Genomic DNA, 144179 nt, shown 5'->3' on the forward strand with positions numbered 1-144179 from the left:
TGTGTGTGTGTGTGTGTGTATGCACGCGTGTTACCTCTGGGTATGCGTCCAGTGCCCTGGCAGGTTGGACAGTCCAGTGTATCACCTGAACTGTGAACTGGGCTTGAGCTTCGCCTCTTTCTGTCATCCTTCTCAATGATTGCTTGCCTGTCCTCCTTGCCGTCGTTCCCCTGATGTTCAATTCCGGCATCCCTGCATCCAGCAAGGCACTTGGTAGACTCGGCTCCCATGTCTGGTAAACAGAATGGCATGGTATGGAACAGAGTGAAATAGGAGAAGAGAGGAAGACAGAATGGACTATTAACTGTATCTATGGCCTAGCTAATTTCAAACAGATATTCATGGAGTCAATACACCTCTACATGAACGTTAGATAACCACGTCTTGCTCAGCAATATTGGGCACTATTACCACAACAAGTAGTTCAAACCAGCCATTTTCTTTTAACTACAGGTCTGCCACCCAATTTTACCCATTGTTAAAACACTGAGACCTACCAAAAGCCGACTTTTGTTAAATACCACACAGCTCACATTGTTCCTGAACATAATAGGATTTTGTGCACCGCCCCCCCCTCCTTTTATGACCACAAGTTTCTAAAACTTTGTATGTTTCCAGGAAGTGCTGTGCGATGTGTGAAATAGATTTGACCACTTTTGGCTATGCCAGCACTTTGAATGCAGAATAGGCACATATTTACCAGTACACTGGATATGCCTGAACAGTCCCTTGTGGTTATCATCACATTAAAAAAAGAGAACACAACAGAATAGAATCGAACATAACAGAGCTGAGTTGAATTGACATGAGTAGAATAGAATAGAATAGAATAGAATAGACAGTCAGTGAGTCTGTAAATTGCTGAGTTCAAGGTTAAGAGTAGGAGAGAATATACAGAATGGGTGATGCAAAACTTAATATAGCAAACACAAAACTCACAAATAGTAGACACCAAACTCAACAGTTACTGGGCTGTACCACAGGTCAGTATACCCCACAGATGCGTCATGATCCGTTTCATAAAGCAGTCATAAAACGAGACCAGAGAGAGACGCAAATGAAAGCCGCTATCCGTGCACACGACACGCAAAAAAAAGTGCTCAAAAAAAGATGAGGTAACATATATTCTTACAATCCGTCCGTGAAAACAAGCGGAAGTACTCTTTTAAAACCAATGGCCTGTACATACCAGTCCTTCGTCACGCCAATTCATTTTAGTTCGTACCAGAAAAAGCCCACCTAGTCCGCGACTCCGCGTCATGTGATGTTGACAATGTCGACGTGATCAGCACGTGGGGAAGGGACTTATCGTTGAGCCCCACCGGCACTCGGTTGTACTTGTTATTTCACCTTGGCTGGAGAAGTCAATGTCCGGCTGTAAACCGCAGGGTCGTTCCGTGTCAGTGGGGTTTGTTTGTTTTCCCCGCTGGTGTTTGTCATCTTGCGTTGACAGACTACTGAGATGACGCTGCAGCCAAGGCGGATTTTGTGCCGCCTCCCTCTCCGGAAGATGTGCCATTTTGTTTACCTGCGCAACCCATATAATGATCCTCCCCCTTATTTTCTTAAACACATTTCTCTATATACTTAATACAAGCAATTGAAAGTTAATTCTAACTGTTACGCTGAGAAAGTGACGAAACTGAAGTTTAGTTACTTACTCGTAGGTACGTGCTCGCAACCAGTCATGGGGTGTTTTCAGACGAGCGGACCTTTTCGACCACAAGCGCATATACCTTTTTTAAAGCCTTACATGTTGATATTCTTGGAAAAGAATACGGTTCTCTACTAAATTGGATAGTGACTCTTTAATAGTGTCAAGTGCCAGACATGAGTCGGAGACAGGTGTTGAACTGTCGAATTCTTGTGGTTTATTAAACCATTCAACACTGCGTTGAGGACTGTGAGGCGTAACAACGTCTACCCAAAAACGAGAACCACACAACCAATAAGTAACCAGCGCCCCCCCCTCCCTCCCTCCCCTTCTCTACCAACCACAGGCACGCACACTGACCGACATAGCATGCTTTCCCATGATTGGTGCAGGGGGACGATAGACTGACTCCGCTAATCAGAACTCCCAGCAGTACAAGGTCGCCAGCGACACTAGTTTGACTGACACCTGAATTTTCCTCTTTTTTTTTGCCTGACACCTGAAAATTCCTGCTCCTTGGTCACTGACGACTTGCGAGAAAGCTATTGATTGGAGAAGCTTGGTAAAGGGAGCGGCTAGGTGTAGGATATTAGTCAGCGAGTCTAGAACTGGATATGGAGCGGGTCGTCTAGTAATCGGAAGGTCGCTGGTTCGATCCCCGGCTCCTCCAGAGAGCGCGTCAGTGTCCTTGAGCATGACACTGAACCCCTAACTGCTCCTGATGAGCAGTACCTGCTAGGGGAGGTATGCGTGGGTGAGTGGGTGAATGTGAGGCATACATTGTAAAGCTCTGAGTGGTTGGTAGACTAGAAAAGCACTATATAGACAGGTTTTCTGTTTACAAACATTACTGGGTGCGTGCGCAGCCAGGGGGCAAAACCGCTTTGGTAGCTCTCAAAAGCGGTTCAACAATGAAAATGTTCAACATTCCAAAGGGGTCCATGCCTTTGGAATGTTGAACATTTTCCACCCATCCTTTTGGCGGTTTGTGCAGTTTATTGCACAACTGCATGTCATCTCTGCTGTATCTGAACTCTTGGTTAAAATCTCTGTGCTGTAGCTGCTTTCTGCCCCCTAGTTGCGCATGCATCTCTGTGATGACGTTGCACGGAAACCCTCCTATAAATTTAGTCCATTTAAACATTTACTATGGACCGCCTGTACTAAGGCGGTCCATAGTAAATGCCTTAGTACGTGCGGTCCATAGGTTTTAGTTTGGCCTAAAGAGCATTTCACTGAATGTACACCAACAGAGTTAAACCTGGCCCATATTAATTTTTGCATTCAAAATGAAGGTTGAAAATGGCTTTATCAGCTTTTTAAGGCGAGCATGTGAAGGGTTGAAGCCATTTGGGCCAGGTAAAGTACACCTGTTCTGTACTAAAGTGGACATCTACTCTTTGATAAAAGTGATTTTTGTTACGGTCAAACTGTTCGTCATGCCTAAATTCACAGCTAAAACCTGGCTCCTTATTGACTGTAAAAGACTTGGAAAATGGATGACATGTATAGATTAACAGATTTAGCACTGGAGTTGAAGCCTTTAATCCATGGGTGGGCAATCTTAGCCATAAAGGGCCAGTATGGGTGAAGGTTTTTGTTCCAACCAAGCAATTACACACCTGTGTCTCCTAATCAAGTTTCTCAGCAAAGACTCGGCTGGTTGATTGGTGGGATCAGCTGTGTAACTGCTTAGTTGGAACAAAAACCTTCACCCACACCGGCCCTTTCTGGATGAGATTGCCCACCCTCTTACACCTGTTTTCCCCCAAAGAGTTACTCTACTCCATGTAGAGTTTTGCCAGGTCCAAATTAGTTTGTCAAAACCAAAACATTTTATCAGTCAATGTGCAATTGATAAAACATTTCTATTTTACCTGGAATTGTAACATGCAAAGCAATGAACGCCCAAGATGCAAATCAATACTTCTATTCAAAAAGATCCACTCGTTCAGACAACCCATGACTGGCTGCAAGTAGCTGTGAATAAGTAACCAACTTTGGCTTCATGAGAAACAGAAAGAAAGAGCATTGCCAAAGCTGACAGACTGAATCATCCAGTCAAATGACCAAAGATCACAACGTCTTACTTTCTTATGGAGGAAAGTGTCCATTGTGTACCACATATTAATTTCGCACAAAGAAAATTTACCATTTAGTCATTTAATAAGCGTAGTATCTTTAATTACAGACAGATTTGTACATTACATACGATGTCCATAGAGTGCAACACAGAAGAAAAGCTCATTCTATTCTGCCTTTCTTTCCTCTCTCCTCTAAATATTAAATTAGCATTCCCGCCAATTGGAAAATACTATCATGGAACGCATACATGTTTGGAGTTACACTGATTTGCAATATGGTTACATTGAAACTATGCATTTTTTAGCTTCATCAAGAGCACATTTAAACCAGTGACCAGTCTGACGTAGGCTACATGTTCTCCTGGCCCTATGTAACCCCAACACCGACACATAGGGAACATAAGGCTGAGTGAACTGAGGAATGACCCCAGCTACGCCATATTGTATTTGATATGTACAGCAGTGTTTCCCATTGAAAAAAGGTGGGCTTATAAGCTTATCCCTAATAACTTGTCAGTGATAGGTCCCACATGTTTTCTAACTTTTTAACAGACCCTGGCTTTGCCGTGGTACCTAACGGCATAAGAACGTGGAGTGAGAATGAGGTGATGTAGAGACCGAGTAAGCCCCAGGGTGCACGTTTCTACCAATAATTCCATTATTCTGAGTGGAGAAATAGTTTAGACCATGTGACGCGAAGGTTTCCACTGAATACAATGTAGATGGAGGGAAGACAACAATATTCTCCAGGAATAGATTCTCCAAGATCCCAAACAGTTTTTCCATGTGAAAAGTTCAATTTCTGTTGGTAGCTTATAAGGACACGAGAGCAATGAGCGTGTTTGTTCCATTCTTTTACATCACATTTTAACATGAAGGTCAACAAGGATTTAAGATTAAAACATGAGAAACATTTGCTTAATCTATTCATTCTTTTTTTTTAAATCAGTGAATAATCAGTAATCAGTAAAAGGACCATCTTTACCTTACCATCTTAATATGCTGGCCTGCCTTTATTGGAAAACAACAGTAATTTGCTTTAGGGAATTCTGTCTTTGTAAAACTGCTACTATAATTTTTAAGCTGAATTTCTTTTTGGAGGCAGTATTCAGCTTCAATTATATGCTTTTGTAACGACAAAATGAACAATGATTTCGGGGAAGAAAAGGTCCCCAAAAACTGCCAAAAAGTCTCATGTAATGGTCTCAGATGGTTTTGCCAACACAACACAGTTTCTAGTTTTTGGCTAAGCCAACTCATTTTGTATGTATTTTATAGCAATTTTTTTTAGTTTGATGATAAACCCAAACTTCACTGGCCACCTCATGTTTAATGCTCCACCTTAACAGAGAGGGGGGGGGGATTATACATGGATAAAGAAAGTCAATTTTGACTTTGTGACACCTGCCAAAAATTTAAAGCCAAAACACTTTGACCAAAAATGATCTAATCTCTAAGATGGTTTTGGCAAAATCGAAGAGATTCCACTTCATTAAACCTTCCCAGATGTGTTGGTTCTGATTATGAACGCACCTATACACAATTCATTATAATCCCGCGACAATAAATTCAGTGCCATTGATTTAAACTATCCCCTTACCTCCATTCCCAACTCTCTCGGGTCTACTTGTATTCAAAAGAAACACAATCTTTTCCAATAAATAGAGACACACAAACATACACAAACATCCAACCACAAGAAAAGAGCAAGCGTCAAAAGTTAAACACATCCACAGCCAACTTTTCTTTTTCTTTTTTCTTTTTTTGACATATCCAAACAGGCTTCAAGCATTCAAAGCAACACGTCATATCACATTCATCGTATCCAAATGGACCAGTTCGTGTTTGATAAAATCCATGCAATAAAGCACTTGTTCACTTCATTCAAATGTTTAAAGGTCCCTTAAAATGAAAAATGTATTTTCCTTCTTGTTCTCTCTTGTAATATGCACTTGATTTACAGCTTACACTGCTCTAGAAATTCACAAGGACATATTTTGTTTTATTTTCATCTTTTATAAGAGCATTTTTCGCTTCCTGACAAAGACAATAGGTTTTCAGTTACGTTATTCTGCACTTGTGGGCGTACACAAATAAAAATGTCGAATGAATGAATGGGAGCGAGATTGAGAGAAGACGAGTGATCTTCTACCACCAAACTGAAACTAGCCAGTAGCATATCAGTCTGCAGTCTTCAAAAAAATGCATGGACATGATTGGCCGTTAGTCAGATCAAACTCCCGCCCCTCATAAAATCCCACCCGACTGATCCATTACATTTGGATATACGTCAAATTGTGAATGCCTGCAGTGCTCGAAAAGGCCATTTCATGGGACCTTTAAAGTCTGGAATGACTTAAGTCTTATAGTGTTTTAGATACCCTCAAAGAAGATGTCTTGAAAAGAAAACACCCTTTTTATCAGAGTCTCCCAACCCCCAACAACGCTGTGGATCCCACCAAGAGAGGGAAAAAAAACAGCAGGGGAGTGACAGAACATGTTGAACTGATAGGAATTTTCCAGAGGAACTCAGTGCCCCATCAATGCAACTGCATCCTCCTCTGGTTAGGCATCACACCCAATTCTACTAACTACCTTACTAGTGTAAAAAACATTACAAACGCATGAGGGAATATGGGTGAAAGCTACAATCCCTTATTGATTTCACCTGTTATACCCACTGAAGTCATAAAGGGAGAGGAGCTGATTAGAGAAATACAACACTGCCATTGGGTTTGAGAGTTCTCAACTGTAGGAACATGTGTCTGATATCTTGTGCACCACCAATTTTGTGGGGAAAGATGAGAGATGATTTAAATAACTTAGTCCTAGAGCACACCATTGAATGGCCCTCGTATTTAGAATAGAAATATATCTTAACATAACAGATTGAAGAAAACTTCCATTTTAGAATTAAGGGACTTTTTTTTCCATATACATAATCACAATAACTCACAATAATCATACACAGCATATTATGCCTGCAGTACACTGATACGTTGTGCGTGTGTGATTTAATACCCATATAAGAGTCAATGCTCCAGTGTTATGGGCCTATGCAAGATAAACTCTCAAGATTAGGACAGGAAAACGGAAAAAAAACAACTTATCAAACTGCTGAAATGCAGCAATACTGTAAGACACACCCAACTAAAAGTGCAACGAGAATCACTTCATATTAACTTTTAAAGGTAGAACAAGTAGGACTTTCCTTAAAATCAATGTATAGACTCATACAAAAATAATTCCTCTCAATCATCACCTATGACCCACTAGACGTGTGTGGCGGTGTCTGCGTCTGCAGAGATCCTGTCCTCTGCCTGTATTTTCTTATTTTGCTGTGTGTGGAATGTTTATGGGTGTTAACCTTTGGGCAGCAGGACTATAAAAATGTAGCGACCAGGTGCCAGATCAAGATCATAAGCACGCATCCAACAGGAAGCTACGACAATGACGGATACAGCACTGAAAAGACGCAAATATAGCAAGGGGAAATGCCAAGCGGACAAAGCTCGTTCCAAAACAAGAGTGAATCTGGGGTTGGCTTTCACCCATTGGCGAGCACTGAAGGAGAGGATGGGATGAAGAGCGACGCGGAGTTGGCCTGTACACTGCGATGTGTTCTGGCCACTGCAGTCAGGGGGCGTGTCCTTCTGGTGTCGATGAGCCCGGGGGGGGGGGCAACTTTGAATGTTGCATTTACAAACCACAACCGACAAATCCTACTCGTTCTACCTTTACGCTACTTGGTCCATGGCTCAAGTATTTAGTAAAGTGGATTTTCAGTTTGTGACAGACTGGCATGTCAAAGAATGTTTAGATGATGACTCAAATGGTAAGGTGGCAATAAAAAAGTGACTTATGATGTACAGTTAGTTCACACATTTTCTCTCTGTAGGTATGGGTGTTTTATCATTTTAGCTCTTTCCTTCCCTGTCTTATCTGTCTGCTAGGCAAAGTAACCAGTCTGCCACGATGAAGAACCACGTTGAATGTAGACTGTAGAAATATGTCTCTCTGTGTCTCCCAGTGTTCCTATGCCAAGTGACTGGTCTACCTCTACAAAGGCTGGTGCTGAACATCATACTACAGATTGTGGACTTTAGATAGTGTTATACGTATCCTCAAGAGTTAGGTGAAATGTCTCTTTAAATGGGTGTAGAGTTGGGAAGATCTCCATCTGTTTCATATACCAAACCAGAAAAAAGGTAGGGAGGAATGAGGGAAAAGTGTCCTTTGGATTGGAAACATTCTCCTTCCGCCGTTGGTTTTCCCATCCTGTCCTCCTCTCCACATCCTCCTGTTCCTCTCCTTTTTCCTCTCTTCATCAAGGTGTGTCTAGCTGTGTTTTACCCCATTAATCTCTCTACCTTCAAACCTCCTATGACTCTTTCACTTGTTCACCTTGTAGTTTACAGCTTTATCTGCTTTCCTTCCTTCCTTATCCCTCCTTTACCATCTCCCCCCTCCGCCTCTCCTCAGTAGCGTGTGGAGTACCAGTCATTGTCGGTCATTTGAACAAGCTCATTGACCACATCCAGTAGATTGAAGTTGTGTTTCTTTAGCAGTCTCTGGTTGAGAGGCCGATCCCCAAACCCCATCTCCACCAGCACTGCCATCATGGTGTCTTGGGTGGATGAGTCGATTGGAGGCTGCACAGGAACATTTTACATTCAATTCAGACAATTATAAAGGCACCAAGTGTCCACAGCAAAGTGTAAAAAGTACGATCACTACAAAAATGGCAATACAAATGAAATGATAGCTGGAAAAAGTGCACGGTCCTGTGATTAAGGTCCACTTATATAAATAAGGAGTCTTCTACTTTTAAACACAATGACAAGGGGACATTTTCATGTTTCCGCAACTAAGCTGATTAGCAGATAACAGATGGAACTGAAAACAGAGGGCTCATTGACCTGTGTGGGGCCTTGGCCAGTAAACAGGGCCTTGTAAGCAGAGGCTGCTACTGATAACGCTCCCTTGACCAGGCCACCTGTGATACCTGGGTGCCTGGAAAAAAATATAAACACAGTCATCTTCATTTACACACAATTGGTGCAAATATACACGCAAGTTTCTCACAGCTTTTATTAGTGTTGTAGACGGTATTCCATTGTGAGGCTGGACTCTGTGTGTGTGTGTGTGTGTGTGTGTGTGTGTGTGTGTGTGTGTGTGTGTGTGTGTGTGTGTGTGTGTGTGTGAGTGACCTGGGGTCATTAGGGTTGTCCTCCTCGGTGTCTCCATTGGCTTGGGCATTGTCTGTCTGGGGCTGTTCAGACCCATTATCTGGCACATAGCAAAAATAAATTTATCCTTTACTCCATAGCAGTTTAAATTGCAACAAGGAGTAGTGGAAGTTAGTTGAATGTGGGTGCCCCTGTGGGTAAAAGCAGCAGTGTTTTGTAGAAGAATGACTTTATTTCACATATGCATTGCCCCTTGGTCAAAAGTATACACGTATGTTCAATCCTCTGGTAATGGCTTGGGCATTGTTTTAAAGAGAGTGAGCGATGTAGTGGTATGCTAAGATTTTCATTGGGAGTGATGAAGAAGGACAGGGTTAGACATGAGTATATTAGAGGGACCGCTCAGGTTGGACGGTTTGGAGACAAACCAAGAGAGGCAAGATTGAGATGGCTTGGACCCGTGTGGAGGAGAGATGCTGGGTATATTGGGAGAAGGACGCTGAATATGGAGCTGCCAGGGAAGAGGAAGAGAGGAAGGCCAAAGAGGAGGTTTATGGATGTGGTGAGGGAGGACATGCAGGTGGCTGGTGTGAAGGGGAAGATGCAGAGGACAGGAAGAGATGGAAATGGATGATCCGCTGTGACGACCCCTGACGGGAGCAGATAAAGTAGTAGTAGTAGTAGTAGTAGCACTAGTAGTAGTAGTGAGAGATGTAGTAGTGAGAGATGTAGGGGTGTTTTGGAAGGTAAATGTGTTTGCAAGATATACAGTGATGAGGTAATGTAATTGTGGCTATGTACCTCGTCTGTGTGCAGTAAATTGTTTAGTCAGCCAACTCTAAGACAAGCTTTTGGAATCAATGAGATGTCTAATCTTTTCACTGGTTATGCTCATTTCATCAATGCGGTTGTATAGAGGTATCAGAATTAAATTGAGACGGGCAAATGATCAGTGACAAACCCCTTGTAGGAGCTTTAGACTTAGTTTTGCATTTCTAATAAAATAGTCATAGCATTTTCTACCATGATGAATACTGGTCAGTTGTTTATAGTGAACTATCAGAAAACTGACAGAGAGGGGTAGAGACACTTAGCAAGACACATGTACTGTACCAAATGTACTGAGCATTAAGAGTTCATGTGAGAACATTGCTAATATAATAATAATAATCTTGTACAGAAAATATAGCAACATGTGAGTCCAATCACTGAATTCAATTACGCAGCCCAACAATCTGGAGCTGAATTTACCTGTGTGTGTGTGTGTGTGTGTGTGTGTGTGTGTGTGTGTGTGTGTGTGTGTGTGTGTGTGTGTGTGTGTGTGTGTGTGTGTGTGTGTGTGTGTCTGTGTCTGTGCGTGCTCACCATCCTCAGTCCGGTAGAGCTCAGTCTCATCTATTCCTCCCTCTGCACCAGCCGTAGCTGCATCACAGTCTGTCTGTCCGCTGCTCTCTGGACTACATACCAAAACAGCAACAATCCTCAGTCAAAATCTACCGCAAGAGAGTTAAGGCACTGTGCACAACAGATGAAGTTTAACAGGGAATCATAAGAAAGGCACCTTTTTCAGACAACATGAAAATAATTTCAATAAATGGATTTAAAGCAAACAGTAGGAGTAAATTTTGCTGAACACAAACACGGCCGTCCTTGTGATTAGTAATCCAGTTGAAGCAGTGCATGTCATTGAGTGCTATAGTATCTTGTTTGGTGATTGTTACACACTTTGTCTACTAGACCTTACATGTTTAGTAACTGAACTGAGCGTACATGTACTGTGCTGGCACCAGATGTGCCACAATTAGAGTCGGTTCAAACAAACTTAGTCTGTTTAATAATAATAATAATGATGATCCATCCATCCATTAGCAGAACCGCTTATCCTGTTCTCAGGATGGCGGGGATGCTGGAGCCTATTCCAGCAGTCATTGGGCAGCAGGCGGGGAGACACCCTGGACAGGCTGCCAGGCCATCACAGGGCCGACACACACACACACACACACACACACACACACACACACACACACACACACACACACACACACACACACACATTCATAGCTAGGGACAATTTAGTATGGCCAATTCACCTGACCTGCATCTCTTTGGACTGTGGGAGGAAACCGGAGCCCCCAGAGGAAACCCACGCAGACACAGAGAGAACATGCAAACTCCACACAGAGGACGACCCAGGATGACCCACCAAGGTTGGACTACCCGGAGCTCGAACCCAGGACCTTCTTGCTGTGAGGCAACTGCGCTAACCACTGCGCCACCGTGCCGCCCAACAATAATAATAATAATAATTCATAAATAAATAATAATTAAGTGTCTTTATAAAGCACTTTTCATACAAGAGCTGTAGCTCAAAGTACCTAAAATATATATTCAACAACATTAAAATGGGCAAATAGAAAGACTATAAAATTAGACAATAAAAAAACACGATAAAATATATACATAAAAGTAAAAACAGAAACCATTAAGAACAATAAAATATGAGCTATTTAGTAAAAAATAATAATAAGAAGAATGACAATAATTAAAAGCCAAATTAAATAAATAGGTTTTCAGCTGTCATTTAAAAATATTCACAGAGCCCATATCTCTTACAGCTCTTGGTAGGGTATTCCATAATTTTGGAGGATAGTTCAAAAAAGCTGTGCTGCCTATTTTCTCATATGTATAATTGTGTGTATTTAAAGACCCAGCAGTAGAAGATCTAGGAGCTCAGGAGGGATTATAAAGCAACAAAGGGTCTGCAATGTAGGCCAGTCCCAAACCATTTAGAGCTTTAAAAACAAGTAAAAGAACAAGGTTCTTTTACTTGTTTTTAAGTAAAAGAACAAGGAGGAGTAAATATTCTAAACGATACTGGGAGTGTAGCTAAAACTTGGATAATAAGCTCTCTCTTCCTTGTTTTGGTTAAAAGTCCAGCTACACAATTCTGAATAAGATGACATTTTTCAACTTACTTCTTCGGAAGACCAGTAAAAAGAGCATTGCTACAATGTAATCTGTTTGACATGAAAACATGAAAAAGTTTTTCAGCATCTCTATATGATAGAAATGGTCATACATTGGCAGTGTTTCGTATGTGGTAAAAAGCTGCTTTGGTCACTTTCTTTATATTTGACATAAACTTTAACTCTGAATCTAGAACAATGCCCAGGCATGTTACTTCTGATTTAATATCGGGAGCCGGATGCCCAAGTTTGCAAGAGAGTAGATCTCTTTTAGCTTGGGGGATCACTAAGAGTATTTCAGTTTCATCTTCACTTAGTTTCAAGAAGTTATTGGTTCCAGTAGTAAGGGAACACAGGGCATCATCATCATCAGGCTTGAGCAAAATATACATCTACTACATGTCATCAGCATAACTGAAAATTAAGTTTATATTCCCTGATGATATTACCTAAGGGGAGCATGCAAAAAAAGGAGTGGACCAAGGCAGCTTCCCTGAGCAACACCGAAGGGCAAATCATATTTTCCTGACACATTATCTCCAATGGTAACAAAAAATTTCCTCCCTGAGATGTAAGACCGGAACCAGTTTAAAACGGTTCTGAAGAGCCCAACCCAGTTCTCAAGGCAATCGAGCCATAAGAATATCCTGGTCAATTATGTTGAACACAGCACTTATATAAAAAGGAATCGGAGCAGAGACTTTATTGGCATCAGTGTTGATTCTGAGGTCACTGACAACTTCAACAAGGGCAGTCTATGTGCTGTGGTTAGCCCTGAAACCTAATTAAAACATTTCAGAAACATTGTTTCACAAACATTCTCAGAATTCAAGTTGCATTTCAGTTGTAGGTTAACACTACCGCTGTGCACATACAGTAATACATATGGCACAACTACATACAGACAGGCTTCAGATTTTATAGTTTAACCCAGTTCATGACTTGGGCTGTCACTTTTCCCAAAAAATCCAGTTGAGTGAATTTGAAATGACTTGAAATTTGTTTGAATAAATCCGAATGCACTCCCCCCATTCATTACCATAATACATGCAGTCTGGACTTTTCTTTTTTTTTACACACGGCCCTCCAACAGGTAACTAACATAGAACTGTGAAGAAACGAGTACAATCTGTTTAAAGTATTTTACCTGTTTAAGTATTTTTTCCTTCTGAAATAGTAGTAGATAGTTTTAGAGAGCCATAATTTACTGTAATTATGCACAAACTGAACATAATGTGACGTTTCTGCGCAAACACTCAACTTGCTGTATGAGATTATCTATGATTGTGCTTGTTTCAGTCATAATGACCTTGGTTTGAGGAGGGGTTTGGGGGGTGCTACCACCTCAGGAGTCAGTGGCTCATCGTCCAGCGTCTGAGAGGTACACAGCATGTCGATGGCACTGTTAGTTACCGACAACCCCATTCCCGCTGTCATGGTACTCTCTTCTGCCTCACCCCTCTCCCCTTCTGGGGTAGTACGGCCCAAGCAGTCAGAAAAGGGTGTATCTGGGTCAGTGGGGGTCTCTGCAGGGACATCACCTGGCTGGGACAGAGCTGAGCTGGAATGGAGATCACAGAGAGACAGAATAGGTGTGATTGTGTGTGTGATTGTGTGTGTGTGTGTGTGTGTGTGTGTGTGTGTGTGTGTGTGTGTATGTGAGGGCCATCTCAGCTGTTGATGATGTCACTTCTGTCGTTTTGGTGCATACTACTGATTACTGATTCATTTTCATAATGCTACTGTAATGCCATATTATCACAATTATGGTCAATCCCTTGTTGCCTGCACTTGCACTGTAGATACAAATTGGAATCAGTCTGTGCAGTAGAGACAGGAGGTGGCACAGTAAGCCCACCCATAATATGCGTATGCCAACTTGGGACCAAATGATGTAAACATAGCAGGATAATCACAGCTGCAGTTAATAAAATTGTTAAGGAGTCTTCGATTTAGGTATAGCAATGAGCCAGTACTGACAAACTATTGAATGCTGTTAATCCTTCTCATTGCAACACCTTAGTGAAACGGACCAATCATTCATTATTAGCTGCAAATGTGTTTATCCCGCTATGTTTACATCATTTGCAGCCCAGCGTTTATAGATAGTTTTTCACTAAATGATAGCAAACTCACAAAAATTGGTATAGGGTTTAGTTGCTCTTTAGTTAGATTCCATACCCTAAATGAAGACGCATCAGAGACAGGGAGACAGCAAGATGTGGGGACGTGCAATTTCCTTAGCAATCTCTCAAACAACAGAAACTGCAAGATGTCTATTATTTAGTCTGTTTCTAGTCTTGCCGGAGAGCTCTGGCTTTGGTGCAACATTTTCACAGTCTAGGATAAAAATGGCTTCACTTTCCAAGCCCACTCTTACTCCAATTGGTGCATACGGGTACATATTTTGAACTTGAGCATATTTCTCCTGTTGGTACATACTAATCTGCTTTTAAACAAGCCCTCCTTAACTGTACCCAAAAATGTTGTTGCACCATATGCTATTCAAATCCTGGGCAGAGTGAATGAGTTCATAAATTTAGCGTTTACCTGTACATGGACTCCCCGAGTGGTCGACTGGTATCAAAGCAGTCAGGGAGGATGATGATGTAGTCTTCTGAGGATGCTGATGACGAACGACTCCTCATCTGTTCTCTCTGCTCGTCTCCATTGGTCTCCTTTTTCTCTTCCCCCTCTTCTCTCCCCTTCCCCCTGGGCTCCACACAGATGCTCTCAATGTCCGACTCCACTCCCTCGTCTGCTTTGGAAATGATAAAACTCATTAGTTTGACTCAAGATCAAGCAGATTAATTTTCTGTCTGAATCAATAGTTGCCTCGTAGTTTTCAGAACAATAAACCTGCAGTGGGGAAGTTTTGTTTCTCCCTTCTGGCAGTGAGAGTAATTACTTCTCTTCTTTCACCATTCCCCACGAGGAAAAGCTACAACAATGGTTATCTGTGTTTGTCCTCACATCAATCGCTTTCTTTTTTTCTTTTTTTTTTAACTTTAATCCTTGTTTCTTTTTTCTCTGCCGCATCAGAAACCTTTCTTTGATGCTTCTTAGGTTTTTCTGCGATGGCGTCCAAGCCCGGAAGCTTTCTGGCAGAAAGCCCTGAAGTTAAGCTAATCAGAGGAATGCGAATGCTTTCATTACATAGAAGTTCAGCTCTGGAAAAGCAATCATTGCTGGTTGACTCAAAACACATCTCTACTGGTGCTTTAGCATGGGAATGGGGCACCAGAAACCAGATTTAAAACTCTGGTATACTGCAAATTACAGAGAGATTTACCTAATGGTGATAGGCTTAATCATCACTGAGTGAACTCGTTTGGCAAAGGCTTGAATGTCACGGACTTTCATTTATATGTAAAAGTCTGGCACTGTAGCTTTAACTTTTCTGCGACTGCTCCAGTAGAGACACAAAGCTGCCGTCAATAGACAACTAAGGTTGCACTAAGCAGCTTCTACAGTGTGAAGAGCATCCATACAAATGTTAAGGTGAATTTGAGGCAAATTTTTGAAAAGTAAAAACCTAGACGATTCCAAACGGACATTTCTTTTTAGCTAGTTTCAGGCAAATAAATTATCTCCTTGGATGTAGGACTATGTCATGAAAAAATTTCATAAGAAAATTTGATGACGGCTGACAATAATTATTTGTTATTGGAGAAATTCAAAACAATCTATTACTATTTTTCACAAAATCTCTTTAATAATATACCTATTTTTGTGTCCTTTTTCCTCAGAGGCATGAAAGATTTTAGATATTCTCTTAAACTCCCCAAATTTTACTTTTGAATTTAAAACCTTTCATTCTCATAGCTTCAAAATTCATATGGAATTGCTTGTAGAAAACTGAGCTAATGTCTATTAACAGGAAGGTTTTGCTGTGAAAGAACATGTGTGCTCAGCCAAATTTCCCAAGAAGTTAATGGGTTAAAAAAAAAAAAAACAGTCTTGCTTAAGTAAAAGATATTCTAAAAATATCCTAAAACCTTTTCAGCTTTCCCTCGAGGTCACTGTGGTTTATCATTCTCATTCTGAATAAACAATGTTGATCCAGACCCAGCTGATTTAGAAAACACAGTTCATTCTGTTTAATAAATGATACCACTACATGATGATACAACTGGGTACTGGTTAAAAGAGGAGGACCATTAAGGAGTAGTTGCCCTTAGTGCTGGCAGAAGATTGGTGTCTTGCTCAAAGGACATTACCCAGGGTGGACACATTGAAAGACTAACAAATGACCTTTTGTTTTTGGGACAGTCTTTCAACCACCACACCTGCCATGAGAATGACTCTAACCTGTGATCCTGTGCTCTTGCAGTGTGGGGGCTCTTGGTGGAGCAGAGAGTGGGGCAGCGGCTGTGCAGGGGCCAGGGGCTGGGGCCGGGGTCACTGAAAGAGGGGCTGGAAGGCAGGCTTTCAGTGGGGCTGGGAGGGAGGCCTTCAGAGTAGCTGGTGCTTTCAAGGGGGCATTGGGGCTGGTGGGGCTTCTGTCTGGACTCTTCTCTGTCTTGACCAGTTTATTCTTCACACAGGAAGAGGCGGAGCCACCCTGGGCCGCTGGACGCAACACTGGAAGGCAGCAGGGACAGGGCTGTAAGATTTCTGAATACTTGTCAAAGACCATTTCAACCAAATCGGTCACATTACATCATATTCAGTCTTTTGAAGAGGATTATATACACAGTGGCACTACCATGTTAACTACAGTGGTTAACTACAGTCACAAACAACTTTTTTATATATTCACATATAGTGATTTGGCTGATGTTTTTATCCAAAGCGACATACAAGAGAAATCAGCAAATGGTGGACAAATTCAGATGTTACCAATTGGCATCAATAGGTGTTGCATGTGTCAAGTCAAGTGCATTTAGCATAGATGCACCTTGGAGTGTCACAAGGCAGGGAATAGAGGAATCACAGTAGAAAGTAGAGGCACATTTCCATAAGTTAGAAAACTGGCAAATCATGCCATCAATTGCAAGTAAAGAAGAGCTTAATAGAAGAAACCAACACTAATGGTGTTCAGCTAAGCACGGGTGTAATAGTAACAGTCAGTGCCAATTCATATTCATACTAAAGTTGCACCAGAGACCACTTTATGGATTGAGGTAAATCTTGAGGACAGATGCTGGGGATATTGGGAGAAGGATGCTGAATATGGAGCTGCCAGGGAAGAGGAAAAGAGGAAGGCCAAAGATGAGGTTTATGGATGTGGTGAGGGAGGACATGCAGATGGCTGGTGTGACAGAGGAAGATGCAGAGGACAGGAAGAAATGGAAATGGATGATCCGCTGTGGCGACCCCTAACGGGAGTAGCCAAAAGTGGTGGTAGTAGTAGTTGAGGAGGAAATGTTTTCTATACTATATTCTCACAATAACATAAATGTTAATATGTACTAACGTGTTTTTATGAAAAACATAAGTAAAATTTGCTAGAAACTGTGACCTTTGATCATAATCCTTGAAAGTACTTGTATGTTGAACTTGTATGGCCTTTACCTGTGCCCGGGCGTGTCCCTCTTAGGGGGGTATGGTCAGGGGCCTCCTCCAAAGTTAGGGAGCGAATCACAGTCTCACACACAAACTGAGTGCCACTGATGTCATCTTCTCCTTCCTCCTGGGCTGGGACTCCGCCCACTTCCGATCCGGGACCTGCCCCTTGCGGCACATCTGAGAAACGAGATTGGAGGAATGGAATTAAAAAAGAAAAAAAGGTTTCTAAGTCAATTGTTGTGAAGTACAGAACAGATATTTTTTGACTTAGATAATAGCAATACAATTTTCTACGTGACATTTTTTTCTCTTTCTTCCACGATAGAAAGTTTATTCTTTTAGGAATTAACCAAGCAATGACAAAATGACACTAGGAGAATTTCAGAATTTTCAATAGAGAAAGACCTGATCACCTATAATACTATTGACAACTTCGACCTCTTCCTGGATCAGACCTAATGAGGGACTGCTCTTGTCCTGCTGGAGGCCCTCATGGGTCAGAGGAGACATGCAGGGTGTCATGTCTTGATGAGTATATTGATAGGCGGTTGAAAAGTTGTGGTGGTGAGGGTGGGATAAAAAGAGAGAGAACATCAAAGCAGAGATGGATGAAAGGACAAAGAAAGAAAGGATTGACAGTAAATCTAAAAGTTCAAAGCCAATGAAATGAACACGATTCAGCACAGTCGTTGACAATGCTCACCAGCTTCTGATTAGCTAATATCTCCTGGCACAAAATACAATCTAAACCACAAAGCAGGGGTTTGGCCAACAGAGCTTAGCAACAACATTCTGAATCAACTGAGGAAGAACCACTGAACTGAACAAATAAGCAATGTCCTACTCCTCACTCTATATTGCAGCTTTTTTGAAATACAGGGACAATATCGAACACAGCACCAAGCCACTGAATGCATGAATGGATAATTTGTGCTTTTGTAGGCAGTCATTTTTTTTTCAATTTTCCCCCTTTTTCTCCCCAATTGTATCTGGCCAATTACCTCGCTCTTTTTTTTTTTTGAGCCATCCCGGTCGCTGCTCCACCCCCTCTCTGCCCATCTGGGGAGCGCCCCGACCAACCAGAGGAGGGGCGCTCCCTCCCTACTCCAAACCACATGCCAAGAATCTGGTTGTGATTTTTTTTCCCCCAATTGTACCTGGCCAATTACCCCACTCTTCCAAGCCGTGCCGGTTGTTGCTCCACCGCCTCTGCCGAGCCAGGGAGGGCTGCAGACCACCACATTCTTCCTCTGATACATGTGGAGTCGTCAGCTGCTTCTTTTCACCTGGCAGTGTGGAGTTTCGCCAGGGGGACGTAGCGTGTAGGAGGATCACGCTATTCCCATCAATTCCTCCTCCTCCCTGGACAGGTGCCCCAACTGACCAGAAAGGCACCAGTGCAGCGACCAGGACACATACCCACATCCGACTTCCCACCTGCAGACACGGCCAATTGTGTCTGTAGAGACGCCCAACCAAGCCGGAGGTAACACAGGGATTCAAACCGCCGACCCCCGTGTTGGTAGGCAACAGAATAGACCGCTACGCTACCCGGGTGCGGCAGTCACTCATTTGTCTTCAATTTTTGGCTGTAAGAAATCAGTTCATAAGGCTAGGACATGCTTCTGTGTAGGTACATGTAAACATCTGTGCACAGCAGCACAGAGAAGGGGCTTCTGGGTGACTGTGGCTCACCAAGTGCACAGACATGCACAGCTCCATAATCTCAACAGTAATCTGACAGTGTCCAATGCTGACTGGTCGAGCAGACAGGGCTATCTAATAGCATCACATCATGAGACCAAACAGTAGTTTATGTTTTGTTTTGTTTTATTTTCCTTTTCATTTCCTTTGGCTATACCTGTGCAATTTTATTTTGTAAATGCTAGTGTTCACCAGTGTCTCATTCAAGTATGTAAGAAAACACCGTTTAAGCCTAAATCTATAATTTAGTGCTTGCCAAGACCAAATCATAGATCTAGTGTGATAGTGTGCTGAGGCATTACAATCCAAGTTGCTTAGGGGCCATCTGTTTCTTGCTTATTATCAAAGCCATGGCTGAAAGATTTCCCTTACAATCTATCTAAGCATGTAGAAACTGACATATGTTAACATGTGTGTGTGTGTGTGTGAACATATGTGTAAGCATTTGTGTATGTGTGAGTGAGGTGGGGCAATTCATGTGATTTAACCATATGAAAGAACTTAACACATCATCCAGCCATCCATCCATTATCCAAACCGCTTACCCTGTGCTCAGGGTTGCGGGGAGGCTGAAATTTAAAAACTGTATTTTACCATGTCTTACTAAAAGCTCTGTCAATATTTTACCTTCTAATGCATGATTTGTATCTTTAATGGAAAACTGAAGAAAATCCTGTATGAATATTTCCCACATTCATGTTTCTTGTTCTAAGCCTTGCTGTTGTATGAAAAACAAAAATCTGTCCGACTAGATCTTTAAAAAGGGATTATTAAAATTATTGTTGATTGACCAGTCGGACAATTGCCAGCTAGCGTGCCAAAACCACGTCAGACCCAGTGAGAATGCACAAATCTATTCATGAAATGTGGGCAAGTTGTTAGGGTAAATCGAAGGGACCCCAGGAACAATCCAAATGCCAAGAACAGCCCACGTGTTCGCCAGCATCCACATGTTCCCTTGTCTGAATGCCTGCCTGCCTGACCAACAGCCGTAAATTGGATGAAATACTTGTTTGGAGACAGAATGCACTGGGATGGTGCCATCTTACCAGCAGGGGTGTTATTTGGGACATTTTCCAGTTCCTGGACTATGTTGATGTCCAACAACTCAAAAGACAGCAGGTCCTGAGTAAGAAACAATGACCAGTCACAGAGAGAGAAATAGAGAAGGGGGGGCAGGGTAAACACATCAGATTTTGTCATGTACTACCTTTATAAGTATGGTCATAAACAGGTAGTGGTCTGAAATAATAACTAAAAGAAAGTCTAATATGTCTCACTTTATATAGCCTACTAGGTACTACAGATAGTCAAGTCAAGTCAAGTCAAGCAGGTTTTATTTGTCCCCAGGGGAGCAATTGCTGGGTAGCAGCTGCAACATTTAAACACATAAACACTCCACAGAACACATAAGGCAAATAAATACAACATGTAGTGAGGAGAACAAAGCCAATGAAATGTATCAACGAAATAGTGGCAGACCCCCCCCCCCCTTTTTCTCCCCAATTGCATCCGGCCAATTACCCTACTCTTCCGAGCTGTTCCGGTCGCTGCTCCACCCCCTCTGCCGATCCGGGGAGGGCTGCAGTCACGTGGAGCTATAACATAGGCCGTATAACACGGCCTAAGTTATCGGTTTATAACCCCCTTGAAAGATGGCTATGATTGGTTTAGCATGAATACTGTCATCACACAGAAGAGACGGAGAGACCCTCCGTCTCTAACCCAAACCCTAACCCTAACCTATGCTGCCTTCCCTTCTGATGCCGATGGCTAACGTTAGCTATCAATACACGTGAGATTTTTAAACCAGCCACAGCTGCTACAACGAGCACTCACCCTCCATCTCGTCCGTATGATGACAGTATTCGTACTCAACCAATCATAGCACAGACAGACGAATATTAATGAGATCTTTCAAGGGGGTTATAAACCTATAACACAGCCTATGTTATACCTGGTCACATGCCTCCTCCAATACATGTGGAGTTAGTTGCCAGCTTCTTTTCACCTGACAGTGAGGAGCTTCGCCAGGGGGAAGTAGTGTGTGGGATGATCATGCAATTCCTACCAGTTCCCCCTCCCCCCTGAACAGGCACACCAACTGACCAGAGGAGGTGCCAGTGCAGCAACCAGGACACATACATCTGGCTTCCTACCCGCAGACATGGCCAATTGTGTCTGTAGAGACGCTCAACCAAGCCGGAGGTAACACGGGGATTCGATCTAGCAATCCCCATGTTGGTAGGCAATGGATAGACCGCCACGCTACCCAGATGCCCCGATAGTGACAGATCTTAATAGTATAGAATGTACATAACAGATCTTAGTAATATACACTCTATTCTACATTCCAGTGGTATGTCACCTGAGCTGTGAGCAAGTCTACAGATGGGATGTAGTACTCCTCTTGGTCCAGTGACATCAGGGGTTGGTCCCTGGAAGTGACACAAGCCTTCCCATCCTTAGCCCCAGTCAATGGGTTCTTACCCTGCAGACAGAAGAGAATAGCACAGAGCAGAGGCTCTGTATACAAATATTATACAAATTCTGAGCAGCCTTGGTTGATATGGAGGCTAAGCTAACTGAATATGAATTGTGAATCTTCTACTCAGCTTTTCAATGTACTTATTTGTCTGTGAAAGTGTGTTACCATCAGCGGATTGAATTAAGGTGAGTTACATTCTCTCTTATTGCATGCCTTTGACCTTCCCTCATTGATTAATAAATCCAGTCATGTATTATTTTATGTACTTGCAACATACTGAAGTGTGACTGATACCAGACATACTATCAGAATCATTCATCATGTATTAAAACATCCATTCATCCCTCGTTGTTTTTTTTTTTTATGCCACATCCATTCCACCTGTGGTGCGACATGTGTCAACACCAGCATTAACTGTTCCATCACAGGACTATCGTTTTCTTTCATTCATCCATCCATTTATCCAACCTGTGGTGTGACACAGGGTGACACCAATATCCCATCAGCCATCATTGCGGCTGGGGCCAGAGGATCCACTACGATGCTACACCAGACTCTGGGCCCAAACTGCTCTCCGCCGTGGGCCAGACGCCAGTGGGAAGTGTAGGACCCCTCCACGCTGGGCGCACAAAGTGCTACGCTTACCACACCAACCTAGACACAGAGAAGGATATGCATTATTGATGTTATTAGGCCCACCCCAGCAGAGTTTGACCGGGTCAACGAGAATGCAGGGGAATGGAGCTTTAAACTTACATAGCCGGGTGAACCTTCAAGAGTGACTGGTTTATTCATCTCATGCTGTACTTATTTCATGTCTTTTAATCTCTCTTCCTTTTTTGGGGGGGGGGGATTTCCCCCTTTTTTTTCTCCCCAATTGCATCCAGCCATTTATCCCACTCTTCCGAGCCGTGCTGATCTCTGCCCCGCCCCCTCTGCCAATCTGGGGAGGGCTGCACCAGGGGGACGTAGCGTGTGGGAGGATCACACAATTCCCCCCAGTTCCCCCTCCCCTCTGAACAGGCACCCCGATCGACCAGAGGAGGCACTAGTGCAGTGACCAGGACACATACCCACATCCGGCTTCCCACCCGACCCGCAGACACAGCCAATTGTGTCTGTAGGAACGCCCGACCAAGCCGGAGGTAACATGGGGACTCGAACCACCGATCGCCATGTTGGAAGGCAATGGAATAGACCACCATGCCACCCGGATGCCCCCTAATCTCTCTTCTTAGTGTACCCTCATCATATCTTTATCCTAATTTCACTCCCCTTTTATTGTCTGTTATGTCATTTGGATATACCCTTTAGAAGTTGGGCATTTTGGCATAGACTTTTACACAATGTGACCTACAATGAATACAAAAGTAGAACAAGGCCCAGATTTGGCTCATATGATTACAGAGAATGACTTGTGTAAGAGAGAAGAGCAAGGAAATTGAATTTAAGAAATCAAAAGCAAAGGGTAGAGGGAGAAAGGATTTTCTTTTTTCTGAAAGAAGAGCTAAATACAGAATGACATGTCTTTTCCTTCTCCCTTTCCCCTTGTCATCTCACCTGTCCTGGCTGTAAGAAGGGAACAGACACCTCTCTCCAACGGTCCCCAGAGCCCACGGCCAGGTTACCCCACATGAACTTCAACTGTAGGGAGACAAATGAAGCAAAGGCTGACAGATACTTATCAACGGCAAATATAATGATCACAAGAAGATTTTTTTTTTCTTTTGGATTTTTTCCCCCCTCTTTCTCCCCAATTGTATCCGGCCAATAAACCCCACTCTTCTGAGCCATCCCGGTAGCTGCTCCACCCCCTCTCCTGATCCGGGAGGGCTGCAGACTACCACATGCCTCCCCGATACATGTGGAGTGTGGAGTTGCCAGCCGCTTCTTTTCACCTGACAGTGAGGAGCTTCACCAGGCAGACGTAGCGTGTGGGAGGATCACGCTATTCCCCTCAAGTTTCCCCTCCCCCCTGAACAGGCGCCTCAGCAGACCAGAGGAGGTGCTAGTGCAGCGACCAGGACACACACCCACAGACACGGCCAATTGTGTCTGTAGGGATGTCCGACCAAGCCGGAGGTAACACAGGGATTCGAACTGGCAAGCCCCATGTTGGTAGGCAACGGAATAGACTGCCACACAACCTGGACGCCCCCACAAGAAGAATTTCTAATTACTAAAAATTTATGGTAAGCAGTGAACTTTGCAAAACCTCTGACAGTGTCAGGCCAAACAAAATAATTTCAGTGATGCTTGTTTGCTTCAATACTCCGACAACCAGAGCTCGAGAGAAAAATAAGTGTGGAAAGTCATTGAGTATCTACGCTTTGGCCAAGTGTTCTGTTATCTCCACAGTAACATCATGTTGTCCAGTGTGGCAAAATGAGACGAAACAATCACTGAAATGATTTTTGCATCCCAAGGTGGCAATCAAATTGAACTCTGTGACAATATATGACAGTGACCATGACAGAAAAAAATGTTGAACATAAAAAATGTTACGGATGACACCAAGTGTCAAGTAGCATGATTTTCAATCAAAAATGTGTCAGTACTGTCATGCAACTGCTGTCACAAGACTCAACTGACAAAACATTATGTTAACCATAAACTGACGTCAATTCCCCGAGTGTACTAATGTTCCTTGTCTCGTAACACTGATAAAACATGTAATCATCTGATGTGAAACATTATGAATGACCTTGGAATGTGTGAGCCAGCTGACAATACCAGTGTTCCTGGATACTGGAATACTAACTGTTATTACTACTATAGTAAAGTAGATTAGAGTAGAGTGGAGTAAACTAAAGTAATGTACCTTAGTATCAGCGCTCCAGCTGACAGTTCCAGTGTTCCTCATCTTCCAGTATTTGATGAACTTGGTTCCGGGTCGCAGCCGGGTTCCGTCCGGAAGGTTCTCATCCAAGAACACAGCCGTCATGGCTGGAACCACCAGCGGACAGGGACGCTTCGGACGCCTGGGCAAAGAGCCTCAGTTACAGCGATGACCATCATAGTCTCCCATTATACATTATCCAAGAAGCCTGCTGTCTCTTGATTATGTGTCTCATTTTTTTGAAAGCTCTTCTGACAAACACCTGTACATTTATTGTATTTTTGACAATAGAAGTGATTCTGATTCTGACTGCCATTGTAACACAATTAAACATAAAGGTTGTATCTTTCACTCAACTGGGTACCAGATCACTTTTTGGTGAGATTTGTGGAGACAGATCTCACAAATTTGAGTCTTGGTGCCAACAGCTTCAGTCACAGAAATAACTAATTATAACCGCTTGATGTCATCAGTTACCAGGTCACAATTAAAAAAAAAGACATGAAGCACAAAGGCAGCATACAGGAGAAACTTCCTATGCCATAATCTATTTACTGAATCCCTATACTTAACTTGTATGTGTGCCTGGCGTCTACTTATTGTGTGGATGCTAAAGCAGACCACCTACTCAGGGCTATTGTGCTGGGTGGCACGGGGCTGCAGCAGGACAGGGGAGGAGCTCCCGTCTCTGTGGGAGGAGCTCCACTGTAAGCCCCGCCTCTCCATCCTCAGCTGCTTCCTGATCTCCTTGACCTCAGCCTTCAGTTGACGCTTCTCTGCTTTGAGGCGCTGTTTCTCAGCTTTCCGGAAAGTGCGGTCCCCTCGTCGGTAGAACCTGAATGGAAGGGGGAAATAATGCACAACAACTGAAAGAGATGTAGACAAATACATACCTAGTTACAAGCAAGAACGTAATATCAAGTACATCTGTAGTTTACCGTTTACACCTCAAATTACTCATTTAACTTTGTCTTTGTTTAAATTCTCTGCTCTCTGGCCACTATTCGCTGATTTGTTGAAGACAAATGCAGACTACCACATGCCTCCTCTGATACGCATGGAAGTCGCCAGCCACTTCTTTTCACCTGGCAGTGAGGAGTTTCGCCAGGGGGACGTAGCACATGGGAGGATCACACTATTCCCCCCAGTCCCGCCACCCCTCCCGAACAGGCGCCCCGACCGACCAGAGGAGGTGCTAGTGCAGCGACCAGGACATATACCCACATCCGGATTCCCACCCGCAGACACGGCCAATTGTGTCTGTAGGGTTGCTTGACCAAGCTGGAGGTAACATGGGGATTTGAACCGGCGATTCCCGTGTTGGTAGGCAACAAAATAGACCGCTACGCTACCTGGATGCCCCACAAAAGTAATATTTTTTAAAAAAGAGTAGTAATAGCTTACCTGCTATGGTCTGGGGCAGGTGAGCCATGCTCAGGGATAGACAGTGGAGTTCTCGCCCTCACCAGGTTGTGACTGGGGTCATGAGAAAAACTGCAGTGCTCACACAATGTACAGGATGTACACACACTGATGAAGAAAATACAAGAGAGATAAAAGAGGGGGGGGGAGGAAGTGGAAAAGAGATGAAGATAAAAGAGAAAACAATGATTGAGGAGAGACAGAGTAAGGAGAGATGTAAGAGCAAAGGGTGGGGTGAAGGAAGTCAGCTGGTTAACATTGTTAAGTAAACCATCAATTTACAGAGCAAGGTCACTCGTGAGACCATACATATAGGTCATCAGAAGACAGAAAAAGACATTCTATGTTGTCAAAATTAGACAATTATGGAGAAGTGATTGCCCAATCAACAAATCTTCACAGAAAGGGTGGCCCACAAAAACATACAGAAACACAAAGACACCATATCTAACTAAGTGTACAGAGCTCACCTCCCCCGAACACAGTTTAACCTGAGAGACCTGCACACTTGAAGTTACTGCACAGTTAAGGATTCACACTAATCTCTTGTCTCGCCACAAGACTGTGAGACAGAGAGGGCAAAGCAAAGCAGAGGGGCTGGACTCTGACTCAGATTCAGGTTTGGGAAACAGAAACTAACCCATCAACCTTAGGTTTCATGTACCAAGAACAGACAACAACAAAGAAGAAGAGAAATACTTTCCCCTCACTTCTTAAAAAACAAACCAAAAGAATCCTCCTCCCTTTCCCCCCCGATATATCCCAATCGTTGTATCTCTTCCTTGTTTTCAAGTATATATTGGCTCCCCAAAGTATAAATGCCAAAATATACCTTCTGAATAGGTTGACTTAAAAAGGCCTTTCAGTGTGATCCGTTTTAATATTTTTGATATCTGTTGAAACATTTTTATGTATAAAATGGAACCTCCAATTAATATGTCATTAAGATTAAAGGTACTAACAATAAAATGTTGACTTTACCAAGCAAAAAATTATACTATAATAAATGATAAATGAAATCATGTATGGGGGCTGGAAGGAACTGTCGATCTACACTAATGGATAAACGATAGCTTTGCCAGCTGTTGAGACTTCTGGCTTTCAAAACCTGTGTTCTGGCCCAGAATGGCTATTTTGATAAACAAAGAAATACAGGGTACCCTACCCTTTAGAAATCCAATATCCTTCCAGAAGAGTACGGGTCCTCACACATTCATCTCACTGCACATTTCAAGTTTCTAATACGGAGGAGCCACCTCTGTAACACAACCCTGAAGAATCCAAAAAGCCTCATCACAAGGTAAAAAGATATGTGGTAAATGCCACCCCAAAAGTGGAATAAATACAGATATCGCTTTTAAGAGGAGGTGAAAATTTTGTGACTATAAACACATGAACAGCATAAAAACTGATGCCAAGCTGGCCATGATACTGTAGGGCGGGCAAGCCACATTGTCATTGAATATACAACCGTATGTGATAAGTTATAAATATCGTGCAGAATTTTACATGATTATCTCTTGACATGACATTTCTGTGGGATTTCTCCTTTAGGTAGCTTGCAAAATTGTGAGATATCTCTCATCATCAGTCGCTTTTCCGGGGTCGGGTTGCAGTGGCAGCAAGCTAAGTAGGGCACTCCAGACATCCTTCTCCCCAGCAACGCCCTCCAGCTCCTCCTGGGGGATCCCAAGGCATTCCCAGGCCAGACTGGACATGTAGTCCCTCCAGCAAGTTCTGGGTCTACCCCAGGGTCTCAACTGGCTCCTTTCGAAGGAGAAGCGGCTCTACTCCGCGCTCCCTCCAGATGGCCGAGCTCCTCACCCTATCTTTAAGGCCCAGACACCGAAGGGAGGAAACTCATTTCAGCCGCTTGTATCTGAGATGTTATTAGCATTAATTGTGTCACCTGCAGACCACCATTGCTCAAAGTGACGGATGCCAATGTTGTTGTGACTCCTACTGGTTGCTGATAGTAGGCACTAAAGAACACATTTTTATTGTACCTTTCTGTAGTATCTATTTACACTGGAACAACCAAGCCGGTCATTTTGACCGTTTTGGATTTTCAAAGTTTAATAACCTAGTGGAAAAAAAAAAGATACAGACCTGACACTCCCTGAATGCTCCTAAAATTGCATATATTTACAATAAAATGAGTTTTAGATCAATTGCACAAAAAAAAGTTATGATAAGATCTACCTAAAATGACCATGAGCCATCAAAAAGAGGGCTCTTAATTTGGGCATCATTGTGTGCGTCACGTCACTATTTATGACGTGTGTTGGTCGCATCATTTCCTTCGCAAAGTTCATTGCTCTGTCCTAGAAATACAATAGCATTCTCCAGTGCAGAGTAATAGTCTAAACTTGATTTTTGATTATTGCCAACTGGGTACAGCCACTGTTTAAGACGCACCATGACTACCACTGACGTGTTGCAATATTTACAGGCGTTGGACAGCGGCCATTTTAAATTGTTTGAAAAATAGTATTAAAGTTGTTAAAATGTTAATTTTGGTTTCAGTCATTTCCTAACAGATATACTAACATTATGTAATGCATTGATATCTCAAATTGGTATTTATCTTGCCAAAATATAGAGTTTAAAAACCGACGGTCATTTTGACCTCCCATGGTTGTTTTAGGTAGGAGTGAAATCCCGGTCGTTCTGGTGTTAAGCCAGCATATCAATGTCTCCTCTGTGTGTTTCTTCCTTGCATTTGTACATACATTGGTATACTCTTACCAGTAGACCTCCTACTACTAGGTATACTCTTACTACTAGAACGACCGTGGGGTCGTTCTAGTAGTTTTCAAGTTCTGGTCGTTGTTTGGGACTGTTTCAATGGTTATTTTCAGTTCTTTTTTTTACATTTCATGTTTTATAAGCCTTGTTCTGTTTGTTAGGTTAGAAATATGTGTTTTCCGTTTTGTTTTTCAGGTAATATTTTCACTTTTTTAATTTTGCTATTCAAGTTCAACCATGTCCCTCTGAAGTTTAAATTGTTTAAAAATAGTATTATAGTTGTTAAAATGTTAATTTTGATGCCAGCCATTTTCTAACAGACATAATAATATATGCAACGCAATAATATCTCAATTGGGTATTTATCTTGACAGAATATAGAATTTAAAAACCAGTAGTCATTTTGACTGCTCATGGTTGTTTTAGGTAGGGGAGGAATCCCGGTTGTTTTAGTGTTAAGCCAGCAAATCAATGCCTCCTCTGTGTGTTTCTTCCCTGCATTTGTATGTACATTGGTATACTCTAACCTATTAGTAGGTAAAGGGAAAGATATAGCTGGAAAAGGAGGAGCAGTTTCAGTGGAGAAAAATGTAGACATGTTGGAAAAGATGGCGTAGGCGTAAGTGCAGATCAACAAACAATTAAAAAGAACCCTGTGTGTCAAATTATTTCATTGTTTACATTTGCTGTTCACATTTCAAAAGCTCAGCTGACCTTTTTTCCTCCAGAAGGACTGAAATTAATCCAAGAGTAAGAATAATTCAAATGTCTCTGTCTGCCAGTATTACGTACCTGCACTGGTACCCTCCTCCAGTGGTCTGCCCCCTACAGGAGGAGCAAGGAGGGGTGGAGGATGAGGAGGGGGCACCGGGCAGTGTGGAGGAGGACACCTCAGGGATCTGCTGGGCCTCCGCTCCTCTGCCTGCTTCCCCTCTTCCTCCCGCCCCTCCCTCAACCCCTCCCAGGGGCTTGTGGATGCAGCACTGGCCGGAGAATTCACGGCATATCTTCTCCACCGCCTCACGAACCACTTGGTCCTTAAACTGTCAGCAAACAAAGAAAAGGAACAGGGGTAGGTGAGAAGATAAGAGCAGGGGTGAAAGAGAGAGATAGTGAGGGAGGGAGGAAAGAGAGGTCGAGGGGTGAGCGATAAAGAGGGTGGAGACGAGGTTAGAAAAAAAATAATGAATAATATTAACAGGAGTGGATATCCAGATAGGATGAGTGAGAGACAGGTTACAGAGAGAATGAAGAAGACAAGAAGAACGTGGTGAGAAAGAGATTGAGAAGGTAGGATAGAAGAGAAAAAAGAGAAAGGGAGGAAAAGAAGGGTGGGGAGGGAAGGAGTAATGGATGAGGTGGACAGAATGAGAAAAGAGAGGAGGAAAGAAGTGTGTGTCGGAGAGAGAGAGAGAGAGAGTGTGTGTGTGAGAGAGAGAGAGAGAGAGAGAGAGAGAGAGAGAGAGAGAGAGAGAGAGAGAGAGAGAGAGAGAGAGAGAGAGAGAGAGAGAGAGAGAGAGAGAGAGAGAGAGAGAGTGTGAGAGAGAGACAGAGAGAGAGAAAGAGAGAGAGAGATTTTAAATGTCTTCAGAGGAGCTCCATTACATGTTAAGGCTCATACTAACCAATCAAGCAAGTACATCTGACTCTTAACATCAATTTACAGGTATGTAGAGAAGAACCATCTGTTAAGAAACATTGCCTCTCTCTCCATTTGTACACACTTACCTTCTCCATATAGGAGGTGAACCAGGCTGGAGGAGTCTTGTCTTCTTCTTTGGTCCCTTTCAGTTCCTTCATGATCACCTTGGAGGAATATGAGAAATATGAAGAAGAAGAAGAAGAAGAAGAAGAAGAAGAAGAAGAAGGAGGAGGAGGAGGAGGAGGAGGAGGAGGAGGAGGAAAAGAAGAACAGAAAGAAATGGAAGGAATAAGAGGAAACCGAAGGAAAAAAAGATATTCATAAGTAAAAGAAAACAGTCCTCATAACTAAGGGTCAATGCTTTAGGCTAATCTGGAATTGAACAAGAGCAACGTAAAAAATATTACATCATCTATATTATCCGCATCACTATCATTACTATTATAATAAAGGGTATCACCGTCATCACCATCAACAAAAACAACATCCTCATCAACATAGCCAATCCATTGTAATGAGAAATACCTCCAGGATCCCAACCAACTAATTCATCCCAGGAGGCATACATATCATTAATTCATGAAATATGCAAATATAAATACAATATACATCGTACAGCTGATGGTAATTGGAGAAGTCAGAGATAATGTCTATATCCAGTGTGTATGTGTGGTCATGCACATGTGTGTGTCTGCAGGTAACACATGGAGCTTCTCCTGCCCATGCAACCACTTTCCAAATTGTTGTTGTAATTCATATTGTTGTAGAATAGGATGCGCTTTAATAAAACAATACGTGTTAACTTCTATATGGCGATGTCTCACCATGCCCTGTTCAGGGACAGCAGCCTGGACCTTGCGGCTGACCACCTGGGCCAGAGCCGGGCAGTGCTGTGGGGGCCGGAATCCCCTCTTGGGCTCCGCTCCACCGGCTTTGGTGGTGGGGACCCGTGTAGGCTGGCCCCGGGTCTCATACACGTTCATATGCAGACGGTTCCCCTGCCTTGCCGCACTCTGAGAGACAACAGAAGTCTGTGGATTAGTCTCACCTGTGTCCTTGGTCCTCTCTAAGTGAATTAGCTTGAATAGCCACTAAGAGAGGCTGCAGAGGGGACTTAAGGAATCAAGAGAGGGAAAACGAGTATTACAGGACTCGATTTCAAGGACACCGTGTGGAAATTGAGTTACTGCAGCATTTGAGAATGAAGATACAGATGAGTAGAAAGACAAAGCAATGAAAATTATGATTAAACAATGAATTTGGCTCGATGTATTTTAAGTTAATTCAATGTACCATTTGTACAGTTTGTACTTCAAATGTTGTTTCTGGCTTTAGCCAGGTTTCTCTCAAAGATCTTGATCTCAGTGAAATTGTCTATTGAGTAAGAGTTCACTAACTGAATAAAATTCAATCCAGTTCAGTTCATACCAATTCTGTGCTGCCCCAATATTAATTTACGGTCAACGTTAAAAGTTAAAAATATATCGGACTGAGGAATATTCTACCACTTAATCAAATGTAAAATATTTCAATCTTAAAGACTGTATTTCAGTTTTTTTTTTTTATCTTGAGATACTTTATTGATCCCCGTAGGGAAATTCCTCTCTGCATTTAACCCACCCTAGCTGTGTAGCTAGAAGCAGTGGGCAGCACCTGGGGACCAACTCCAGTTCTTCTTTCCATTGCCTTGGTCAAGGGCACAGACAGGAGTATTAACCCTAACACGCATGTCTTTTTGATAGTGGGGGAAACCAGAGCACCCACAGAAAACCCACCGCAGACACGGGCAGAAAATGAAAATGCCACACAGAGGATGAGCTGGGATGACCCCAAAGGTTGGACAACCCTGGTATTCGAGCCCAGGACCTTCTTGCTGTGAGGCGACAGCGCTAACCACTGGGTCACTGTCCCGTAGATAACTGCAAAAATCACCACTGTGCACACTTGAAGTAAGCCAGTGTAATATTATAAACATGCAATGTGGCATCAAGCTAGAATTTATTAATAACATTTCAGTAACGATCTGAATGTTAATGGTTAGTGGAATTAAAAGCAGCCTACCTTCAATGCCTCCTCATACTCCGCTGGAATTAAAGCAGAGAAGGCAATATTTTTAAAGATAGAATTAATAAATAATTCATTGAAAATTCAAGCAATAAACCATGTATTCTTTTATAAGCCTAAATGGGCTTTTTTGAGTATCGTGATTATTAATGGCAATGCTTACTTACCTTGGCTATTAATGGATACCTGTAACAATTCAGGAAATATGGTTAATAGATCTGAAGGTAAGTTTGTGTGTGTGTGTGTGTGTGTGTGTTGTTGTTGTTGTTGTTGTTGTGGTTGTGGTGAAGGTACTTCTGCTAATTGTAACAGAATAGCCAGTTTTAGCACAAAACAGAGGGCTAGCATTGAAGAAAGTAGAACATAGATGAGTTTTTTTGGCACCGCTGGTGAAATGCTCATTATTATTATTATTATTATTATTATTATTTTATCATCTTCATCATCATCATCAGAAAATGCTCTCCATATATTACAATTTGAAATTGTAGTTTGGAGATTTGGCAGTAATTGCTTAGTCTCTCACCTCCTCATTGTCTTCATCAAAATAAGTCACCTGAAGGTTACACAGGCCAAATGAACGCTTCACCTACAAAGGAAACGGACACACACACACACACACACACACACACACACACACACACACACACACACACACACACACACATATGTTAGTGACAGGGGATAATGGGTCAGATCTCAGAGTGAAAGGTATTGGAGGGAAAGGAAAAAAGAGATGGCAAAAGAGATAAAAAGAGAGATAAAAGAGATAAAAAGAGTGGAGAGTAGAGAGGGAAAGCAAAACAAGAGGCAAGAAGAGACTGAAAGTGTAAAAGAAATGAAGAGAGTAAGGAAAAACAGATGTAGAGTAAAGGGGAGAACAATGAGGGTAGGAAGACAAAAGGGGGAAAGAAACAGACAAATGAATAAAAGAAATGGGCAAAAGAAAAATGAAAGTGAGAGAGAGGGACATAGGGAAAGAGGAGAGAAAGAGAAGAATATCAATTGTAGGGCATTAGACACAACAAAAAATAAAACAATCACTATTTCATTTCAAAGGGTTAGAATCATGTTTATTGGCCATGCAGATTTGCACAAACATGGAATTTGACTACAGTTTCGTGGCTCTCTCAGTGTACTTAACATAGAATAACAACACTACAACACAGCAGTCTTCACATATATTATACACAAGGACGGACTTATACAGGCAAAATAAGAGGTGATAAAGTGCAATGGTGCAGAGAATATACCAGAGATGCTGAAATAGATGTTAGCAGGTTACTTGTACACATGCCTCAGGTAGATGGACATGACGGAGCGTACCAGTATACGTACAATGTACAGTACAGTATATACAAAATGGTTGCAATTATTTGACAGTTAAGCGTTAATTTGAATGACAGCCCATGGAAAGAAACTGTTTTTATATCTGGTTGTTTTAGGGTAGAGTGTTCTGTAGCGCCTACTTGGGGGGGGGGGGGTGGAACAGGTTGGGACCAGGGTGTGATGGGTCTGCAGGGATGTTGCCTGCCTGTTTCCTGAGTTTGGAATTGTATAAGTCCTCAACGGAGGGCAGGCTGGCGCCAATGATTTTCTCTACAGAATTAAGTGTCCATTGTATTCTGTTCTAGTCCTATTCGGTGGCTGAACCGAACAAGACAGTGATGGATGTGCAGAAGACAGACTGGATTATTGCAGTGTAGAACTGAATCAGCAGTTCTTGAGGTAGGTGGAATTTCTTTTTTGTACATTTATTTCTGATTTTCCCCTTTTTTTCTCCCTATTTAGTGGCCAATCAATCCCTATTTTAGTTCAAACACCCACCCTCGTATTGCATGCGTTCGCCAACTGCATCTCTCCGGCCGGCAGTCTCAAAGGAGACGCTTCCACACTTTCGTAACAAAGCAAATCCAGGCTGAACCACTGCTTTTTCCGACACACACAGAGACGCATTCATGTGACAAACACAAGCCGACTCCGCCCCCCTCCTGAAGACAGCATTGCCAATTATTGCTGCTTCATCGAGTCCAGCCATAGTCGGATCTGACGAGACCGGGGTGCGAACCCCGGTCCCCAGAGGGCAACTGCATTGACACAAAGCCGATGCTTAGACCGCTACACCACTGCGGACCCTGGTTGAATTTCTTGAGTTGATGGAGAAAGCACATCTTCTGCTGGGCTTTTTTAATGATTGTGTCAATGTTAGATGCCCATCTTAGGTCCCGGGAGATTGTGGAATCCAGAAATTTGTAGGTTTTCACCGCAGACACTGTGCTGTTGAGTATGGTGAGGGAGGGCAGAGTTGGGGGGCTCCTCCTGAAATCCACTGTCGTCTCCACTGTTTTGAGCATGTTCAGCTCCAGGTTGTTATGGATACACCAGAGGGACAGCTGATCTATATGTAGATCAGCTGTCCCTCCCATCTATATGCAGACTCGTCACCATCCTGGATAAGGCCAATGATGGTTGTGTCGTCTGCAAACTTCAGGAGTTTTACAGATGAGTTATCTAAAGTGCAGTCATTTGTGTAGAGGAAGATGAGAAGAGGGGAGAGCACACATCCCTGGGGGGTGCCACTGCTGATTGTCCAGGTGCTGGATGTGATGTTCCCCAGCCTCACCAGCTGCCTCCTGACTGTCAAAAATGTTTTAATCAAGTCAGGTCAAGTTTATTTATATAGCACATTTAAAAACAACCACAGTTGAACCAAAGTGCTGCACAAGCTTAAAATACAATATAAAATAAGTGACACATATGGTTATAAAAAAATATGTAAAGAAGACGTAATAAAATAAAGAATATAAAATGTAAACAATAAAACATAAGAGTAAAAGTATATTTGCACAATAAAACCACAGTGTCAAGCTCAACTTGAATAAAATGCCAGCGAGAAGAGGTAGGTCTTTAACCAAGATTTAAAAGTCTCTAGGGTCTAGCAGATCTTATGTGTACTGGTAAGTTGTTCCAGAGATCAGGGGCAGCCACTGCAAAGGCTCTGTCACCCCCATTCTTAAGCCTGGATCTGGGAACATGTAAGAACATCTGGTTTGTTGACTTGAATGCTCTGACTGGTGTATGATGATGTATCAGCTCAGACAAATAAGATGGTGCCAGCCCATTTAAAGACATAAAAACAAGTAATAAACCTTAAACTGGATCCTAAAACAGACAGGAAGCCAATTGAAGGGAGGCCAGTACAGGCACTATGTGATCACGTCGTTTCTTTTCTGTCAGGGCGAGCCGCTACATTTTGTACAAACTGCAGGCGACGAAGCGACGACTGAGCTACACCAACATACAATGAGTTACAATAATCCAAATCAGAGGTAATAAATGCATAGATTACCCTTTCAAGATAATTTGGAGGGAGATAGGCCTTTACTTTTCCCAGAAGTTGTAATTGAAAAAAACGTGTTTTGACTTCTTAGCTTATTTGTTTATCAAAGTTAAAAGAGCTGTCAAAAATCACACCAAGATTCCTAACAGAAGAGTGACTGTAGGAAGCTAAAGGGCCAAGAGCGCTATCATAACCATCCAGAAGATCAGGCTGCCCATATACAATTATTTCAGTCTTAATTTGATTTAGTTTCAGGAAATTTAACTCCATCCATGTTTTGACATCCTTTAAACCAGTGTTTCTCAACTCAGTCCTCAAGGACCCCCTATCCTGCAGATTTTCATTGTAACCCTGCATAGGTAGCCCTGCTTGTACTTACTCGACCAATCATATCGCAGCACTTAATTATGCAAGGTGTGCAACATCTGACAAAATTCATTGCTGATTGGTTGAATAACTACAAACAGGTACCTATTTAGGGTTGCAAAGAAAATATGCAGGATAGGGGGTCCTTGAGGACTGGGTTGAGAAACACTGATTTAAACAACTAACCAATGCCTGTATAGAATCTCTGCTGTTGATGAATTTGCAAATCATCAGCAAAAAAATGAAAAGACATATTATGGGTTTTTTTTTAAATGGACCCCAAGGGCATCATATACAATAAGAAGAGAATGGGGCCCAAAATTAAGCCTTGGGGGACCCCACAGTTAAGTGGGGCTGCAGCTGATCCACTGGCAAATAGGGGCTGGTACAGTGAACTGGGTGAGTTTGGAGTGGAGGATATCTGGGACGATGGTGTTGAACATTGAGCTGAAGTCCACAAACAGGACCCTTGCATGTGTCCCTGGGGAGCTGAGGTGTTGGAAGATGTAGTGCAATCCCATGTTGACTGCATCATCCACTGACCTGTTTGCTCGGTAGGAAAACTGCAGGGGTCGAGCAGGGGGCCTGTGATTTCCTTCAGATGGGTCAACACCGGTCTTTCTTCATGACCACAGATGTTAGGGTAATGGGTCTGTAGTCATTTAATCCTGTGATATGGGTTTCTTGGGGACCAGGGTGATAGTGGAGTTCTTGAAGCAGGAGGGGACTTCACATAGCTCCAGTGATCTGTTGAAAATCAGTGTGAAAATGGGGGCCAGCTGGCCAGCACAGTCTTTAAGACAGGAGGGTGACACACCATCCAGGCCTGCAGCCTTCCTGGTCTTCTATCTCTGGAAGAGCTGGCACACGTCTTTAACACAGATCCTGAGTGCAGGCAGGGAGTCAGTGGGGAGGGGAGAGGGGCTGACAGGGGGTGCATTTGGTTGATTTGCAAAAAGTTGTACATGCTTTTATCTGTTCTTGGCTTGACTATTGAAGCACACTTTACTTGGAAATCAGCAAGGGCTCCCTCAACTGGCTGCAATTGGTACAAAATGCCACTGCTCGGTTCATTACCGGGACAAAGGCGCATGACCATATCACCCCTGTGCTTGTCTCCCCACACTGGCTTCCTGTTATATTTCAAATTGATTTTAAAATTTTATTGCTCACTTTTAAGGCCTGAAACGGTCTTGCCCCTACATGCATTTGTGATTTACTGACCTGGTATATGCCCTCTTGACCATTAAGATCTGCTGGTTATTGCCTGGTCTCAGTTTGTTACAAAGGGTGATCGGGCTTTTGCTGTTAGAGCCCCCACACTATGGAACAATCTTCCTGTTGAACTAAGACAAACCAAGTCTCTAGCTTCTTTTAAATCTCATCGTAAAACTTTTTTTTGTGAAAGCTTTTACTAATGTTTGATATTTATTTTTACTTATTCATAGATTTTATTTTTACTCTTACTTATTTGGTCTTAATCTTATTTCTGCCTTGTCTGGTTTTATTTCTTTGTAAAGCATTTTGTAACATTGTTTTAGAAAAGTACTATACAAATAAACGTTTTTATTAATTATTATTATTATGAGATGTGGCCAGAGAGGGGGAGGGGTGTGAAAGTGCACAAATCAAACCTGCAGTAAAACCCATTTAGTTCATCAGCCAGTTGATGGTTCCCTGCGGTGTGGGGGGATGGTCTCCTGTAATTGGTAATGTCTTTCAAACTTCTCCAGACTGATGACGGGTCATTGGCAGAAAACCTGTCTTTCAACTTTTCAGAGTAGTGCCTTTTTGCCACTCTGATCTCCTTTGTGGGTGTATTTCTGGCTTTGATACACCGAATCCCATCTCTACTTCTGTTGGCTTCCTCTTTGGCCTGACGAAGATACCTGACCAGGGTCATGGATGACTTGTGTTAATATCCTGTGTGTGTGTGTGTGTGTGTGTGTGTGTGTGTGTGTGTGTGTGTGTGTGTGTGTGTGTGTGTGTGTGTGTGTGTGTGTGTGTGTGTCCCTGTATTCCTTCTCCTGGATTGCCACCTTGCTTTGGTGGAGAAGCTTGCGTGTACCAATGATCCCAAGAGCTATGCCGTCCGGAGCTTGGCTCCTGGTAGGGTCACCCAAGGCAGCTAGGTCAAGGGGGAGGTTCCAGATGAAGCGCAATCCAACAAAGACCTCAACGGTGGAACTGGCGGAAGTTGTCTCCAGGTCACAATGGCAGTGAAGGTGGATGAAGGTTGCAACAGAGGGTGGTCCCCAATCGTCTTGGTTCTCCATGCCATTGGACTCTGGCCACCCCCTGCCAAGGACTGTGTGGTGGCTGCAGGTGCATCAGCCACTCCACGTAAAAAGCTGTCACGTGCAGGCGTCCTCCCATTATGCAGCCCCAGGATCAGCCTCTATACTCATTTGAGGACCCAGATGGACCCAGAGGGAGAACGGTCATACTCAACCTCAAGTGACCGCCAATGTCCCTGTATTCAAATGCATAAAATGTACTGTAGATTTGCGACCTCCTGTAAGAAGAAAGATCATTTTGAAGTTGATCTGAAAATTAGCTGCTTAAATTCAATTGCCTCAATAATAATGTTTAACTTGAGGACAAATTAAAACTGCTAATTAGTAAACTTGCAAATTAAATGTGAAACAAATCTGTTTGAATCATCCTACTTTTGGTTTGCCCATACATAAACTGACCCTCGGTGTGTGTGTGTGTGTGTGTGTGTATTCTACACTCAAGACACTTTATTGCCATGAATGTTCTATTAACGGCAGCGTCAACACATCTAAATCAGTGGTTCTCAACCTTTTTGGGGTCCTGGACCCCCTGCGTATTTTTGATCTACCCTGAGGACCCCTCCACCTGATCTTGGGGGAGGGGGGTTGCAGTTTGATAGAAACAGTAGAAACTGCATTTTAAATTGCATTATAGCATTTATTCACTCTTTGGGGCAAAAATAAGAGCTTTCAGTTGTAACTTAGATATAGTTAACAAAACAGAATTCTTATTCAGTAACTTTCAGATATATGTAACAAAACAGAATATGTATTCAGTAACTTTCAGATATATGTAACAACAGAATTTTTATGCAGTAACTTTTAACAATGCAAAAGGGAGCGAGATCTCTTATTAAAATATAATAAATTACACTTGTGAAACAGATGTAATTAGAGAAAAAAGTCCTGTTACCCTTTATAGTTTAGGTAGATAAAGGTCTCAGTCACATTTGAGTAAAATAATCCTATTTCTATAAATGGCATAGGATCTTTTTTTTAAAGATATTTTATTTTCACGGACCCCTTGCAATTACACCACGGACCACTAGGGGTCCGCGGACCCCCGGTCGAGAAACACTGATCTAACTAATAGAGGGAGAGGGGAAACAATCACTTCCTTCGCCCACCAGTTGGTTTTTTTTTTAATCCGTCACTCCTTGACTGCATCCCCCTTTCTTCTGTTTCTCCTTCCATCTACAACTCAAGATGGTGGCTGACATCTGCCAATCAGCAGTACTTAGAGAAATTAACTGTTCCATTCTGTTATGGAGAGAAACGAGGAGCCATAAATTCAAATGTTCTGGGTTCTCAGCCCATATTTCAGCCTGTTTCACAACACTGGCCTTTCAAAAGCCACTGCGTACACTTCCTAACAGAAGCCACACTGATTCTCCAGCCCAGCTCCATAGCGGTGCTAGGCAACTGGTGAGTGTCTAATGAGTTTAAGGAAAAATTAGGCATCTCACGATGTTGATGTTTTACAAGGCATTGTTGCATATTTGAAGCTGTCAGTATTCGATGGGAGAGGAGCAACAGCAGAATGATGTCCATAATACAGTTTAAAAACTGCGTTTATCAACTGTTCTGTCTCAATCTTCGTTCAAGATGACAGTCAGCGGTGAGCCGAAAGTAGATCTCTGTCTTTCTATGGGCCTTTTTTTCTATATCCTTGTAAAAGAGAAGCAGTAGCAAGAAGAAGAAGACCAACAACAACAACAACAACAACAACAACAACAACATCAACAACAACATGGACTTTATTTTGTTATTGTAACATGCATGTCTTTTTGATGGTGGGAGGAAACCGGAGCACCCGGAGGAAACCCACGCAGACACAGGGAGAACATTCAAACTCCACACAGAAAGGACTTGGGATGGCCTGGGGTCTGAACCCAGGACCTTCTTGCTGTGAGGCAACAGTGCTAACCACTGGGCCACCATGCCATCCCTAAAGAGAGCCATCAGTGAGTACACCAGGCAGTTCGTCTGATATTTCCACTAGGGATGCCACGGTGAGGACATTTTCCCACCAGGTAATAAACTCATGATGACAACACCAGTGTTAGCAGAGCATGCCAGAAAAGAAAACAACTGGAATTTGAAGACTACCACTTTCACAGCATGACGGCCTTATAAGAAGATGTAGATATAGATAAGAAAGCCTTTATTGTCATTGTATCGAGTACAATGAAATTAAGATCACTACTCCTGATCAGTGCATTAAAGACAAAAGGAGACAAAAGAAAATAAAACAAAAGTGACTTCAGTAATCAAACTACCACAGTCTACACAGGTTCTAAAATAATGAATCGAATACATAAATATAATGTGATTTTGTACTTGAACAAATTAACTTATTTTGGTTTAAGATGTTGGTTTTGATGTAATTTGAACCGGAATGTCTGAAAAGAGATTCAAAATCTGAGTCATTCAGTTATTGATGCAGTGTCCACATACTCATCTATGATGATGTGGCGTTATAACCTCAGTTGAGATGTTGAGTCTTTCTTCAAACACTACGGCATTTACACATTTTTTTAATGTGTGGCTCACAACTTGGTTGTCAAAGAAAAATAAAAAATGGTTGAGAATGGCAAAGCGAAGATGTTTTATTTAACGCGATTGCTGACCTATGTCCAAGTGTTATAGGCACCATGAAATGGAAACATCCAGGAAACAATGTGGTGTCTTAAACTGTTCTCCAGAAAGACATGAAATTTCTGTTGAATTGGGTATGAATAGTCAACTTTACATATAAATGACCACCATAATAGACACTTTACGACTGGAAAACTGCAAAGAAATTAAAAACATTAAAAAAAACTCATTGTGGAAGTATTTTTGGGCATAACTATCAGGGTCCCATTAAGCCTGTCTGCTCCTAAATCCTTCTTATGACCTCAGGGGACCAAACCACAGTTTTGATTTGCATTGCAGGGCACACTTCTTAACCCTAAGACTGTGATTAACTTTGCTTAAGACAAGCTATACACCTGAAACCTATCAAAATTCTGGACAAAATCTAAAAGTACTATGGAAAAGGTAAATATTTTACATGTTTTGTAAGTAAATGCAGTATCTCCAAGTAGAAATCATGCAGTAATTGTTTGAGTTAAAGGTTGAAAAACAGTAACATCAAACCAGATACAATATTCATGATAATTTGTGAACAAAGTGATACTGATCTACAAATTGTTGTGTGCCTCATATTGCCAGTAAAAATAGCTGCTACTAAAAAGTATTTGGGCTTCCAGTATGAAATCCTTCAGTATTTTGCTAGAATACTACAATATATGCCTATGTTGTTGAAAGGATTCCTGTTATGAATTTTGAGGGAGTTTGTTACGGCCCTAGTGCCGTGTGTCTGTAATTTTCCCTCTCCAGGTAATGCCCCGCCTCCTGTGGAACTGCTGATTGAGCCCAGGTGACCCCAGTTCCTCATCAGCTGGGTATATAACTTGGGGAGAGACTCCCAACAGTGCCAGTAGGCCATTGTTGGCAGGGTAGAGTGAGAGAGACGGCCAGTGGGCCGTCGGTGTCAACCAGAGAGCAAGCTCTTGTGTGTATACTCCTTGAGAAGGAGGGTGAAACCTATTAGTGTTCTTGTTTTTTCGGTTTGGTTGGATCTGAGTTTGTTTTGTTAATGCCTGGTTAGTTAAGAGCCAGCATCTTTAGTTGCCTGTTTATTCTATAGTTTGACTAAAGGTTAGTTTTGTTAATAAATCTGTCTTTACACCTGGTTCCGCCTCCCGCCTTTCTTATTCCCCTGGGATACTTTTATTTTCTTTGTTAAGTCCCCTGGACCTTTAATGGGGAATGTAACAGAGTTACTTAAAATATTTCCTAACAGACTGATCAAGAGGATGCCTCCTTTGTCTGGGGGCGCTTTCCAATAAAGGACCCCAATAGCTCCTACTCCTCAAGGTTTCTTAAGAGTCTGAGCACCAAGCCCATTTCCACCAAAGAGTTTGGACAACCTTGAGAGGGGAGACAAAGGCTTTACCTGGAAGGCCATCCCTGTGATGGATCCCCAAAAGCCCAGGGGCATGAGGATAATCCTGAAGATGGTCAGGGCATCAAGTCCCTCTCCACGGGCTCCTTCCCTGGCCCCCCAGTCTGCCTGCCAGATGATTAAGGAGGGCAGGAAAAACAGCTGGGCTCCATGCCACCCAAAAGGACATGACATGAAAAGCTGCGAGCTCACCAAGTCAAAGAAGAACAAGGTCATGGTGGGCCCTGTGCCAAAGTGGGTAAAAAATATAAGGGACATTGTCAAAGAGCGCAATCATCAGAGCATGAAACCAGTTGTATGCTCAACAAAGCTGTCATCAGTTAAGAGGACTGCTGAACAGACAGGAGATGGAGACATGCCATCAGTAAAATGCTCCCATGTCTGAAGACTTGGCATTGTCTCACCTCCACCACATACTGCCACCCCAAACCATTTCATCCCAGCACACGCATTACATTACACACCCACCCATAAACTGGCTCCACCGTGTTGCTTACAAAACACATGGCAGGATCATTTGTTTGTCTTTCAAATCCAAGAAAGATAGAATAAAAATAACATTTCTCTGATCAGTGTCTGTTAATGATTAGCTGGAACTTTTTTGCCTGTGGTAAGCATTAATAGAGTCAGCAAAGCTTTTCCTTTGTTGTAGCTACTTTGTTAGTGAATATGTCTGTTTTGCTAATTATATTACACAACAATCAGTAACTTTGTCTAAATACTGAAGTGGTTCTTATGACTAAAAATCACTCCTTCCATAACCGGACCATAGATCTGTACTCTACTGTCTGTTCTAGGATGTGGCACAGTTCTTTACTCAAAGACTCAAAGGAGAGGGTAGGAGGTATCTTTTGTTTAGTATGACATCACATAGTTGTTAAACAGGTAGAATAACACGGGGATATTGATAGCAAGATGTTGGCCAGCTCCCATGTTGCTGTCCTGGCTGACAGTAACTGTGAAACAGGTAGGACTAAGCAAACTCTCCAAATGGTTGTTGGTTCAGGTGTATACCCCGTTATTATGGAAACAGTCCCAGACATTTTAATATTACACCACTACCTACTATTACTACTACTACTGTTGACTGCTCCCGCTAGGGGTCGCCACAGCGGATCATCCGTTTCCATTGCTTCCTGTCCTCTGCATCTTCCTCTGTCACGCCAGCCACCTGCATGTCTTCCCTCATCACATCCATAAACCTCCTCTTTGGTCTTCCTCTCTTCCTCTTCCCTGGCAGCTCCGTATTCAGCACCCTTCTCCCAATATACCCAGCATCTCTCCTCCACACATGTCCAAACCATCTCAATCTTGCCTCTCTTGCTTTGTCTCCAAACCGTCCAACCTGAGCTGTCCCTCTAATATACTCGTTCCTAATCCTGCCCTTCTTCGTCACTTCTAGTAAAAATCTTAGCATCTTCACCTCTGCCACCTCCAGCTCCACCTCCTGTCTTTTTGTCAGTGCCACTATCTCCAAACCATACAACAGAGCTGGTGTCACTACCATCTTGTAAACCTTCCCTTTAACTCTTGCTGGTACCTTAGCATAGCAAATCAATCCTGACACTCTTCTCACCAACACCACCCTGTCTGCACTCTCTCCGTCACCTCTCTTCTGCACTCCCCATTACTTTGAAAAGTTGACCCCAAGTATTTAAACTCATACACCTTCGTCACCTCTACTCCTTGCATCCTCACCATTCTGCTGTCCTCCCTCTTTGTTCATGCATATGTAGTCTATCTCACTCCTACTGACTTTCATTCCTCTTTACTCTAGTGCATGCCTCCAACTCCCCAGGTTCTCCTCAACCTGCTCCTTACTCTCGCTACAGATCACAATGTCATCCGCAGACATCATAATCCAAGCAGACTCCTGCCTGATCTCATCCATCAACTTGCCCATCATCAATGCAAACAAGAAAGGACTCTTGAGTCAATCCTTGATGTTATCCCACCTCCACCTTGAACCCATCTTTCATTCCAACCGCACACCTCACCACTGTCACACTGCCCTCCTACATATCCTTTACCAGTCATATACTTCTCTGCCACTCCCGACTTCCCCATGCAATACCATACCTCCTCTCTCAGCACCCTGTCATGTGCTTTCTCTAAATCCACAGACATAATGTAACTCCTTCTGACCTTCTCTATCAACATTCTCAAAGCAAACATTGCATCGCTAATCATCACCTCTTTTCTTAATCTTGCTTCCACTACTCTTTCCGATATCTTCATGCTGTGGCTGATCAATTCCATACCTTTGTAGTTACTGCAGTTCTACACATCACCCTCATTCCTGAAAATCGGTACTAGTACGTCTCTTCTCCACTCTTCAGGCATCATCTCACTTTCCAAGATTGTGTTAAAAACTCTAGCTAAAAACTCCACTGCCATCTCTCCTAAACACCTCCAACGGTAAGTAAACTGGACCAAGCGCCTTTCCACTCTTCATTCTCTTCATAGCTGCCCTCACTTACTCACTGCTAATCCACCACACCTCCAAATTCACTACCCCCCGCATCATCCAACTCTCTCTCTCATTTTCTTCATTCATCAGCTCCTCAAAGTACTCCTTCCATCTTTTCAACACACTCTCCTCGCTTGTCAGCACATTTCCATCTCTATCCTTCATTGCCCGAACCTGCTGCACATCCTTCCCAGCTCGGTTCTTCTGTCTAGCCAATTGGTACAAGTCCTTTTCTCCTTCCTTGGTGTCCAACCTCTCATACAACTCACCATATGCCTTTTCCTTTGCCACCTCTCTCTCCACTTTACGCTGCATCTCCTTGTACTCCTGTCTACTTTCTTCATCTCTCCATCCCATTTATTCTTTGCCAACCTCTTCCTCTGTATACTGTATACTTCCTCTGCTCTACTTCCTCGTTCCACCACCAAGTCTCCTTGTCTTCCTTCCTCTGTCTAGATGACACACCAAGTACCTTCCTAGCTGTCTCTCTCACTATTTCTGCAGTAGTTGCCCAGCCATCCAGCAACTCTTCACTACCACCCAGTGCCTGTCTTAACTCCTCCCTGAACTCCACACAACCATCTTCCTTCTTCAACTTCCACCATTTGATCCTTGGCTCTGCCTTCACTCTCTTGCTATTCTTGGTCTCCAAAGTCATCCTACAGACTACCATCTGATGGTGCCTAGCTACATTCTCCCCTTATGCTGCTACCATGTAGCTGATTAGGAAACCTACACCATGGGTGGAAAAAAAAACAAACACAAAAAACATGCTGGCTTGAAGTGGATCAGCTGGAGACAAAAATGGCACAAAAAAATCAAATTAGTAGAATTGGGTGGTTGAGTGATGACAGACAATACATCATAGCCATTAAAAGTGTCCAAATACCACTGCCTGTCATGGGTTACTGCTATACAGTATATAAAAAGATGATTCATAAATTTGCCATGACCTAAGAAACATCACTTGGCTGAATCTTAAATTAATTTCCAGGGTAAGTGGTTTGGATAATGGATGGATGGATGAATTCAATTTTTTTAACTCAAGTTAATTTTAAGGATAGTTTAAATGCATTTGCAGGAAATTATTAGCTCATTTCATGTATCAGAAAAATATCCACATCTCCTTTAGCTTTAGAAACCTACACATATGATGGAGATCTATCAACATAATTACTTGACATGCAAATGTCATTTTTTTGTTCTTGAGAACAGTCCCACTTTCCAATATTTACAGATAAAACGTATTTGCCACCACCATTGATGACTTAAATCCTTGATGAGTATCTAACAAAACCAAGGTTATATTCAGACGTTAAAGTTGAGAGAAAAACAAAACTATGACAGGTGAAAGCAGACATTTTTATTCCTGTTTTATGAATTAGGTTAAGATAATTGAATAAAATAACTTTTTCTAAACAATACATCTGCTAGGTAGGATGAGGTTATCTGTTCACCTTTCAGCAGGTTGACTCTGATTTTGCCCATCTCGTTCTTGATCTATGTCACCATCTTAATTATATTGGATAGATAATGACTTTGGAAACATGTTAAAGAAAGAAAGAAAGAAAGAAAGAAAGAAAGAAAGAAAGAAAGAAAGAAAGAAAGAAAGAAAGAAAGAAAGAACCACAAGTCATAGTTATATATGATGGAGTGGGTAGTTTTGCCAAAAGTGGAGATTTTTTTTTTTGTCTTATGTAGCTCATCACAGTGTGTGTGTGTGTACAAACACACAGGGTGTTGTGATGCGTCTAGTGCAGCAGTGTGTAGTTGGAGGGAAGGTGCATGTGTTCTTCCAACCTGCTTGTGTCCTTCCTGCCCTTAGCTTGCTGCCGCTGGCTAGCCTTTGTGACGAATAGGGAAGCATGCTAGCGTGTAAGCCTTCCCTTGCCAGTACATAGCGTCTCCTTCACCAAGACTCCTGCCAGGCCTCCCCGTGGCCACACGTGGTAACTGGGGTCTTGCGGCCCCAGGCTAACTTGGCAGGGGATCTCGGAGCAGCAGTGGGCCCCAGAGATATGGTGTGCAGGCCCACCCTGGTGGACACGCCCTGGCACCTATCAACCACTGCCCCGCTGCCTTGTGGGTGAGTCTGGGAAGACATAAGGCTAAGGGAGCTTACCCCAACAGAAAAGCAAGCTGTGGCGGCACGCTTCGAGGCGGTTTCCGAAAAACTGGATTTCCGGCAGCCCCATGCAGTTGTGTGGAGGTGCCGGTCTTCTAGGGATCCCCCTTGCCATTGGAACCATCTCCTATACAATCAAGTCATATGGCGTTGGGAGAAGCACACCCCCCATGCCACTTTAAAAACCATCTCTGCGCAGGTATCTTCTGCTATCTGAGTCCTCAAAGGACCCACAAATAGAAGAAGATGGTCATCATCGGGCACGATGGACAACCAGCAAGCAAGCTCATCACAGTATTCCTAGCTAGATGGCAGGCTGCTCAACTAATCAGTCAAACTCAAATTCAAAATAACAAAGAACAAGAAGAAGAAAGGAACGATAAAAGGTGACGTTGATTAATCACAGATTTCAGTTTACACCAAACATGGATGCCATCATGTTGCCATGGCGACGAGCAAACCCGATTCATGTGCGGACACTTTGACTGTCTCACAACCTCACAGTATTCAAACACGGCTGTCTTCTAAATGCTTTGTGTGAGATTATCCTTTCACCTTGGCAGCACATCGCGTGTCTGACACCAACGCAGGGTACCAGGGTTTAAAAAGACATCAACATCCAAAGTACATCGGCCAAGTAACCATTAGTCATTGAAACTGGTGTAATCCATCTGTGGCCTATTGTCCAAGAGAAAAGCTACCGTTCCACCTCTCAGCTACCATATGAGCCCCCCCCCAACACACACACACACACACACACACACACACACACACACACACACACACACGCACACACACACGCGCACACACACACACACACACACACACACACACACACACACACACACACACACACACACACACACACATAATGCCTGCTATAACTGTTAGCCTCTGTCATTGCCGCTCTATTCAAGCTACCGTTTTTCCCAGTGGCCTTCTGGTCAAAAACATCATTCTATCCTGTTTAAATCCGCTGACGCCTCCTCTATGAGTCACCATTTGGAAACACTGGGACGGCGTCTTATTGCGTTTACCAACCGATAGTGGAATAAATCTATAATCAGAGATCTTTCGTCGGCATAGGACTTCAATTATATTCTGAAGAGAGTAATCGGATGCTTACTACACAATATTTCGGAGTATACGGACGATGACATCTTTTGATTAGTCAATGTCTTCAGTTAGCTTTCAATGGCAGGCTTTGCAGAAGGCTTGCAATTTGAACAATCATACGTCAGCTTTTGTCAATAACTGAAAATGAGGTGTCGAATGAAAACCGAACGGTGATGACGTTAAGCCCTATTTGGCCCACTTTTTTCCCCTACATTTTTGTTATGCCAGTACCTCTCAACATTAGCCAAATGAACGGTCACGTATCTACAAATCATGATCCATACAAACATGAAAAAGATGACCGAGTAGATCATATCAAAAAGCAGACAACACGGGAGTGGATGTTGGAACCTTGGCGAGGTGAGAGATGCGGTATTTAAAACTGTCTCGGTTAGCTCGGTGACTACGGCTCTTACCATGGCCTCCATCGACTCCCAGCTCCTGGTCTCAGAGCCCGACAGAAGAAAATTCTTGGCATTTCCCCGGAAATTCACCTTGACGTTGATGTAGAAGTCCATGCCTTTGCACCCCCCACCTGCACTTTATCGCATGATACAGCGAATGTTAACGTATTGTTTGAGGGGCGAGATGTCGGCCTAATCTCACCGATCCGTTCTGCCGTTACTTCTCCCGGCCTGGGGCGATGAAACGTATTTTCTGTTTACATCAGCGCAATGAACACGCCCACACTGTGAGCATGTGTCCGGAAAAAACACTGCGGTTCTGTTCAGTAGCGTCACGGCTGCGTAGAACAACGCATATCCATCCATCCATCTATCTATCTCTTACTCTGTCTGTCGTTATCTAAATTTGTCTCTCCCTTTATCTATGTTTACATAATTTACAAATCCCCTTCCCCTCTCTCGCTCCCATACTCCCATCCACCCCCCCACATGTCCATGCTTTCTATCTGTCCAATTTTTCACGATTGCAATCAAAGCGGTTTTTATGAACAACGCATCCTAATACTGTTACATGTTACATTTATTTAAAGCTTATGTGTAACAATAGTATTGTTGTTCCTAGTTTGTTGTTCCGGGGACTAATTTGAGTGTGACACACTACAAGAATAAACTGGCTAGAGCTGAATTTAACGTGCAGTCTGTTTATGTGTAAAAGGGAGAAATAAGAAAATGACATGTAAAAAAGGAGTGAGGAAAATAAGGCGAGCGGATGTAGACGGTTATTGGGCAGTCGTGTCGTTTCTGCTGTCTGATATGTGGATAAATAACATTGGCGACGAGAAAAAAACAACACTAAGAAATAACTTACCATATCGTGAACTACGTGAGCGACGCGAAGGCAAAGTTACATCACGCGTGAGTAGGTGACGTAGCCAGTGAGAGTGAAACCAAGTGAAGCATCGACGACAAAAAGATACTAGCGATGTCGGCCTTTGGAAACGTGGATGCATTTGATCCAACTTCGGAAACCTGGAGTAGATACGTGAACATACTGGAGTTTTATTTCGAGGCAAATGGGGAAACGGAAGAAAAGACAAAGCGAGCCATTCTTCTTTCTGCCTGCGGCATTACACTACGGGCTAATAACAGTGGATCTGATAGTGCCACTCAAACCCTACTGAAGTCACGTTTGCGATCCTAGTTAAACGTGTAGGTGGGCATTTCGATCCCAAGCCAAATGAAAATGTGGAGAGATTTAAATTTCAGTCCTGTACAAGACCCAGCAAACATGCCCGTAGGTAGGTGTGGGTTTACTGTGGGGCAAAGTGGGCAGGGGCAAACCCGCACTAATCCCACATGGCCCCCATGTGGTTAGCCCATGCGGGGCCCACAGTAGTTTTGCCATTTGAGACCTCTATGTGGGCTTATTGTGGGCAAGCCCAACTGTGCTCTTGCCCACAGTAAGCCCATATGGGCCCCATGTGGGTCAGCCCATGCCAGGCCCACAGCAGTTTTGCCCTTTGAGGCCTCCATGAGGGTTTTATGTGGGCAAGCCCAACTGTGGTCTTGCCCACAGTACGCCCACATGGGCCCTCTGTGGGTTAGCCCACAGAGTTTTGACCTTTGAGGTCAACCCCCTGCTGACAGTACAGTTAAAACATTTTAAGATTACAACTGCTTTAGGGTAAGCGGTACTCAAACGTTTTATTTACCGCCCATGCCCAATGCTTCATATAGTCAGACCTCTGCAAAAATGACAGTAAAATGTAAACAAGTTGTCCAAGGTATAACCGGTCCATCCCATACTTAACTAAAACTGCCCATCCAACAAGACAAGTACTGTCTCAACTTTTTGGTTTGTCGCAGCTGTTTCATATTATAGTTAAGAGAAAGAACACTAGTTTTTTTGTTAATTTTTTGTCCCTTAAATGTTCCCATAGAGCAGCTCATGCTGTTTTTTAACCAACTTAATTACAGATTAACTATTACTCATAACTTTACAATTTTAATAATTGTGAACCATCAGAAATTTAGCAAACATACACACACAGCAGCTTATTTTAGTCTCATATAGTCTGCAATACATCTGACATGTTGTGCATGTGTGCAGTAATAAACTTGACACACTCCATCGCTCTAGCAGTACACAAGTAAATATAGCCTATAGCCCTGGTTCAGTTTGGGCTTGGTCACGAGCTGGTGCCAATCCTCATTACTTTAAATACTCCAAGAAGTTGGATTTGGGTAGTTTAATTTGAATTTGGCCCCGCCTGAGTCCACGGAACAATCAAAGTGTCAGTTTACCTAAATAAAAAAAACACGGTCACATACAGATAATTTTGGCTTTACTTGCCCAGGTTTCGAGATATCTCCATTCAAGATTTGCCTCTACCCCAACAAGTGAATGGAATCCCAGGCTAGATTAAATGCTCCACCTGTGGCTAACTCATACTGTGCACTTACATTTCAATTGTTGTTTTCTTCAGATGCTGTGACAAAAAGCAGCCGGGCCACAGCATCCGAGGTGGAAGCTGCCATCACAATGTGGCTCAGAAATGCCAGTGATGGAGGTGGAGGAAGGAGCAGAAGGAGCAAAAATTAAATAGATTTAATGTTTTTTTTTTAGATTTAATGTTCCTATTGTGTTAAAATGTGGTTTTATGTTTGTTGTTCTGTTTTATAAAAGCATTTAATTTGGTATATAGTTTTGTTTTTCAATTCCAATTGTTTCCAATTTTCAATAAATTCTTTCTTCGTATAATTTATGTTTTCTTCATTTTTTTGTTTGCGCTGGCTGTCAATAAATGTCACTAGCATACCAGGTACACATGGGGCACTATGGGCCCGTGTGGGACCACTGCTCCCTGCCCAAAGTGTGGGCATACTATGGGCATGCTGCAGGCCGTGTGGGCTGCCCACACGTGCCCCGCATTTTATGCCGGTAACGGGGCCCACAGTGGGCTGCCCACAGTGGGCCCTCTGTTCCTGCCCACAGTGGCCCCACATGTGCCCCAAAGAGGCATGTTTGCTGGGGAGGGGCAGGTGAAGCCGTTTTGTCATATGTGGTTGGATTAAAACATCAGGCCTCACAGTGTGGCTTCAGTAATACGTACATTAGAGGAGTGACTGAGAGATCACTTCGTTTGGGGCATAAGCTGTGAACAGATGCAACGGCGCCTACCGGCAATCTCTGATTTGACATGGAAATCTTCCCATGATACAGCCAGAGCACTGGAAGCAGCAGATAAAGGTGCACAAACCCTGCAGCCTGTATCCCAAGTTAATCAGAAAGAAAACCCAGTGTCAGTTACACATGCATGCCAAGGGACAAAGTCAACAACATGCTACCGCTGTGGGGATCCACACACAGCTGACAACTGCAGGTTTAAAGACTTAGAGTGCCATTACTGTAAAAAATGGGGTCATATCGCCCGTGTGTGTAGGCAGTGGATAAAGGACGGTGGCAAGCAGACTCAGATGCTGGGCTCAAGGAAAGCTCATCTCATGTCAGAGTGTTCTCCATCGTCAGCTGGAGAAGAAGGGGAGGAACAGGCTGATTGAGAGACCACATGGTCAACTAGTGATAACAGTGGAGCTGAACAACTGCCCAGTTCATTTTGAAGTGGACACGGGAGCATCTTGTACGGTCATAGGTGAGTAATGTTTTACCAGACTACAAGCCACAGTTCCAGGGTTGGAGTTGCAGCCTTCCACAGTCGTGCTGAGGTCTTTCACAGGGGAGAAGGCTGATGTCCAAGGCAAAACTAAGGTGAATGTGCACTATAAGGACCAAACATTACAGCTGAACGTGCTGGTAGTCCGCAGCCGAGGTCCGAATCTGCTGGGACGGGACTGGATGGGTGTGTTGCGGCTTGACTGGAAAGAGCTTTTCAAGCCAATTTTCAGGGTTGCAGACGGTGAGCTGCAACATGTTCTCTTCAAACATGATGATATCTTCAAATATTAACTTGGGACATTAAAATGGATGGAAGTGTGTTTCCATATTGATCAGACTGCAAAACCTTCACTATTGTAAGGCCAGACCCGTGCCATTTGCCATGCGATCAAAGATTGAAGTGGAGCCAGACCGACTACAAGCAACAGGGGTCATCGAACCTGTGACACTCAGACTGGGCTGCACTGATCATGCCTGTACTGAAGCCAGACAATACAGTCAGAATTTGCGGAGACTACAAACTGACTGCAAACTTAGCTTCAAGACTGGAGCAATACCCCTTGCCACGAATCGGGGAGCTTTTTGCCAAAATGGCAGGAGGCAGAAGCTGCTCCAAACTAGACATGTCCCATGCCTACCAGTTGGTGTTGACGGAAGACTCACGCAAGCTGGTGACGATTAACACTCACAAGGGGTTATTTCAGTACTCACATCTCCCTTTTGGGGTTTCATCAGCCTGTGCAATTTTTCAGAAGACAATGGAGAACTTACTGGTCGGGATCCCACACACAGCGGTATACCTGGATGATGTACTCATTACGGGAGCGACAGTGGACAATCACCTTCGAAAACTGGACCTGGTCTTAACACGACTAGAGGAATAAGGACTCAGGCTGAAAAAGCCCAAATGTGAGTTCATGGCTCCAGCTGTTGAATATCTTGGACACAGGTATCTTTTGCTGGTCTCCAGGCTCTGGAGAATAAAGTAAGAGCCATCAAAGAGGCCCCAGAGCCCCAAAATGTGACAGAGCTGCGGGCTTACTTGGGAATGATTAATTACTATTGGCAGTTTCTTCAGGATTTGTCATCAGTCTTAGCCCCACTTCATTACCTCCTCAAGACAGGGGTAAAATGGGTGTGGGGATCTCAACAGCATGTATCATTCCAGAGGTCCAAGGACCTACTGTCAGCATCGACACTGCTGGCACATTATGACCCACAGTTGCCCCTGTTCATAACATGTGACGGCTCCCCATACGGAGTTGGAGCAGTTTTGTCATATAGGACGAAGGACAACTCTGAGAGGCCCATCTGTTTTGCGTCCCGCTCTTTGTCACCAGCAGAAAAGAACTACTCTCAGCTGGAGAAAGAAGCACTAGCTGTAATTTTTTGCTGTGAAGAAGTTCCACCAATATGTGTGTGGCAATAACTGCACCATCCAAACCGACCACAAGCCCCTACTGAGTCTACTAGGTGAGCTAAAAACATTCAGCCAGCTGCATTACCGCGCCTTCAACGCTGGGCACTATTACTGGCTCAATATCAGTACGTCCTCAGATACAGGCCAGGACCCTCCATTGCAAACGCTGATGGCCTCAGCAGGCTTCCCCTCCCAGAAATGCCCAACCGAGCTGACATGCTTATTGAAACAGCTTCAGACTGCTCCTATTACCAGTCGTCAGCTGAAGCAGTGGACTTGTAGGGATCCTTTGCTTGCTTAAGTGTGTTGCTTCATCAAAGAGAGGTGGCCTGCCACCTGCCCAGCTGACGTTTACGTCCGTTCTTCAGAAGGCAGGCTGAGCTCTGTGTAGAAGATTTTATTCTACTCTGGGGGCGATGTGTTGTGGTGCCACCACAAGCTCGTGAAACCCTGCTGGAGGAGCTTCATGAACCACACCCAGGAATCTCGAGAATGAAGGCAACAGCCAGAGTTCATATGTGGTGGCCTGGATTGGATAATGAAATAGAATTTAAAAGTGCAAGCCTGTACCACATGTCAACAGGTACGCAACACCCCTCCCCAAGCATCAGTCTTACCTTGGGAATGGCCTGGCAAACCATGGACACACATTCACATAGACTATGCAGGTCCATTTCTGGGGGGAAATGTTCCTAATAGCAGTAGACGCACATTCGAAATGGCTTGAAGTTTACCCTGTCTGAATAGCCACGTCAGCAACAACAATTTAGCACCTAAGGGAGATGTTCAGCACTCATGGCCTTCCCCATACAGTCATGTCAGACAGTGCAGCAATTTTCATGAGTGCTGAGTTTAAGGGATTTTTGACATCCAATGGTGTAAGAGACATAACATCTGCCCCCTACAAGCCTTCCACAAATGGCTACCAGCTGCTTCCTAGCACCTGTTAGCCAACATCACCAAACAGGTGCAGGCAGCATCCCAGTGGATCTGGATAAAGCAGAGTGAGCAGTGGCAGAACCAATCTGGTGACAGGCTAACAACATCAGAGAGCTGTGTGGTGGACAGCGGGGGTAATACCAGGACGCTGGTTATTTTGCATATATATGATTTGATATAACTTCATATTATTATTATTTTTTATCATTGTTGGTTGCAGCCTAATACAACATTGAGAAAAGTGACTGAAATAGATACAGTGCTAAATTATGATGATAAATACGTTTAAGAAATGGTTTATTAGACTGAACAAGGGCTTTGAATAGTATCTCCACACAAAATTAACTGGAAGAGACAAACAAAAAACAAACAATAATAAATAAATAAATGAATGAATAAAACACCTTCTCCGGTCAGTATATTTATCAGGACAGTGTTCATTTACTGGTTTGAAACAGTGAAATGCGCCCTCGCTCTAGTTTCTCTGGTGCTTCTAACATTATCATTCACTGTCTCCCTCCCTCCCTCCCATTCATACACATAGATATACATAAAATTCACATGAACACACATTCTTTCTTCTATACCCAGTGGTTAAAACACAATGGTCTCTTGGATTGTAATAGTATTTTTCATGGTGAATAGATATTCCAAATGAACTGAATAAATCAAGTATATGTGTGTGATCAGATCACACACAGAAACAAAAGGAAATACACACAAGCACAAGGCTTCTTGAACCGGATGTATATACAGTTCTTGTATATTGAATGAAACAGATTAGCCACAGTGACAGGAGGTACTGTAGCACATCTACAGTACATCAGCACGATGGCAGAGCACTGACATTGGCAGGTGGCACCACCAGTATTGTACTTGTTCAGCCAAACCTGTAGATGGTGCCCTCACCCCTTTTAACAGTGACTAGTCTCTACATATATTTAAAAAAAATTATATATATATATATATATATATATGTATAACCATGGGGAGCCCAGCTCCTCATGGAAAGACAGGAGCTCCCTTGAAAACATTATTAAGGAAATTTTGGGGGACTCTTAAATATAAGTTACCAAATTCCAAATTGTTTTTGCCACAGTTTAACTATTCATATTTTTATATTGTTTTCTATAGCAATAAATTATGTTCTACATGGATTCTTGCGAGTCACCCCACATTCCCTATTAGGATCCAGCTGTGCTGTTCCTACCATCACCATTCAAAAGCGTGGTGATGGTAGTAGCACAGTAGCAAACTGACCATATGAGGAGAATATCCTTATCAATACATGACCTTTGCATTTGATCTATCCTTTCTCATTTGCCAGGAAGTTATTGTGCTCTATTCTTTTTGGCTGAGTTGTATCATAGTTGAAGTTTGTATTTGGTATTGTTCTCCAAAGCACAGACTTGCTGATGTAGAGCAAGTATATTCAAATGCCAAGTTTATTTCATTCATATAGCACTTTCAAAACAAAAACATGTTTTACAACGAAGGGCTTCACAAACAGAATAAATAAAGAGTGTAAAATAGAACAGGTGCCAGTGGCACCTAATTTTATATACAGGCAGTACAAACAGTTAAGGAAAAACAGGGTTTAGCAGGGGGAAAAGCAACAAAACAAAACAAAACAACACAGTAGAACCAGTTAAAAGATGAAAACAGGTCAGGAAAATTTAAAAGCCAAGCAATAAGAACGGGTCTTAAGACGTGCCTTAAAAAGTTCAATAGACTCGGCCTGTCTGATGGTCTCTGGCAGGCTGTTCCAGAGCTGAGGGGCCACTACAGAGAAAGCTCCATCTCCTTTTTTAGCCGTGAACAGGTGATGAACAACAATTCTCAGTGGGAGGACCTAGGGGAGCTGGTGGTGTTGTAGGTTGAGAGAAGCTCAAAAATATAGGGGGGGGGGCGAGACGATGGACCCATTGTAGTTAGATTTCTTAACTACAAGGACAGAGCCTCCATACGCAAAGACGCCAAAGAACTCAAAAACACCGGTATATTTATAATTGAGGACTTCTCCGCTCAGGTTCGTGAAAGTAGGAAGGCTCTTCTGCCGCAAATGTGGACAGCTCGGCAAAGTGGTCTCATTGCCTACTTGAAGTACGATCAGCTGATCACCCACCCCTCATGGAGAAGGAAAAGACAATCCAGCCCCAGCAGACCCGAGGTGCCCCCCTCTCCCATAACTTCCACCCTGCACTAAACAAAACTACTTAAGACACACCAATGTGGACCCATAGGTGGTAAGACCACCTGTTTTTATCTTTCTTTAACCATGTCAACAGCTTTGAAGGTAAATACCATCTGTCCTAAATGCCAAAGAAACGTAAAATTCCAAACCATCACCTGTGGCCTATGCAAAAACAATTTTCACTTAAAGTGTTCATCTGTTTCCAAAACAAATACTACGCTCTGGGAATCATGGACCTGTGATGCATGTGTAACTGTCTTCCCATTTTATAATATCGATGACGATATGGTTTCTCTCTCGTTTGAGAAGGGTAAATTCAACAGTCCTTCTTTTGAAAATATGGTTTTCAATCAATTTGAGCTCAACAAGGAGGTGGCCAGTACAGCCCTAGGTGATTTAGACCCTGGTATAAACTGTAACTCTGTAATGAATGAGCCCTGCAGGTATTCAAATGAGAAACAATTTGATGAACTAGTTGGAATTCTCCAATCAGAATCTCACTTGTTTTCTGTTTTCCATCTCAATACCCGTAGCCTCTCAAAAAATTATGATCACCTTTCCCATTTCTTAACCTCCTAGAATCATAACTTCTCGATTATTGCATTAACAGAAACATGGCTTTCTGAAGACACAGAAAGGTTATACGAGCTCACTCAGTATAACTCAGTTCATTCTACCAGAGATAAGAAAGGTGGAGGCGGGTTTGTAACTTACATCCAAACGGACTATGATTACATACAGAGAGCAGACTTGTCACTTCATTCAGAGGGTGAGGATATAGAATCCATCTTCATTGAAATAACTTTGCCCAGCATTGGTGAAAAAAATCATCATTGGCTGTGTCTATCAACCACCACTGACATTGACAACTTTAATGACAGTATGGCAAATACACTGGACCAAATAAGCAAAGACGGTAAAATGTGTTTTATCCTCAGTGATTATAATATCAATCTCTTTGAAAGTGAAAAACACTCAACAACTCAAGACTTCCTAAATAATGTATATGCAAACTATTTTTATCCTATTAGCCATAAACCCATGAGAGTGACTGATAAATCTGCCACATTAATAGATAATACATTAACAAAATTAATTGAATAAAGTTCTTCAATCAGGTATACTGTAAACTGATATCTCAGACCATTTCCTAATCTTCCAATTTACCTTGCCTGAAGATAAAAAGAAAAAACAATCTGATGGCAAAATAACTAATCGGAAGTTTAATAAAAAAAATATAACCAGTTTCAAAAATATACTTGATAGTGTATCCTTGGAGAATGTGTACACTCGGACTGATGCAAATTGTGCCTACCAAGCCTTTATTCAATCCTTTAATTCTGTTTACAATAAGTGTTTTCCATTAGTCAGAGCAACAAAAAAAAAAAATCCAAAAGCCAGGACTGCCTTCGAAGGGGTCTGAGCATCAGCAGAGATCCCTCCCACCCACCCCAACCATGGACTGTTCTCCCCCCTGCTCTCTGGGAGGCGCTACAGGAGCCTCAGAGCCTGCACTACCAGGCTCAAAAACAGCTTCTTTCCACAAGCTGTTGCCCACCTGAACCTGGCTACCCACTGAATGTCTGTAGATATTTTTAAATATTTTGTACTCCAGCTCTTTTTTTTTAACTTATTTTTAGCTTTTGGTCTTCATGTGTGTATATCTTATATTGTGTTTGCTGTGTTTGTCTGTGTTTGTCTTGCACTGTTTGATGAAGCCACAGCCCTCAATTCATTTTTTACATGTGCCTGCACATTGTTTTTAATGACAATACAATTGAATTGAATTGAATTGAATTGAATTGAATTGAATTGAAGCCGTGGATCACCCCTGGGTTGCAGAAGTCCTCAAGGGAAAAAAAAGACAATATAAAAAATTCCTATCAAATCCTACACCCTTGAACCAAATGAAGTCCAAACTATATAAAAATAAATTTAATCACCTCCTTAGAATAGCTAAAAAAAAGACTTTAGCGAAAAATTAATGGAGTCTTCTGGTAATGGCAAAGAAATTTGGCCAACTGTAAACCAGCTACTAAACAAAAAGAAACCTTTGTTCAAAATTATGTCTTACTTCTCTGACAGAGGGGAAACCATCACTGATTCATATGAGATTGCATGTAAGTTCAATTAATTTTTTGTAAACGTGGGCATCTCTCTTGGGAGAAAAATTACAAGCCCAGGTGGAAGCCCTTGATTATATTGATGGTCGTTTTTCTTCATTTAATACCTTTGATCGTCCTGATTCCAATGAGGTATTAACCATCATTGACAAGCTGAAACCATCAGCAGCAGGACATGATGAAGTTAGAACTGCCCTTGTGAAAGAGGTAAAATCCCCGATCACTGATCCATTAACGTTTATTTGTTTGAACTCTTTAGACACTGGTGTTGCCCCCGTGACCATGAGGTTGCAAAAGTCACCCGCATTTTCAAATCAGACGACCCAAACTCTTTTACTAACTACCACCCAATTTCAATATTACCCTGTTTTTCAAAAACTATTGAAAAACTAGTCCATAAAAGAATCCTCCAACATAATAATGCAAATACCATACTATACAACCATCAACATGGCTTCCACAAAAACCAAATGCATATATGGCTCCGTTAGAACTTATTGACAAAATCTCCACTGCATTAGACAAAAACGAGTGTGATAGGAATCTTCCTAGACCTCTCGAAAGCTTTCGACACTGTGAACCATAATATATTAATATCAAAATTGTCTAGATATGGTTTTCAGAAAAATGTCTTCAACTGGATAAAAAAATTGTGATTGACAGACAACAATTTGTCTCTGTTAAAACTGTCAGTCTAATAGAGCCGTACTGTCTTGTGGAGTGGCTCAAGGATCGATTCTTGGTCCATTATTATTTTTGATTTTTATCAATGATCTTGCTGCCATATCAAGTTCCATTTTCTCCATCTTATTTGCAGATGACACAAATCTTGTACTTTCCCACAAACATTTTAAAACCCTCATTGATGAGGCAAACCTTGGTATCCCCGCCTTTTCCAAATGGTTCCAGCAGAACAAACTATCACTAAATATAAAAAATAAATAAATAATAATTTCATAATAGTCTCAGGAAAAAAACAAAAAACAAAGATGAAGCCAACCTCTTTATCTTATTTATTTATTTATTTGAATAGGGACAGTGCATATTAATGAACATTGGTATCGCAGATACGCATGTAAACATGCTGGATTGTAGCAATACTGCTAATTTACATCCATTGTCCCTAGGCAGGTCAAAGCAAAAAATAAAAACAGATGTGGTACACCACAACACAATACAATAACACTAAAATACACAACAATACACAATACAATACAATACAATACAATACAATACATTACAATACTACTACTACTACTACTTTCGGCTGCTCCCATTAGGGGTCGCCACAGCGGATCATCCGTTTCCATTTCTTCCTGTCTTCTTCATTTTCCTCTGTCAAACCAGCCACCTGCATGTCTTCCCTCACCACATCCATAAACCTCCTCTTTGGCTTTCCTCTTTTCCTCTTCCCTGGCAGCTCCATATTCAACACCCTTCTCCCAATATACCCAGCGTCTCTCCTCCACACATAATACCATGAAAAACATTAAAAAAAACATATGAGAACTCTTGGGCGTAATAGTTGATCAAAAATGTTGTTGGAAAGAACAAAGTGATTTTGTGACCAAAAAGGTGTCAAAGTCTGTGGGAATTATTAGGAAAATCAGTCAATTTCTCAATAGATACTGCCTGTTAACTTTATACTATAGCCTAGTATATTCTTACCTTACTTACTGCAATGTTGTATGGGCCAGTACCTACCCCACATATGTACATAAACTCCATATAATTCAAAAATGGTGCGTTGGAATAGCTACAAGTTCAGAGCCCAGGGATCCGTCCTTACCTCTATTCTCTAAACTTAAAATACTATCTTTGATATTAACATCCTGCTAACATGTATCTTCATTTACAAGGTGAGATATCAAGGCTACATTCTACCAGACCACTTCCACCAATATTTTTGCAAAAATTCCAATTTTAATTCTTATTCAACGGGACAAGCAAACCATTTGCATGCTCCCCATTGTCACACCACCAGAGGACAGTATTCTATCAAATACATCAATCCATTCATTATCCAAACAGCTTAACCTGCTTTCAGGGTCATGGGGATGCTGGAGCCCATCCCAGCAGTCATTGGGTGGCAGGCAGGGAGACACCCTGGACAGGCCGCCAGGCCAGTACAGAGGTGTTTATTGTGGAATGCCTATTCACATCTAGTAGGCAGCTCACCTCCTTACTGATCTTTCAAAGGAAATTAGAAGAGAAATTATGTGCTCAGTTGGGTAATTAGATACTGGGCATCTGCATTGTAACTATGCTTCTGTTTTTATCTTCCTCTTTTATCTTAATTTTTGCTTTTATTTTGTTTGTGTGTTTCTTTTCTTTTTTCTATTTATTTATTCTGGGTTTTTTTATGTTTTTTTTTTGCCGTGATTAAAATTTACTGATATGGTGAGGCTTCATTATAAGTCCTCCCCAGGTTTCTTACCTCACCAGCGCATCCTTTTTTTCTCTCTTTCCCCGTGAAAGATGTATTTATGTACTTGATTATTGTATTTTTGTGCAAACCAACAAAAGTTCTTAAATAAAACAAAGAAAGAAAAATCCTAGATTTAAACACAGTTAGGGAGATTTTGAAATTGAACTGAAACAAATGGGGAGCCAGGGAAGGGATGCAAGAATAGGGGTGATGAGATCTTTTTTTTTTTACCTTGTTAATAATCAGGTGGCAGCATGTTGAACCAATTGTAGTCAGGAAATGGAAGTCTGAGAAATGCCAAGGTAGAGGGAGTTACAGAAGTCCAGCCTGGATGAAATCAGTGCATGGTAACTCTTTCTTGGTCAAACGGTGATAAGAAATGTCTGACTTTGGAAACATTTCTATGTTGGAAAAAGTTGGACCTTACAACGGAATTTACTTCCTTATCACATTTTAAGTCATTGTCAAATATCACACCCTGGTGTTCGGGTAGCGTAGAGGTCTATTCTGTTGCCTACCAACACAGGGATTGCCGGCTCGAATCCCTGTGTTACCTCCGCCTTGGTTGGGTGTCCCTACAGACACAATTGGCTGTGTCTGTGGGTGGGAAGCCAGATGTGGGTATGGGTTCTGGTCGCTGCACTGGCGCCTCTCTGGTCAGTCGGGGCACCTGTCCAGGGAGGAGGGGGAACTGATGGGAATAGCGTGATCCTCCTACACGCTATGTCCCCCTGGCGAAACTCCTCACTGCCAGGTGAAAAGAAGCAGCTGACGACTCCACATGTATCGGAGGAAGCATGTGGTGGTCTGCAGCCCTCCCTGGCTCGGCAGAGGTGGTGGAGCAGCAACCGGCACGGCTTGGAAGAGTGGGGTAATTGGCCAGGTACAATTGGGGAAAAAAAGGGGAAAATAAAAAAAAAAAAAAAATCACAACCAGATTCTTGGCATGTGGTTTGGAGTAGATGGAAATGTGGTCGAGGTATATAGTATATGCTTGCATCATGGATGTTTTATTACCATAAGTTCTCTCTGAGATACACCCACCAACACAAAAAGTGAGCTCCCCCGAATGCTGCGATATACACACCATGTCGGTGTCAATCATTAAGTTAAAATAGTTTAAGTTGTAGGCCTTCTCTAAAGTCCTTAGGAGGTTCATTCATACCCTCTAAAGAGGACAGGTACAGGAGGGGAGCCAGGTTAAAGACCTCAGCAACGAGAAGAACAAGGAGGTAGCAAACTGTGTTGGAAAGTCAGCAGGCCGCAGGTTGTGCTGAGGCATTTGGAGGAGCTTGTAGGGCTTCTGCATCATCTGTTTCATACACATCAGCTCCTTTCAAGTTTATTGATGGTGAACCAGAAATTGCATCAAGAGGACTCCAATCCCTCTATTAACAGCCGCCCTCATACTCATGCAATCATATGGTGGTGGTGCATCCACCCACTCTAGGCCAGTTGGTTCACAAGTTTTTGCCAGCCTACTTTTCAGTACAGAGTTGGCTCTCTCCATCTTTCATAGTAACTGTGGATGATATGGGCAGTGAAAAAAAAAACAGACAAATTTCTTCTCCAACTTTTGCTGTAAAGTTTGTACAGCAGTCAGAGTCCAATTTCAATGAAAAAGGGGACGCGTTCTGTGTAACCCTGCAGTGGCTGAGCCCAAGTGTATTAATGACCATGATAAGTAAAAGCAAAAATGATCTGACTGTCAGGCTGAACAGGGACAGAAGAGAATGCAGATTAAAGATCAATAACTGAGAACTGCTATCAGATGGAATAACTGAAAGAAATGTGGCAGGGCTATCAAGTAAGGCAAAGTGAGTGATGACTCTATTATTGACCCAAGGTAAATCCTGAGCAAACCTCCAGGCCTGTTTGTCTGCTTTTATGACAGGTTGTGGAGGCTTGTGATGCCAATAAATGGCAGGCTGGAGAAAAAGGATAGTGTAAAACAAACACTTGAGTAGGAGTCTCGGCAACGACAGCTGGTACAACAGATTAGATTTTAGCAATGTTTCAAAGGTGCAAAAGGCAAGTTTGTGAATGTTTTTGATTTGTAACTCAAAAGAAAGAGCCAGGTCGAAAGCAACACCCGCGTTTTTAATTAAGGAGCTCTGGGAGTTCACGCATGAAACTGACTGTTTTTTTTCCATTTTCTATACAATACATATATATATATTTTCCCAAAGAGGACTCGCTAAGTTGACTTCACTCTGCAACAGCAGCAAAGCCCCTGGCTAATGGCAACCCTGGTCCCAGCATTATTCTCCTCAATGCCAAGTCCCTTCTGACCCTGCTGATGTTCCCTAGACAATGCACTTTAACTGACAGACCACTGCTGTAACTGATAAGCATGCCGACTTTCCACATTTCATTCTGTAATTAGTGTGGAAGACCGAGAGTTAAAATATGACTTTTTAGTAATACATCCAACCATTTCCTCTATCTTTTCTCTCTTGCACCCTTGCATAGCTGCAATAAACAAAATTGCTAGTGTAAGGGATTGAAAATAGCCTCAATGAAAAGTTTATGAAAAGTTTATCTTAAAAAACTATACCCCCCCTATTTTTTAGATTTAGATCTAACTTAGATACGTGATTGCAATGCAGTAAGGGTGTTTCTCCACCAAGCCAGTAGAGGGCGCTGTAGCGCTTCTGTGGATCCCCGGAGTCAAGCTACTCCCAGCTTCCTAACCAGCTCAGAATAAACTGGTTCGAGCTGGAGTGAACATGGACTCATGCGTTTCTCTTCTATGATCCACAGTTTATCTACCCAGCTCACCTCACCGGTCCACAGTACCCACTGTCTGTGGATCCTTGCTACCGCCCAGATTCCCCTAGGTCTAGGCCGGTAACAATTGGGGGCTCGTCCGGGATTCAGCGCCACCTAGAGGAGGACGTGGTTACTGCAACGACAAGATCCGGTGCCCAGAAGCTTCAGGGAAGGCTGCAATTTGCGTCATCCAGAGAGCGACGGCCACAAGTGTCAAGTCAAGATGTCGACTGTACCTCCTCGGCGGACGCTGATCGTTCAGATACAGAAGAAACTCTCAGGTTTGAGTGACGATCAGCTGCAGGGCGTGGCAAATGCAATTGATTCTGGCACAGAGACTGCGGTTGAAGAGCTTAGTGACTCAGAGCTCTACGACCTGATTGTTGACTACGTCAGGGGCAAGAAGCTTAAAGAAATGGAAGATGAGGGTATGAGTCAACTCCTCGCCCTCACTGACCTGATTGATGAGATGCTGCTTGCCCAAGTCACAGACTCTGCTGGAGTGGTTAAAGCCATACCTCCCATGACTGGGGGTGAATCGCCTTCACATCCCACCTCAACGGACAAAGACATTGCCACCCACTCAACTAGTACAGATGGAGACATTCACACTCACACCGCTACTATGAACAGAGACATTAACACCGACCCCTTCACGGAGCGCAGGGCCAGCTCCACGCCATCGGGAGAGCCTCCCACTCCAGATTCCAGCCGCCAAGCTGGCGGGGGGACTCCCCTGCGTTTACCCTCTGCTGTCACAGGTCAGGTGGTAAGATTGTCTGATGTAGCAACCCTGTTACCTCGCAGAGAGTTCAAGTTACATGGTGGACAATTGTCTGATGCTGGTTCTGAGATTCCATATGGTAGTCTGAACAAACAGATTGATGAGGGGTTGCGAGACGGGTTTAGTGAGTCAGAGATCATCAGAACTGTACTTAAGATCACTAAACCTGGTGTGTTTAGAGAAATGTTAAGCAACAAGGATGATCTTACAGAAGAAGGGTTAAAGAGGTTTCTCCGTTCTCACATCAGAGACAAAAATGTTACTGAGCTTTATCAAGAGTTGAGCAATGCTAGACTGCATGACAAAGAGACCCCACAACAGTTTTTGTATAGAGTCATGGGTTTAAAGCAGAGGGTTCTCTTTGAGTCGCAACAACCTGCTGCAGGGTTTAGCTATGATGCAAAGCTAGTACAGGGAACATACCTCCACACACTCTGCCAAGGGTTCAATGAGAAGAACAGCCATGTCAGATGTGATTTAAAGCCTTTCCTCTCAAACATGCAGGTTAGTGATGACTTCCTTTTAGAGCAGATTATCAAAGCAACCAGTGAGGAGAAAGAGAGACTCAAACGTCAAGGTATACCAGCCAAAACCAGACCAGTGACTGCTAGTGCAGCTCAACACGACACTGAACAGACTAAACCTACGGCAGTTGACTCTGAATTACAGGCCCACCGTGCAGCTATTTCCGAGCTGATGGCACAAGTGTCCGCTTTGACTCAGCACATGGCTCAGATGGTGAAACCTGCTGAGAATGTGAGTCCTGGAGGCCCAACCCAAATGATGACTCGTTCCCAGCCACCAGTCACTGAATCCAAGGGTAGGTGCAATGATTGTGTCCAAAATGGCAACGTGAACTGTCCTCATTGCTTCATCTACGGCTAGGAAGGAAATCGGGCCATCAGCTGCCTGCAAAGGAAGACGTCGGGAAATGGGGGGGGGGTCGCTGGAAAAGGGCAGCCGACGACCTTCAGCAGCGAGAGGCCCTCACCAGTAAAGGTCAAAACCACCACACCAAACCCACCAGGTCAACAAACCTCACGAAAACGTGTAGCTCAGCTAGTAGGAGAGCAATGTATGGTCTCCTGTTATGTCAATGACATCCCTCTCCAAATGCTACTGGACACCGGAGCTCAGGTGACCATCGTGGGAAGAACATGGATTGAGAAAGAGTTACCCCATGTCAGAATCCAGCCATTCACATCCCTGCCTTTTGATCTCGAAGTATCAGCCGCAAATGGTACAGAAGTTCCCTTGGATGGCTGGGCAGAAATTGACCTTCAGCTAGGTAGCATGAAGCATGGGTATGTGACAATCCGAGTGCCAGTAGTGATCAGTCAGAATTGTAACAATCCCCTACTAGGTAGCAATGTGATCGCAGAGATTATCAGAGAGAACACAGAGCAGGGCAATAGAGTAGATGTTATAGCTATTCTTAAGGAAGCTTTGAGTGTTACTGAGAGTACAGTAGAGGCCATCATCTCCATTCTCCAGATAACAACCCATGAGAAAGCCCCACCCCAGTGTAGTGTGAGAGTTGGGAAGAAGGGTGTTGTTATTCCTGCAGGACAAATCAAAGAAGTGAGATGCAGAGTGAGGGGGTGGCCAGGTGGGGGGACAATGTTGTTTCAGCCGAGTTTAGACAGTAACTGCCCCGAGGGTTTAGAGCTGTTTCCCTCTCTCGTAGATGTGCCTAGTGGATCATCAAAATGCACCAAAGTCCCGATCCAGAACTCCACTAGACATGATATTTATTTAGCACAGAGAACAGCATTAGGGACCCTCGAGGAATTCATTGACGTAAAACCTGTCAGATGTCCCACTTTGAGTCCTGAGCCCACCACCCAAACCTGCTCTGCCCAAGTGAACTCAGATGAAGTCAACAACACAAGGAAAAGGGATGACACACACTCAAACACACAGACTACAGAGGAAAAATGGCACCCACCAGTTGACTTGTCACACCTTGGAGAAAATGAACAGCAGATAGTCCGTGACATGCTCTTCCATGAGTCAAATGTGTTTGCCAAGAATGATGCAGATATAGGTTGCATTCCAAACCTGCAACTGAAAATCCACCTGAAAGATGAAACACCAGTTCAAAAGTCCTACAATGGCATCCCAAAGCCACTGTACAAGGAAGTTAAGGACTATGTGCAGAACCTGCTTGATCATGGATGGATCAGGAAGTCAACTTCACCGTACTCGTCTCCTGTGGTCTGCGTGAGAAAAAAAGACAAGAGCTTACGTCTGTGCATGGACTTCCGTGGGCTCAACAGCAAAACCGTTCCTGATCGTCACCCACTCCCAAGGATTCAAGACCTACTGGATAACCTCGGAGGCTACTCATGGTTTTCCATACTCGACCAAGGCAGTGCCTATCATCAGGGCTTCGTTGAGGAGGGGTCCAGGCACCTGACAGCCTTTAGCATGCCTTGGGGGCTGTATGAGTGGCTCCACCTTCCTTTTGGCCTCACCAATGCTCCGGCAGCATTTCAGCGATGTATGGAAGGAGTACTGGATGTCTGAGGGACGAGTGCTGTTCTCCATACCTGGATGATGTACTCTGTTTCTCCAAAACATTTCAGGAGCATGTGCAGGATCTAAGAAGAGTACTGTGCCGGCTACGAGAGCATGGTGTTAAGTTACGCGCAAAGAAATGTGAATTGTTCAAGCGCCAAGTGAGATATGTTGGGTGTCTGGTGTCGAGTGAAGGTGTTCAGGTAGACCCAAAAGACCTTGAAGCAGTGCTTCAGCTGAAGGAGAGAGAGCCGAAGAACATCGGAGAAGTCCGTGGTCTGCTGGGATTCCTGGGATACTATCGACCCTTCATCCAGGATTTCTCCAGAATAGCACGCCCTCTGTTCAAACTTCAAGAGAACCCTACAGAGTCCAGTGAGCGAACTGCCCAATCTAGGTCCACCCAGGCTACACTGAAGGGCACCAAGGGTGGCCAGTTGCCATCTAAGACACCCGTCCAATGGACCCCTGAGCACAGTGCCGTGGTGTCTCGCCTAGTTGACATGTTGACCAATCCTCCCATCCTGGCTTACCCAGATTTCAATTTACCATTCGTCTTACACACCGATGCATCCAATGAAGGCCTGGGAGCTGTGCTGTGTCAGGAACATGGAAACAAGCTCCGGGTTATTGCATATGGATCAAGGTCACTCTCGCCTGCTGAAAAGAACTATCACCTCCATTCTAGCAAGCTTGAGTTCCTCACCTTAAAGTGGGCAATCTGTGATAAGTTTAGGGATTACTTGTACTACGCCCCCACATTTACTGTCTATACAGATAATAATCCCCTTACTTATGTCTTAACCACAGCTAAGTTGAATGCAGTCGGACACCGCTGGGTGGGTGAGTTAGCTGACTTCCATTTCACGCTCAAGTACAGGCAAGGCAGGGTGAACATCGATGCAGATACTCTGTCCCGGTATCCATTAAAACTCCAAGACCACATAAGGGAGTACACAGAGATCATGCCCCCTGATATCATCCCTGCCATCTGGCAGGGGGAACATGCCAAAAGAGAGGAAGATGTGCCATGGGTGGCAGCGTTGCAACTGCGTTCTAGTGATGACTCCCTGCCGACGAGCACGCCCATGTGCACTCCAGAGGATATCAGAGCAGCCCAGAAAAACGACGCTGCCATCTGGGAAGTGATATCCTTGAAAAGGAGGGGATGGAATCCGAATGAGCAAGACAAAAGACAAATGGGACCAGAAACAAGAAGACTAGTACATGAATGGAACAAACTCAAACTGGACAAAGGGATTCTGTGCAGACAGACAGGACAACATTAACAATTGGTCCTTCCCAATACACTCAAGTCAACAGTCCTGAAACATCTGCACAACGACATGGGGCATATCGGGGCTGACAAGGTCACCCACCTGGCAAGGCAGCGGTTTTATTGGCCATTCATGCAGCGAGAGATTGAAGATTACGTCGTCCGCCGGTGTTCCTGTATCAAGCAGAAGCGGCCCACCATTCCAGAGAAAGCACCAATGGGCTCCATTACAACAAACGGTCCATTCGAGCTCATCTGTGTGGACTACCTCCACCTTGAACCAAGTCGAGGAGGCTACGAGTACATTTTAGTCCTCGTAGACCACTTCACGCGGTTCGCACAAGCCTATCCGACAAAGAACAAGTCGGGAAAGATGGCGGCGGAGAAGATTTTCTATGACTTCATCCCACGTTTTGGTTTCCCTCAAAAGCTGCACCATGATCAAGGCAGGGAGTTTGAGAACAAGCTCTTCTATCGACTCCAACAGCTGGCGGGGATCGCCCAATCTCGAAACACTCCCTACCACCCACAGGGGAACCCTGTTGAGCGCCTGAACAGGACACTCCTCCAGATGCTCCGCACTCTACAGGAGGAAAAGAAAGCTCAGTGGAAAGATCATTTGCCAAACATCGTCCATGCCTACAATTGCACCCGGCATGAAGCAACAGGTTACTCATCCTTCTATCTCCTGTTTGGAAGAGCTCCAAGGTTGCCTATTGATCTGCTCTTCGACCATGAACCGGAGCAGGAGATACAGATGCGAGAGAAGTACGCAGAGACATGGGCTTCTAGGATGCAGGAAGCATACAAGATCGCCTCGGAAAACAGCAAAAAGAGCTCAGTGAAAGGAAAACATCACTACGATCGAGGTGTCAGAGGAGTTGTGCTTCAACCTGGGGATCATGTGCTTGTCAGAAACCTGTCAGAGAGAGGTGGCCCAGGCAAACTTCGTGCATATTGGGAGGATAAGGTTCACCGTGTGGTTGAAAGGCTTGAAGACGGACCTGTGTACCGAGTACAAACAGGGAACGGGACCCTCCGTGCGCTTCACTGTAATCTCCTCCTACCAGTGAATGACTTGCCACTTGAACATGAACAGGACTGTCATGGAAAGTCAACGAGAAAACAAAGACCAAAACAGCTATAGGCAAGCTACAGGGAGGCAGCAGACTCTAGTGAATATGAGGATGAATTCTCATATAGCCTCCAGCACTTGCCTTTTGTACCAAAGGGAGACCATGACAGGTCCACCCCGTCAGGCTGAGTCTCACAGGGAGCTCAGAGCTGTAGCACCAGCGTATCGGCCATGGCGTCAAGAGGCTGTACCAACTGATCTTGTGCTGCTATGATCAGACCCTCTGTGCTGTCCTTCAGTCTAGCCTTTTATAGCCATTGGTAGGATTTCTCGATATCAGCTACGTGTTCTATCTGTCGATGGTACATCCCATGAATGGGCTTGATCTTCCATGATACCGCCTCTTCTTCTCCCTCCACACTCTGTCTTCTGCTGCCCAAGGAACTCCCTCAGCAGTTTGCCCTTGGGAGCCCTCTTTCTGATGTACTCATGGATGTTCCTTGTTTCATCCTGGATCTTAGCTCTGCCATTCTCAACTATCTTTGGTGGTGTCTCCCATTTGGACTTGGGACTATACAGTGCATCCGGAAAGTATTCACACCCCTTCACTTTCCCCACATTTTGTTATGTTACAGCCTTATTCCAAAATGGATTAAATTCCTTTTTTTCTCATCAATCTACATACAATACCCCATAATGACAAAGTGAAAAAGGTTTTGTAGAAATTTTTGCAAATTTATTAAAAATAAAAAACACCTACAAAAAGCATTGATGTTTGTGTATTTCGTGGCGAAACGTTCCGACTTGTGTTGACTACTTGTGAAACAATCCGGTCGTAGACGTCATCTCAACTCCAACTCCATACTCACATGTCAAGTTGCTAAACCGACTGTAAATAATGACGGGCGCATGGAAGAGGAAGTCTTCATTGGAAATGGAAGCAAGCAGCCATTAGCTTCACCGGATTGGTGACAATTTAACCTCTGGGTTCTGAGATTGAATAGGCAAACATTCCCAGATCACTGAGGTTACTAGCAACAGTCATAAGCACAATGGTCAGAAACACAGCATCCTGACAAAGATTCCTGCACCCTCTATGGTTCATTCATACCAATGTTAAGCAGAGAAATAAGACTGACAAAGGGAAAATACAATAGATACATGAGAAAGGAGAATGTAGGCTGTTTTCATATCTGCCTCAACCCCGTTTTGGGCTGACAATTTAAATAAAGAAGGTTATTTGATCATCACAGTGTATACAGTAGCTGCAATTCTCAACAAAAAGTACATTGTTGTTATGCAAAGACATTTACTAGAAACTCCCGAAAGACAGCCAATGTGCCCCCACCCACCCACACCAAATAATAATAATTAAAAGTTAAGGAAAACACTTTTCTCTTGCTAGTTTCTCTATGCTCATTCTGGTTGTTGTTGTCAGCTACCAACAGGAGAAGATACCATTTGAATTAATCAGTGTGGCAGGCAGATATATAATATAGATTATAATATTGATATATAACATATAGACATAAAGTTAAAAAAAAAAGATAAATAGGCAAGTGAAAAGAAGTAAGACATTGTGTGTATTGTGTGTGCATGGGTTACGGTCTTAGATGTCTCTAAACTGAGCATACGTAGATCCTCATATGTATATGAGTTGTGATTTAAAGTGGCAGTGCAGTCAGTTAGCAGTTTTGTGTAAAAAAAAAACATTAGCAACAATGCAATATAAAATATGCAATTTAGTGTAAACATGTCAGTACAGTGCAGGTAAGGTAGTAGCGTCACATGGTTATGTTGACATATGCACACATACATTCATAAAATATAAGGCATGAGGTGTGCATTGAGCAGCAAATGTTTTGTTATTATCTATTGATAATAACAAAACATTTGCTTTGTTGTAATTCAAAATAGACTGTCAAGGGATTGTTATAATTGTCAGTGTCACTAATAAATAAAACATTAAATGTGCTCTGCGCAATTCTATTTGGATCCTGACCTCAACTATTCAGTGATGTGAATAACTACAAATCAAAGTACCTTAAATTTGATTAAGCAGGTATAGACAATGCTCCTTCTCTTAGTCGTCTTCCTACACAAGGCCAGGCAATTCGTGCAGGCTAAACACAAAAACATAAACATTCATATGATCCATTCCTTTGTATAACAATTTCTGCCCCATCCTCACATTATACACACACACACACACACACACACACACACACACACACACACACACACACACACACACACACACACACACACACACACACACACAGTTAATGTCAAAATTTTTAGCCCCCAAGGAACTATGGCACATTTCCCTAAAATTCTGCCCAATGTTTGCATCATTCATCAATGTTAAGGCCCCTATTTGGTACATTTTGGAATGTAAAATAAATCTTAAGGTTTGCTTTATACCAAATGTAGTGAAAATTGAGGTGGTCAAAATTATTAGCCCCCATGTGTTTTTTTGCTTTCAAAACACACCTGAGCACTCAATCAGCATTGAACTTTACTTAAGGGACTCCAATGAACAGGGTTAGTGGCACTTGAACACTTGATTGAGAGGGACTACTCTTAAATTCTTGGTAAGAAGTAATTTCATCCAGCCAAAAAGTAAAGAAATCAGTCGGAACTCAAAAAAGAAGATAGTGGATGCTCATCTTAACGGGGAAGGCTATACTGCCATTGCCAAGTGTTTCGCAGTGTCTAGAACAGCTGTACGTTGCATCATTGCAAAGCATAAGGAGACAAATTCTGTTAGAAACAAACCTGGGCGTGGTCGAGAGTGCAAGATTTCAAAAACTTTGGAGAGGAAAATAGTCAGAGACGTCAACATCTATCCCCGGATCTCTGCCAAGATGATTGTTGCTGAACTGGCCTCTTCTGGACTTGATGTTTCAAGGAAGACTGTTGTGAGGGCTCTTCATCGTGGTCGGCTTCGAGGTCATCGTCCAAGAAAAACTCCATTGCTCACACAGCGGCACATCAGAGCCAGACTGAAGTTTGCCCGTGAACATTTGAAACATGGGTGTGAGTTTTGGAAGTCTGTCCTTTGGTCTGATGAGACTAAACTTGAGCTGTTTGGGCACATGGATATTGCTTTTGTTTGGCAAAGAAAGGCAGAGGCCCTCACCCCTAAAAACACAGTTGCCACAGTTAAACATGGTGGTGGGAGCATAATGCTGTGGGGCTGTTTTGCTGCTTCAGGCACAGGGAACCTTGTTCGGGTGCATAGGACCATGAAGAAAGAAGATTATGTTGACATTTTGAAGGATAACGTAAAGAAATCTGCTGTCAATCTAGCTTTAGGTCGCTGCTGGGTCTTCCAACAAGACAGTAACCCAAAGCATACATCCAAGTTGGTCCAAAACCTATTGAAGGACACCAAAATCAAGGTCCTGGAGTGGCCCTCTCAGAGCCCAGATCTCAATCCTATTGAGAATCTGTGGCGGGAGCTCAAGGTTAATGTCCATGATCAAAAACCAGGCAATTTGGATGAGCTGGAACAATCTGCCATGGAAGAATGGGCTAAGATCCCTCAAGAGACATGTGCCCACCTAGCTAGTAACTACCGTAAGAGGTTGTTGTCAGTTGTGAGTCAGAAAGTTTACACTATTGACTATTAATTGTCAGAGGGCTAATAATATGGCCTTGTCATTTTTGTTTTTTGTTTCAATTCAGCGCATCAGTAAAATGTCTTAATCAAGCTTAGTGGAGACTTTGTCTTTGTTCTTTTGGAAGCAATTAATCTATAAACACTTTTGGCTATGGTCATTTCCATGGAAAAGTTAAGGGTTTTGTTTGATTTCATAAAGGGGGCTAATAATTTTGACCTTAACTGTATGTATGTATGTGTGTATTTGTGTGTGTGTGTGTGTGTGTGTGTGTGTGTGTGTGTGTGTGTGTGTGTGTGTGTGTGTGTGTGTATATATACACTCACCGGCCACTTTATTAGGCACACCTGTCCAACTGCTCGTTAACGCAAATTTCTAATCAGCCAATCACATGGCAGCAACTCAATGCATTTAGGCATGTAGATATGGTCAAGACGATCTGCTGCAGTTCAAACCGAGCATCAGAATGGGGAAGAAAGGTGATTTAAGTGACTTTGAACGTGGCATGGTTGTTGGTGCCAGACGGGCTGGTCTGAGTATTTCAGAAACTGCCGATCTACTGGGATTTTCACGCACAACCATCTCTAGGGTTTACAGAGAATGGTCCGAAAAAGAGAAAATAACCAGTGAGCGGCAGTTCTGTGGGCGAAAATGCCTTGTTGATGCCAGAGGAGAATGGCCAGACTGGTTCGAGCTGATAGAAAGGCAACAGTAACTCAAATAACCACTCATTACAACCGAGGTATGCAGAAGAGCATCTCTGAACGCACAACACGCCGAACCTTGAGGCAGATGGGCTACAGCAGCAGAAGACCACACCGGGTGCCACTCCTGTCAGCTAAGAACAGGAAACTGAGGCTACAATTCGCACAGGCTCACCAAAATTTGACAATAGAAGATTGGAAAAACGTTGCCTGGTCTGATGAGTCTCGATTTCTGCTGCGACATTCGGATGGTAGGGTCAGAATTTGGCGTCAACAACATGAAAGCATGGATCCATCCTGCCTTGTATCAACGATTCAGGCTGGTGGTGGTGGTGTAATGGTGTGGGGGATATTTTCTTGGCACACTTTGGGCCCCTTAGTACCAATTGAGCATCGTGTCAACGCCACAGCCTACCTGAGTATTGTTGCTGAACATGTCCATCCCTTTATTACCACAGTGTTCCCATCTTCTGATGGCTACTTCCAGCAGGATAACGCGCCATGTCATAAAGCTGGAATCATCTCAGACTGGTTTCTTGAACATGACAATGAGTTCACTGTACTCAAATGGCCTCCACAGTCACCAGATCTCAATCCAGTAGAGCACCTTTGGGATGTGGTGGACCGGGAGATTCGCATCATGGATGTGCAGCCGACAAATCTGCAGCAACTGCGTGATGCTATCATGTCAATATGGACCAAACTCTCTGAGGAATGTTTCCAGTACCTTGTTGAATCTATGCCACGAAGGATTAAGGCAGTTCTGAAGGCAAAAGGGGGTCAACCCGGTACTAGCAAGGTGTACCTAATAAAGTGGCCAGTGAGTGTATATATATATATATATATATATATATATATATATATATATACACTACCGTTCAAAAGTTTGGGATCACCCAAACAATTTTGTGTTTTCCATGAAAAGTCACACTTATTCACCACCATATGTTGTGAAATGAATAGAAAATAGAGTCAAGACATTGACAAGGTTAGAAATAATGATTTGTATTTGAAATAAGATTTTTTTTACATCAAACTTTGCTTTCGTCAAAGAATCCTCCATTTGCAGCAATTACAGCATTGCAGACCTTTGGCATTCTAGCTGTTAATTTGTTGAGGTAATCTGGAGAAATTGCACCCCACGCTTCCAGAAGCAGCTCCCACAAGTTGGATTGGTTGGATGGGCACTTCTTGCGTACCATACGGTCAAGCTGCTCCCACAACAGCTCAATGGGGTTCAGATCTGGTGACTGCGCTGGCCACTCCATTACCGATAGAATACCAGCTGCCTGCTTCTGCTCTAAATAGTTCTTGCACAATTTGGAGGTGTGTTTAGGGTCATTGTCCTGTTGTAGGATGAAATTGGCTCCAATCAAGCGCTGTCCACTGGGTATGGCATGGCGTTGCAAAATGGAGTGATAGCCTTCCTTATTCAGAATCCCTTTTACCCTGTACAAATCTCCCACCTTACCAGCACCAAAGCAACCCCAGACCATCACATTACCTCCACCATGCTTAACAGATGGCGTCAGGCATTCTTCCAGCATCTTTTCATTTGTTCTGCGTCTCACAAACGTTCTTCTTTGTGATCCAAACACCTCAAACTTGGATTCATCCGTCCACAACACTTTTTTCCAGTCTTCCTCTGTCCAATGTCTGTGTTCTTTTGCCCATCTTAATCTTTTTCTTTTATTGGTCAGTCTCAGATATGGCTTTTTCTTTGCCACTCTGCCCTGAAGCCCAGAATCCCGCAGCCGCCTCTTCACTGTAGATGTTGACACTGGTGTTTTGCGGGTACTATTTAATGAAGATGCCAGTTGGGGACCTGTGAGGCGTCTGTTTCTCAAACTAGAGACTCTAATGTACTTATCTTCTTGCTCAGTTGTGCAACGCGGCCTCCCACTTCTTTTTCTACTCTGGTTAGAGCCTGTTTGTGCTGTCCTCTGAAGGGAGTAGTACACACCGGTGTAGGAAATCTTCAATTTCTTAGCAATTTCTCGCATGGAATAGCCTTCATTTCTAAGAACAAGAATAGACTGTCGAGTTTCAGATGAAAGTTCTCTTTTTCTGGCCATTTTGAGCGTTTAATTGACCCCACAAATGTGATGCTCCAGAAACTCAATCTGCTCAAAGGAAGGTCAGTTTTGTAGCTTCTGTAACGAGCTAAACTGTTTTCAGATGTGTGAACATGATTGCACAAGGGTTTTCTAATCATCAATTAGCCTTCTGAGCCAATGAGCAAACACATTGTACCATTAGAACACTGGAGTGATAGTTGCTTGAAATGGGCCTCTATACACCTATGTAGATATTGCACCAAAAACCAGACATTTGCAGCTAGAATAGTCATTTACCACATTAGCAATGTATAGAGTGTATTTCTTTAAAGTTAAGACTTGTTTAAAGTTATCTTCATTGAACAGTACAGTGCTTTTCCTTCAAAAATATGGACATTTCAATGTGATCCCAAACTTTTGAACGGTAGTGTATATATATATATATATATATATATATATATATATATATATATATATATAGTCTTGTAAAGCACTTTGTAACTTTGTCTTGAAAAATGCTATAAAATAAATGTATTATAATTACAATAGCTGCAACAATCATTAATGAATGAATTAATGATTTTGAACATGTAAACAAGCAGGATATAACATACAGATAATACATTGCCAATAACCTCAAGTGATCAACAAATCCACACATCAAACTCAGCGAACAGATGTCCGTATGCATCTGATTATTTGTTACATGTTGGAAAAGGTGTAGGAGAACGTATACACTTTTTCTCCCCCTACCCCTTCTCACCTATTCTTAAGTGAATTCAGCTACTATACATCACAAAAAGGAAAACATATATATATATATATATATATATATGTATATTCTTTTTTTGTTATATATATATATATATATAACAAAAAACATATGACAAAAAACATATAACCCAGATATCCACTCAGTGTCATATAAAGGAAAATGAAAAAAAAATAGGAACATTTGGAGCTAACAGTTAACACAACTCTCCATTATCCCTATATCTCTTGATAATCAGTCTTTTGTACTCCTTCTTAAACTGTGTAATGTTTGCACTTTGTTTGGGTTCCATGCTCAGACTGTTCCACAATTTTACCCCACAGATTGAAATGTCCATGCTCTTCAAAGTTGTATAAACACATAATTTATTGTAGTTTAATTTCCCTCTCAGATAATATTTTCCTTCTCTGTCTGAGAATATTTTTTGTATATTACTTGGTCGTAAATTCTTTCTTGTTTTGAACATTATTTGTGCTGTGTTACATTCTACTAAACCCCTGAACTTCAAGGTACTTGACTTTAAAACTAGCTTGTTGGTGTGTCTACGATATCCTACATTATTAACTATCCTTATGGTTCTTTTTTGTAGTATACATAATGGCTGTAGGTTGGTTTTGTAGGTGTTACCCCATACCTCCACACAGTAGATCAGACATGGTAACATAAATGAACAATAGAGTGTGCAATGATTTATGATCCAGAATGTGACTTGAATACTTAGATACTATGCACAAACACTGAACAGAAACTCACATGACACAGTTAATGTGCTCCCAATGTGCTAAATCCTACTGATAAACATTAATGGGGGGAAAAAACATAATAGCAACATCAACAACCTTGCCAATGCTGTCTCTCAGTATTCAGCCTGGCTGTTTTTGACATAAACTGTCTGTTCCCTGCAAAACATGAGACCTGCTTTAATGCTCAAGCTCGCAAAAAAAAATGTTGGAAATGACTTTTTTCGCCATTGACATTCAAGTAGAGACGGGGCTGGCAGTGTAAAATACGAGAATAATATGAACACCACTGTAAGTGCTCTCTTGCGGAGATAAGTGGCCATTACAGTATATATGCCATCCATTATGTGTTCTTTCAGCCACAGGAACACATTGTCTTCGACATTCATTACATGTCCATTTCAGCTAACAAAGGCTTTAATCTGTGTTTCATTTGCCAGGGGGGTTACAATGTTTCTGCCGATGTGCCTTTTTGGTGGTTCACCAACAGGACAGTACAGGAAAGACAGATGAGGGGAAAGATAGATGAACACAGAAAGACAATCGGGTTCAACAAGACAAATTAGGAGGTCTGAATATTGGAAAGTAACATAACAAACAAAAACCTGATATAATGCTTTTTTAAAATAATTTTTACAAAGTACTTCACGGTCAACATAAACACTGAAGCATTGTAAAGATAAGATTATTTGCACAACTTAGCTTAAATAATGAGCAACTTCCAAAAACACACACACACACACACACACACACACACACACACACACACACACACACACACACAGAGAGAGACAAACAAAAGGAAATTTAAGGATATGAATAATGAATGGAAAAAAAATTAAAGCTGCAAGCAGCGATGAATGGGCCCTCGCTCCTCACGCACGTCAGAGGATGTGGCAGCTGTGGTCACGCTAGTGTTGATTGGTTGACACTGCTCTGAATGTTCTGTATTATCGGGCAGTGTGTGTATGGATAACATATTATTAACTGTGTACAGTAGTTGATGCTGGAGAGGACATGTTGGAACTTGTGTATACATTTGATGAACTATGTGTCACTTAGGGTTCAGTTCCTATTGCCCGTAGGCGGTGTTATCAGTCAATCAATCAAGTTACATTTTATATGGCACTTTTCTATCTGCAAGTGTGCTGCTCTACATTGTTTTGACCTCATCCCACATCGTACACTTGACCTATGCTGTAGAGCGCGTGTCAACATAAGACGTACTCCGCACTCTCTACGGTCCTTGACTAGACATAGCCACTCACCAGCTGATGCTGCGTTCCATTCAAAGTCAGTGGTTGGAATTTCCCATTTGAAATTTCCTACTTCGAAGCGTTCCAGGTGCACGACACCAAACGTAAACAAAACATACGGCTGACCTTGACAAACTGTCGTTTTTTTTTTGGCAAGTTAACTGTCAGCAGTGCAGCCTCTGTGCATCTATAAAAGAAACAGAGGAGGAAAAACGCCGCATGAGGTAACAGGCGCCATGATACATTTTATTTTACAGCAGTTTTATACTTGGAAACGTATCTAAAAATCCCATTCACTAGCCTAATACAAATACAATAGTATACAAATACATCCCTACCCCCCCTCCACTATTCTTTGAAATTTACAAGAGAGGAAATAAATTACATGACATTGAAAACAAAGTAAATATAAAATGAAATAAATTAAGGACTGGGCGACAGGCATGGGAGTAAATCCATGAATACTGGGATGGCATACCGCGCTTTACCTGTGCCCCCGTCCATAGGGTTAGTGGCTGTGTCAGGAAGGGCATCCGACGTACAATTTTGCCAAATCATTATCTGGATTTACAAGAACATTCCGGATTGGTCGAGGCTCCATACGGGATCGACTGAGTTAACAACTGTTAACAACAGCTGCCATTGGTGCTGTGCCCTCACAGGGTACCGATGAAAACTGTAAAATCCGCTGTGATGACCCCTGAGAAACAGGGAACAAGCTGAAAGAAGATGATTAACTTTAGACAGACATACATCTAAGGCTTAACATAACATAAGTAAAACATATGATTTTAGCATATTAAAAATAATACAGTGTACTATCATGTTTTGGATACCATTTACTAATTTAAACAGTATTAATTTCATCATGAGAATTCTATTAATTTAAGTCACCATTTGAAACTTGTGTCTCATTCTACTTTTCAGAAATGCAATACTTAACCAATTTGTAATGCCACACATAACAATCCTCAAGACTGGCACTGAATGGGAGATACTTTTTGTAATGAATGAAAGGTCACGTGTTTAACTTGACCTACTCACGGATGTACGTGCAGTGCGTGTGACGTAGACAGGAAGTTAGAAGCGCATGTTATGAAGGTTGTATGTCGGATGAACGCTAGTAAAAGCTACACAGTTAAGAACCTACGAAGTCGGCTCGTTCTTGAATTATTCTTATGTCAGTAAGACAAGGCGTCTACGGACATTACATGGTGTCAGAATAGTCTGTGTATCTGAACACGAGCGGTCATGCCGAAGTTTAATCCGCCGAGTGAATTCAAGTTTGACTGCCCCGTTGAATGGCCGGAGTGGAGACAACGGTTTTCGCGCTTCAGGCTCGCGACAAAGCTGGATAAAGACGACGGGGAGATTCAAGTGAGTTCGCTGATTTATGCAATGGGCAGCGAGGCTGAAAAGATATTCAGCTCGTTTGACTTCGCGGCGGAGGGTGATAAAGTGGACTATGATATCGTACTGAAAAAGTTCGACGACTACTTTATTCCCCGCCGTAACATCATACATGAGAGGGCGTGCTTCTATCAACGTAGCCAGCAGCCAGGAGAGACAGCGGAGATGTACATCCGGACATTGTATGAGCTGTCTGAACACTGTGAGTTTGGGGACAAGAGGGATGAACATATCAGAGATCGTCTGGTAGTGGGCATAAAAGATAAGGTGCTCTCCCGTCAGTTCCAGCTCACAGCGGACCTTACTCTGGTGAAAGTCATTGAACAAGTGCGCCAGGCGGAGGCAATAACAAAGCAGCTCAGCCTCCAAGCTAACCAACCAGAGGCCCTGCTGGCTAACGTCAATGTTGTCCGATGGCGGGACGAACGCCAAAACAAAAAGGGCGGACAGCGTCATGGTGGCGGCAGTCCGGCAACCAACAAAGTAGATGAATGCGGGAGGTGCGGCAAGACGCAGCACACCGATGAGCGGAAGTGTCCTGCAACGAACAGTAAGTGCAACAAGTGTCATAAAAAGGGACATTGGGAGCGTGTATGTCACTCTAAAGCGGTGAGAGAAGTCACTGAAGAGGTTAAACAGCTGTACTTTCTGGGAGAAGTTGGCAAAGAGAGCAGTCAGGAAGATTGGACTGTTAGTTTAACAATAAGTGATGTACCAATAACCTTTAAAATTGACACGGGGGCTGATGCTACTGTTATCAACCAAGGGACATTTAAAAAGCTGAAGCCAAACATAAAACTGGGACCTCCTGACACATGCTTCATAAGCCCAGGTGGAAACATCAGCTGCATAGGACAGTTTCAAGCCACAACCAACTACAAGGAGAAACAATACTCCTTTCCAGTGTATGTGATCAAGGGGAGAGGCAGCTGTCTGCTGAGTCGTCCAGAGGCAGTGGAGATGGGTCTAGTGAAGCGGATGAATGAGGTCAGTGGAGTTTTCGGTTCAAGTGGACTGCTGAAAACAGACCCAGTGAAAATAGCTCTGGTGGAGGGTGCCCAGCCATACGCGGTGCATACAGCCAGACGGATACCGCTGCCACTTGTACCACTGGTTAAGAAAGAACTGCAGCGCATGGAAAATGAGGGCATTATTGAAAAAGTGACTCAGCCCACAGAATGGTGCGCCGCTATGGTGCCGGTGCTGAAACCGAACAAGAAAGAGGTTCGCTGCTGCGCTGACCTCAGGAGGCTGAATCGAGCGGTGAAACGTGAGAAATACGTGCTGCCCACTATGGAGGAAATAATGCCAAGGCTCGCAGGGTCAAAGTTCTTCACAACGTTGGATGCAGCAAGTGGGTTTTACCAGATCCCCTTGCATGAAGACAGCAGGGGGCTCACCACTTTCATCACCCCATTTGGGAGGTATGCTTTCTGCCGCCTTCCATTTGGTATAACGAGTGCTCCAGAGATTTTCCAGAGAAAGATGGCAGAAACTCTGACCGGGCTAGAGGGCACAGAGGTGTACATGGATGACATCCTTATACATGGAGAGACTGAGGAAATCCATGACCGGCGCCTAGCAGAGGCGCTGGGGGTCATTGAAACAGCAGGTCTCAAACTGAACCAAGCGAAATGCAAGTTCAAACAGAAACAAGTCCGCTTCCTTGGTCACGTCATCGACGAGGCAGGCATCAGACCTGACCTGGACAAAGTGGCCGGAATAGAGAACTTTCCTCAGCCCCAGAACGTGACGGAACTCAAGAGGTTCCTCGGGATGGTGAACTATTTGGCAAAATACGTCCCAGAGCTGTCCACTGTAGGTCAGCCGCTTTATGGACTGCTTAGGGCAACGACAGAGTGGCTGTGGGGACCTGCACAGAACACAGCATTCCAAGACCTTAAAGCAGCACTCGCCACCGCCCCGGTACTCACCTTTTACGACGTCACTAAGGCTACGGTGGTGTCAGCAGATGCCAGCAGCTACGGGCTGGGAGGCGTTCTGCTCCAGCAGCACGGGGAACACTGGAAGCCCGTGGCCTACTGCTCCCGACGGCTGAGTGACGCAGAGACAAGGTACGCACAGATCGAGAAAGAGTGCTTAGCCAGCGTCTGGGCATGTGAAAGGTTCGAGAAGTACTTGTTTGGGCTTGACAATTTCAGACTTGTCACCGATCATAAACCACTAGTTGCTCTCATGAACAGCAAAGACTTGGATAATGTGCCCATTAGGTGCCAGAGACTGTTAATGAGGCTGATGCGTTTCAATGCAGTGGCTGAATACGCACCAGGCAAAACTTTAGCTGTGGCTGATGCACTCTCCAGAGGCCCAGAGCAGCGCTACGGAGATGGTGCTTCTCATGATGATGTTGCAGCGCACATTGATGCCATCGTGTGCCAGGTGCCTGCCACACCTCAAAGGATGCAGGAGATAAAACAGAGCACGGATGGGGATCTGCAGCTCCAGACAGTGTTGGGCTTCATCAGACACGGCTGGCCTGAGTATGTCGATAAAGTGCCGGAGACAGTCAGAGACTTTTATCAGGTGAGAGGGGAGATATCTGAGGTAGATGGTTTAGTCATCAGAGGCAGTCGTATCGTCATTCCCACAGAGATGAGGGAGGTGATCTTAGACAGAATACACGACGGGCACCAGGGGATAGTTAAGTGCAGAGAGAGAGCTAGCCAGTCAGTGTGGTGGCCCAAAATGACAGAGCACATTACAACAAAGATACAGCAATGTCAATTCTGCAGAGAACACAAGAACACACAGAGAAAAGAGCCTTTAATGTCAAGTGAGCTTCCATCCAGACCATGGCAGAAAGTTGGCATAGACCTGTGTGAGTACAAAAAGCAAAACTACTTGATAGTGTCTGACTATTATTCCAGGTTTTTGGAGATCCTAAATCTACCAACAACTACTAGCAGTCAGGTTGTAGCTAGGCTGAAGGCTACATTTGCACGTTTTGGTATCCCTGAAATTGTAGTTAGCGATAATGGGCCACAGCTAGTTTCAGAAGAGATGAGGAGGTTCAGTGAGGACTATGATTTCATCCATGTGACTTCAAGCCCACACTACCCCCAGAGTAATGGACAGGCAGAGAGGGCTGTTCAGATAGCCAAAAGCATATTAAGGCAGGAAGACCCTCTCCTCGCCCTGTTGACATACAGAGCTACACCTTCTTCTTCCACTGGAGCCAGTCCAGCGGAATTGCTCATGGGTAGGAGACTCAGAACCACCTTACCCACATTGAAGCATAACCTGAAACCGGCCTGGCCTAAAGAGGAACTGATCAAAACCGCTGACGCCGCAGCCAAATCGAGGCAGGCTTTCTACTACAACCGCAGGAACGGCGTGCGGACACTGCGCCCACTGAACTCGGGTGACGCAGTACTCACCAAACCTGATGGACAGAAAACATGGACAATGCCAGCAGTTGTTCACAGTCAGAGCTCCACTCCCAGATCCTACATAGTGGAGACAGCTCAAGGTGAACATTACAGAAGGAACAGGCGCCACCTGTTGGCCACACCTAAAACACTCACCTTTGTCAGCAGGGATCCTGACCATGTCACTCCAGGGGAGAGTGGAAACACGGATGAGTCCCGAGCAGCAGAAATGCCAACTTCCACACCATATGTTACTCGCTCTGGCAGGGTGAGCAAGCCAGCAATCCGGCTGGATTTGTGAGGCGTATGGACTTGTGTACTGTGGGAGATTTTTAATTTTTTGTGAAAAGGGGGGTGATATACAGGTTAAAATTGTTGGCAGTAAATGTTCAGAGAAATGTTTAGAAAATAATCTTAGAGGGGGAGATGTAATGAATGAAAGGTCACGTGTTTAACTTGACCTACTCACGGATGTACGTGCAGTGCGTGTGACGTAGACAGGAAGTTAGAAGCGCATGTTATGAAGGTTGTATGTCGGATGAACGCTAGTAAAAGCTACACAGTTAAGAACCTACGAAGTCGGCTCGTTCTTGAATTATTCTTATGTCAGTAAGACAAGGCGTCTACGGACATTACACTTTTCCATATGGATGAGCTTAAATTTTTCAGGCACCTTCAGATCACCTGTTCTCAGTTTGATGATCTCACAGATGTACTGATACAGCAGGGTCTAAATCAGAACCACCAGGCCGCAGGTCCTCCAGAGATTCCTCTCAAACAAAAAGTTGCACTCTTCCTTTGGTATACGGCCAGCCAAAGTAGCTTCCAAGAATATCTGACAAGTTCAATGTGTCACAATCATCAGCCCACAGGTGTGTTGTGGAAGTGCTTACAACCTTTTGCACCATGGTGCCATCTTTCTTTAGTTGGTTAACCATTTGTGAGAAGACAGCAACTTCTGCTGCCTTCAACATAATGTGTGGCATAGGAGTTATTGGTGCCATCAATGGATATCACCTCAAGATACAGAGACCACACATCAGAAGAGGGGACTACTTAAATAGAAAGAATTATAATAGCAGACCATTATATATAGATATGCAACTCTATTAAGCCATTATTTGCCTTGTTTCTACTATGACTTGACAACAGAATGCTGAAAATAATGAAGACTGGCCCGAAAATCATTGCCAAACTAACCTGGAAGAAAATTTGCATTCTGACTGTGAGGGCTTCATCAAGGAAGTAAGAACTGGGGTCCCATTCTGCTTGGTACAGAGGAACAGTCAGGGTTTGAGATCTTCCCTCTTTCAAAAAGAGATTAATCTCTTCATCTAAATACACTGTGAGATTGAATAGGACCCAATTAGTGTACATCAAAATCAAATAAAGGTTATCTTAAACGATAATGTGACTAGGTAAAGACCTGGTGAGAAGATGGTTAATCTTTGTAAACTGGGAACACTCTATACACTGTATAACATTTGCAAGATTATAACACTGAATGGCAATCATTACTGAAATTCAAAATGGCACATTCTTCACTGACGCAACGACAGAAATATGCATTACTCGGTACTTGGTAGGTAATCTGCAAAAGTCAGTAAATGTTGTACATTTCCTGATGTTTTCATTTTTTTTGTTGGTATTTTTAACATTTTCCCGAATTACTTTTGTGCAGAGTATATAACTTGCAGAGACTGTTTACCGTAACCAGCTACCTAATAACATTGGCGACATATTTTGACTTCAATTTACATGCAGAACAAGTTTTACTATATGATAGCATGTATTATCTTAATGAACTACAGGCAAATATATTTTATGTTGCCTTTTAGCTGATGGTTTACAATTTACATTGTGTGCCTCCATGGGTGCTGCCATTGTTGTGACAATTCAGGGGCAGAGCTCGGATTTTTCTAAAGCAGGGACCATATAGGGGCCACATTTTACACAGAGGGGAAAAGAATATGTCCAATATTCATGCACAGTTCCTTACTCAGTAAGGTGTATATACATTTCACCGGTCATTCCTTGTTTGCTGTTGGCTCTATAGCTTTGAGCAAAGAGGCACATCATTGAATATATTTTGCAAATTGTGCCTTGTTCAAACACATTGTGTACTTCAAAAATGCTTAGAAAATAAACAAATATTCTTAATTGTCATGTTTATTTCATTTTAAACTAGGGTGCTGTAATGGAAAAATACAAGCTTATACAGGTTCTGCTGTAACCTTGGTACTGAGACAAGCAGCCACTTGTTTCTAGTTAGACGTCACGTACTACTCACGTCTTTGCATATGACTTGTGTTTTGCCTACAACTGACCCTTCCACTGCTGTCGGCGCATCCTTGGTGCTGAGACAGTGGCTGCTTCCTCCATGTTGACCTTAGTCTAGATGTGCTCTTCCCCCCAACAAAGATGGCTTGTACGTGGCTTTCCCATGGCAGAAAGAGAAGTAGTTTGCACCTGCAGATGGGGAGGCTGCTCCCTTTGTCTGGTGTCAGCAGAAAACCACATTCCATCCTGATATTCAAGTTGTTTGTCTCATCCTATAAAAAATCATGTATTTAATGCTCTGGGCTCACTCTTGCCTTGGCGAGACTGAGACAACATACATGCAATTTTCTGTGAATTAAACTTACTCAGAGAGACAAGACTAGCTATTTTCTTTCATCACAAAGTTTGCCAACACAAACTTGACATTTTCCACAGAATGAGTGATACTGCGTGAGGTACTGGGAGAGTGAATGGTGCATATCCCACTATGTCTCTGGAGGCCAATATAGCTTTTTCGGCTGCAGCCACTGATCGCAAACACCCTGGCCGGTCCGCTGTAACTGAATCTAATTTTGCAGAGAAATATGCCACTGGGCATTCTCTGCCCCCATGCTCCTGGAGCAGTACCGATGACATATAACCTCCTTTCTCATCCACTGTCTGTAACCTTGGTACTTTCTAGTTAGACGTCACGTACTACTCACATGTTTTTGCATACGACTAATGTTTTGCCTATAACTGACCCTTCCGCTGCTGTCGGTGCGTCCTTGGTGCTGAGACAGTGGCTGCCTTCCCCATGTTTGCCTTAGTCTAGAAGTGCTCTTACCCACAACAAAGATGGCTGGTATGTGGCCTTCGGATGGCAGAAGGGGAAGTAGCTTGCATCTGCAGATGGAGGGGTGGGGGGGTGCTCCCTTTGTCTGGTGTCAGCAGAAAACCACATTCCATCCTGATATGCAAGTTCTTTGTCTCAAAAAAAATCATGTATCTATTGATCTGGGCTCACTCTTGCCTTGGCGAGACTGAGACCACGTACGTTCGATTTTCGGTGAATTAAACTTACTCAAAGAGACAAGACTATTTTCTTTTAACAAAGTTTGCCACCACAGGTGCATAGAAAACATAATACATGAAACACTTTTTTTCAAATATTCATTCATTTATCAGCCGCTTCTCCCGGGGTTGGGTCACGGTGGCAGCAAGCTAAGTGGGGTACTCCAGATGTCCCTCTCCCCAGCAATGCCCTCCAGCTCCTCCTGGGGGATCCCAAGGCGTTCCCAGGCCAGATTGGACATGTAGTCTCTCCAGCGAGTTCTGGGTCTACCCCGGGGTCTCCTCCCAGTTGGCCATGCCCGGTAAACCTCCAATGGAAGGCGCCCAGGAGGCATCCTAATCAGATGCCCGAACCACCAACCACCTCAACTGGCTCCTTTCGACGCAAAGGAACAGTAGCTTTACTCCGAGCTCCCTCCGGATGTCCGAGCTCCTCACCCTATCTCTAAGGCTGAGCCCAGACATCCTACGGAGGAAACTAATTTCAGCCGCTTGTATCCCGATCTCACCCTTTCGGTCACTACCTAAAGCTTATGACCATAGGTGAGGGTTGGAACGAAGATTGACTGGTAAACAGACAGCTTTGCCTTCAAGGTCAGCTCCCTCTTCACCACAATGGTCCGGTACAACATCCGCATTACTGCTGATGCTGTAACAACAATCCGCCTGTCAATCTCCCACTCCATCCTACCCTCACTCATGAACAAGACCCCGAGATAACTGAACTCCTTCACTTGAGGCAACAACTCATCCCCAACCTGGAGGGAGCAATCCACCCTTTTCCGGTAGAGAACCATGGCCTCAGACTTGGAGGTGCTGACTCTCATACCAGCTATTTCACACTCAGCTGCAAACTACCCCAGTGCGCGCTGGAGGCTACGTTCTGATGAAGCCAACAAAACCACATCATCTGCAAACAGCAGAGATGCAATTCTGAAGTTCCCAAAATGGACACACTCCTCACCTTGGCTGCGCCTTGAGATCCTGTCCATGAATATCACAAACAGAATCAGAGACAAGGGACAACCTTGGCAGAGTCCGACACCCACCGAAAACATGTTTGACGTTGTGCTGAGAATCCAGACACAGCTCTCATTTTGATTATACAAGGACCGGATGGCTTGTAGCAACTGCCCTGGTACCCCATACTCGTGCAGTACCCCCCAGAGTTCCCCAGGGTACACAGTCATAAGCCTTTTCAAGTATGTAATACATAAAATTAAAAAAACAACAACCTGGTAATTATAGTAGAACAGTATATACAAATATAAAATAATAGTTTGCAATTACTTTTGTAGTTGACAATCGATTCATCACTAATCATTGCAGATCCAATATAGACATCTTCTACCTGAAGCAGACACAATGCGCATTTTGCTCATCTCAAAATAGAACAATTCTGTAGTTTTTGTGACTGGAGCTGAAACACCTTGCAAATCCATTCATATCCAACGACTTTGCCTGTCTGGACTCAATGCTCAAGACACCAAGGTGATTCAAACGGTCATCTCCCATTGCTGTTATCAGGTGGTTTTTAATAAGTCTTAGGGCTGAAAAGCTTCACTCACATGAAGCACTGCTGACAGGTATTACAATGGCAAGCCTGCCTAGCCTGAAAAGCTCATGAAGTACCTCCTTGAGGTCTAGAAGTACTACAAACTCAAGAAGAGTAGTGAACCTTTGCATTCCACTTTTTTTCTTTCCTCTCCAAAACTCTCTTGATCTGATACAGCTCACGTGTCAAGTCATCAACATTTGACTCAAAAATCTCAGCAATGGAAAAAGGGCCTCTTCCTGAAAGGTACTGATTTGTGGGTGGAGTGCTTGGATTCCCTTCATGATTTTACAGTTTGGTTTAGAGAAACGCCTTTGCAGTTCACCAGTCACTGAGTCAAGCACTGGATCAAATACATGTCTTTGAAAGCTTTCCGTTATCTTTGTCCACTCTATGCTCACCAATTGATGTATTGATTGTGTGATCACTTAGCCTCCTAATCATCTTTGGCTGCCTGTTCTCAATCCTTTCCAAACTGACTTCACATTTTACAGCTATTTCCTCCACTTCTTTCCACACAACCTCAAAAAAGGCCTCACTCCTGTATTGCTGAAATGTGTCAAGTATTGATTCCACAAGACTGACAGCTGCTGCTAGGTCGAGTGAGGGGGACTGTAGCATGTAAGACAAAAACTTGGACTGACCCAGAATGCTATTGAAAGTAATCAGAAGTCCAATAAAAGTACTGTCAATTTGCCCTAGTAAGTCACGAGCATCTACTGCCCAATCATCATTACTTTCAAGCCCAGTCTCTTGCAGTACAGGGTATACTACAGGAAGCATATCTACTAGGTTGCGACAGGCTGAGTACCTGCAAGCCCACCTAATGTCACTTAGTCTTAGGAGTTCACGAGGCTGGCCACCATACATTTCCCTCTGAATTTGAAGCCATTTTGTGCGTACATATGATCCAGACATAAAAGAATGAAGTTTCTGAAGGAGTGAAAAAAAGCAATCAAGGTTCAAACAATGAGCATTACAATGCACATAAAATGCATACTTTGCAACTTCTTGGATCCTTGTACACATGCCTGAGTGCTTGCCAGCTTGGTACGATACTCTAGCCCGTATCTTTCAAGACATTTTACAATTAGGTTGGTTAGCCTGCTGCAGCTATGCTGTCAGCCCTCTGAAATTCAAGAACGCTCTCATGTATGACCCCATTGTAATAGTATCAAATGGCAAATGATACTTGCTCTTTCTTCTGAAGTTATTTGGTTTCATCAACAATTACACTGAAAACCTCACTTTGTTTGACTTCCCCTATTACTATTTCAGCTTGTACCATTTCTGCTAAGCATTCCAGTATTTCATTTTGGGTAGTTTTGCTGGTGTACCATGCATTTCCATGAGCTTTCATGTGCTTCTCTATCAGGGGATCATGCATAGCAATTTCCTCTAAAACGGCTAAGAAGTTGACTCTGTTATTTGAGTCCTCAGACTCTCTGTGTCCTCTATGGGAGACATTCTGGGTGGCAGTTAATAGCAGTACATCTGCAATGGTTTTGATGTATGCCTGATTCTCCTTGTCTTTTCCCTCTCGTTATTGGTGGAATCTATCATACATGAATTTGTTTGAATAACCATTTGTGCTGCTTCCATGCAAACATGGCATTTATGTGGTGCTCTGATTTAGAGTGGCCTTTAAAGCCACATTCCTTGCACAAAGCTTTCTTCCAGCTGGAAAAGCCTGTTTCTCATCTAAATACAGAGGATGGGGCATTTGGAAGGGAAAAATGCCGGCAGGCAAAGCAAAAAAACATTTTTTTAGTGATGGAATACTCTAACCATGTGTTGTGAGGCTGCACATGATCCTCTACTCTAGACTGGGAAATGTCTGGAGAGAAGCAGATGAAATAAAAGTCTGACCCCCAACTTGATTGTGAATGCCCCTCACCTTTCATAACCCTACTGTCATGACTTACACAGACAGTAAGTCACTGTTAATCAATATGCAGTTTACTAAAGTTCCACTAACAACATTTACAGGATGAAAACATATGCATACTATCAGGTCCTAGGGGAGCAGAATAATTTTTTGACTGCTGCACAGGATCCTCACTCTGCACTGGGAAATGTCTGGAAAGAAGCAAATGAAATAAGACTTACTTAACTCTTACTCAAATTTTAATGCACCTCCTTTTCCATAACCCGACTGTCATCGTGACATACACAAACAGTAATTACCTAAATGCTGATCCAGAAGTAGCCTATCTACTCTATATTCTGCTCCAAGTCCACAAAACACATGTAGACTGGCTGGTCTCCAAGTCCTTCTCCAAGTCCACAAAACACATGGAGACTGGCTGGTCAAACTTCCATGTCCCCCTCAGCACTCCTGCAAAGGTAAAGAGTTGGTCCATTGTTCAAAGGCCAGGACGGAATCCGCATTGTTCATCCTGGATCCGAGGTTTTGTCAGAGCCTCCTTTCCAGCACCCTAGAGCAGACTTTCCCAGGGAGGCTGAGCAATGTGATGCCCCAATAATTGGAGCACACCCTCCAGTCCCCCTTTTAAAATATGGGAACCACCACCCGTCTGCCACTCCACATGTACTGTCCCCAACCTCCATGCGACACTAAAGAGGCATGTCAAGCAAGACAGCCCAACAATGTCCAGACTCGTGGAATTCCTCTTAACAGACCCCCCATGGTCCTTTGGAATACAGCCGATGCTGCGGCCACTCCAAACGGCAGTCTGTTGTATGTGAACAAACCACGGTGCGTGTGCACTGTCAAGTATTTCTTTGATTCATCGTCCAAGAGTACTTGCTGGTACGCATGACTCATATCCAATTTTGTAAACTGTTTTCCCTCAGACAGTGCTGCGAAAATGTCATCTACCCGATGTATTGGATATTGCTCAAGCAAGGAAACAGTGTTCATTGTGAGTTTGTAATCTCCACATAATCTCACGGTTCCCACAGGCTTCAAAACTGTGACAACTGGGGCTGCCCATTCTGAATATTTCACCAGTGTGATTACGCCTTCTTTCAACAGTCTGTCTATTTCTTCATCTACTTTTCCTCACATGGCGTAGGGGACAGACCTGGGACGAAAGAATCGTGGGACTGGGTTGTCTTTCACATGGACGGTAGCCTTGGTACCTTTGTCGCGCAAACCGGCATCGGTGTCCTCTTCAAAAGACTTTTTCCTCGTCGTCAAAAAGATGCTGTATCTTATGAAGAATGGATTGTCCACAACATCTCAAACTTGGTTTCAACATTTTACTGACTTGAAGTGTGGCACCATCACACGTTACATTCGCATGTCTAACGTTGTATCAACACCGAGCTTCCGATCGCCGACTGCAGTAACTTTTCTTCTACGGTTACAGAACATACACTCTGAACAGCGTAACAAGGTCGCCGCCTAGTGGACATTTCAGTAATAACCCGTATCATTACAACAGGATTAACCAAGGTAAGTATTTATCATTCGGAAATAACAGTATAAATGCTAGGATACCACACAAACCCAATCCAGAAAATTTACATCCCGATCCATTGGACCTTACGAGATAGTCCTCATCAGTCCCTCTGCCGTTAAACTCAAGTTGCTTCCCATGAGAATTCATCCCACCTTCCATGTCTCCCAGTTGAAACCAGTTTCTACCAGTCCGTTGTTCCCCCTCCACCCACATGGATCATCTATGACCACCCGGGCTTCCAAGATCACTACCCTGCCTGCCTGCCCGCCTACCTCACCTGCTCGCTTACTACACCTAAGCCTCCGAGCTTGTTCTCAGCCAGCCACTCTCACTCCCTCGTCCGCCTATCCTGCTCAGTTCAAGTCTAACCACCCTCCTTCTCAACTCAGCTTTGCCATCCACCATTCAGCTCAGCTTAGCTCTGCCATCCGCCATCACCGCTCTACCTTCTGCTTTGCCAGCCATCCTCATTCCCCTTTATTCCTACAATTAACCCCTTTTATGTGACTCATTTCCATTGTTTGTGTCTGCGTTTGGGTCCGCCTCTACTGATCATAACAATGAAGTGCATTTGCATGGTATGTTGATTTTGTGAACACAAGTGTTACCTGGTTGTAATCTACAATCGCAAGACATTTCTGAGTATGTAACGGATACTACTAGACATTCGTAGATGACCCATAATGCATTGCTTTGACATAACATTAATCCCTTTTAGCTCTACCTGTAAATTATAAGACTAAAGAAATGTATCTGAATTGCTATTTCATTGTATAGCTGAATCATTGCATATCAAAGTGCTCTTTGTATTTGCAGTAGATACAACTCATTGTTCATTGTTGGCATTAATTGAATTAGTATGTGGTTTTGAACACTAGCCAAAAGTTATGTTGTATTTCGATGCCAACAAGTAACTTGCCTAGCTGGACAGACCCCATCTCTCGTTGATTAGCTTTTGGCATTTTAAGCACTCATGCATTCCTTTTTTTGTTTTTTGTTTTTTAACCTAGATGACAAAAATTGGTGCTGGAGCAGTAATATGAGTTCATGTAATGTTAATGAAATAATGGTATAGACAGTGTTGTTGGTTTCTCTCACTGGTGTTGTTTTAACACCATAAACTTGTGAGATTTCAGTCTATGTCTCTATGATCCTATATCTTGTGTACATACATCAAAACAACAAGAGCAACCAACTGCCAGGAGATGAAGTTTTTTTATAGCCTCTTTCAGACCAAAATGAAAATCCTAGTATTAATTTCCTTTTCACACTGTTAATTCAATTTAAGCTTTTGACGGCTAGGTTACCTTTCACACACACACAACCGGCAAATCCCTGCAGATGTTTCTACTGTGTATTGTCAGCTCCTTGTTTAGATTTTGCCAGAAAATAATGGAAAGTGGACGAGATTATTCTGACATGTTACTATAGTTCAAATGTTGCCATTATTTGCATAAACATGTAGTTGCTTTTTGAAGCTGTTGGTACATTAGCTTCATTGCACAACAGAGTATTTGGCAGCTGGAATGCAAAGATGTCCTCTTTACCTGTGTATATCTGGACCGCAGATATGCATTGCAAATAGCTGTGTGATTAACTATTGTGTCAAACATCCCATTGAGCATGCAAATGATGTGAGAGACCCCTTCTAACAGACGGGCTCCTATGAATTGTTTTGCCATATCCAGCGCTGATTTCCTAGGATGTTGAGCCATGGACACCCAAGGTGATTCTAGGAACACAGGATTTTGGTTCAGCTAGAAAAATAGTGCATGATTGTTCAGAGACATTGATCATTTACAGCTGATCATATACTAGCATTGCTTTATGTCCTACCTACAGCTGTGCTGTAGCGATCAATTACCTAACTGAAATCAACTGATGGACAGCAGCAACATGAAATGGTTGCTAACAGTTTAATATAGATTTAAGATTATCATAGCTAAGAATGTAAAGTTTACACTCATGTCCTTATGGAAAACACTCATCTTTTTTTTTTTTTTGAGGAGAACAAATTTCACTGACACATGAGCACCAAGAACAAAATTATTCAACGTCTGAGATATACCATGAGCTGGAAGTCCTGTGATCGTCTAAGAAAGATAGCTGCTCATTTTCTCAGCTGTTTCACCCACATGCATTCCTGCCTGTGGCCATCAAACTTTACAACTCCTCCTTCAGAGTGTCAGACACTTGGAGTCAATAGTCATTATACGGGCCCTTCGACTCATTTTACTGTCGGTGTTTGTTGGTGCCGTTTCTTTCATGCTGCAGTAATACAGTATAGATAAGGTGCTATATGCTGGAGCATGGTGCACATATGTTTACATATTTTATTCCTTATTTTATCTTATATTTCTATTTTCTTATTTCTATTTCTTGTTATCTTGTATCTTGTTATATTTTTTCCTTACTTGGAGCGTGAGTGTCTGTAATAGGACCCAATTTCCCCTCGGGGATTAATAAAGTATTCTGATTCTGATGTACTGATTTCTACACTACAAAATGTAGTGCTGGTTATTTATGGTAATTGGCGACCACAAGAGAGTTGCTGTTATCACAGTGAATCTTGACACTTCTAAAGTCTTTTCCTCACCGGAGACCTGTAGAATAACACGTTGCTGTTCATTTTTCCAAATTCATGTCTATGGAAAAGACGTGCTTCAGTGTATTCTTGACTCAGTACTGCAAACGGTGTGAACTATCAGGGGCCACTGTGAGCGTCCCACCTTTTATCAAAATCAGTCAACTTTAGCTGAGGTGCATAGCTCATAAATGTCACTTTGAGTGCGAACAACCGATAAGAAAGAAGCAGAGGCGGGACAAAGAGGAAGTGTGGGATCCATGTTAGAGCAGAGAAGAAATAAAAACCAAATGACAAAAATGGAACCACTAATAGTGGTTCCAATAGTGGTGATTATAGAAAACCTGTCTACCATGACATTTGTAGGTCATCATAATGTGATTAAAAGGAAAGTATAGAGAAATATTTCCTTTGTCTTGGAAACACCTGCACTTTTATCTGTTGTCGCTTGATGATGCTATTTGGTGTTGGAAATATCATGCCAAATTTGCCACATCACGATATGAGACCAGATAAGACGGTGTTCATAAACAGCTTTTAGTTCCGTCAGTTCACAATTAAGGCAAACACCAAAGCCGGAAACAGGAGTAGCAAAATGTTCATGATGTTTGGGAGACAGATTCTTGAGCTGTTAAACTTGTTAAACAAATATCAACCCCTACATGTTTTCACATTCATCACAGCTTCCTTCATCATGGAATGCTTGACCGTTGACCATCGGTCATCACACACAACAGCGCCCAGTGTGCAGGTCTCCTCAGTCTAAATAGATTTAATTTTATCTTAAAAGAATCATATTGTCAACGTGATTTTATGAAATGAGCACATGCTGATCAGAATGTAAGGTCAAGCTATCAGATCTCCTCCTTCCCCTTACACTAATCATCGCCTCCACCCCATCACACCAGATCTGGAAGACCCATAATAATAGTGGTCGAAGTCAGGGATTGAAGCCCCGACGCTCAAAGTGTATCCACCTAAAATCACACCAGTACAGATTTTAATTGCTTTGTTCGTCTCAAGTTTATTATTATCTTATATTTTATCCACATTTTCACTTTTCTTTTGTGTCACTTTGAAGATCCCCCACTGAGAAAATGTCCTCTTTTACCATGACCCCTTATCAAAAGAGTTCAGCTACGGAACAGTGCTGTGGTAGCTGCTGCAGGTTCAGCGTATTGCTCAAGGACACCTAAGCAGGTGAGATACTTGCTGTCTCCTGGGGGGGTGGGGTAGGGGGATATGGTATCTCCCTATCCCTATAAGTGCTCCACTAATAAAATTAAGAGCAATTTTCATTACTGTATTTTAATGTTAATGACTGGACAGACTGTCCTTCATACAATGGTTAATAGGTTTAATCCCTTACATTGCATGTGTCTAAAAACAGCTACTTTTTCTGCAAAAGTGCCCATGAGCAAGACCCTGCTCACCAGCTGTAAGGTGGTCTGGATCAGAGAATATGCATCAAATCCTCCCAAACTTGGTGGCAGGTTGCCCCCCCCCCCATTGATTTTTCAAAAAAATATCTGTACACATTCCTTGCCACTTTCAAATAATTTCCTTTTCTGCTGGAGGAGGAAATAAACAGGCGCCATATGATTATCATCACAAAATAAATCTCTTTGGCAATCAACCTCCTGTCCCATGTCCCTTATAATTCTGACCATTACATGCCTTTTTTAAAAATCTATGGGGTGAATAAAGTCAAACTGATGCCTCCTGATGTTCAGAGATTGTTGCTAAAAGCTTGATATTTTTATAAGGAATGACTGAATAAATATAAAAAAACATCGATACAAAGTTATTTTAGGGTGGCAAACAGGAATTCACTTTCCATGTAATCCACCAATCTTTCTTAACTAATTGTGATTACGTACTTTCAGGGTGTCTTTTATGGCCTTGTATTGCAAGGACTGGGGAGTTGGGTTTAGGTTTATGAACTCCCTTTACAACAGATGTCCTAGTCAGATTCTTGCAGCTAATTATTCACAAAAAAAAGTAATTTGTGTTTAGCAAGCACTGGGACTTCCTTAGGGACAACCATAACCAGCAGGTGGCAATAGTGGGCACTCACGCTCTCTCTCTTCTCACCATCCAAGCAGCGAGCCAAAACCACACCAAAATCCAAATGTGCGCACGCCTACGTAGATTAAGAAAAAGTGCGAGAGAAAAAATAAAATAAAATAAAACCTTTTCATTATGGTAATATAAACCATATAGTGAAAAGAAGAAAAACATTTTGTTCTTCGTTATGTCAAAGCACAATGTTTTATAAATCCCGAGATTATGTCGTAAAATGTATAATGTAATACATGGGGTCCGAGGAATGTTGGACAGGTTGACAAGAGAGCTGTAGTTCATCTTAACAGGAAGTGTGGCATCAGGTCCTTCTATCTAATGGGATTTGTTGTCCCCCATAATGTTCAAATCAAGAAAATTAACAATGACCACTTCAAAATGGCCGGCATAATCCAAAATGGCCTCCGATGAAGGTGTTCTGAAGTCTGGGCATCTTTTTACAGTATGTGAAGGTAAAGAGTATTTCTGATGAGCACACGGTACACCGCCATGCAACAACCACACTGGACACCCTGGGACATGTGCACTGTTCAAATACACAAAGGAGACATCGAAACAAATGCGGCTACAGGCAGCGTTACACAAGTAACTTTTGGAAGTCACGGATATGGGCAACATTGCCAAAAAATAAAGATAAGGAATTTCAATTTACCATTTGGAAAGGTTTCTTTCACATATCAGCCAATATACTGAGGGCCAAATTGCAAAAATAATATAAAAAAAATATATATATTTTCTGGCAACATTATTGATGTTATGACGACAAACCTGGTTTTTTAGAAGTTTTGAACAGTGAAATTCAGCAATGTTTTTTTTTTTTGGCTTTCCTTACTGTTAACCCTTTCCTGGTCACTCAAATTGAGTATTTCCGGCTAAGAGCGTCGGCTTTTTCTGCCCGGAGAGGGAAACGCGGGGCGTTGAGGCCCATTTGTTTAGTGCTTCAAAAAGTTACCAATCCAACATCGCCTTACAACGTCAGACCCCTGCCACATCCGACCCCACAATAAAATATTATAACAAAGTAACATTTGTCATTTACAGCATCAACAAACCTTTTGTTTTGCTTTTTTGTGTTTTTTGTGGTTTTTTTTTGATGAGCCATCACTTTTTTTCCACTGTAGTCTTTGATTGCCAAGTGGGATTTTTTTTTCGCCCTCTGAGAAAAAGAAGTGATTCCCTTAGTGATTGAAAGCTTCTGGCCTTCCTCCTCTTCTATTCGTCCTCCATCGGCTGCCTCACTCTTTCTTCTGTAAGTTGTCTCTCTTCCTCCACAAGTCTTATTTTATTTTCTGCCATAAAGAAAAAAAAAGAAGACAATGACTTCCCTGCTAAACATAATTTGTTGCTGTAGGAAAATGAGATAAAAATACCCTGAAGAGTTGCCACAAGTTAAGACTCATTCAAGTTATTGCTGTTGTAATTATTTCATTGGAAAAGTGCAGAACAGAGAAAAAAATAAATCATTCCACTCTTGCCAATACTGTGAGATAATTTCAGTGTTTGTATAGCAACAACTATGAGCACTATCTGTATGTTGGGTGATTTGTATTTATTTGTTGTTGGTTTTGTTATCAACTTTATTATCATCGTGGTGTGTGTGTGTGTGTGTGTGTGTGTGTGTGTGTGTGTGTGCGTGTACCTGTTAGAGTGGCTCTGGGTAGGCTTGTCTGGGGTCGTACGTCATGTCAGGGATGTAGGCTTCGTGGAGGTCAGGATCTAATGGTAGCGTGTCCAGGGGAAGGTCAGCATAGCCGTAAGGGGGATAAGGTCCATCTAACTCTGAGAGCGAGAGAGATATGTAGATATGTAGATAAAGAAAGAGACACAGAACAAAATAAATGTAGTACTCAAAAGTGTTACTGCTCCCTTCAGTAAGTATTTTGAGTGGAAAAACTACAAAAGTGTATGGCTTCATTTCAATGACAGACATCAGTACTGGATGAAATGTCAACATTTCTGTGCAGACATCATAGTATCCACATGTCCTGTCATATATATATAGCCAACATTGCACCCCTACTGGTTGAACATTGCCATTGTCACACAGTCCCAAATGCTTACGTTTTCATGTACTTTTGCCCAATGACAACATCACACATGCAAAAAGAATATGAATGTTATGCCTTCGCTGATGACAGAGGCAGTCTGATCCCATCCCACCACTCACTCCTTCTTTCCTTTCCACGCTAACAACGCAGACTCACCTGCCAAAATGTTACTTCACATAAAGTTGAATCAGTTCATCTGGACACGTTTATTGGGAGAATCGTGTCCTCACTCATCCAAGTGACCTCTTCAGTCTCAACTGACTGCTGGTATCTCCACCCTTATAAATAATACAGTGGCATAATGACCAAAACTAACGATCGGTTTCATATGCAAATTGATGTGACCATTAACTAGAGTTACAATGGCCATGTGTACTATTCACAGATGATTTGGGAATGTTTGCAAATACAGCATTGTAACATGGTGACAGATGTACTCTCAGCCCACCTTCCCCCCATTCAGGGATGGTCGTTCCCTCTTAATACAGTTGGCCTCTTTGACACCTTGTTCAAACCAACATTCCTTCCTATCAAGGATGTCATGTCTCGCTTCACGTGTTTCTTTTAATGAAGCAGTGGACGTAGTCTGTATGAATTACAGGATGACCCCATCCTTAGCAACAGGACCACCCTTAACACTGACCAAGTGTGTCTGTTCCTGAAACTGTCTTCAGTCCATGGACTTCACATACAAGGGCCAGTACTACAGGCAGAAGCATAAATGTGCTATGGGTTCCCAAGCCTCACCTATGGTTGACAACTTGTATATGGAGGAAGTAGAAAGAGGGCACCACCTAGCCATTGGTTCAGATTTGTGGATGACAAGGGGGTAAAATAAATCTCAGGATGTACCACATTTCACCAACCACATTAACTCTGTGGACAACCACATCAAGTTCACCAGGGAGGATGTGAAAAATGACAGGTTAGCCTTCTTAGACTGCGGAATTGCAATTGGTGATGGGGGACACTTGATTGCTGATATTTACCGTAAACCAACATGTACTGATCAGTACTTAAGGTTTGACTCTCATCATCCACTGGAGCACAAACTACCAGTCACTGTATGACTGAGCTGACAACATCCCCACTGACACAGTAGCTGGGGAAGGGGAGAAATCCCACATTAAACAGGCCCTGGTTAAGTGTGGTCATCCAAACTGGGTGTTTGTCAAAGCCAGGAAGATGCCCAAACAGTGCACCAGCCAATCGAAGAGAGAAGGACAACAGCTGTCTAAGCATAAACCAGTGGTGAATCTGTATGTGGTGGGCGTTTCCGAACAGTGCAGAAGCGTATTTTCCAAACGCCGCATCTCGGTTGCTTTCAGTCCCCAAAACAAGCTGTGCCAGAAGTTGGTTCACCCCATGGATCAGACCCCCTGGCACAAACAGAGCAATATAGTGTACGCTGTTAAGTGTCAGGAGGATTGCCGTGACTTTTACATCGGGGAAACCAAACAGACACTGGCCAAAAGAATGGCACAACACAGGACAACTCATGCCAGGACTCCACAGTCTACACCCATCTACAGGCCAGTGGCCACAAGGATGTGCACATCCTTGATAGGGAGGAACGCTGGTTTGAACAGAGAGTCAAAGAGGCCATCTTTGTGAAGAGGGAATGACAATCCCTGAACCAAAGGAGGGGGGGGCTAAGAGTACATCTGTCACCATTTTACAATGTTGTGATTGCAAACATTCCCAAATCTTCTGTGAATAGTACACATGGTCATTGTAACTCAAGTCACATCCATATTTGCATATGAAACTGGTTGTTGGTTTCAGTCGTTATGCAACTGTATTGTTTATAAGGGTGGGGATAACTGCAGTCGGTTTGGACTGAAGAGGTCACTTAGATGAGTGATGAAACGTATCTGTCAATAAACATTGTGTCCAGATGAACTGATTCAGCTTTCCTAACCTGGATTATTGAGCACGCAAAAAGATAAAATGTTACTTGTTTTTAAATCTTAATAGCCTTTAGACTGCTTTTATTTGTCATTGCCATATATGCATGTCTCATTCATACAAGGGAACGAAATTACATTTCACAAGGACCTCAGTGCCACATAAAAACAAATAACACACGATATTAAAAACAAAAAGTGCATTAAAAACAAGAATTACGTCACAGACCTAAACATCACAAACACACCTGACATGGACAGTGAGTAAAACGGTCAAAAAGTCATTTTGTCATTCTGCCCCCCACCTATGGAACTCTCGCCCACAAGAAATTCGCAACATTGACTCTCTCTCAACCTTCAAATCCCATCTCAAAACGTACCTTTTCAAACTGGCATATTCAGTCTGATCCACGCTTCACTGAGTTTTGTACAGCTGTTGATTTTATACTTACCTGTTGTGTTAACTTTTTATTGTCCACCCTGCTTTGTTTTGATTTTACGCTGTATGATACAGTGCTGCTTGTTTTGTTTTTATTTTTTTTACTGTGTTCTGTAAGGTGTCCTTGAGTGTTTTGAAAGGTGCCCACAAATAAAATGCATTATTATTGTTATTATTATTATTTTATGGAAGGTCTAAGTGTTCAGGCTGTTGAGAAAACTCACAGCCTGAGGAATGAAACTATTGTATCATCTGGTGGAGGAAGCACAGATGCTCCAGTGCCTCATACCAGAGGGTAGGAGGGTGAAGTTGATGTGGGAAGGGTGGGTGGGGTCCTTAACAATGCTAAGAGCCTTCCGGGTGCACTGTGCATCAAAGATGGTCTGGATGGATGGGAGAGCAGTTCCTACAATCTTTCCTGCTGTCTTCACCATCCGCTGTAGGGATTTGCAGTTGGAGGCCTTGCAGTTCCCATGCCAGACAGTGATACAGCTGTTCAGAATGCTCTCTATGGTGCCTCTGTAGAATGTGATGAGGATGGATGGAGGGGGGGGGCTCGCCTTCTTCAGACACCGGAGGAAGTGAAGACATTGCTGGGCCTTTTTGGACAGTGCAGTGACATGTGAGAACCAGGAGAGGTCCTCTGTGATGTGAACTCCCAGGAACTTAACACTGCTGACTCTCCACGTCCATATCATTGACGGTCAGAGGGGTATGGTGGGTGTTGGTCTTTCTAAAGTCAGTAATGACTGCCTTAGTTTTTCCTATATTTAGGGAGAGGTTGTTGTTTTTGCACCTCACCACCAGTTGATCCACCTTCGCTCTGTATGATGATTCATCGTTGATGCTGATGAGACCTACCACTGATGAGACCTACCATCAGCAAACTTTATAATGAGGTTGGAGGTGGATGATGCTGTGCAGTCGTGAGTCAGCAGGGTGAACAAGGGTGGAATGAGCACACAGCCGTGTGGAGCGCCAGTGTACAGTGTGACGGAGCTGGAGGTGATCTTGCCAATTTGCACTGATTGTGGTCTTGCCGTGAGGAAGTCCAGCACCCAGCTGGCTCAGCTTTTCGATCAGTTGTTGTGGTATGATTGTGTTAAAAACTAAGCTGAAGTCAATGAACAGCATCCTCAACATAGCTGTTCCTTCTCTCCAGGTGGGACGGGGCTGGATGAAGAGCAGAGGTTATGGCATCTTCTGTGGAGTGGTTAGCACGGTATGCAAACTAGAGAGGGTCCAGAGTGGAGGGGAGGCTGGATTTGATGTGCTTCATGACCAGCCTCTCATAGCACTTCATGATGATGGGAGTCAGTGCAATGAGGCGATAGTCATTGTAGCAGGTCACAGGGGACATCTTTGGCATTGGTATGATGGTGGTAGACTTGAAACATGGGGATGACTGCCTGGGACAGTGAGATGTTGAAGATGTTGGCCGCTCTGGTGGCTGAGCGGAATAAACCGCCGTTCTTGCAACCCACTCGTCATGTGACTGGGAGGTTCGTATCCCAGACTCGCCATAACTGGTCACGGCCAGAGCGTCCACGCGGTAAGGCATTCATTAGGCCACCCTTAGCCGAGGGATAGTGGGTGTAGATCGGTGTAGTGTTTGGGGACTTGTCGTACTCCAGTGATCTCTCTGGCCCACCTGGGCGCCTGCAGCCAAGCAACTGAAAGCATTCTCCCTACGCCTCCTTCGCAGCCTGAAGGTGATGCAATCCATGCGAGGCTTCAGCGTGTAAAATAGCGAGAGCAGCCGACACGAGTTTGAAGGAAGCTGGTGTTACGACTATCTCCTTCCTGTGGAAACATGAGCCAGGGGAGTTATTCGACAAGAGTTCCGGCCATATGCCATTGGGTTAATTGGGTGGGATAAGGGGAAAAACTAGAAATAAATTTATAAAAAAAAGAGATGCTGAAGATGTCAGCAAGGACATCTGCCAGCTGCTCAGCAGTCTCTGGTGGCTCGGTCTGAGATTCTGTCTTGACCCGCAGCTTTGTGTGGGTTGACTCCGGAGAGGGTCTTTTTCACGTCATCTGTGGTCACCCGCAGAACCCGGTCATCCATCAGGGACGTAGTCTTCACCACTGGCACGTTGTTCAGTCTCTTATATCGTGCGTAGAAGTCATTCAGTGCATCTGGGAGGGTGGGGGCACCGCCACAGGTCTGAGGAGGAGGCTTGTAACCAGTGAGGGCCTGGATGCTCTTCCACAAGTGCCGTGCATCTCTGCCATCAGCAAAATGGCTGTTGATTCACTGTACATATTGTCTTTTTGCCTCCCTGATGCCACACATTAGGTAGGCCCTTGCTGTCTTGAGGGCTGCCTTATCACTGGATCTGAATACAGCATTCCGGGTCCTCAACAGTGCCCATACTTCTGCTGTCAGCCAAGGCGTCTGGTTGGGCCGCGAAAAAATGGTTTTGTTGACTGTGACATCATCACAGTCATATTCATATTTCATATCAATATGTCATAACAATAAGTAATGTTTGATTCAAACTGAACAGAACAGAGAAATAGACACACGGGGAGACAAAGACAGGGATACTGCAGTTAGTATGAAAGAGAGACAGCAACTGTCTATAGACAGACAGGGAGGGGGACAGACTATGCATAAATAAGAAAGGAAGATGGATTAAGAGCTAATAGCAATAGAAAAATGGACAGAAAGTCAGACAGATACTGCAGAAAGGAAGAAACACACAGGTACTGTGGACAGACAGGTTGGGGGCTGACAGAAATACAGGCAGACAGATACTGTAGAATGTGAACAAATGAGTTAATTTGGCTCTGACAACAAAAGAGCATCATGATGACATCTCAACACCTTCAAATGACCTCTATCACAACTACTGACAGCTGTGTGAGAGTGTGTTTGTGTGTGCGTGTGCGTGTGTGTGTGGATGTGTGTATGCTTGCAGTACTGCAGCGGATTAGGCATCTCAAAATGAAAAAAAGCACATAGGAATCACAGCTTTAAATACCATCCATACACACACACACACACACACACATCCACACGCACACGCACGCACACACACACACACACACACACACACACACACACACACACACACACACACACAAGGGACGTAGGCTGCCATCATAATTAAGATTGTGAGATGGAAGGATTTACGAATGCATACAAAAGGAGAGAGAGAGAGACAGAGAGAGAGTGACAGGAAGAGAGAGGGAGAGAGAGAGGGAAAGAGCTAGAGAAAATGCGTGAGTGTGAGAAAGACAGAGGTGGTACACATGAGGTAGGGGGACAGCAAGCGAGAGAGAGAGCGAGAGAGAGAGAGAGAGAGAGAGAGAGAGAGAGAGAGAGAGAGAGAGAGAGAGAGAGAGAGAGAGAGAGAGAGAGAGAGAGAGAGAGAGAGAGAGAGAGAGGGTATGAGAAATGGCAGAGGTAGATGGAGAAAGCATCACAGAGGTATTGAACGAGGGAGAGAGAGGTAAAGAATTAGAGAGGGGAAGAAAGGTAAAGAGGAGTTAAAAGATAGGGAGAGTTGAAAAGAGGGAGACAAAGAAGAGATGAATAGAGAGGAAACAGAGAATGAAGGAATGCAGAGGAAAGAGCCAGCGTATGAGAGAGAGTGGCGACAACACAAGAGAAATTATATAAAACTGAGACATGGCGCCCCCCCCCCCCCATGTTACACTGCACTGCTAAGTGTTGTGAGTAGATGGTTGCTAAATCTGATTCACAAATGCAACTGTCTTTCCCGGACTGTTTTCTTAACAACATAGCAGCCACCTCCAAATGGTATCTCAGGTTCTTGGTGTCACTGAATCTACTCTGAGTAGACTACTCACTGTGATGCTAAAAAATGCATTAGCATGTCCTTCAGCATTTACAGTTGACACAGTGCCCTGCCTCCCAAAGCAAGAAGAAAAAAAGTCTTCATGAGTGTAACAGGTCAAAGAATGTGGTATTTGATATAAAACAATGTGATCTACTCGTAATGACATCTTCATAGTTCTCTCTCATGAGGACCCCTCCCGATGCTGGCCCCTGGTAACCCTGTTGCTGGACTTCAACAAACCATCTTTATCGACGTTATAAGTAATCCAATTTCCGTCCCTGATCAGTCAAGGCCCAGGTTACGAATGACCACCACCAGTACTGTTGGCCAGCAGGGGGCTGGTGGAAACTATGCTACTGTTGGGCAAAGGAGAATGAAAGGGGGAAGGCATATTCAGAGGCAGCAGGAGAGGAGGAAGGGTACACATATGACACACAAGTTGGGTGTGAGATTGAAGAGAAAGAAGAATTCTGGAGTGAGTTGGATAAAGTGGTGGAGAGTGTACCCCAGGAGGAGAGAGTGATGATCGGAATGGATTTCAATGGTCATGTTGGTGAAGGGAACAGGGAGGATGTGGCGGTGATGGGCAGGTATGGTGTCAAGGAGAGGAAAGCGGAAGGACAGATGGTGGTGGATTTTGCAAAAAGGATGGAAATGGCTGTGGTGAATACATATTTCAAGAAGAGGGAGGAAAACAGTGCAATGTATAAGAGTGGAAGAAAGTGCACACGGGTGGACTATATCTTATGCAAGAGGTGCGATCTTAAAGGGATTGGAGACTGCAAGGTGGTGACGGGGGACATCGTAGCTAGACAGCATCAGCTGGTGTTCTATAGGATGACTTTGTAAGTCAAGAATAGGGAGAGAATGAAGGCAGTGCCAAGGATAAAATGGTGGAAATTGAAGAAAGAGGACTGTTGTGTAGAGTTCAGGGAAGAGTTAAGACAGGCACTGGGTGGTAGTGAAGAGTTGCCGGATGGCTGGGCAACCACTGCAGAAATAGTGAGGGAGACAGTTAGGAAGGTACTTGGTGTGCCATCTGGATAGAGGAAGGAAGACAAGGAGACTTGGTAGTGGAATGCGGAAGTACAGCAAAGTTTACAGAGGAAGTTTGGCAAAGAAGAAGTGGGATAATCAGAGAGATGAAGAAAGTAGACAGGATTACAAGGAGATTTGGTATAAAGTGGAGAGGTGGTGAAGGCAAAGGAAAAAAAAGGTGTATGGTGTATGAGAGGTTGGAAACTAAGGAAAGAGAAAAGGACTTGTACCGATTGGCTAGACAGAGGGATCGAGCTGGGAAGGATGTGCAGCAGGTTAGGGCGATGAAGGATAGAGATGGAAATGTGCTGACAAGTGAGGAAAGTGTGTTGAGAAGGTAAAAGGAGTATTTTGAGAGTCTGATGAATGAAGAAAATGAGAGAGAGAGAGAAGGTTGGATGAGTTGGGGATAGTGAATCAGGAAGTGCTGTGGATTAGCAAGGAGGAAGTGAGGGCAGCTATGAAGAGGACTAAGAGTGGAAAGGTGGTTCGTCCAGATAACATACCTGCGGAGGCATGGTGTTTAGGAGAGATGGCAGTGGACAGTTGCGCCGGCAGCCATAATCCTGTACGCACCGTGCGCTATTAGCCAGTGATGTTAACACCAATCATCTGCCTTCAAATGTATTTGCATCCAAAAAAAAAAAAAAGCAATAAAAAAAAATGAAAAAAATTTACGCACGGTGCATACAGGATTACGGCTGCTGGTGCCACTGGAGTTTTTGACTAGATTGCTTAACACAATCTTGGAAAGTGAGACGCTGCCTGAGGAGTGGTGAAGAAGCATACTGGTACCGATTTTCAAGAATAAGGGCGATGTGCAGAGCTGTAGTAACTACAGAGGTACAAAGTTGATCAGCCACAGCATGAAGATACGGGAAAGCATAAGAGAAGCTCGGTTAAGAGGAGAGGTGATGAGTAACGAGCAGCAGTATGGTTTCATGCCATGAAAGAGCACCATAGATGTGATGTTTGCTTTGAAAATGTTGATGGAGAAATATAGAGAAGGCCAGAAGGAGTTACATTATGTCTGTGGATTTAGAGAAAGCATATGACAGGGTGCCAAGAGAGGAGGTGTGGGTATTGTATGAGGAAGTCGGGCTTGGCGGAGAAGTAGGTAAGACTGGATATGTATGAGAGCAATTTGACAGCGGTGAGGTGTGCGGTAGGAACATCAGATGGGTTCAAAGTGGAGGTGGGATAACATCAAGGATTGGCTCTGAGCCCTTACTTGTTTCTAATGGGTATAGACAGGTTGACGAATGAGATCAGGCAGGAGTCTTCGTGGACTATGATGTTCACAAATGACATTGTGATCTGCAGGGAGCAGGTTGAAGAGAGTATGGAGAGGTGGAGGAATGCACTGGAGCGAAGACGAATTAAAGTTAGTAGGAGCAAGATGGAATACGTATGTGTGAACAAGAGGGAGGACAGCGGAATGGTGAGGATGCTAGGAGTAGAGGCGACGAAGGTGGATGAGTTTAACTACTTGGGGTCAAGTGTTCAATGTAACAGGGTGTGGAAAAGATGTGAAGAAGAGAGTGCAAGCAGGGTGGAGAAGGTGCAGAAGAGTGTGAGGATTGATTTGCGACAGAAGGGTACCAGCAAGAGTGAAAGGGAAGGCTTACAAACTGGTAGTGAGACCAGCTATGTTGTATGGTTTGGAGATGGTGGCACTGACCAACAGACAGAAGGCAGAGCTGGAGGTGGCAGAGCTGAAGATGCAAAGATTTTCGTTGGAAGTGACGAAGAAGGACAGGATTAGGAGTGAGTATATTAGAGGGCCTGCTCAGGTATGACAGTTTGGAGACAAAGAAAGAGAGACAAGATTAAGATGGTTTGGACATGTGCAGAGGAGAGATGCTAGGTATATTGGGAGAAGGATGCTGAATATTGAGCTGCCAGGCAAAAGAAAAAGAGGAAGACCAAAGAGGAGGTTTATGGATGTGGTGAGGGATGACATGCAGGTGGCTGGTGTGACAGAGGAAGATATGGAGGACAGGAAGAGATGGAAACGGATGATCCACTGTGGCAACCCCTAACGGGAGCAGCTGAAAGTATTAGCAGTAATAGTAGTAGATAGTTTTAATAGCTTTTCGGAAATGGCATTGGTGTCTCTTTTAAAGTGTTTAGCTTTGACAGTTTAAGAGTTAGATATAGTCCTTTCTGCAACCTCAAGTCAAGTTTATTTGTATACCCCTGAATCATATTTAGTCTCAGAGGCCTTTACAATCACACAGTGTAAAACAGATGGACTTATGAGATGACAATAAATTAAACCCTATATCCTTAGGCTCAAATTTCGACGGGGGAAAAACTCCACGGGAAAAATATTTTCAGAAAAAAAAGAGCAAGAGTTGACAGATACGACCCATACAAGATAGATAGATAGATACTTTATTATTACCATGCAACAATGTTGGTGGTAGAAGTTTTGGTACAGCATGGTAGCTCAGTTCCAGTGCAAAAAGGAGAGAAAAACAAGCAGCACCATAAACCATTACGACACACACAAAAAGGAACCACAGGAGTATGAGAATATGTACAGTGAATATACTATATGATATGTACAGTTCAGTTGCCCAGCATATCAAGTAGCCCAGAGAGTACAGTGTTTACAATACAATACTACAGTACAATACTAGTCAATACATCAACAACCAAGCGCCACAGAACCCAGTATTTTTTTTCTCTATCATATCTGTGCTGCCTTTAAAGTTAAGTTAGTTAATAACCGGCTGGTTTGGTGGACGCTATGGGCGGACTATTTTGGCACCTATGGTGCAGGGGCTTGTGGGAATGTGTTGCTATCCATATCTTCCGCTAGCTTAGCCTTTCTTCAGTCGAGCACAGACAGGCAAGACGGACAGTGATGAATACATGTTGTTGCTGAATGTATTTCGATACGCTTCTGCCTTGGAGACTATTTGTCTATAAGTAACGTACGTAAATAATTATCAAACACATTTTCTCAAGGAATATCATGTTAGAAACTTTTTTTTATCATTTTGGTAAACATGCGCTCTGCTAGTTAGCATGTGCTCTGCTAGTTAGTAGTTACAGCTGTAGTTAGCTCTGTTCACTAATGATTTTTCGATTTGTTGTTGTGGTAGTTCAGCTGTCTTTCTATACAGTACATTGCTGCTTTATATTTTGGTAGGAGTTGTGCATTTATGTAGTTATGTGTATAACACTTCCTGTCAATATGACTGTGTTGGTATACAAACATCAACATAGTCATATTGACTCCGTACACTTGGAGGCGACTGAAGAAGATGAGCTTTCACTTTGCTCCCCGCTGTCATCTTTGACAGCCACAGCACTCTGTGTGGTTGTAGGAGGAGGACCTGGATGCAGTGCCACAATGTGCTTGTCACTGTTGCACTCAAAGCACTTGGCAGTTGTTTTACAGTCTTTTGCCATGTGTTTAATAGACCCACAACATCTATAGCAGATGCGATTCTCTCTGAAGTATGCCTTCTAGGGGTTTGTCTCTGAAGAGCTTGCATTTTTTCAGTGGGTGGGGCTTCTTATGTATTGGACACTGACAATCTGGTTCCTCTAATTTCTTCAGCGCATTACTGGTTTGGGCACCTGACGGCTCTGCTGGGATGTCTATTTTGTGTACAGTCACAGCGGCTCTGTTACTGTACTTCACAGGCTTTTCAGTCCTGGAAGAGGCGTGACTGCTGGAGGTGGAGATAGTGAAGCTCGGATCATTTTTTATCTTTGCCTGTTGTTGAACAAACTTGGAGAAGACAAAGAAGGGAGGAAAAGCCACTCCGTAATCCTCCTTGTACTTGCTTCCGAGGCTTGTCCATTTTTCTTGGAGGTTATAGGGGAGCTTTTCCACTATTTGTTTTATGCCACGAGCTGTATACAAATACGAGAGCGCTGGTAGAGCACCGTCTTCCTTAGCAAACTCCAGTTCAAGGAGAATGTCACCTAGTTCTCTCAGCATCTCGCAGCGCATACTCTTGTGCAAAGCTAGACAGCCAGTTTGCATCCAAAAGTCCTCCAATAAACACACAAGGCTTGATTTTTCTTGTATTTTACTGAAGTCTTGTTTCCGCTTTTGTTTTTTTTTGTTTTGGTTTTGTTTTTGTAAAAAGACAAATAGTCTCCAAGGCAGAAGCATATCGAAATACATTCAACAATATGTATTCACCACTGTCTGTCTTGCCTGTCTGTGCTCGACTGAAGAAAGGCTAAGCTAGCGGAAGATACGGATAACTACACATTCCCACAAGCCCCTGCGCTATAGATACTGTGCCAAAATAGTCCGCCCACAGTGTCCGCCAAACCGACCGGTTATTTAATTAACTTAACTTTAAAGGTAGCACAATATCCTCGGTAACTCTATAAGCGTACCATTCCATTTGACACTCTTTATGAAATAATAAACACACCTATAGAGTTTGGCATTAAGTTCCTTTTGTTATAACTAAATTTTAAGGAAACACAATGCTTTTTCTGTTCTTTATCTGCAGCAAATGCTATTTAATGGTAAAATATTTGAAGTACATTATTGCCGATTTACTTGTCATTTACATGGCATTATTAAGATTGGGTACAAAAAGGTAAACAATGGGAAATGTTAGTTAATTTGCATTTCACAGAGGTGGGCCTCTGCACTTGACCACAGCATGTTCCATGAATGTGACACTATCAGTAATGAGCAAGAAATATTTTTGCCACTTTTTTTTTTTTTTTGAGAAGAGTTTTACTGCAGCTTATTGTTGGATACAGTCCACGTTGACACACAGAAGCAATCTTATGTTTCCATTTTTCTTTCAATAACATTATAGCGGCATAATAGAATGTGCAATTATAATTATTTGGTGGATTTTATACAATGAGTGAGATAGCTAAAAAGAAAGACTCATGCTAGAAGACAAGAGAACAACCAAGACAGAACAAGAAAAAAAGTCCATAAAACAAATAAATAAACATATATACAGCTACCATAATTACATGATTAATATTGTCCACAATTCAACCCACACTGCCACCCTCCATCATACCCTTTAAATGACTCAACACTGGTCTCCATGCTTTATCAAACACTCTCCTCCTTTCTGTAATTTTGAATCTAAGCTTCTCCAAATGGAGGATCTCGCCCAGCTCTCTCAGCTACATCGCAAATGAAGGCACAGCATCAGACTTCCATAATCACAAAATTAGGTTTTCAGCTAATACAGTACCCAGGTACGCCAGCCATTTGTCAGTGCCAGAGTTCAGAGCAGTGCCACTCCTTGACCCCAGAATGGCCACAAGGGGGTCAGGTTCCAATTGCTTGTCAAATGCTTTTGAGTAAAAATCAAATGGAGAAGTCTGGAATTAGTGGAGGTTGGTGCATGTCCAGAAATTGGTGTGTAAGGGTGCCAGCTTGATTCTTACATTTGTTACACAAGCTGATACACCGGGGTACATCTTGTTTAGTTTCACTTTTGAGTAGTGGAACCTATAAATTACTTTAAATTGTATCAGATTATGTCTAGCGTTTGCTGAGCACCAGTGAATATTCATAAGACATGTTTCCCAAAATTCCTCAGTGTGGGGTATCCCCATTTCTGACTCCACTCAATTCTATACCTTTCTGTGAGTGCATGATGTTGTGGTATGTCTGCAAATGTAGATACTACATGACACCTTATAAAGTTCTGGATCTGTGGATACTGGAAAAAGTGTGAGGGCGGGAGATCACATTTATTCCTTAATTGTTTTAAGGACAGACATAAAGTGACCCCCCTGGTACAAGTCTTTCAAACACACCACTCTTTTATCTTTCCAGCGAGCAAACACATAATCCAAACTGGGTGGTTTAAAGGGATGGTTGTTACAGATTGGGCTGTTTGTATACATATTTTGGGCTTTCAATTGTGTTTTAATCTGTTTTCATATTTTCAAAGTGCTATGTACCATAAAGTTCCCTCCATATAAATATTCGTGCCTTAACAGGGCTTTTCAGAAGGGCTGGGAGAGAGGTTCCATGACAGACTGCTCGCTCTATAGAAAGCCAGGCCGGGGTGCCCTCCTCCATGCCCTCTGTGAAATTATAACTTTTCCAGAAAGCCAGTGTTTACATGTGAAGCCTAATAATAAAATATAATATTTGGAAGATGGAAGCCACCCTCATTTTTAGTTGTATACAGGTGTTTCTTGCTTATACGCACAGCTTTATACTGAGAGATAAAAGGGGTTATAATAGAGTCTAATTTCTTAAAATAGCTTTGTGGTATACATGATGGGATTGACTGAAAGAGATATACAAATCATGGGAGAACCACCATCTTAACAGTGTTTACTCTACCAACCAGTGACAGTGTGAGAGTTTTCCAGAAAACTATTTTCTGCTTCAGCTGGATTATTTTTAGTTTTCAGTTCTCCTTAAGTAACAATTCAGGTTTTCTGGTAATAGTCACTCCCAGGTAATTAAACCTGTCCTTGATAATCTTAAAGAGCAGAGTTCAGTGTGATGCTATTCTGGTTCAAGTATACTGACATTAATTAGCTTTTATCCTAGTTAATTTGAAACCCAGAAAAAGACCCAAAGTGGTTTAACAACTCCATAATTGAGGGTAAGGAATCCTATGGATTAGACATTTAAAATGTGCCCTTTAATGGAGACAGATGATATTCTGTGATGTTGTGGTTGACTTCTGGCTAGTGTCTCTATGGTTAAAGCAAACAAAAAAAGGTGACAAACAAAAAAGGTCCCCCTATCTGGTGTCGCTGTATAGTAAGAACTGAGGGAAAATATCCTGGTTTGTTGTTAAACTTTCTGTGGGATGAGCATACAAAATCCATTTACAGTCAGTGAACACCTTCCCAAAGCCAATTGCCTCTTGAGTCTCATGCATATATGGCCGCTCGACCTGGTTTAAGGCTCTCTGATTAGCCACTAAAATCACAACTGTCTCTGTATTGTGTTTAGTATGTTGTATATTAGATAAGTGTCATAGGTTGAAATGAATGTCTATTGGTGATAGGGATGCCCCCCGAAACCCGGTTCTAAACGGAAACCGGTTCTAAATTAGTAAAAACCGGAGCATTTTTAAGATCCGACGTTTTCGGTTCTGCTATCGGTAGTCGGTAGGTACTCGAGAAATCATGGAGTGAGATTTATATTGTGGCAATTGTGTTTTTCGAAGAATTTAAACGTCGCGAACATAATCTTGTTTGCCGTTTTCTCCATCTCTCTGTCTCTCTCTCTTACTGCGCGAGGGGCAGGGCGTGCTGTGCTCCACACACTCGCTCACACACGCACAGACAGCTCTGCTCAAGTGCTCATCATGGCGGAGAGAACTAAACGTTCAAAAGTTTGGGTATATTTTTCAAAAGTCGATGACAACAACGCTTGTTGCCACAAGTGCAACAAATCATTTGCCAGTAAGGGTGGCAATACAAGCAATCTGTCGAAACATCTTTTGTCGAAACATGGTATTAATCTGCAGAAATGCGGAGTTTTCGACTGCTTTGCTCGTAGTGTTCCATCCACGTCCACTGCAGGTAAGCCGTATGAGCCATAGATACGGAGTTAGCTAGGCTAATAACGAATTATTACGAATAGGCCAATAAATAAAATATAATTGTTTAGCTACAAATATATAAGCCATAGATACGGAGTTAGCTAGGCTAATAGCCGGGGACACTAAGTCAGGAGAGATCACGACTCCTGCCGGAGAAGGCAGATATGTTGATTTTTCTGCAGAAGAACTGTTAGGATAATGTTCTAGGTTCTTGTTTGTTTGAACTTCCGTTAGCCTTTTGCTGTAAAAATTATTTTTAATATATTTTTTTTCTTTATCTTTATCTACTTTGGAATGCAATTACATTTCACATGGACCACAGTGCCACATAAAAACAAATAACACACAATAAATATTAAAAAAGTGCATTAAAAACAAAAATTAAAACATATCCACTGAATATGAATATGACTTGGCCTGAATCCATGTTGATCAGGATGACTGATAGAAACCATATTAGGGGACCAATCTGGTATCATTTTTGGAATTACAGTTCATTGTTTGATGATCCTTAGATCCTGAGATCCTTAGATAGCCAGGACATTCAAACCTTTTCACATATTCATTCCAATGTTCCATAATTAGCACCATTTTTATATAGTTGTTCTAAAAAATTCCTCGTCCATATATCCAATTTTGTGTTGGACCTGTGATGGCCTGGCGGCCTGTCCAGGGTGTCTCCCCACTTGCCGCCCAATGACTGCTGGGATAGGCTCCAGCATCCCCGCAACCCTGAGAGCAGGATAAGCAGTTTGGATAATGGATGGATGGATACTTCACAGACCTAAACATCAAAAGCACTCCTGACACAGACAGTGAGTAAGAAGATGAAAAAGTCATTTTATGGACGGTCTATGAGCTCAGGCTGTTGAGGAACCTCACAGTCTGAGGAATGAAACTTGCATAGTCTAGTGGAGGCAGCACGGATGCTCCAATGCCTCCTTCCAGAGGGTAGGAGGGTGAAGTGGACGTGGGAAGGGTGGGTGGGGTCCTTCATGATGCTGAGAGCCTTTGGAGTGCACTGTGCGGCATATAGATAGCTTGGGTGGATGAGAGAGCAGTACCTATGATCTTTCCAGCTGTCTTCACTATCCACTGTCGGGAGTTTCTGTCGGGAGGCCTTGCAGTTCCCATGCCATACAGTGATACAGCTGGTCAGAATGTTCTCTATGGTGCCTCTGTAGAATGTAATGAGGATGGGTGTGGTGAGACTCACCTTCTTCAGACGCCGCAGGAAGTGAAGATGCTGCTGGGCCTTCTTGGAGAGTGCAGTGACATGTGAGGGCCAGGATAGGTCCTCTGTGATGTGAACTCCCAGAAACTTAACACTGCTGACTCTCTCCATGTCCTTACCATTGATGGTCAGAGGGATATGGTGGGCACTGGTCTTTCTAAAGTTAATAATAACCTCCTTAGTTTTTTTATATTTAGGGAGAGGTTGTTGTTTTTGCACCTTGCCATAAGTTGATCCACCTCCCCTCTGTACGATGATTCATCATTGTTGCTGATGAGACCTACCACTGTGGCATCATCAGCAAACTTTATAATGAGGTTGGAGGTGGATGATGCTGTGCAGTCATGAGTCAGCAGGGTGAAGAAGAGTGGACTGAGCACACAGCCCTGTGGAGAACCGGTGCTCAGTGTGATGGTCCTGGAGTTGATCTTGCCAATTTGCACTGACTGTGACCTCCCCATGAGGAAGTCCAGCACCCAGTTGCAGAGGGAGGTGTTAAGGCCCAGCTGGCTCAGCTTCTGATCAGTTGTTGTGGTATGATTGTGTTAAAAGTTGAGCTGAAATCAATGAACAACGTCCTCACATAGCTGTTCTTTCTCTCCAGGTGGGACAGGGCTGGATGAAGAGCAGAGCTTATGGCATCTTCTGTGGAGTAGTTAGTGCGGTAAGCAAACTGGAGAGGGTCCAGAGTGGAGGGGAGGCTGGACTTAATGTGCTTCATGACCAGCCTCTCAAAGCACTTCATGATGATGGGAGTCAGTGCAAAGCGGCAGTAGTCATTGTGGCAGGACACAGGGGATTTCTTTGACACTGTGGTGGTAGACTTGAAACACATGGGTATGCCTGCATGGGACAGCGAGATGTTGAAGATGTCAGCAAGGACATCTGCCAGCTGCTCAGCACAGTCCCTGATGGCTTGGCCTGGGATTCTGTCTGGACCCCACAACTTTGTGTGGGTTGACTGTGGATAGGGTCTTTCTCACATCATCTGTGGTCACCTGTAGAATCTGGTCATCCATCAGTGGATGTAATCTTCACCTACGCACGTTGTTCAGTCTCCCATATCAGGCATAGAAGTCATTCAGTGCATTTGGGAGGGTGGGGGCACCACCACAGTTCTGAAGAGGAGACTTGTAGCTAGTGAGGGCCTGGATGCTCTTCCACAAGCTCCATAAATCTCTGCTATCAGTAAAGTGGCTGTTGATTCTCTGTGCATATTGTGTTTTAGCCTCACTGATGCCACATGGCATGTTGGCCCTTGCTGTCTTGAGGGCTGCCTTATCACCAGATCTGAATACAGCATTCCGGGTCCTCAGCAGTGCTCAAAATTCTGCTGTCAGCCAGGGTTTCTGGTTGGCCGGTGAAGAGATGGTTTTGGTGACTGTGACATCGTCTATACACTTATTGATGTAGGCTGTTACTATCACTGTGTGTTCCTCCAGATCAATGTACTCACCAGAGGAGGCTCATCATCATCATCAGTTCCGTAACCTATGGAGGTCGTAGAAGCACAGCTGATTCCTCAACAAGTTGAGTCATCATTGTGTTTCAGAAGGGGGAGTACCTGGTGGTCCCCATCTCCTCTCCAGGTATGGATGGCCGTTGGTTCACAGAGGAAGTCATCCATGCTTTGACAGGTTTTGCTTTTAGTCCTGCTGGGTGTCCACATACCCTCCTCACAGTTTAACGTCGTACCCAGGACAGAGGATGCTGTTGCTTTGAAAATGCCCCAGTTAGTGCTCTCAAAGTGGTCCTGAAGATTAGAGTTCATTAGGGAGCCGTGACATGGTTCTGTAAGATGAGGCTTCTAGCTCATTCTGACCCATTTTCAAAATGAATGATATATTTACAAATGATATATATTAAATGATATATTATAAAGCATTTGAGGCAGGATGTTTAAACATACACAACAGTAGTGGAGATCGTTCCTGAGAGAAACACTTGTAGAATTCTAACCATCAGAGCCACATGCTTTATTATTTGGGAATTGCTTCTATCGTCTCTTCAACAGAAATGTCTTTGTCTAGCTCCGCTACTACTTCACTGTTAAGATGAGGCATGTTCAGTTCAGAGAAAAATTACTTAGTTGCATCTGTGTCATGATTATCATTTGACTTATACAATTTTGAATAGAAATCCATACAACGTACATTTATTTCTTTAGGGTCAGTAAGGACAGCGCCCATGTCTGATTTTATTCTCAGTATTGCCCGAGGCTTGTGCCTGTCTCAGCCTTCGTGCCAACAATTTCTGAGGTTTGTCTCCTATTTCAAATTGCATCTGCTTAATTCTGTTCATCTGCTTACTAACCTGAGTGGATAGAATTGTACTGTACTCAACTCTTTGGGAGAGAATAGAATTCAATGTGTTGGTACCTGCTGAGGCTTTATTTGAACATTCTAGCTGAGAAACGGGTTTAGCCAACTCCACTAACTTCTTTTCCGTTTGTTCTCTCCTACTTCTTCATAGGACATGATGCTGCCTCTAAGCACTGTTTTGATGGATTCCCACAATAATGGATCATCCACATATCCTTTAATATTTGTTGCAATAATGTCAGGCAGCCTAACCAGCATATATATATATATATATATATATATATATATATATATATATATATATATATATATATATATATATATATATATATATATACACTACCGTTCAAAAGTTTGGGATCACCCAAACAATTTTGTGTTTTCCATGAAAAGTCACACTTATTCACCACCATATGTTGTGAAATGAATAGAAAATAGAGTCAAGACATTGACAAGGTTAGAAATAATGATTTGTATTTGAAATAAGATTTTTTTTACATCAAACTTTGCTTTCGTCAAAGAATCCTCCATTTGCAGCAATTACAGCATTGCAGACCTTTGGCATTCTAGCTGTTAATTTGTTGAGGTAATCTGGAGAAATTGCACCCCAGGCTTCCAGAAGCAGCTCCCACAAGTTGGATTGGTTGGATGGGCACTTCTTTGAGCAGATTGAGTTTCTGGAGCATCACATTTGTGGGGTCAATTAAACGCTCAAAATGGCCAGAAAAAGAGAACTTTCATCTGAAACTCGACAGTCTATTCTTGTTCTTAGAAATGAAGGCTATTCCATGCGAGAAATTGCTAAGAAATTGAAGATTTCCTACACCGGTGTGTACTACTCCCTTCAGAGGACAGCACAAACAGGCTCTAACCAGAGTAGAAAAAGAAGTGGGAGGCCGCGTTGCACAACTGAGCAAGAAGATAAGTACATTAGAGTCTCTAGTTTGAGAAACAGACGCCTCACAGGTCCCCAACTGGCATCTTCATTAAATAGTACCTGTTAGAGCCTGTTTGTGCTGTCCTCTGAAGGGAGTAGTACACACCGGTGTAGGAAATCTTCAATTTCTTAGCAATTTCTCGCATGGAATAGCCTTCATTTCTAAGAACAAGAATAGACTGTCGAGTTTCAGATGAAAGTTCTCTTTTTCTGGCCATTTTGAGCGTTTAATTGACCCCACAAATGTGATGCTCCAGAAACTCAATCTGCTCAAAGAAGTGCCCATCCAACCAATCCAACTTGAGGGAGCTGCTTCTGGAAGCGTGGGGTGCAATTTCTCCAGATTACCTCAACAAATTAACAGCTAGAATGCCAAAGGTCTGCAATGCTGTAATTGCTGCAAATGGAGGATTCTTTGACGAAAGCAAAGTTTGATGTAAAAAAAATCTTATTTCAAATACAAATCATTATTTCTAACCTTGTCAATGTCTTGACTCTATTTTCTATTCATTTCACAACATATGGTGGTGAATAAGTGTGACTTTTCATGGAAAACACGAAATTGTTTGGGTGATCCCAAACTTTTGAACGGTAGTATATATATATATATATATATATATATATATATATATATATATATATATATATATATATATAAAGTTTATCCTTTAAAATTGTGTTAGCAAACCTCCACAACACAATTTTAAAGGAGAAACTTTTTTTTAAAAAGAATTTATGTGTTATCAAATCTCCCTTCTCCTTGTCTACCTGCCTTGTTGTGGCAGAGAGGCTTCTGTGTCCTTACGATCCCGGGAGCTATGCCAGCAGGGGACTAGTGCCCCTGGCAGGTGCAACCAAGCTGGACAGGTCGTCGGGGGAGGGGCCAGACTAAAGGGTACACACATCAATTCCTGGTTAGCAGGGGACGGATGATGTCAGAAGGCGGCAGAAGCAGTTTTGGTAACGGCTTTAGTCACCACAGCTGTGGGCAGAATATTCCAATGGAACAATGGCCAGGGCCTCCGCACAGTACATGCACTGCCACTCCAGAAAGCAACAATGGCTACCTACTGGTTTTATTCTTTGCCCAAAACTCGCGCATGTCATGGTCAAAAATAAGAAAAACAACACATATTCGAAGTTGATTGAGCCTCCCAGGGTCAACCAGGAGTTTTCAGACATCCCAGAGAGGAGCGAATACAAGTAATGGCGAAGTAAAGCCAAACCCAGCAGGGAGCTCTACATCTGACCCCTGTAAGAACTCATCTCAAGAGAGAGGTCCCTCGCGTAGGAAACGCACAATTTTAAACGTAGGAACATGGAATGTTAGGACTTTATTGGACTCTGGAAAATTGTACCTGCTCTTAAAGGAATTAGAACACTTGAAAATGAACATTATAGGACTACCAGAGATCAGATGGAGTGGCAGCAGCCATTTTGAATCAAATTAACACTGCATCATATACAGTGGAAATGACAAGGGTGGACGTAATGGAGTGGCAATCATTTTAGATCCTAAAACTAAGAAAAGCATAATAAGCTATGACCCAGTATCTGACCGTATCCTTATGGTAAAGCTTGACACAAGACCAACAAAAACACTTATTCAAGTCTACACACCAACCTCTCAGAGTACAGAAGAAGAAGTAGAGGATTTTTATGACCAGCTACAAAACAGTCAAAGATTCCCTGAAGGACAAAGAGCCACTCATAATAATGGGAGATTTCAATGCAAAAGTTGGTGAAGGTGAACAGAGGAACAGCGGTCCTCTGTACGCTATACATGGATTTCACCTGATCAACAATCAAGAAACCTGATTGACTACATTTTGGTAAATAGAGGTTGGATGACATCTTTTCTCAACTGCAAAAATCGACCAGGTGCAGATTGTGAGACCGACCACATCTTGGTTTGTGCTAAAGTAAGAATCAAAACATTCAAAGCACAAGCAACAATGCCCACGCTAAGACATGATGTAGAAAAACTCAAAGATGTAAGCATAAAGATTAATTTCCAAATTAAGACAGAAAATAAGTTTGAAACTCTCCTCACGACCATCTCAGAAGAGACACCACCTGAGGAATAATGGCAAAGCATCAAATATATATATTTGCCCGCTGCAGACACAACATTAGGGAAAAAGAAACGAAACAAGACAAAGCCATGGATAAGCGATGAAACTAAAAACTGCAGAACAAAAGAGAAAGGCTAGAACAAGCAACAATTTAAAGGAATATAAGAATCTCAAAAGAAAAGTACTGCGACAGATTTGGTGAGATAAGCATACATGGCTGGAACAGGAATGCCAGAAGATTACAGAATTTGACAAAGAGAACAAATCAAAAGAATTCTTCAATCAAATCAAGTCTGTGAAATGAAAACCCTTTTCACCTAACCAACTATGTGTGAAGGACAAAGACAAGAACACTGAATTAAAATGAAAAAGTCATGAATAGATGGAAAGAATATGGAGAAGAGCTTTTTCACCTCCCACAAAATTAAGTCAGCCCAATCATAGCAGAAGTAAAAATAGAACTTGAACCTCTGCCACTTATGAACAAAATTGAGAATGCTATAAAACACCTTAAAGCAGGCAAATCACCAGGTTTAGACAACATACCTGCTGAACTAATTATACATTCTGGGAACTTAGGAAAACAGGCCATTCACCTGCCATGCACCAAAATTAGGCAAAAACAAGAGTGGCCACAAGAATGGAAAAAGCAAGAATTTATCATGCTCTACAAATCAGGCGACCCAAAGGAATGCTCAAATTACCAGACCATAGCTCTTATTAGCCACACAAGCAACATTTTACTTTACATCATTTTAAACAGACTGAAGAGCAAAATAGAGACTGCAATTGCAGAAGAAAAAGCTGCTTTCAGAGCTGGAAGAGGAACAGCTGATATAGTATGTGCATTACAAGTCCTCATTGAGAAGATTAACAAATGCAATGAAAAAGAGGGGTACATAGTTTTCATAGACTACAGTAAAGCTTTTGATAATGTAAGTCATGCAAAACTCTTTGACACAATGGAGAATATGGGCTTTCCACCTCACCTCATATCACTCATATAGCATCGCTATACAAAGACCAAGAAGCTGTTATCCATTTGAACAACAACCACACAAGCCCCTTCAAAATTCAAAATTCAAAAAGGTGTTCGTCATGGATGCATCCTCTCTCCTCATCTCTTCAGTATATGCACTGAACAGATCATAAGAGAAGCAGAAGTCGAGAAGTCAGGAATCAAAGTCGGAGGCAGGAAAATATCAAACCTGAGATATGCAGACGACACGGTTCTCTGTGGAAACCACCATCAAGAAATAACAAACCTCCTCGACAACGTAAACAACAAAGGCAAGCTAAAGAATATGAAATTAAACGCAAAAAAAGACCAACGTAATGCACATTGGGAAAGGCACATACCAACCCATCAAAATGGAAGGTGAAGAACTTGAAAGAGTTAAACACGTCAAATACCTGGGCTCCTTAAAATCTCATGATGGCTGCTGTTCCAAAGATATCCAACCACGTATTGCCATTGCAAAAACAAAAATTATCAAACTGAAAAATATCTGAAAAGACAAAGACCTATCCCACAAACTAAAAATAAAAATTCTAAAGGCAATAATATGGCCTACTGTGACATATGGGGCAGAAGGCTGGACATTGAGACAAAAAGATAAAGATAGAATACAATCTGCTGAAACGTGGTTCTACCGAAGACTCTTAAACATCAGCTGGCAAGAGAAAAGAACCAATCAACAACTGGGTGTCAAACGAGAACTATATGGTGTCATTGTTAAAAGAAAGACGAGCTTCTTTGGGCATTCTAGCCGTAACAAAAAATGCTGTCTCACAAGAGACATCATACAAGGGAAGATGGAGGGTAAACGAGGACGTGGCCGCCCCAGGATGACGTATATAGACAATTTAAAGGAATGGACAGGACACTCTATGGCTGAAACTTTCAGTGCTATAAGAGACAGGGACAGATGGGGCAACATCATCAAGCAGGCAGTGCGAGCAGCTAACGCGCACAAGGACAACTCTGGATGAGTGGAGTGGAGTGTATCAAATCTCCAGGTGCATTCACCTTTAGGGTTGTTAAATCTAATATGGAGTGACATGGGAGCATGATCACTTATCAAGATATTGTGGTATTGTGCGGTTGCCACACTGGAGATCAGTTTAGATTCTAACAGCATGAAGTCAATCCTAGAGTAGGATTTATGAACTGGAGAGAAACAAATAATAATCTCTAGTAGCAGTGTTAAGTAGTCTCCACACCTGATGGTATTGATATAAAAAAAGAATGCTTCTATGCACCCTATGCATTGCCTTTGTGCACTGCCTGTTGACACCTATGTCCTATCAGACCTGAACCTAGTTTTTTGGCACTTACTTGCATTGTCGCCTCCTGACTAGACCCTTGCTTGTGTTGCATTAACTCTCACATGTACGTCGCTTTGGATAAAAGCGTCTGCTAAGTGACATTGTAAATAGCCTCCAAATGTTGACTAAACTTACTGTTCACAGATGACCTTGATGATTGTTTATCCAGTAAAGTGTCCATAATATGATTGAAATCCCCTCTGATTATAATGTTTGTGTCACCAACATCTGGAATTCTATTCAAAACTGTCTGAAAAAGTGCCGGTCATCAATGTTTGGACCATAAGCATTTATCAGCATGACGGGAACACAGTTGAGTGTCCCTGATAGAACTATAAATCTGCTATTTGGATCCCTGACTGTACACCTATGATCAAATGACAATTTTTTCTTAATAATAATGGCTACCCCTCTGGCTCTGGCACAGAAGTTTGACTGGTATATTTGTGATCCCCATCCCATGCGTAATTTGTCTCTAGCTGTATTCTTAATAGTTGTTTTTTTTCCTGAAGATACATAACATCGGCTTTCAAGCTTTTCTGTGTGCCATTATCTTCCCTCTTTTAACTGCGCGATTTAATCCTCTTATGTTCCAGCTCACTATCCTTGTGATGTTGCCGTTATTCAGTGGCATGACATATCCCCAGGTTTATGTAATAAACGAAAATTGCATCAAGTTGTACTGTAAACAATCTGCCATCAAAATACAAGAGCATGTGAACTGCTCCATGTGAACAACATAAACTTAAACTAAACATAAACACTCTGGTTCTCTGGGACCCACTGCCTCCCTCCTCCCATCCCCCTCAGAACCAACACCCCCAAGTCCAAACCTTTTCTGAGCTTGTAACATACCATGACAATCTGTATACGTGTCTGCTTCCTCCTGTCCTGACGAACATGAGAAGTAAACAAACTGAGCAAGTTGAAACACTGCAACTGTGTTCATTCATGTTCGCCTAATGTGAACGTTAGCTGCGTCTTTATCCTTGACCACGGCTAGCTGGGCAAGCCCGGCACTTGCTTCTCATCCAGAAACTTCACAGCATCCTTCTGATTGTTGAATGTGCGCTTTTCTGCTGGATGACGGAATCCGCATCTCACATCTGCAGACCTATATCTGGTCCTGATGTTATCAAACTGCTGTCGTTTCATCACTGCTGGACCCAGGTCTGGGAAAATAAAGATTCAGTCCACCTTCGTTTGAGGTTGCTCTTTGCTCTACACCATCCAGTGACTGTTTCAAACCAGTATTGGATGAGCTGAGCAGCTAAAACTTTGAGTTGACATTTTGATTCAGCCGACTGATAGCAGCCATGATGTCAGTCGTTGTCGGTGCCTCGTTTGGCGCTGTAGCTTGATAGCTGCTAGCATCCATCAGGTTGTTGTTAGCTTTCTCCTCACCACTGGTTTCCTCTGTTGTACCTTGTTTTTTTGGTATTTTTGGCTTTATTTGATTTCCCCATGGCTCTGATGCACATCTGCAACTTTTATTGTCAAGTTTTGCAACCGTCTCATGGTGAAATGTATTCTTAAATTGTACACTTTTGGAGGAGAAAGTGAAGCCTCTCAAAACATGACTATCTCTTCTTGCACTTGACTGGAAGTCCCTTTTGCCGCTTCTTAAATCTGCTGTCTTCATGTCTTCCTTGGCTCATTATGTCCCACCCCACTCTTACACCCACTGGGTGCACTCTTCAGTTCTATGCACACATACATAGACACATATGAAAGAAGGAAATCAAGCAGGTAGACTATTTGCTCGTATTTCAATAGACAAAAATGTGTGTGTGTGTGTGTGTGTGTGTGTGTGTGTGTGTGTGTGTGTGTGTGTGTGTGTGTGTGTGTGTGTGTGCACATTTGTGACAAATCTGTGTACTACCGATTGGCAGACAACAATCATTTTATTTTAGATTTAAAACACACTGTTATTATGTTCACATGCACGCACGCACGCACGCACACACACACACGCACACACACAATAGTCATTCTGTGTGCTGTAAGAGCATCAGCTCTTGCCAAGTGTGTGTGGGTGTGTGTGTGTAAGCGCGCACGTGTGTGTGTGCTGATTGTTTGCCTGTTTGTGTACTTAAGTGTGTGTGTCTGAACATCCTTACGGGGTGTTGTAAATACACAGTAAACTGACAGCTGTTTGCCAATCTGCAGTGTAGTTTTTCTGTCCACCTAAATGCATTTCTGGTGGAAGTCAGGGATCTCAAGATGTGGCTTATCACTCAAAACAGGACATGCAGCTGGGAGGAGAAATTGCAGTCTGGGCTCTTGTGTGTAAACCTTGGCTCTCTCATCTAATTTTCATTCTTAAAAGAGTAAAGTACAATCTAGCTGTACTGGCAACAGTAGTTCTTGTTATGGAGAAGTAGAACAGGTTAATAGAAGTAATAGTTGTGGTTTTAGTAGTGATAATAGTTGTGGCTATCGCAGTTATAATAATTGTAGTATTAAGTCAAACTAGTAATAGCTATATAAGTACTGGTAATTGTCGTGTATGAAACACTAATATTGTTCGAAACTGTTTAAGTAGATAACTGGAAAGTGCACACGGCAGACTTATGACAGTAACGTAGTTTCTTTATTCTTACGCTGTAACAACCTAGCTATCCCGAGTAGAGCGGAGTACCAAGAGAGCGCCCTGGTGGCGATTCTGCCTTATATACCCTTCAGGAACAACCAATAGCTGACCTCCACCTCATTCAGCACCAATCACATTTGAATGTGCACATTCAAAACCAACCAACCCACACTGGTTAATATTCTGTGTTGGGAACACCACAGCTCCTCTCCTGTAAATTCAAACTTCTTTTTTTTTCTTTCTAGGATTCTAACATATCCTTTTTGCTCTTAAGCTCATAACCATGTACAGTATTTCTGCAACAGTAACCATACATTACATTACAGATTTATTTTCTCTTTTTTTTTTTCAATAACCAATCTGCATGTCAGTCACAAGTTCAGTCTATCAGGAGGACGTCTGTCTCTCACAGGATGAGTGTTCCTTTCCACAACTGGCGGTGGTGGTTCTACAGGTCGTTCTTCCACAACCTGTGGTTCAGGATGTTCTGACACATCAGTGTCTGCATTGAAATCATCAATTTCCCAAGAAGCTCTATCACAAGAGTCCATTTGAGTCTGATTTGGATTTCCCTTGACACCCAACATCTGGTTCACATGTCTTTTCACACAATTTCCATTTACTTCAACACTGTATGTGACAGGACCCAACACTTCACTTATAACTCCATTCAACCATTTCTCCCCTCCCCTGTAATTTTTTACCAACTCGTGTTGACCAACCTTAAAAGACCTAACACGGGGAAGATTTGGTTCAGACTCGGTCTGCATTCTCTGAGAGAACTTTGGTTTGATAAGACACAACCTGGTTCGCACCTGTCTTCTCAGAAATAGCTCAGCTGGGGTCTTTCTTGTCTTAGTATGGGGTGTGTTTCTGTACCCAATCAGAAAATTTGCTACACAGTGCTCAAGCGTCATACCACCAATGGCTCTATTCTTTGCAAGGGATTTCTTAAGATTTTGGACCAATCTTTCAGCTAAACCATTACTTGCAGGATGGTATGCAGGTGACTTGATGTGTTTTACTCCATTTTTCGTCAAAAATGACTCAAACTCTTGCGATACGAACTGAGGTCCATTATCAGTTACAACCTCTTTAGGCAACCCATAACCTGCAAATAAATTTCTCATTGCTTCAATTGTCTTAGATCAGGGGTGCCCACTACGTCGATCGCGATCGACCAGTAGATCGCGAAGGCAGTGCTGGTAGATCTCCATGACATTCCAAAAAAACTTTTTTTCCCCAAGACATTAGCCTATCATCTGTCCTCCATTTGGCATTTGCCTTTTGATTGACGTAAAGGACGGCCAGTCTGCTGTTGCCTAAAACCAAAGATTCTAGAGCGGAACCTAAAACTTTGTTACATTAGGTTACCATAACAACCAGAGCCCTTCTCGAACATACCTTGAAGTTCACATGCCCACAACGTGTGCTAACGCAGAACTGCATCGAGCTAGCTAGTTCAACTCTCTAAAAAAAATTCTACTAAAAAGTGAAACAAAACAATAATGAGTGGGGGAGCCGGACCTAGCAAGAAACAAAAAACGGACCATTTCCATGTGGAATGAGAGGAGGACTTTTTTTTCACCATGTCTTATTCCAAATGCGTTTGTCTCATCTGTCAGTCTAGCATTGCTATCCCAAAGAAAGGAAATGTGGAGAGGCACTTTCGAACTGTTCATAAAAACTATGACAATGACTTCCCTCCGAAAAGCGAGCTGAGAAAGAGAAAGGTAAGGGAACTAAAATCGCAGTTAATCGTCCAGCAGTCACTTTTCACACAGCCGAATTCAAAGGCAAAGGCAGCCACCGAAGCATCTTTACGGGTGAGTCACTCCATCATTAAGCATAAGAAAGCCTTCCAAGGTGGAGAGATGATGAAAGAGGCCTTCCTTGAGGCAGCAGATTCATTGTTTCGGGACTTTAAAAACAAATCAGAAATAATATCTTCAATCAAAGCTCTCCAGTTATCAAGAAATTCTGTCACAAGGCGCTGTGAAGGGATGGGCGATGATTTGACACAGCAGCTTTGGAGGGACATCGTGGACTGCGAGTGTTTCTCACTACAATTGGACGAGTCTACGGACATAAGTGATACGACCCAATTGTGCATTTTCATTCGCATGGTGTTTCAAGATATGACCACAAAAGAGGAGCTGTTAACAATACTACCCATGAAGGAACACACGCGGGGAGAGGACATTTTTCAGATCTTCAAAAACTTTGTGGATAAAATCCAGCTCCCAGTGTGTAAACTGGTGTCAATCACCACGGACGGTGCGCCTGCTATGGTGGGCCGCTCGAATGGATTTATTGCCAAGTGCAGGGAGGACAATGCTTTCCCTGACTTCCTTAATTACCATTGCATAATACACCAACAAGCATTATGCGCAAAAATGCTAAACATGAAAGAGATCATGGATGTGGCAACCAAAATCGCCTGTTCTATTCGAGCGAGGTCTCTTCAAAGACGGTTGTTTCGTACACATTTGGAAGAGGCCGACTGTAACTACTCTGACCTCTTGCTACACACTGACGTGAGAAGGCTTAGTAAAGGGAGATTCTTGCAGAGATTTCGAGAGCTGTCTGGAGATTAAGGAGTTTCTCCTTATCACTAAACATGCGGAACACAAGCAACTTAATGACAATCAGTGGCTGCTAGACTTGGCGTTTTTAACTGCATAAGGCACGTTTCTAGGCTTACAGAACTTCGGCACTGCATCTGAAACGACATGTAGTCTGGCTTCAATACCTTTTAACTTGCCTAACTCAGGTTTGAACACTGATGCATGTCTGGCACACACATCATCCATTGTATCAGGAGCAACTCTGTTGACTCTTGACCAGTCTAACTTTAATTGACTTATCCAGTCTCTGCCCATTAATGCAGGACCTCTTCCTTTCACGACTAGTAGTTCTAGCTTTTCTGAGCGTTCCTTGCATTTCACCTTTGCTGCGAATTTTCCTATCAACGGCAATGATTCTCACTGTAGGTTTTCAGCACACAATTTGCAGGACTAAGTTTCACATCTTTAAACCTGCGTTTAAGTAGAGTTTCAGATATCACTGACACGGCTGCGCCAGTGTCTACCTCCATTTTCACCCTTGTACCATTTACACTGACATACACATAGTAGGGTTTCACAATGTCACCTTTACCCGTGTCCATTGCAAAAAGTTCGGCCCCTCCACTGTCCAATGTCTGACCAGTGTCAATGTTCTGTACAGCATCCACCATGCACCTTGTCGGCACACAGCAGTCATCTCTGGCACTGCAGAGCTGAGGCTGGATAGGATCTCCATCTACCCGAAGACTGTGAGCGTTGCTCTGGTCCACGTGCTTGAGAGCGTGGCAACATTCCAAATGCCTGGTCCCTTTCGATGCCTTGACATAGCTTCCTTCTTTAGGTGAACGGCATGCTTTTGCGATGTGTCCCTTTTTCTTGCACTGGTGACACTCTGCGTCCTTGAACCTGCATTCATCCGGTCTGTGGCCTTTTCCATTGCAGCGATAGCAGGGCTTTCCATTAGCTGTAGACTTTACCGTAGCCTCTCTATGCTTTATGTTAGCCTTCTTTTCTACCACATTAGCTTTATAGCTTTTCTGTGCAAACTGTTGCGCACTGTTGCCTTTTGTTACCTCAAAAGAAAGCGCCATTTCAACTGCGAGCTGTAACGTTAAGTCTTTTGTGTGAGCAGCATTGAGTAACCGATCTCTTAGCTCACTGCTCTTAACTCCACAGACAAACCTATCACGCAGTGCTTCATCTAAAAATGTTCCAAATTTGCATGTGGCTGCTAACTTTCTCAAACTTGCAATGTACTCACTTATTGTTTCGTTTTCCTTTTGGTTTCTTCCATGAAACTTGCATCTCTCGGCAATAAAGTTGGTTTTTGGGATGTAGTGCTTTCCTACCATTCCCACCAGTACTTCATATGTTTTACCCGATGGCTTATCTGGTGCACACAAATCCATCAGCAAGCTATGTGCCCTTTTTCCTACCACCGTAAGAAATACCGCTTTGGTTTTCTCATCTCGAGTGTCCAATCCATTTGTTGCGAAGTACTGCTCTAACCGCTGGCGATAACTATCAAAACTTTCCTCACTTTCCTCGAAGTGGAAATCTTCTGGCTTACCGAATGCCATCTTCTGTTCGACGGTCCTTTCACTCACCGAACGTCTCCCTGGTTGTTCGTCGTTTACTTCTGCCTCACTGGAGCTGCTTGACATGCTAACTCTGTGACTTCCAACTTAAACATCCCATCCTCGTCGCCAAACTGTCGTGTATGAAACACTAATATTGTTCTAAACTGTTTAAGTAGATAACTGGAAAGTGCACACGGCAGACTTATGACAGTAACGTAGTATATTTATTCTTACACTGTAACAACCTAGCTATCCCGAGTAGAGCGGAGTACCAAGAGAGCGCCCTGGTGGCGATTCTGCCTTATATACCCTTCAGGAACAACCAATAGCTGACCTCCACCTCATTCAGCACCAATCACATTTGAATGTGCACATTCAAAACCAACCAACCCACACTGGTTAATATTCTGTGTTGGGAACACCACAGTAATAGTATTACTTTTGAGCCACTGGGGGACCCAGCATTGGTAGTTTTAATTTCTTTCCTTCCTCAGGAATTTATCATTGCACGTTGCTCTGGAAAAGAAGCGTGTCGGATAAATAACAACCATCTAAAACTGTAACTGTGACATCTCTTGTCAAAGAAGTATGGCTGCATGGTGAAATGTTTGGCTGAATTCACCCTTAAAATGTTCAGCAGACAGAGTACTTACCATCAGCTAGGTAGCTTGGCTCCAGAGGAACTGCAGTATGGGCCTAGAGAGAGAGCGAGAGAGAGAGAGAACACAATTATTAAATAACAGAGCATAATGAATGAAAATGACAATATTACATGCCTATTTACGTAAACATGGGGAGAATCTTAAACAGCTGTTTGCTCTTGTAAGAGTCTGTACACTACGGCAGTGCTGTTGCAGCTTAATTTCAATTAGGTTGTTGACATTCACAGATACAAAGGGACAGAGAATGAAAGACTGAGACAACTACAGAGATTAGAGAGAGAGAGAGAGAGAAATGAAGAGATGGTGATGTACAGAGAGAGAGAGAGAGAGAGAGAGAGAGAGAGAGAGAGAGAGAGAGAGAGAGAGAGAGAGAGAGGAAAGATAGAGATAGATAAATGATTAAAGAGACAATGAAAGTGCGATAGAGGCAGCATTCTGGGAGAGAGAGACATGTGAAGGTGGTGTCTGAGAGAAAGTGAGACAGGTCACACTGAGAGTAAATAGAGAACACCAGGAGCAGACGAGACAAAAAGAAAGGGAGAAAAGTCAGTCTTATTTTTCTCTTTCTCACACTCACACTCACACACACACCCACACACACACACGACTTCACCTGACCTGCTACTCACATTACTCTCAAGAGAGACAGGCTGCAAGACGATAGGCAAGATTGCTGTCATCCAGTCGTACACAAAAAAATGCGAGTTAAAGCGCCGTGATCATGTTTGGGTGGATGTGTTTTTGTGTCTCTTGTGTTGCACTGTGTGTGAGAGGGCTGTGTTGTAATGTAGTGAGTGAAGGCACATCAGGAAAGATTTGACTTTGTATCACAGTGTTTGGATGAAGTGTGAGAAAGCACAATGAAGGATTCGTGGACCTTTGTCTGTGTGTGTGTGTGTGTGTGTGTGTGTGTGTGTGTGTGTGTGTGTGTGTGTTCGGAGTCAGTGGCGCTGATGAAAGACAGGAGGCGGAGCTGGAGGTGGCAGAGTTGAAGATGCAAAGATTTTCATTGGGAGTGATGAAGGACAGGATTAGAAATAATTGTATTAGAGGGACAGCTCAGGTTGGACGGTTTGGAGACAAAGCAAGAGAGGCAAGCTTGAGATGGCTTGGACATGTGTGGAGGAGGGATGCTGGGTATAATGGGAGAAGGATGCTGAATATGGAGCTGCCAGGGAAGAGGAAAAGAGGAAGGCCGAAGCGGAGGTTTACGGATGTGACAGAGGAAGATGCAGAGGACAGGAAGAGATGGAAACAGATGATCTGCTGTGGCGACCCCTAACGGGAACAGCCGAAAACAGTAGTAGTAGTGTGTGTATGTGTGTGTGCACGTATGTGCACACAACATTCTGTGGAAGGAAAAGTGTGATGCAAGTGTGCTTGTGTGTGTCAGAGAGAGTGAGTGATCACACTCTTTATGCAAGTGTGTCTGAGGTGTGTGTACGTGCCACTCCGAAACCTCCACCCGTATCGCTCTCCCTTTTTACCTCGCTTCATGTTATCATTCAGACACAGCTGTCCCTCTCTCTTGCTGTTCATCTCTCTTAATGTCTGCCACCCCTGACCTTCTCCAGTGTGAGTGTGAACTCAGCAGTCTGCTGCGTGCACATACGGCTGCTGTGCTTTCCAAACAGGTGGAGGAAGGCATCGGCACACCTCCTCTCAAACAGCAGTCACTTTTCCTCGCCTTGGAGTCGCAGCTTAAATTAATCAAAACAACAGCCTGTTGTCTGTTCTTGCGAACCCCCCCCCCCCCATTTTGATACACAGCTGTGTCTCGTTTCTCTTTTTCATCATCTTTTTCAAACCTTTGTTTATTCTGCAAAGGCTCGCTCAGCAGGCCTCCTCCTCCTCCTCCCTCGCACACACACCTGGGATCTGCTCTGTAGTACTGAAGTTCAGGACGTCGTGTGGAGACAATAGACTTTTACCACGGATTCTAACACCGGTGCAGGTAACACTTGGAGGCTGTTTACCGGTGAAGTGCACAAGTAAACGGTGTTTTAGACTTTTCACTATGTTCCCCAGAAAAGACCTGCATAATTAGTTTGACATCGGGGAACTGAAACCAGAGCAAGTGTTTTCTGTTGAACACATTTCGCTGAGACACATCCTGCCTTCCCCGCAGAGGGAATAGCAGTTATAGGAACAGAGCGGTGTAGGCGAGATACCCAGTGAAAATTTGCCACAAAATTTATCTCTTAGTTATGTGGTTTTAACAAGTAGTTCATTTGGAAAATATCACAAGAGCTGTTAACATGACACATCATGTATCGGTGTGTGTGCGTTTGTCTATGCGCACATGCACACTCAGACTCACTCACTAAGATATTCTTAAAAAAAGGTGTCCTATGGAGGATTCAAGCTATTTCACTCTGGGGTGGGAACAACCCCACCAGACCAGAGGGCAAGTCCATCACTTTCCCTCCCTATTGTGTGATTTTACTATTTCTCATTTCAACATGCAAGACGCAAGAACAGGGGAGTCTATGCATCAGCAAAACATGTCCCAAGGGGAACACAGAAGCGCCTTCACCCCCACCCCCCTCCTGCAATTCTGAATTTTTGGTGATAAAAGATCTGTTATAGGATCATTTAATTGAAACAACTGTAGGTTTTGGTTTCGGGACTTCCGGAAAGATGGCGGAGAGAATAGGAGCAGAGTTAACTAACTCTCTCGAGTCGGTTAAAATAAACCCACAAAGTACATCTAACTCGACAGACAAAAGTAAGGTATGAGTAGTGGAAACAAGCAAAGAGGCTGCAAAAACAATAAAAAGTTGAAGAACAACCTGTAGTAATGGAAGAAATCTCTGAACACAAGGCTAGTGAACATGCAGTAGATGCAACGGGGAAGCGCAACGGGGAAAATGGATCGACAAGAGACCATACAGAGACAGTACAAGTTGGGGTTGCCACTATTAGCAAAGGTATAAAAGAGCCCAAACAAGAGTTATGACAGGAGCCAACCACATTTAAAGACAAACTAAAGACAGAGATGAAGAAATTACTAATCTCCGACAAGAAATACAATGTAAGCTCATTGAGAACAACGAGTTACAGACAAAAAAGGTGAGCATCGTCGAAGCCCAGGCACACAGCAGAATTGGAAGAGTGGAAGACAGCGGATGGTACAATGTCGGCGGTGTTAAAGCAGACACGTCAGACGCTAGGAAAAAAATAACTGACCTCGAAGGGAGATGATGGAGAAATAATATCTGAGGTTTCAGTTTACTGGAGGACACGGGAGGGAGCTCCACTATCAAATACCTGGAGCAACTCCTAAACACCAAACTCAAGTTGCCTGAAAGAACTAATCTCCAGATCCAACGAGCCCACAGAGCCCTCGCCCAAAAAACCAAGCCTGAGTCCTGCTCCCAGATCAATTGTGGTCAACTTTATACAGTTCAGATGAAAGAAATAATTTTGAAGAAAGCATGGCAGAAGAAGATGCATGAAGGGGGAAGACAAATCTTCTTTGGTCATGATTACCCTGCTGAAATTGTCCAGAAATGAAGGACATATGTGGGAATCAAAAAGGCGCTGAAGGATAAAGGAATCCGTTTTCAGACACAGCTCGCAAAAATACGGACACATTGGAAAAACGGAGTGAGGATATATCAAAGTGCCAAGGAAGCTGCATGGGACATAAAGGACAGAGGCTACACAGTGGACGTACCAGGAGGGGACACTGAGCCTGCGGTGGAGGGGAGGATGCAAGGAGTGTCGAAGCGGCAGCGAGTGAAGAGGAAGAATGGAGACGAGATAGAGCGCAACGAGTGAGAGAAAAGCTACAAAACTGATAACTTAAAAATGTTTTGCTTAAGGAAGGACGTAACACTGTGGATCAGGAACAAAACAGGTATAGTTTAAGGACCTAACCAACATGATTAGGTGGAGGAGAAGGGATGATGAAAAGATTTAAATGGGCAGACATCTCAACAAAGAGCATTTTTTTAAGCACTGAATGGATCTTTGTCCACATGCTGGATTAAAATGCCTATGATACGGAAGAATGGATCCACTGTGGGAATATTTCACATCTTTCAGACTTATTTAGTATATATATCACATTAAGAACTGTCTGACAGAGATCACTTTATTTAAATTGGACATGTCTAGACACTGTGGAACCCCACAATTTGTACATACTAGTTTTAGGTCTAGGGAGGGGCCCTCTTTAGAGATGATGATTTCTCCTTCACCCACCTACGGAGGTTTGGGGAGGAATGAAAGATTATTTCATATTTGGAAGTTTTCTATATTTCTTGTTTGTATTGAGTTATGATGATTATTTAGTTCAGAACTGTTTGGGAGCACATTCCCAAGGAGTAGCAAAACATAATGATGACTAACAATATCAAGATAATGTTGCTGAATGTAAATGATTTAAACACACCAATAAAAAGAGAAAGGGTTATGACAAAACTGAAAAGGGAAAAGGCAAAAACCATATTCCTCCAAGAGAGCCATTTATCCCAGTTAGAACATGGAAAACTAAAAAGGTATTTATAAAAAGGAATTTATATTACAGTGCATATAAAGGGACACAGAACAAACACAACCCAAATTGATAATGAAAATCAAGTCAAAGATAAAGAAGGAAGGTATATAATAGTAAAGGGAAAATTAGAAAATCAACCCAATGACAATGATAAATGTATATGCACCCCCAGAAAGTGGTAAATATTTTTTCAAGTCACTGTTTGAAGTCATAGCTGTAGAACCAGAGGGAACCTTAATTTGTGGGGCAGATTTAAATATTGGTATACATCACAGTATGGACACGAGTCTCAAAAGAACAAAATTGCAGTTAACAAGATTCATAAATATTTTATTGGAATAGATCTTGATGATAGATATATGGAGAAACCTACCTCCTTTGGAAAACGATTTTACACATTATTCAGCTGCTCATAAAGTCCACTCTAGGATAGACTTTTGTTATGAATGTAGGTGATAGCCAAAGAGTGAAGTAATGTAGGATTGGAGGGGCAGATGTGTTGGACCATCCACTCTATTTTAAAATATGCCTAAATAACAGAAAACAACCTACAGTATGGGGACTACTCAATGTGGGAATATTGAATAATGAACAAAGAATGGAGAAGGTAAAAGCAGAAATAAAAAGATACTAAAAGGAAAATAACAATGGAGCAGTAGCTCCAACAATATTTAGGGGGAAATAGATAGTTGAACCTGCACATGTAACAAGAGTTAAATTAGAGTCATACAGAAAATATACTGAGAGATTAAGGGAATTTAAGCAGGATTATCAGAATACAAATGATCCAAATGTATATTAAAAAACCAAGGTCTTGAAAACAAATATACACTACCGTTCAAAAGTTTGGGATCACCCAAACAATTTTGTGTTTTCCATGAAAAGTCACACTTATTCACCACCATATGTTGTGAAATGAATAGAAAATAGAGTCAAGACATTGACAAGGTTAGAAATAATGATTTGTATTTGAAATAAGATTTTTTTTACATCAAACTTTGCTTTCGTCAAAGAATCCTCCATTTGCAGCAATTACAGCACTGCAGACCTTTGGCATTCTAGCTGTTAATTTGTTGATGTAATCTGGAGAAATTGCACCCCACGCTTCCAGAAGCAGCTCCCACAAGTTGGATTGGTTGGATGGGCACTTCTTTGAGCAGATTGAGTTTCTGGAGCATCACATTTGTGGGGTCAATTAAACGCTCAAAATGGCCAGAAAAAGATAACTTTCATCTGAAACTCGACAGTCTATTCTTGTTCTTAGAAATGAAGGCTATTCCATGCGAGAAATTGCTAAGAAATTGAAGATTTCCTACACCGGTGTGTACTACTCCCTTCAGAGGACAGCACAAACAGGCTCTAACCAGAGTAGAAAAAGAAGTGGGAGGCCGCGTTGCACAACTGAGCAAGAAGATAAGTACATTAGAGTCCCTAGTTTGAGAAAACGCCTCACAGGTCCCCAACTGGCATCTTCATTAAATAGTACCTGTTAGAGCCTGTTTGTGCTGTCCTCTCCAGATTACCTCAACAAATTAACAGCTAGAATGCCAAAGGTCTGCAATGCTGTAATTGCTGCAAATGGAGGATTCTTTGACGAAAGCAAAGTTTGATGTAAAAAAAATCTTATTTCAAATACAAATCATTATTTCTAACCTTGTCAATGTCTTGACTCTATTTTCTATTCATTTCACAACATATGGTGGTGAATAAGTGTGACTTTTCATGGAAAACACGAAATTGTTTGGGTGATCCCAAACTTTTGAACGGTAGTGTAAATAGCATTCTACAAGATGAAGTTGAAAAAAGGAACAAGTATATGAAACAACTACTATGAAGCAGGCTCAAGGGCTACCAAACTGTCAGCAAAACGTATACATAAACAACAAGTAATCAATAATATACATAAAATCAGAGACCCTCACACAAGTGAATTAATATATATATATATATATATATATATATATATATATATATATATATATATATATATATATATATATACCAGAGGAAATAGAGAAAATCTTCCAGAAATACTATGAGGAACTACACTCACTGACCACTTTACTAGGTACACCTTGCTAGTACCGGGTTGGACCCCCTTTTGCCTTCAGAACTGCCTTAATCCTTCGTGGCATAGATTCAACAAGGTACTGGAAACATTCCTCAGAGAGTTTGGTCCATATTGACATGATAGCATCACGCAGTTGCTGCAGATTGTCGGCTGCACATTCATGATGCGACTCTCCCGGTCCACCACATCCCAAAGGTGCTCTATTGGATTGAGATCTGGTGACTGTAGAGGCCATTTGAGTACAGTGAACTCATTGTCATGTTCAAGAAACCAGTCTGACATGATTTGAGCTTTATGACATGGCGCGTTATCCTGCTGGAAGTAGCCATCAGAAGATGGGAACACTGTGGTCATAAAGGGATGGACATGGTCAGCAACAATACTCAGGTAGGCTGTGGCGTTGACACGATGCTCAATTGGTACTAAGGGGCCCAAAGTGTGCCAAGAAAATATCCCCCACACCATTACACCACCACCACCAGCCTGAACCGTTGATACAAGGCAGGATGGATCCATGCTTTCATGTTGTTGACGCCAAATTTTGACCCTACCATCCGAATGTCGCAGCAGAAATCGAGACTCATCAGACCAGGCAACGTTTTTCCAATCTTCTATTGTCCAATTTTGGTGAGCCTGTGCGAATTGTAGCCTCAGTTTCCTGTTCTTAGCTGACAGGAGTGGCACCCGGTGTGGTCTTCTGCTGCTGTAGCCCATCTGCCTCAAGGTTCGACGTGTTGTGCGTTCAGAGATGCTCTTCTGCATACCTCGGTTGTAATGAGTGGTTATTTGAGTTACTGTTGCCTTTCTATCAGCTTGAACCAGTCTGGCCATTCTCCTCTGTCCTCTGGCATCAACAAGGCATTTTCGCCCACAGAACTGGTGCTCACTGGATATTTTCTCTTTTTCGGACCATTCTCTGTAAACCCTGGAGATGGTTGTGCGGGAAAATCCCAGTAGATCAGCAGTTTCTGAAATACTCAGACCAGCCCGTCTGGCGCCAACAACCATGCCACGTTCAAAGTCACTTAAATCACCTTTCTTCCCCATTCTGATGCTCGGTTTGAACTGCAGCAGATCGTCTTGACCATATCTACATGCCTAAATGCATTGAGTTGCTGCCATGTGATTGGCTGATTAGAAATTTGCGTTAACGAGCAGTTGGACAGGTGTGCCTAATAAAGTGGCCGGTGAGTGTATATACACAACCCACATCCGCAGATGAAGAGGAAATGAGAGCATTTCTAAATTAATTGGAATTGCCATCAAATGGCTATCTACAAAAATATATACCAACGGCTGATATTACAACAGTAGTAATGGATACCCCGCAGAGTGGTATAAAATGTTCAAGGATGAGCTGGCACCACTACTGGCCTTTTTTAATTGAACACTTCAAAATAATAAAATACCACCATCATGGACTGAAGTAATGATTTCAGTCATTGCAAAACATAGAAGGGATAAGGAACACCGTGGGAAATATAGACAAATTTCAATACTACATGCAGACTATAAATATATACAACAATTATTTCTAAACAACTGACCACCTTTATTATAGAAATGATAGAGGAAGATCAAAGAGGATTTATGAGAAGGTAAATCACATGATAAGATCAGAAGAACCCTACGTAATGTAGATCAAGCACAAAAGAAAAGCACTATATTAGTAAGCATTGAGGCCGAAAAAGCATTCAATTGGGTAAACAGGAATTTCCTATTGAAAGTGTTAGAACGATTCGGATTTCGCAGTAAATCAATATAATGCATAAAGACATTATATCAACAACCCACTGCTAGAATTAAACTGTCATGGCTGTGTGGTCTGGGTCATCAAGGCTCACTTGCGCCCCTTTTACCTGATTGCCCCTTCTTTACTCACCTGTTCCCCATTCCCTAATTGGCATTTCTGTTCCTGCCCTGCCCTGATCACCTGTGCCTTACCTGTTTGGCTACCCAGCAGATATATTCCCCCTGGTTGCCCTGGCACATTGTTGGATCGTCATATGGACGTTTGGTAGTTGGACGTGTCACGTCTTGTCTCGAACCTTCCTTGCTCTCTGTAAGTTTGTTTGTTTATTAAAACATTGTTCTAGCCCAGTCTGTCTCCGCTGTCTGCATTTGGGTCCTCAACTCCTGCTCGCAGCGTGAAAGTACGATCCAAACAAATATGGACCCAGCAGATCTGCTCAGCTTGCCGTTTACTTGGGAGGATTTCAGTGTGACGAGAGACACCTTCCTGAATGAGGAACCACACTTCCTTAAACTCTTCACACCCATCTGGAAGAGAGACCCTGTTTTTGCCCAGGAAACAGTGTTTTTCAGGTGGCAGTACTTTAGTCACCAAGTTCCTGATCCTCCCAGGCCCGGCATCTCAGCCTCTCATGTTTCCCCAGAGTCTCAGCTGCCCAGCGTCTGAACTGGCTGGCGCTACAGTGTCTCCACTGCCCAGCACCACACTACGGAGACTCGGTTCCAGAGGGGTCAGCCTGTCCCAGCCGACACCGGGTTCCCATTCCTGGGCTGTCGGCCGCCTCTGCTTACGCCCAGTCTGTTCCTGAGCCGTCAGCCACCTCTGCCGATGACCAGTCTGTTCCCGAGCCACCGGCTGCCTCTGCTGACACTCAGTGTGTTCCCAAGCCGTTGGCCACCTCTGCTGGTGCCCAGTCTGTTCCCAAGCTGTCAGCCGCCTCTGCCAATGACCAGTCTGTTCCAGAGCCGTCAGCTGCCTCTGCCAATGACCAGTCTGTTCCTGAGCCGTTGGCAGAGGCCAGTCTGTCTATTCCTGCCTTTGCCAATGCTTGGCCTGATCTCGCCCCTGATGCTGGTACCCTGAGCGGCCCCACTTCCGACACCAGTTCCCCAAGCAGTCCCAGCTCCGATACCAGTTCCTTGAGCGGTCCTGCCTCCGATGCAAGTTCCCTGGGCGGTCCCGCCTCCGATGCCAGTACCCCAAGCGGCCCTGCTTCCAATGCCTGTACCCCGAGCGGTCCCACCGCCTCCGATGCCTGTACCCTAAGCAGTCCTGCCTCTGTCCTGTCCACGCCACTGGCTTCCCGAGCGGCTATCCTGTCCACACCGCTGACCTCCCGAGCGGAGGTCCTGTCCACGTCATCGACCCCCCTGAGCGGTGGACCTGTCTACATCACCGACCCTCCGAGCCGCGGTCCTGTCTATGTTGCTGATCTCCTGAGCAGCAGTCCTGTCCATGCCACAGATCTCCCGAGCGGCTGACCCATCCACATCACCGGTCTCCAGGTCATCCACCTGCCCCTTTGCCAGAGCTGCTCTGCCCTTCAGTCCTGCATCCTGAGCGCCCTCCCCTGGACCCCCTCTGCCGACCCTGCTTAATGTTCCTGGTTCATTCATTTGGGACGTTTGGAATCCGTCCCTTGAAGGGGAGTCTTGTCATGGCTGTGTGGTTTAGGTCATCAAGGCTCACCCATTCCCCATTCCCTGATTGGCGTTTTTGCTCACTTGCGCCCCTTTTACCTGATTGCCCCTGTTTTACTCACCTGTTCCCCATTCCCTGATTGGCATTTTTGTTCCTGCCCTGCTCACTTGCACCTCATTTACCTGTTTGGCTACCCAGCAGGTATATTCCCCCTGGTTGCCCTGGCACATTGTCAGATCATCATATTGACTTTTGGTAGCTGAATGCGTCACATCTTGTCTCTAGCCTTCCTTGCTGTCTGTAAGTTTCTTTGTTTATTAAAACATTGTTCTAGCCCAGTCTGTCTCCACTCTCTGCATTTGGGTCCTCAAATCCTGCTTGTGGCATAACAAACTAAACGGAAACCTGACAGACAAATGTATATTACAGAGGTCAAAAAGGGAAGGATGTTGTCTATCACCTACTCTATTTAATCTCTTTATAGAGCTTTTGGCACAAGCAGTTTGTCAAAACAAAGAACTTAAGGGAGTTATGGTACATGGCATGGAACATAAAATAGGACATTTTGCTGATGATGTCATATCCTTCCTTGAACAACTGAATTAATCACTTCTTGTACTGATGAAGCTTCTAGAAACATGGACACATTTCAGGATACAAAATTAATATTTCAAAAACATACTAACATTTAACTACATTCAAATCAAAAGTGAATCAGGAATCATTTAATTTCAATTGGAATCTAAAGATGCTTAACTATATGGGGGTTACCATCAATAAAGGACTATCTAAACTATACAAAGCAAAATGTAACAAGACAATTCAAGAGATACAAAAAGACCCGGAAAGATGGTCGACTTTACCGCTAGGTTTTAACTCAAGAATTGGGACCGTCAAAATGAATGTGCAACCTAGGCTTCTTTATTTATTCCAGTCCCTACCTATTGAGGTCCCCCAAACCCAATTTGTGACCTGGGAAATTATAATATCAAGGTTTATTTGGGGAGGCAAAAAGCCTGGAGTTAGTTATGAAACGCTTCAGCTACCAAAAGATAGAGAGGGTATGGGTCTCTCAAAACTGAAAGAATAATTTTATGCTGCCTAATTAAGACATGTTGTATGATGGTGAACACCAGATTACACAGCAAAGTGGAAAGAAATGGAAAAATAGTTTGGAGAATATCCTATCCGGAACATTATTGGAGATAAAAATGCATACAATAAAATTCAAAATCATATGGATTAAATTACATTGTTTACTCTGAGATTATGGTTCAGATAATTAAAAATCACAGGAAAGATACAAATTAGCTCAAATGGGTTGCATTTGATAATAATTTCAAACCAGCCAGGTATGATGAAGGATTCAAACAGTGGGTAACCAAGGGAATCACAACATGGTGCAATTTAGAGAAGGATGAGGAGCTGGAGAGTTTTCATAATATGAAAGGTAAGTGTGTTTTGGGTAAGCATGAATTCTATAGGTACCTACAACTAAGGGACTACTATAAGAGGGAAACCAAAACAGACACCTCTGTGGAAATCAGTTTGTATAATGGAACAAAAATTAGAATTATGCCTGCACTATTATCAAAAACTAATGTCAAATATGTCAAAAATCCACCAATTCACAGATATAGAGGGAATTGGAAAAATGTGATCCGTTTTTTTTTTTTTTTTTAAATCACACCCAAGGTCAAGAGTAAACATTTTAACATAAATCTATCATGCTGGACAGAGTGTGGAGCATTAGATGCAGATCAGTAAACTATATTTTGGAAATGCCACAAAACATTAATGTTTTGGAGAATTACTACTACCACTTTCGGCTGCTCCCGTTAGGGGTCGCCACAGCGGATCATCTGTTTCCATCTCTTCCTGTCCATCCAGTAAGGTTTGCTGTGCAGAGCTGTAGTAACTGTAAGTAAGTAAGTAAGCTGTCGTTATTGGGGCGGCACAGCTCACGAGGTAGAGTGGATTGTCTAGTAATTGTAAGATCACTGGTTCGATCCTCGGCTCCTCCAGACAGCTTGTCAAAGTGTGCTTGAGCAAGATACTGAACCCCTAACTGCTCGTGATGAGCAGATTGGCGTCTTGCATGGCAGCCTCTACCATCAGTGTATGAATGTGTGTGTGAATGGGTGAATGTGAGGCATACATTGTAAAGTGCTTTGAGTAGTGGATAGACTAGAAAAGCACTATATATAAAAATGCAGCCCATTTACCATTTATTCTTGAAAATTGGTACCAGTATGCTTTTTCTCCACTCCTCAGGCATCTTCTCACTTTCCAAGATTGTGTTAAATAATCTAGTTAAAAACTCCACTGCCATCTCTCCTAAACATGTCCATGCCTCCACAGGTATGTCATCTGCATCAACCTCCTTTCCACTCTCCATCCTGTTCATAACTGCCCTCACTTCCTCCTTGCTAATCCACCACACTTCCTGGTTTACTATCCTCACATCATCCAACCTTTTCTCTCTCTCTCATTTTCTTCATTAATCAGCCCCTCAAAGTACTCCTTCCACCCTCTCAACACACTCTCCTCACTTGTCAGCACATTTCCAGCTCTGTCCTTGATTGTCCTAACGTGCTGCACATCCTTCCCAGCTCGGTCCTTCTGTCTAACCAATTGTACAAGTCCCTTTCTCCTTCCTTAGTGCCCAAACTCCCATACAACTCGCCATACACCTTTTCCTTTGCCTTCGCCACCTCTCTCTTCACTTTATGTCACATCTCTTTGTAATCCTGTCTACTTTCTTCATCTCTTTGACTATCCCACTTCTTACTTGCCAACCTCTTCCTCCATATACAGTGCCTGTCTTAACACTTCCCTGAACGCCACACAACAGTTTTCCTTCTTCAACTTCCACTATTTGATCCTTGGCTCTACCTTCACTCTCATCACCGTATGTTCCTCCCTCTTCTTGAAATACAGATTCACCACAGCCATTTCTATCCTTTCTGCAAAATTCACCACCCTCCTGTCCTTCCACATTCCTCTCCTTGACACCATACCTACCCATCACCTCCTCATCACCTCTGTTCCCCTCACCAACATGCCCACTGAAGTCCACTCCAATCACCACTCTCCCCCCCTTAGGTACACTCTCCACCACTTCATCCAACTCACTCCAGAACTCTTCTTTCTCCTCCAACCCACACCCAACTTGCGGGGCATATGTGCTGATAACATTCATCATCACACCTTCGACTTCCAGCTTCATACTCATCACTCTGTCCGACACGCTCTTCACTTACAACACACTCTTGACACACTTTTCCTTCAGAATTACGTGCACGGAGGCGTGCACGTTTGAGGCGGCGGGAAACTCCAGGGCCAGCGCTCAGTAGCAGCTGTGGGCGCTGGCGGACGTAGTGAGCTGCTCTTCATTAAGGACACGATGTCAGGAAGACGGTTTCTGGTGGACTCATGCTCGCAAAAGAGCCTACTCCATCCTGCTAAGACAGACAGGTCGGCCGAAGGCGGCGGCCCACAGTTAAGTGCAGCTAACGGTTCGTCCATTGCGACGTTTGGCACAAGGTTGGTGACTGTTTGCTTCCACGGGCGCCATTTTGAGTGGGACTTTGTAGTGGCCGCCATTACTGTTCCTATTATCGGCGCAGATTTTCTGTGTGCTAATGATCTGCTGGTTGATGTTGCAAACCGCCGTTTAATTGATGCTGTGTCTTTCGCCACTGTTCCGTGCGAGACAGGGGGAGCCGGGCCGTTAACACATGCTAACTTTTTAGCATTAGGGGATGTTTTTCAGCGTTTGCTGGCGGATTTTCCATCGGTGACTACACCTGCCTTTTCCACCACGGTTACTAAACACGGGGTAGAACATTTCATTCCCACTCTGGGACCGCCAGTTTTTGCGCGCGTGCGGCGCCTCAACACGGTAAAATTGGCTATAGCTAAGGAGGAGTTCACCATCTTGGAGCGTCTGGGTATAGTGAGGCGTTCCAACAGCCCGTGGGCCTCGCCGCTTCACATGGTGCCCAAGGCGGATGGGTCGTGGCGGCCTTGCGGCGATTTTCGCCGCCTGAACAATGTCACCGCCAATGACCGCTATCCCATCCTACATATACAGGACTTTTCCATACGCCTGGCAGGTACCACTATCTTCTCTAAGGTGGACCTGGTGCGCGGGTATCATCAGGTTCCCGTGCGCGCAGAGGACGTGCCCAAGACCGCAGTGATCACCCCGTTTGGGCTTTTTGAGTTCATGCGCATGCCTTTTGGCTTGAAGGGGGCAGCGCAAACCTTTCAGAGGCTGATGGACTCGGTGTTGCATGACCTTGCTTTCGTGTTCGTTTATCTCGACGACATATTATTGGCCAGTCCGTCAGCTGAAGAGCACCTGACAGCACTCGGGTTCCAGGCCCCGTTCACCACTGTTTTCCGCGGTCGTTCGTGCCTGCGGAGCTCATGTCGGCTCGTTTTGTTTTTGTACGGCCTGATGCTCACCGCTCGCCCCTCCAACTCCCATACGATGGCCCATTTCGGGTTCTTGAGACGGGTCCTAAGGGTTTTGTGCTAGATATGGGTGGGCGTAGGGAGCGTGTCACGCT

The 144179-nt window shown here is 43.1% G+C and overlaps 3 protein-coding genes across 12 annotated transcripts in view; all 3 read right to left on the reverse strand.

Moving 5' to 3' along the window:
- LOC130119406 (transmembrane protein 106B-like) overlaps positions 1-1896 on the reverse strand; it is an 8125-nt gene extending 6229 nt beyond the window's left edge. The window contains exons 1-2 of one of the 5 annotated variants that reach the window (XM_056287887.1): positions 1662-1896; positions 35-232 (exon numbers count right to left, since the gene is read on the reverse strand). In XM_056287887.1, coding sequence (XP_056143862.1) covers positions 35-232; positions 1662-1689 — 226 coding nt within the window. In that variant the 5' untranslated portion in view covers positions 1690-1896. Of the gene's footprint in view, positions 1-34; positions 233-939; positions 1147-1189; positions 1471-1661 lie in introns of those variants that run through there. The other 4 variants (XM_056287888.1, XM_056287889.1, XM_056287890.1 and 1 more) reach the window with 4 other exon arrangements.
- Positions 1897-3810: 1914 nt separating this feature from the next.
- Positions 3811-48642, reverse strand: nbr1b (NBR1 autophagy cargo receptor b). Of its 6 annotated transcripts, none has more exons than XM_056287900.1 (23): positions 48433-48642; positions 32838-32900; positions 32479-32497; positions 32309-32331; positions 31072-31260; positions 30334-30411; positions 29398-29648; positions 25840-25965; positions 25064-25270; positions 24418-24577; positions 23157-23240; positions 22065-22250; positions 21477-21599; positions 20158-20233; positions 17818-17928; positions 17411-17581; positions 16205-16477; positions 14444-14651; positions 13203-13454; positions 10293-10384; positions 8949-9027; positions 8658-8751; positions 3811-8390 (listed from the first exon to the last, which is right to left on the reverse strand). In XM_056287900.1, exons 1-23 carry the CDS (start codon positions 48532-48534, stop codon positions 8217-8219), a joined length of 3141 nt encoding a protein of 1046 aa, XP_056143875.1. In that variant the 5' UTR covers positions 48535-48642; the 3' UTR covers positions 3811-8216. The 6 variants fall into 6 exon arrangements, 4 of the variants coding, with proteins under 4 accessions (XP_056143875.1, XP_056143874.1, XP_056143877.1 ...); XM_056287899.1 differs by having other exon boundaries at positions 14444-14654; XM_056287902.1 differs by lacking the exon at positions 17818-17928 and having other exon boundaries at positions 14444-14654.
- A 49557-nt stretch (positions 48643-98199) lies between these two features.
- Positions 98200-144179, reverse strand: part of jupb (junction plakoglobin b) — a 176823-nt gene continuing 130843 nt past the window's right edge. Inside the window, exons 15-16 of the mRNA XM_056287382.1 lie at positions 129625-129667; positions 98200-98339 (exon numbers count right to left, since the gene is read on the reverse strand). Coding sequence (XP_056143357.1) covers positions 98203-98339; positions 129625-129667 — 180 coding nt within the window. The 3' untranslated portion in view covers positions 98200-98202. The remainder of the gene's footprint in view (positions 98340-129624; positions 129668-144179) is intronic.

This window comes from Lampris incognitus, chromosome 10, assembly GCF_029633865.1.
Source record: "Lampris incognitus isolate fLamInc1 chromosome 10, fLamInc1.hap2, whole genome shotgun sequence".
Taxonomy (NCBI): Eukaryota; Metazoa; Chordata; class Actinopteri; order Lampriformes; family Lampridae; genus Lampris; species Lampris incognitus.

What these genes read in the sequence shown, in the direction of transcription:
- nbr1b (XM_056287899.1), bottom strand. Translation starts at nt 48,534, where the DNA reads ATGGACTTCTACATCAACGTCAAGGTGAATTTCCGGGGAAATGCCAAG. An exon ending in CCTTCTTACAGCCAGGACAG is followed by an intron (nt 22,251 to 23,156) that starts GTGAGATGACAA and finishes CTCTGTGTCTAG; the next exon opens with GTTGGTGTGGTAAGCGTAGC. An exon ending in CACCCTGTGTCACACCACAG is followed by an intron (nt 21,600 to 22,064) that starts GTTGGATAAATG and finishes TTCTGTCTGCAG; the next exon opens with GGTAAGAACCCATTGACTGG.